At 41.0% G+C, this 118,583-nt stretch overlaps 4 protein-coding genes across 5 annotated transcripts; 3 read left to right on the top strand and 1 right to left on the bottom strand.

Moving 5' to 3' along the window:
• Window positions 1–13,658: 13,658 nt before the first annotated feature.
• On the top strand, window positions 13,659–27,435 carry cercam (cerebral endothelial cell adhesion molecule). Its single transcript, XM_053475744.1, has 12 exons — window positions 13,659–13,957; window positions 15,971–16,081; window positions 18,408–18,525; window positions 18,723–18,857; window positions 21,377–21,581; window positions 21,848–21,967; window positions 22,275–22,351; window positions 22,481–22,587; window positions 23,098–23,230; window positions 24,316–24,443; window positions 25,073–25,276; window positions 26,265–27,435. The coding sequence occupies exons 1-12, from the start codon at window positions 13,755–13,757 to the stop codon at window positions 26,497–26,499; spliced, it is 1,776 nt and encodes a 591-aa protein (XP_053331719.1). The 5' UTR covers window positions 13,659–13,754; the 3' UTR covers window positions 26,500–27,435.
• A 5,058-nt stretch (window positions 27,436–32,493) lies between these two features.
• On the top strand, window positions 32,494–60,969 carry sardh (sarcosine dehydrogenase). 2 transcript variants are annotated; one of them, XM_053475992.1, is made up of 21 exons: window positions 32,494–32,690; window positions 35,189–35,515; window positions 35,877–36,055; window positions 36,449–36,628; window positions 37,258–37,381; window positions 40,408–40,508; window positions 42,399–42,503; window positions 43,818–43,947; window positions 44,610–44,696; window positions 44,909–44,999; window positions 45,385–45,526; window positions 47,657–47,740; window positions 47,927–48,040; window positions 48,451–48,589; window positions 48,806–48,922; window positions 49,175–49,322; window positions 51,349–51,442; window positions 55,619–55,781; window positions 56,131–56,299; window positions 57,612–57,747; window positions 60,472–60,969. In XM_053475992.1, exons 2-21 carry the CDS (start codon window positions 35,194–35,196, stop codon window positions 60,598–60,600), a joined length of 2,754 nt encoding a protein of 917 aa, XP_053331967.1. In that variant the 5' UTR covers window positions 32,494–32,690; window positions 35,189–35,193; the 3' UTR covers window positions 60,601–60,969. The 2 variants fall into 2 exon arrangements, with proteins under 2 accessions (XP_053331967.1, XP_053331968.1); XM_053475993.1 differs by having other exon boundaries at window positions 32,495–32,690; window positions 48,806–48,919.
• Window positions 60,970–65,748: 4,779 nt separating this feature from the next.
• On the bottom strand, window positions 65,749–80,671 carry dbh (dopamine beta-hydroxylase (dopamine beta-monooxygenase)). Its single transcript, XM_053476182.1, has 12 exons — window positions 80,190–80,671; window positions 77,934–78,080; window positions 77,356–77,613; window positions 75,736–75,912; window positions 71,305–71,407; window positions 70,150–70,316; window positions 69,352–69,495; window positions 69,093–69,131; window positions 68,529–68,588; window positions 67,581–67,708; window positions 67,317–67,476; window positions 65,749–65,888 (listed from the first exon to the last, which is right to left on the bottom strand). The coding sequence occupies exons 1-12, from the start codon at window positions 80,541–80,543 to the stop codon at window positions 65,757–65,759; spliced, it is 1,869 nt and encodes a 622-aa protein (XP_053332157.1). The 5' UTR covers window positions 80,544–80,671; the 3' UTR covers window positions 65,749–65,756.
• A 9,463-nt stretch (window positions 80,672–90,134) lies between these two features.
• Window positions 90,135–110,754, top strand: fam163ba (family with sequence similarity 163 member B, genome duplicate a). Its single transcript, XM_053476095.1, has 3 exons — window positions 90,135–90,532; window positions 105,930–106,045; window positions 109,039–110,754. The coding sequence occupies exons 2-3, from the start codon at window positions 105,953–105,955 to the stop codon at window positions 109,492–109,494; spliced, it is 549 nt and encodes a 182-aa protein (XP_053332070.1). The 5' UTR covers window positions 90,135–90,532; window positions 105,930–105,952; the 3' UTR covers window positions 109,495–110,754.
• The last annotated feature ends 7,829 nt before the right edge of the window (window positions 110,755–118,583 follow it).

Genomic DNA, 118,583 nt, shown 5'->3' with positions numbered 1-118,583 from the left:
TTCTTGGCCCCGCCCCTTCGTCTAAAATTTAGATTAGCAAATATTCTGATCAGGGCCTTATTGTTAATTATACGAGGGCATTTTGATAATAAACAGTAGACGCTTTGTATTATCATTATTTAAGTCATGCAATAAATATTTGTGTTAAAAAGCGTAACAAATTTGAGGGAAAGAAAACACAAAGCTGCATTGATTAGATTTTTTGTCTCATTAATTTTAAGACAGAAAAAAGAGGCTGGTGAGGGAACAACTGTTTATAGCTGCTATAATATGAGTGACAACAGAAACTACCTTTATCAGGCATCCAATAACATTAAATATAACCATAAATACATTTGCAAATGCATGATGATGTCATTATTACTATAATCTAAATAAACTATAATCATTCATAAATTAAGATAAGATATACCTTTATTCGTCCCACAGCAGGGAAATTTCTTGTAAATTGTTGTAATATTAGAGGAATAGATAGTTTATATTCTATATGTGATTTGGAACACAGCCCATTTCTTTATTCACCTTTTAAGTGGGTAAGTTTTAACCTCCTCTCTTCCTCCTCTTCCTCTGGTCCTTCTGCTTCCACAGCTATTCACTGCTCATTTTGGGTAAGGGGATAAAATGCACCACATCTTTTTTCTCTTTGTGCCTTTTTCACAGAATCTTAAGAGTGAGAATCTTAAGGAGATCCTTAATTAGGCAAGCTACTCTCTTACAAAGGTGTAGGCTATATAAAAATAATCACATAGAGGAGCCATTTTCCACAACTTATGTTTAAATAGCTTATAATTGTTATGTTGGGAGTACTTCTTTAGTAGTTCTTTACTTAATTGTGCCAAAAACTAACTAACTAACTAACTAACTAACTAAAAAAAACACAAACACACTTTAGGAAAGACAAAAAAAAACATATTTTACTGGACTTCTTTATGATCAGAGCACAAACTAACTACAAAGTTTTTTTTTATATTAACCATCAGGTAAACTCTAACTATCATATAAGAGAGTTTTTTTTCAATTCCTATACTTTTTACCTGTAGAAAACCTAAAACCTAAAAACCCATCCTGAACAGCGGCCAAGATTTTGTCTGAAATTAACTTCTTCAATGGACTGTTGATCCTGTTTTTACTGTACACTTTTCTACGCAGCCAAGCTGCATATGAATTTGCATTTGAAACTATTTTCATGTTAAACCACAGATCATGTTACATAATAGAATGTAGTTGTCTAAATAAAATAGTTTTCTTAATCATTATGTAAAACATGATCTTCCATTGTGTGAGGACTGCAACATTGACATTGGTTAATTTCGATAATTCTTTTATTCATCATTGAGACAGTGCTGGAATGGGAACTCAAAACATTTTGAGTACTCATCCAAAGCCTTAACAAATGACTAAATAGCAAATGCACATCTTTCAAACTAAAACCTTTTATAAATTTGTTAATCAGTTGCCCTAACAGTCATCATACTGTATGTGCTAATAGAAATTGATATAAAACACCACATAGTTATTTGGAAAACACTTATGTTATTACATTTTAGACATAGTTATTAAAACACATGAATTTAACCTGGTGATAAAGGTTTTAATATATTTTATATTTTGTAAAAAATAATAATTAATTAATTAATTAATTAATTCAGGTTCCAACATGAAATTAAACCTGATATATTTTTCAGAATGTCAGGAAGGGTTTTCTTTAACAGTAATTTAAATTTGATGTCACATCCAAATGGCTGCTCACACAGCCAACATTAAATAAAATATCACTTCACTACTTCTAGTAGTATTAACTTTAAATTAACACTGTCACTCACTCATCTTCTATACTGCTTTATCCCGTATTCAGGGTTGTGGGGACCTGGAGCCTAGGAAGCTTAAGGGCATGAGGCAGAGTACACCCTTTGGGAACGCCAATTAGCCCAACCTGCATATCTTTGGACTGTTGGAGGAAACCCACCAAGCATGCAGGGAGAACATGCAAACTCCATGCACACAGGGACAGAAATCGAACCTGGCCGGGAACGTACCCAGACCCTGGAGGTGCAAGGCGACAGTGCTAACCATTACACCACCGTTTAGTTGAGAAACTAAACATATCATAAGCCCATTATAGATAGATAGATAGATAGATAGATAGATAGATAGATAGATAGATAGATTACTTTAATAATCCTATAGGAAAATTGTCCAATAAGATACAAGCGACAAGGTGTAAAAGAATATTAAAGCCAGGTTAAAATTTAAAATTACATTAAGAAAATATTAATAATTATTATTATTATTGTTATTATGATTATTATTGCATAATTGTTGTAATATAATAAGAATCTATTGTTTCTATGTACATGATGATTGTATATATAGCTGAAAACTTGAGTAACTGTACATAAGGTGCACCAGAAAGTTGCAATATTATTAAAAAAGAGAGAAAGAAATTACTTGATCATATCAGCGTAATCAGATGGGCAACATTAGAGACTGTCGATTAAGGTGCATTGATGGGATCTTAAAAAGTTTATTTTTGTTAAAATTAGGGTTAGTAAATACAAAACAGAACAAAATGTATTTTCCTTATTTATAGTGATGTCAGAAAAGGAGCTCCCTCTTCTGATGTCTAATTGCAGTCAGTAGAAAAGACTTCCTGTAGCAGTTTTTTTTTTCCTAGCAGAGCTGAAGTCTTCTCTCGCTGTAAGTGCTCAACCGTTTAGCCAGTCGGTTGTAGGTGGCTGTGAGGTGTTTGCATTAAGGTTTGCATTATAACCCAATATTAAGCTAGCCTTCTTGATTAGCTTGATTAGAAACAAGCTTTTATTGAGGTATCCATGTTTACAGTGGTGTGAAAAACTATTTGCCCCCTTCCTGATTTCTTATTCTTTTGCATGTTTGTCACACTTAAATGTTTCTGCTCATCAAAAAACGTTAACTATTAGTCAAAGATAACATAATTGAACACAAAATGCAGTTTTTAAATGAAGGTTTACGTTATTAAGGGAGAAAAAAAACTCCAAATCTACATGGCCCTGTGTGAAAAAGTGATTGCCCCCTTGTTAAAAAATAACTTAACTGTGGTTTATCACACCTAAGTTTAATTTCTGTAGTCACCCCCAGGCCTGATTACTGCCACACCTGTTTCAATCAAGAAATCACTTAAATAGGAGCTACCTGACACAGAGAAGTAGACCAAAAGCACCTCAAAAGCTAGACATCATGCCAAGATCCAAAGAAATTCAGGAACAAATGAGAACAAAATTAATTGAGATCTTTAGTCTGGTAAAGGTTATAAAGCCATTTCTAAAGCTTTGGGACTCCAGCGAACCACAGTGAGAGCCATTATCCACAAAAGGCAAAAACATGGAACAGTGGTGAACCTTCCCAGGAGTGACCGGCCGACCAAAATTACCCCAAGAGCGCAGAAACAACTTATCCGAGAGGCCACAAAAGACCCCAGGACAACATCTAAAGAACTGCAGGCCTCACTTGCCTCAAATAAGGTCAGTGTTCATGACTCCACCATAAGAAAGAGACTGGGCAACAACGACCTGCATGGCAGATTTCCAAGGCGCAAACCACTTTTAAGCAAAAAGAACATTAAGGCTTGTCTCAATTTTGCTAAAAAACATCTCAATGATTGCCAAGACTTTTGGGAAAATACCTTGTGGTACAAAAAAGTTGAACTTTTTGGAAGGTGCGTGTCCCGTTACATCTGGCGTAAAAGTAACACAGCATTTCAGTGTGTCATACCAACAGTAAAATATGGTGGTGGTAGTGTGATGGTCTGGGGTTGTTTTGCTGCTTCAGGACCTGGAAGGCTTGCTGTGATAGATGGAACCATGAATTCTACTGTCTACCAAAAAAACCTGAGAGAGAATGTCCGGCCATCTGTTCGTCAACTCAAGCTGAAGCGATCTTGGGTGCTGCAGCAGGACAATGACCCAAAACACACCAGCAAATCCACCTCTGAATGGCTGAAGAAAAACAAAATGAAGACTTTGGAGTGGCCTAGTCAAAGTCCTGACCTGAATCCTATTGAGATGTTGTGGCATGACCTTAAAAAGGCGGTTCATGCTAGAAAACCCTCAAATAAAGCTGAATTACAACAATTCTGCAAAGATGAGTGGGCCAAAATTCCTCCAGAGCGCTGTAAAAGACTCGTTGCAAGTTATCGCAAACGCTTGATTGCAGTTATTGCTGCTAAGGGTGGCCCAACCAGTTATTAGGTTCAGGGGGCAATTACTTTTTCACACAGGGCCATGTAGGTTTGGATTTTTTTCTCCCTAAATAATAAAAACCATCATTTAAAAACTGCATTTTGTGTTTACTTGTGTTATCTTTGACTAATAGTTGAATGTGTTTGATGATCAGAAACATTTTGTGTGACAAACATGCAAAAGAATAAGAAATCAGGAAGGGGGCAAATAGTTTTTCACACCAATGTACTGTATATGATTGTATCCACTTTTAGTGTAAGGTTTTGTAATATAACCAGGTCCAAAATTCAGAGACTACTGATGAAAATGCTTTAATTTTGCAGAAATCTTTAATTTAATACAAACATTTTCATTACAAATTATATTATCAGTGACAAGTGTAATCTAATAAATATCTACATAAATTTCACCATTTCTTAGTGTTTTTTTTCCTGTAATGACAGCATACACTCGAGTTGTCTACTAAAAGGAAAATCTGAGTTAAGCAGTTAACAAGATCAATCTTACATTTACTTACGTCTAAATAATAAACTAGAAATTATTTCTATTTGAATATTTAAAACAGTAAAAATTTCTTTACTTTGGGTTTTGTTTTTCCATCCTCTAACTTTTTTGTGTATTTTTATCTTATTTGTTTCCACAGTTTTTTCTTTCTAACCAGGTCTCAGACAGGCTCCACTCATCATCCAGACCTCCTGCTTTCTCTCGGCTGCTAACTGACATGCTTTTTCTGAGACACAGAAAGTCAGCTAAACACATTTTAAACAACAGCTGCTGCACCACAGAGCAGAGGAACACACTTGCTAGGCCGTCTGCCCTCTTCCTCCAACATGAGCTCACAGACACCTCACGATTGGCTAGTGTCACTGTGATTGACAGGGGAGAGAGAGTATGCTCCTCCCTGCCAGAACGTTATGAACTCCTGGTAACAGGTGACTGTGCAGTCAGGATATGAACCTGTGATCCCTGGACGATGAACGAATGAAACACTATCCTGCTCAATCGGTGCATTATACAGTGCTTATGTCTGTGACAAATTAAGTGTGTTAACTATGATGAAACAAAAAACTCCAAGTTTTTTAAAGTTAGATAGTTCTGTCCCCCAGTGGTGCTTCCCCAACACACCACTATTTTGTAAATGATGTCATGGGTACACAAATACACAGATTGTCACATGTTCATTAGATGTCACTTCATGATTGAAAATAAAGGATAAACTGAATACGGAACTTTGATGGGTGTGCGACACCTGTGTCACCATGAGTTATATGTCAGAAGGAAGAAACACACACACACACACACACAAACACACAAACATGGTAGGCAGTTGTGATGTCCGAGTCACACTGTGGAAGGCTGGTGTCCAGTCATGCACACAGAGACAGCGGTAGATGGCCGCTCGCCACGGCGCTGAACTCAGCCCCATTCATGGATAAATGTTTAACTCTGGAGCTGAAAGGAGCAGTGGGGGACAGGAGGCCACATCCACAGATCGGGCAATGAAACTGCTTCTCAAACACAATGGGCTCCGGGGATCCTGCCATAAGCCTTCTCTAGATTAAAGGAGCTCAAGTGGGCCACAAGTACTACAGAGCGGCTGATTGGATCAGTGTAGCCGTTTCCACATCTGTAAGCACGCAGACCTTGCATCATTACCTCTGCAAAAAGAATTTCTACATTATCCACAATATCTTGTGTCTGTAAACATTTTAGAGTTTGAATTAAAATAAAATACAAATTAAAATAAAAATAGATCAGGCCAGAGGCTGGACGACACATTTTACTGATTCTCTGAAATATGGGATCGTTACATCTAAGTAATGTTTGTCTAAAATCGACTCGAGATAGTTTTCAATAAAACCAAAACTCTTCTCACCGAGAGCATCCTCACTTTATTTTTCATTTCTCGCCCTCGGCTTTTATTCCGTCAAAGCAGCATTAAGTGCAATCTATAAACAGTGTGGGTATAAACAGTGAAAACTACAGCCTGAGGCAGTCTTTCTCATTGATCTGTATCATCATCTCCATGACTTCATGAGAGAATCCTTTACTCTAATAGCTTTTCTTTTTAATAGTTTGTAGCAGGAACTGCTGTCGAAACAACTCAAGCAAACAGATTTGAAATATGATTTGCTGAACCTGCAAAGTGTATGATTACGCAAGGTCTTGGTCCTTAACAGACTTGCTTAGGAATGTCAGCATTCCCAATGTCCTGGACATCATGGAAAAATTTAGGAAAAATATCCAGTAGATTGATTGAAAATACATTCAAATTTTGGAGAATTTGATTTTCAAGTCATTCAAAGTTGTAATCAATTATTTTGCTACTATTTTGAGTGTTTGGAACAGACAAGGGGGATAATGAGGTCGCTGCTGAAATTGTTAAATAGATAGATAGATAGATGAGTACTTCATTAATCCTAAAGGGAAATTGTATTGTTACAGCAGCCAGTTCACATAATATAGAAAAAGTAGGCAAACAAGAATTGCAATGAGGGAGGAGGTAAAAAAAATCTATATAAAGTGCTGTGTGTGTCTGTCCAGAACATGGTGGCTTAAATGGATAAGATTTAATCTAGCCTCCACTCTGTGCATGTGGACTTTGCATGTGCTACCCATGTACTCTAGTTACCTACAGTTCAAGGAGCCATGCTGTAGGCTAAGTGGTGTTTTCGAATAGCCTGTGTTTGTGAGTGTGTGTTTGAGTATGTGTGCTCTTCACCTTGTCTCTCTAAATGACTCCAGGCTTGAGTATTCCAACTCAGGATAAGAAAATGTATAAATACTTGAGCATGTAATAAAAATACAACCTAAATTGCCCAATCTGTGACTGTGTGTACATTTCATACAGTGCAAGAGTAAAAGAATGTAAAAAGTGCTTATCCTGCAACAGTGTTTGACCCATAAATACGATTAGTATCATTTGGCCCAGAGCTGATCCTGAATCAGCATTAAAAGTCGGAGGAACTCAATAATTACCAGCCTGAGAAACTCCTCCGCTCTCTGCTCTCTAGTCCATTTTCCCCGGTCATTCCTTCTGTTTGGGGGGTGGGTGGGGGGTGGCTAAGGAATTCTTTCGCTGTGGCTGGATGGTTGCCAGGCAACAAGGACCGCAAGAGAAGAGTGACTCGGGTTAAAGCTTCTTTTGGGAGAATCTGGGTATTCCTAACGTGGGTCATAGAACAAGCAAGAGGTGCTGCTAAACTCATGTGAAAAAAACTAATTTTGGAAATCTTCTCAAAAAATCTAAAAAAAAAAGATTTGTGTAAAAAAGTGTATTATGTGTTAGCATAATAATTAGTTCTGTATATGTCTAACCAAACAGGAGTAAGTAAACACTGTATAAAGAACTAAATCATTTCAGTTGGTTGTGTTTATTATATATATTGTGTTTGACTTCAAAGGGATTCAGTAAGAGACAGGTCACTCACTGGCATCTTGTGGGTGTGGCCTGTCCAGCCAAAATGTTAATAAAATAAGTGGTGGTAGAAGCCAAAATGCACGCACAACTCTGTAAAATTTTTATTTCGCTTACAGTTTCTGAGAGTAAAAACTTCATATATTTTTCTACATAATCCCCTGCTACACTAATGCACTTATCCCAGTGTTTCATTAGTGCTTGGAAACCATCAAGTTAGAAAGTTTCCTTAGCCATGAGCAGACTACCTGCTTCACATCTGAAACGCCAGCCTCCCAGGAACTCCTTTAATGACCCCTACATGTGGAAATGGTGTGGAGCGAGGTCAGGACTTTATGGGAGGAAAAATATGCAACTGGAAATTTTAAACTTGAAAAAATATTTTATTTCTTATAAATTATTTTTTCTTATAAATTTCTCTTCAAAAAGTTTTTCTACTAAAGATTTTAAACTAAAAAGAGTTCATTTCTTAAACACACATTTGCGACTTTTAAATTTGGAAATTAGTACTGTGTTTTAACTTAATATTATTATTTGTATTTTATTAAACTTGTGCTCATTATTTATTTATTTATTTTGATAGTCAAAGGTAAGGAGGATTGGTAGCTTAGCTATTGATCCACCAAAGCAAACAAAAAACACTTGTAAACATTTTTTCAGGTAATTTTATCTCAGTGCTTCAGTTCCCCAGCACTATGGACCACAGGGATACAGAGATGCTGATGTCACTCTGGTCACCAGTCAATTTAGCTAGCCTTTCCATAGCACTGATTAATTCTCTATAACAGCAGCTCTGACAGTAGTGCAAGTTTAGATTAATGTGTTGTCACTAATACTTTATGGTTTCCATAGTAATGACTAACTCACATGTCATTTATGATTTTAAATAAATCACTAATATTATCAAGTTTCTATAGGAAGATGCTCTTGTATCTTGAGTGTAAGGAGTCTCCAGTGTGAGTGCTGTGTAACAGTCAGAGGTAAAGCTGTAACTGTAAGCTTTCCAAAATCTTTGTGGTTTTTAAGTGACACGACAAGCTGTGATTTACATTTAAAAAAGAGGAAAAGGCTGATAAAGGTGTGAGTGTTTATAGATGCTGTATTTTATGAGACAAGAGGAACTACATTGCTGTTTCAGATGATTCATATTATTGTCTTGCATCAAGCAAAGACAACCACTTTTTTTTGGCCAAGTTTAAAAAAAATGGCCGAATGTTTAAAAAAATAATAATAATAATTGTGTTTAAAAAGAAATTAGAGTCACTGCCAGATATTTTAATTTATCTTACTTAACATTATCTGTCAACATAAGACTCTGAACTGTTTGAATGCTCACTTAGATGACAGAAATAATCATTTGTTTCACAGACTAGCAAAATCTGCAGTTGATGTTATACAAACGTTTCTATCAACTAGTCAGATTATTAGATTAGAAGATTATTATTATATATAATTGAAAAGAATATCAGCATTTCAAATGCAGCTGGTGCCTGTGTATGGATGAAACCAGCTGATTAAGTTTTCTCGAGCTGGACAAACCGTGGGAGCAGGAGTGACACTCCTATTATCGACGGCTGCATGAGAATGTCTGCACTGATAATTAATGTGTCTGCAAAAAGTTGCAGAGTTTCCCAGAGCATCCTTCTTAGGGATTTGGGACTGGCTGAAGAAAAGAGACGCTGCAGCTGACCACTGGACCATCCTCCTTTGACACGACCCCCCCAGCCATTGTAGCCATGGTTTTGGCAGCTATATCACTGAGACCCCCCACTAGTGCTTGGACCCCTCTAAAGTCCCCCGCCTCTGTCCTCCTGCCCTCTCTGTTCCGTGTTGAATAAATGTTTAAGTTGGGATGACTGGCTTGTGTGCTCTGACTGGGCTGCCACACCCTGCTGCCCTGCTGCTCTGACCTTTGACCCAGCTGTGAAAAGTTACCGATGAGTCACATGAACTCTCTCGAGTGTGGGTGTGCAGGGGTTGCTGGGAAAGTGCCCTCGCAGAGCCAGGGTGGTGTCCAAAGGGGTGGGAGCAGGTGCTAAAATGGCAGCCTCTTTGACCCAGCCTAGGTTTCAGCATAGGCCTGCTTCAATTGTGTGACTGGGGGCCAAGTGAAATTGGTTTAACTGGTTGTCAGCTGTATATCTCTTTATCTCCAGCGTTCCAGGGTTTAGTTTTCTTCCTGGATTCAGACCATGCCGTGCTTTTCCTTCCCTTTGTTCCTTCCCAGTGTCTCAGCATTCTTTAGTGCTCAAGTCCTCAATAGTGCCGATGTCTGCTGGTCAATTCCGCTCAGCCTCCTGAGTGGACAGCTGGTGATAAATGCGAGACTGAATCAATGTAGAGATTTTGCGAGCGCTCTGGGTGAAGTAAAGACGCGCCAGCACTTTCGCATCTCTGTCACAGAGTCGCATTCTGCCCTGATGATAAACTGACTGGAAATTAAACTAGAAGAGATATTTCTGCTGGTCTGCTAGTTTAATAATCTCAGACGCTTTAATCTCAGAGGATGCTGCATGATGTTCAGCTGAGATGGTGGCTGAGCGCCATGTTCAAGCTCAACACCGCCCTCTTGTGGAAATTCTGTGAAAACCACAGGGACAAACTTTATGGAGCTGAAATTTGCACATTGCTCATGTAAACCTACAAGCTATAAGCTGAAGACATTGCTGTGTGCAATGTTGCAGCTCCATTCTACCTCATCCATCCAAAAAGGGAAGAAAATAAGATTATCTTTTTCTGCACCCTCCACTGATGGATAGAAAGCGTGTGGACCGGCACATCTGGCATCAATAAGTGTTTAATGTTTTCATGACTGAAGTAAATAAATTCCAGCCACATTAACAATTCGAAAAAAATAAAAAGCCTCTGAGCTCATGTGTCATGGGATTGGTCTGTAATGCATCATGGGAGCCTTCCTGCTGCTGCTGAAAGTGGAGCTACATGTTGTTTAGTAACAATAGTGATCCATTTTTTCCATGTCTAAAGCTAACAAATTTTCATTCTCATTTTTACATCAATAAAGTGAGCTGAGATTACAAACTACAGAGCCCCCAACGGTTTCTGCTATTTCCTTATGATTTGTTCTCTTCATATTGTCTCTATTTGGGCAGTGTTTTTCGTACATTTTTTGCGTTAACCAATTGCATATAGAAGATAAAGTGAGCCATAAAGTGAGCAGGGAACTGATCGATCTGAGGAATCATTCCAGAGCATTGTTTAGCATTCTCAACTTACCCAATTATGTCTAATTTTATAAGAGTTAAAAAAAATTTCATTTGCAATCTTACTTGTAAATCACAGCTGTGACACACACATACATATCAAATTAACACTTACCTGCTCCCTTGCTTGTTAGTGCAAACACAATCAGTGCAGCTTGGCCACTGCATTGTATCAGCTAACACAGATACGCAAACTCTACTTGTTCCTATAGGGTGTTGCCGGTATTGTACTGCTATACAAGCTGCACATTGACTATGTATACTGCTCATCCCAGGAGGCTTAGGGCATGAGGCAGGGTACACCTTGGACGGTAAGCCAATCCATTACAGGGCACACACCAGCACACATTCACACACTTGGACTGTGGAAGGAAACCAGAGTTAAACCCACCAACCACAGGAAGAACATGAAAACTCCACACACACACACACACACACACACACACAGATCTGAGGCAGGAATTGAAGCCAGACACTGGAGGTGCAAGACCACAGTGCTAACCACTACGACACCATGCTGCCAGATAAATGCAGTAATCATCCATAACATTTAAACATTAAGGCCAACATTTTGTGGGTTTTCTTTGTGCCAATGTGGCAGTTCTGGGCCTTTAGGGCGTGTCTCTACAGGGGATCTGGGGTGCGCTGGGGTGTCTGGCACCAGGACGTTGGCAGCGGATCCTGTGGGTTGTGGGGCGGGGCCTCTGTGGATCGGTTTGTCTGGTCAGATCGATCAGATTGGGATTTGGGGAGTTTGGAGGCTGAAGGGCCTTGGGCTCTTTACCCAAGGCTGTGGGCTGTGGTGCCCTCGGTGCTCTGGTGCCTTTCTATTCCGACCATCATTGACTTTTCCCAGTGTTTTTATGCTACACTGGTGTTTCTGTGAAATCAGACTGGACAGACTGGTCTTTGGTCCCCTCAGTGTTATTTGGTGTTATACACACACACACACACACACACACACACACACACACACACACACACAATGCTAATACATCATGAAATAGCTTAATAATAAGTTACAAATGTCAATTAAATGCAGCCAAAACAATGAAAATGATAATTATTGATTAATATTATAAACTCTTGTGACTGTTTTGTATCTGTTTTTGTATAAAATAAACTTTAATTATTTATTGAAATGAATCTGTGCTGTGAACAAAGATTACTTTTTAAAACACTTATAGTTTTGTAAGTGTAAGATGAGTTCACATCTAAACTGAGTTTTCCTTGCTGAGGTGTCACTCTCCGCTCAGTCCTCACCCGGAAGTTGTAATAAACTCACACACGTCGGCTTTTCTTGAAACCGAAAAATTTTCGGGGTTTTTCTTCTTTCCCTACCCGTATTCTTACAAATCCCGCCTTCTGCGTTACGATTGGCTCAAAGTTGATCACAAACAAATACAGACCAATCAGAAGTTGCGCGTGAGGCGCGGCTGCTGAGGGTGCGTCAGAAACCGGAACCCATTGTTTTATCACTGTAGTGGAATCTTCAGGTGGAGGACTAGAGAGAGAACTCACAATCTTCTGTTTTTTTTTTCTCTTTTTTTTCTTTTTAGGAAAATCCGTTTTGTGTTGTGTCACTTTTATGTAAATAGTGTTGTATCTATTTTAGTTTTTCAGCAATAAAAATGAGCAAAAGTCTGAATCCACCATAGTTCTGCAAGTTCCTCAGCACCATCAAGTAATTAACAGACATCAGGAAAATATGCTGATGGATTTTAAAGGTGTGATGGAAAATACCAAGAAGAAACTTGTTGCTAAGGCAAAAAAAAAAAAAAAAAATCTTGTTCACATTACCTCCAGCACGATCTTTTTGTCCCTAAAAGGTTGTCTCTAAAAATACCTAGAAATGGAATATAATGATAAACAAGCACATGATATTCCACAAGAACTCAATATCAAATCAGCAGAAACTGGATTTACAATATTCTGCCTGATTTTACTCTCACCACCACAATCATATAACATCAAACTACAGAGACTTTGCATATTTTTGGACTGTGGAAACTAACCAAGCAGAGAACATGCAAAAGGATGTTCATTGTATAATCTGACATAGCACAGGTGTTATGAGACAGAATTCTTACTGGGATCTGGGAGCATGAGATTACAGGGAATGATTGTAAAAGAGCTCTGGAATGACACAATGTGAAATCAGTGTGCTGTTAAGCACCAAGTGTCAAAAGGTATTTTTATTAACATTATTCTGTGTGCACAAGTTAGCACCAAGTTTAAAGGTGTTCTGTGCTTTTTTTATGACATTTTGCGGGATTTTAAGTTCAAGTACAATTGGACAAGTACAGTGTTGTCACATTGTTCATTATGAAAGTACATCTGGAATATGAAGGGGTTCTTTGCTTTGTGCTCAGAAAGTAAGCACAAGATAATAATTTGTGCAAACAAGATAAAAAAAAAACATCTTTTGGGACTTAATGAGTTTCAATGCTGATGAGGTCACACTGAGCCCACCAGACAATTTATTTTTGTTATTAATCAGCTGGGCCACAGGATGGTGAAGAGGTGAGCATTGGGTCTGTGTGTGTGGAGTTTACATGTTCTCCCTGTGCTTGGTGGGTTTACCTCCAGGTTTTCCACTTTCACAGTCCCAAGATGTGAAGTTAGTCTGATTGGTGTTCCCAAAACGGCCTTAGTATGTTAATGACCGTGTGTATGATTGTCTCCTGGTCTAGGCTCCAGACGCCCAACTTTATTCGTAGCCATCACTACTAGTCAGTAGGAGGCACGAGCGTTCGGTTTCAGGGCAGGAGGCGGGGTTGGTGCGAATACGGGTGGGTTACAGAGAGTTGGAGGTTCGGGGGGAGTTCTGTTGGAGTTGGAGCGGAGGATTGCTGACGCGGATAGACAGAGGCCCGGTGTGTGGACACCTCCAGCACGATGCTGCTCTGGGTTTTGGCTGTCTCTCTGGTTGTCCCCCGGGCGGGAGGGTATTTTTCGGAGGAGAACTACGCGGAGGAGTCGGAGATGCAGCCCCCCACCCTGGTGATCGCCATCATCGCACGGAACGCCGCGCACTCTCTGCCCCATTACCTCGGAGCCCTGGAGAGGCTCAACTACCCCAAAGAGCGCATCTCCGTGTGGTAGGACACACACACTCACTCACACTCATACTCACACTCACACACTCACTCTCAGACCCACACTCACACTCTCACACACTCACCCTCTCACACACTCACTCTCACACTCACACTCACCCAGATCCAGAACCACAGCGGCCCTGCACGAGCCTCAGTGCCCCATCATCGTGCGATACTCGATACAGTGTTGCTGCGCAGTGACACTCAGACATTCAAATGTTTCTACATCAGTGTGACTCAAGTGAGAAACAAGCCAAGAAACAAGAACAAACACTGAGGGATTGTGTACAGGGGAGATGTGAAGAGGCACAGAACGCTTCACTTTTTAATCCAAGTCGTGTTCACACACACAGCAGTGTGATGAAGCTGATTATGCGATTTTACACACTTTATTAATATTCTGCAGTACTTCCAGGTTTGTTTTTTCCTTCGTCTGCATCATATTTATTTTAAAGGTGTGGGCGGTGGTGTCTCAGTGGCAGGTTTCTCGCCTCCCATGCATAAATTCGATTCATGCGGGTTCAAATCCCAGCCAGTGCCCAAACAACAGACACTAAATTCTGGATAAAATGGGAGGGTTGTGCCAAGTTGTGGGCAGATCGGATGGTCCGCTGGGGCAACCCCTCAACGGGAACAGTCACAAGACTAACAACAACATCATCAACAAAAGGCATTTAAGGCATATAATTTCATGTTTAAATCAAAATAAAGCAGGTCAGAAAACCCCATAAGGCCAGTCTTTATTATTAGTCTTATTATACGGGAGAAATGACTCTGCCTCACCGGTTTAATGAATCAGTCCGGAAGCACGATAATAGAAAATAGCTAATAATCCTAATTTTGGGAAAATCTTGGAATTGGAAAAAGTCCAATACAGTGGAAAACTCTACGACAAAATAGCATCCGGGATTCCCCTCAACATTTTACCGTGAGATTAACTTACTCAGGTGCATTTACAGGTTTTACGTGTGGGGAAAGGGGACAGATTTAGTCAAGTGGATTGGTACGCTTTACCTTGTACATTTATGTCAAAGCCATGTAAGACTCACTTTGAATCTTGTCAGACTTAAAAACAAATTGGACTAACAGTAGGAACATGCTCCCAGGACAGAATATGTTTGTAAGTAGGGGACTACCTGTATATATCACTCACTCCCACTCATCTTCTAGACCACTTTATCCTGTGTTCAGAGTGGCGGGGACCTGGAGCCTATCCCAGAAAGCTTAGGGCACGAGGCAGGGTACACCCTGGACAGGGTGCCAATCCATCGCACACACTTACTCACACACTGAGGGCAATTTGGAAACGTCAACCAACCTAATCTACATGTCTTTGGACTGTGGGAGGAAACCGGAGTACCTCCAAGAATAAGTAAAGCTGCAACAGTGAAAATTTTACAAAAAGATGCTTTAAGAACTATACAGTAATATGCTTGTGCTTTCTTGTAGAGTCTGTTTTGTTGTTGTTGCTACTTATTGTAACTGATGCTAAACTTTATTTCTAATAAAGATAATTAAGAACTCAAACAAAATGAAAATATTTCATAAAATAAGGAATATAAGAAGTTGTAACTGTTGGTCAAAGGATAGTTTTGTGTTTGCTTTTTTGCTCCAGTAGTGATCATACTGATACTGATCATGTGTAATATCACTGTGATATAAATACATCATCAGATCGCCCAGCTCTGGTTTTAATATGTAGAAACAGACCAAACACGTATCTGCTTTCCATCACATAACCGTATCTGTGTGAAAGTGGGAGGGGCTTCCCTAGAGGTGCTGTGGGCGGGGACAGGCTTTACTACAGTAAACTTACAAATGAATATCCATTACAAAAAGCCCAGACATATCGTCATTTTTTTTTTTCAGAAGCAGGAAGAGTCAGAGTGCTTCTGGGGCTGAATCTCAGGTGTTCTGTCAATAACCCCGTCCTCCTGTGCTGTGTTTTATTATTATAAATTGTGATAACATCTCTCCTAAATGCAAATCTGTTTTTCCTTTCTTACCCACCAGGGCGGCGACAGACCACAATGTTGATAACACCACTGCAATCCTGAGGGAGTGGCTGACCGTCATGCAGCAGTACTATCATTACGTGGAGTGGAGGCCCATGGACAAGCCCACGTGAGACTTCATCATTTCACTGCCATCTGTTTCTCAAATGCAGGGAATTAATACTGGTTTTAGTCTGTTAGGGTTGAGTGGGTTATGTTTAAAAAGTGTGACCACACCGAGACTGATACACAGGCCACGCCTCCCCTATTGAGACCTAACACAGGCCACGCCTCCTACACTGAGACTGGCACACAGGCCACTGAGTTTAAAGCTTCAACATGTCTTGAGTGGGTCAGTGATGTAGGCGTGGTATCCCAGCTGCCCCAGGAGCAGATGTTCACTCGCGGTGTTCTCTGAGCTTAGGAATGAGTGGACAAGCTTTAACCTGCCAGAGTGTGTTCAGTGTGAGCTTGTTCTGCGTGAACTTGTGTACGTTCAGTGTGTGTTTGGTGTGAATTTGGGGGGTGTTTAAGGGGTGTTTAAGGGGAGTTCAGCATAAATTCGTTCAGACCATTCCAAAATTACATGATCTTAGTAAATGTTCTATGTAAATCTGCATTAAGAGTTCATTGTTTAAATCCAAACAAATGAAATGAAAATTTATTTCTTTTTTTAAATGTGGAACTGAATTGAGTTCTACATGAGATTATTAATTTTATAGCCGCTGTTTCAGACAATCATCATATTGAAGAGTAAAAGCTGTTCTGTTTTCTTAGGGAACAACATCCTGAAATTCCTACAGCTGAAGTGTTTGAGAGAAACATATTAGTAATGTTAATAAAAAGTTGTATTATATAGATATAACAAATATATAGTATATATATATAGTATTGTATTTACATGTATATACATGTATTTTTTTGGCTTCATTTCTGTTAAAGAAATAATGGCACAGTGAAAAAAGTAAGATGTTGGTCATCTGAGGTTATATTTGCCTAATACTATATACACTGTATATATACATTACCGCTCAAAAGTTTGGGATCACTTTCTAACTCCATGGTTGGTCCTGATTTTTATTTCTTTCCACACTGTGAAGCAGTGCTAAAGTCATCCAAAACACACAATAATCTCCTCTGAACAGTTGATATTGAGATGTTTATCTGCTCCTTCTGCTCTGTAAAGCTTCATAACGGCTCTAATCTGAGCTGCTGGTTGTTAATTTTCTGAGGCTGGTGACTCTAAATGAACTTTAAGTTTTGGTCTTGTTTTCCTGGGAAGGTCTTCATGAGAGACAGTTTCATCGTGGAGCTTGATGGGTTTACAATCACACTCGACTTAAAACACATGTTTTAAAATACCTAAATGTTACTGTTACATTATGAACTCATTCCATATGTGATATTTTATAGTTTTAGAAGAAAATAGAATGTAGAAAATAAATCACTAAACAAAAACATAAAAAAAAAAAAGAAAGAAATTTGCAAGTGATCCCAAACTTTTGAGCGGTAGTGTGTGTGTGTGTGTGTGTGTGTGTATATTTTTTTAGCAGTTTGAGTTACAGTAGCTCTCCTTCACTTCCCACATGTGACCTTTGGCCCCATCACCCTGTCGCCGGTTCACCACTTCTCCTTCCTTGGATCACTTTTCTTAGCTTCTGACCTCCGAGGACTGGAAACATTCCACAGGAGCTACAGATTTGGAGACACTCTGACCCATGACATCAACCATCACTTGTCACAGAGCTACTGGAGCTCAAACTGCTGAAAACGTTAACGCTGGTCCTACTATAGATGGGTCAGGACACAGTGCAGCGCAGGTTTGATGGCAAAAGGGGGGTTGGACTACAGTATGGCTGACACACATGCAGTACATATTACTGTTATTAAATATACTTATGAGAGAAAAAAGGATGATGGATTTGTTACGAATGATTATTAATTATAAAAGTTTAAAACATGTATTTTGAATGATGACCTGTGTAATAGTTTTGAAATTGTGTGTGTTTGTTTTGAGTGGATAATAATGTTCGGTTCAGTACAGATACTAACCCGTATCCAGAACTGTCGGTACCCTCGTCTCTGTTTCCACCACAGCTCAGTATCTGTGAAAGTGGGAGTAACCAATTTCTTTCAGTTATTTAATGTTTATCACTTGTGTGCTAATGTCTTAAAATTGTTTCAGTAAACTGAGCGCTAATAAAATCATCACAAGACAATCAGTCACGTATGATTTAGTAAAGGAGTGGAACAATAAGAGTGAATACTGCAGTGTGTGTTTAACGAGTTGTATAGTGCAGTAGAAGCTGAGTTAACACTCCTGTGTAATAAACATCGGTATTTATTTATCGGTTAACAGTTAGAGCGTCTCGTGTGTTTTCCTCATGGTCCCGGTCACGGTCTATGAAGTGGACGTGTGGTAGTGGAGTTCTGAGGGTTTTTCTCTCCGTGTGCAGGTCGTACGCAGGTGAGTTGGGGCCTAAACACTGGAGTAACGGCCGCTACGAGCACATCATGAGGCTCAAACAGGCAGCGCTGAACTTCGCCAAGAAACGCTGGGCCGATTACATCCTGGTAGGGTCACGCTAGTGATCTGTGAGAGTGCTCTTTCTCTTTTTTTCTCTTACACACACACACATACTGTTTTTCCTCATGTCTTATAATCTCTCATAAATAATAAAGAAACCATCGCATTGAATTTTCTTTCCCATCTGCCCAGATACCTGCGTTGTCAGGTTACTTTAAGTGACTTTACGTGTTGTGGTCTGTAGTTTGCAGATACAGACAACATCCTGACCAACCCAGACACTCTGAACCTCCTTATGGGTGAGAATAAGTCTGTGATCGCCCCCATGCTGGATTCCCAGTCGGCCTACTCCAACTACTGGTGCGGCATCACGCCTCAGGTACGAACGGTTCAGGGCGGTACGGTCTATTCGACACTATTACACATCGCTTATGCACTCTGATTGGTCAGAAGGTGTTGATTAATTCTCTATAACAGAATGCAGGTTTAATAATGTGCTCACTATGATGTGTTTTCGTTACCATAGTAACAGCTTATTCACAGCAACATGTACAGCACACGCTCTTTGTAACTTATAAGAAGAGAATAAATGTGTGTGTAACAGTCAGAGGTAAAGCTGGAGCTGAGATCTTCAGGAGTTTACACTGCTTGGTGCTTCCTCAGTCACATAATCAGCTGTGATTTTGTCTTATTGGCATAAAGAGGGAGAAATAAAAGAGACACTAGAGAGTGTGTATACACTGTAAACCTTTTGGAGTTTCATGTTTTTCTGCATTAATTTGTTAAAAAATCTCATCTGATCTTCATGTAAATGAAGAGTATTAAATAGTATAATGTATGTCATAATGCGTCTAAAATAATAACACAAAAAAATTCTGATTGTTTATGTCTTTATTAAACACACTTGTTCAACATTCAAAATAGTAGTGGAAAAAGTACCCTTGCAATTAATAACTGGTTGACCCCGCCCCCTTGGCAGTAATAACCACAACTAGGCGCTTCCTGTAGCTGTGGATCAGACCTTTACATCGCTCGAGAGGAATTCTAGACGATTCTTCCTTCAATCGAAACAGAACTGCTTTAGCTGCATCATATTCTTTAGACGTCTCATGTGTGTGACTCTCTTCATTCTACAGCATCCCTATTGGGTTGAGGTCTGGGCTCTAACTCGGACAGGGGCAATTCTAGGATTATGTGGGGGGGCACAGGAGGGACAATGAACCAGTCAAGGGGGACCCATTGCGCTCACAGCGCGGGCAATCCCTCATTGGCTTTGAGCGCCTTCACTCGGTGTTTGATATGTGAAGTTCCTCGAACGGAGGAGAGAGATGCACTCCACGACTCAACCATGACACGTCGCACTGTTCACTGTGCACACATGATGTTTTCTCCACCATACTTAAAGATAATATGTGAAGCTCTTCATGTCAGATTGTAGTGCTGCGTGTTCTTTCCAAATAATTCAAGCTTAGTTTCATCAGTGCATTTTGCAAACACCGCTGTGGAGGGTCGGTGTGCTCTTTCACAAACTTTAGGTGTGCAGCAACATTCTGTCTGGTAAGCTGCGTCTTCCTTTGTGGTATCCTGCCATGGACGCTATACTTGTCCAATGTTTTACAGACTGTAGACTCATGAACACAGATGTCATCCAGTTCTAGTGATGCCTTCAAATCTTTCGCTGTCTCTCGAGGTTGTTTCTTTACCTCGTTGTTGAGTCTTCGTTGTGCCCTTCGGGTCATTTTGACTAAGCGTCTACGTTTTGCTAGAGTACCCACAGTCCCAAAGTGTCTCCATTTGCTTCATTCACTGTCGACTGGTGAATTTCTAAGGTCTTTAAATCACTTTGTAACCAGCTTAATGTAAATCAACATTGGTTATAGATCATCTTTGTGGAAAGCTCTTTTTGACGAAGCATGGCTTACATTAGTGTAATATTCTTGTATTATATTCCTGAGCTGCCAGTAATCCAGACCCCCTCTGTCCTCTGGACCTCTCTGACTCGTCCTGGTCCCTCTTCTGGTTGGAGATCTGCTCACATGGATGCCCCGTGTGGTCTGTCTGGGATGCGTGTCGTGACTGGGGACGGTTCCACTTCACCATGAAGACGGTCCTGTCCTCGGCTGATGCAGACAGCTGTTCTCTGAGGACTCGTAACTGCAGTCGCTCGAAAGTTCAGGACTGGAGTTTCCTATCTGAGTCTATCTGAGCCGCCAATAACCAACTGAGCTTAATTTTAACTTAAACACATCAACTTTCAGTCTCACACAGTATGAGTGCAGATCAATCCCTGCTATTTGTTCCACCCAGATGAGGATGGGTTCCCTGTAGAATCCGGTTCCTCTCAAGGTTTCCTCCTATTACCATCTCAGGGAGTTTTTTCTTGCCACTGTCGCCCTCGGCTCGTTCATCAGGGACGATCTGATCATTCTGATTCATACACACTCACATTCCATACAAACTTAAATAATTCTTTTGATTGTGTAAAGCTGCTTTGCGACAATGACAATTGTTAAAATCACTATACAAATAAAATTGAATTGAATTGTGCAGAAAAAATTAGTCAAATTCTTCATGTGCATTTTTATTATTCAATGTAGCTCTAGTCCACACCTCCAAACTCATTTTCCTAACAAGACTCCAGGTTAGCTAACATCTGACTCCAGTTAGCTTTTTATGAGCTAATTAACTAATTATGAGATTCACATCCTCCACATTCACATACTTTTTCTTGCCACCGTATTTATGTTTATTTGGTATTTTTTTGGTCAACATTCACATACCTGTGTGAAAAGAATCGGCTCCGCAGTCAGCTGTGTATTTCTCACTCACTGTACTATCTGTGTTATTAAGGATGTTGTTGGTCCGTGTCTGGTTAGATATATTCTGGTTGTGTTTTAGGGTTACTATCGTCGGACAGCCGAGTACTTCCCGACCAGGAACCGGTACCGAAAAGGCTGTTACCCTGTTCCCATGGTCCACTCCACCATCCTGCTGGACCTGCGCAAGGAGGGCACCAAGAGCCTGGCCTTCTACCCTCCACACACCGATTACTCCTGGCCCTACGACGACATCATCGTCTTCGCCTTCTCCTGCAGAGTCTCGGGTACAAACGTCCACCATCGTAGTATATAATACTGTTTATTTCATTTTATACAGACAAAAATGTATTAACACTGCACTGTTTTTTTTTTTTTTTGCACTGTTTCTGATAAAAAAAAAAAAGAGGCTTCATTTTCTTCTTTCATGTTTTGTTTAAAAACAATGGGAAAATGGGCAGAGGGGCATTTCGGATTTAACACACAACGTTGGTCATGACATACCATGTGAGTGTGTTGAAGACAGAACATCTTGTGTGTTTTGTTGATGCAGAGGTGCAGATGTACGTGTGTAATAAAGAGCGCTACGGCTACCTGAACGTTCCTGCTAAACCGCACCAGACCATCGAGGACGACCGCATCAACTTCGTCCACCTGTACCTCGAGGCTCTGAGTGAGTGTGATTGAGATTGTTCGATTGAGAAGGTGTTGAGGGGTTCTATGGAACAGATGATGACTTTAGATTAGCATTCAACTTTATTTTCACTTCTATAAGTGGTTTGTTTACAATAATTAACACCCGTTTTCAGTTTCGATGGCATTTTATTGCCCCCATGACCCTCATGAAGCCTGTGGAACCCTTTTAACAGCGCCCCCTGTTTACAGGCGCCATATTCCAATTGAAAATTAAACAAAAAAAGTCAATTCAAGAAAATCTACACGAATAACATCCCCCTGTTGTGTAACGGTCTTGTGTGCAGTCGACGGCCCGCCCATGTATTTGTCCCGCTACGTGCACGTCCCTCCGAAGCAGACGGACCTAATGGGCTTTAATGAGGTGCGTAAACTGCTTCCTTTCTGCTCGGTGTGTGAACACTCATCACACGGCTTCATGCAGAAAGACAAAGACTGATGAAGCTCTGTGTGTGTGTGTGTGTGTGTGTGTGTGTGTGTGTGTATGCTGCAGGTGTACCTGATAAACCTGCGCCGGCGGCCCAACCGCAGAGAGAGGATGCTGTGGTCTCTGTACGAGCTGGAGATCAACGCTAAAGTGGTGGATGCTGTGGACGGAGCGTGAGTTCTTCACATTTACCTCCGGGGGGCGCTGCAGAGTTACTGTTACACTCCCTATGTTGATTATTTTTCTATAACAGCATGTCCTGAAGTGTTTTATTCCTCTTACACTACTGGTGATTACGGTGTATCTCTAATTACAGAATGTGTTTTATTTTTTATCTGTTTCTATCCGTTACATTTAATGTCCAGGCGGCGAGTGAACAGCAGCTTTTATCACTCGATCCCTCACCAGCTTTTCTTCATCGTGTGAAGATTTGGCAAAACCAACAGTTCCAGCTTCCCCTCTGACTGTTACACACGCTGACAGGGAACTGTTTTTCTTTCAGAGAACTTTATAAACTTCCCCTTTGAGCAGTGGAGTGTGTGCTGTACACGTCCCTGTGAATGAGCCGTTACTATGGTTACTAACGATAACGATCGAGCATGAATATAAACCTGCGTTACTGTCTTATGGAGAATTATTCAAGAACCTTCTGTGTGTGTGTGTGTGTGTGTGTGTGTGTGTAGAGCTCTGAACAGCAGTGAAATTAAGATCCTGGGTGTGGACCTCCTGCCCGGTTATTACGACCCTTTTTCTGGCCGCACGCTCACGAAAGGGGAGGTGGGATGTTTCCTCAGCCACTACTACATCTGGAAGGAGGTTAGGAGCTTCGCCACACACACACACACACACACTTTTCAATGATTATGTGTAAAAGTCCTATTTATTTAGCCTGACCAGTGTGTCTGCGCTCACCATTAATGAGCAACATCATGATGTGTGTGTACTTGCCTACCTGAGTACAAGCTCACTTACACACTATTCAGATTAGGAACCAGAAGTCATGCTCACACAGATTCAGGGAAGTGTGTGGTTACAGTTTCGTGTTATGAGTCACATACAAACACACTTGTGCTCTAATATAATGGCACGCCTGCGCACGCCAATCTCGTACCTGGACCTGGATCAGAAACATATATCTGATACACGGTCATGTGACATGAACAAGAATGACAGGTCAGAATTTATACGACTTTATAGCAGTGATAGCAACAGCTGCTAAAACAGCTAAAATGAGGCATCTGGCTTTCTTCCTTCTTTCCTCCATCCATCCGAGCAAAACCCCAAGTGTATTTTTACTAAAATCACATTTGTTATTCGAAATAAACGAGCGTTCGCACGAATATGACGTGTTTATTAACGGGTTCTTGGTTTTGAACTTTCTTGTATGTAATATATCGTATATGAGTTATAATGAAAGCATCCAGTGGCATCATAAGACATTACAGATATACATGTATACTGTTTACAGAGTGTGTGCCGCATGCCTACAATCTTACTGCGCTGAATTATCTTAGCGTACTTCTGACAGACTACTTTGCTTGCATTTTAACATTCTTGTGAACCTTTTACACTTTTCAAATAATTTCTGTTTGCAATTTTATAACAGGCCTCCCGAAAATTTTAAAACCAGTTATCACATTTTGCAAATGATTCAATTCAGGTCAATCACTATTAACATTAAACTGGTTAAGTGATCAGTATGATGCAGAATATCTTGTGTGCAGCTAAACACCTTTATCTTCCTCCCTTCCTGCTAAAACCAGCAGCCACCACTGGGACACGTACTGTACACAGAACACACCAATGTAGTGTGATTCCTCTACACAGTTTGGCATACTGTGTACATAATGTGTGTGTGTGTGTGTGTGTGTTTGTGTTGTGAACTCATCTCTGTCTCTCAGATGGTGGACATGCAGATGGACAAAGCGCTGATCTTTGAGGACGATGTCCGGTTTCAGGGTAACTTTAAGCGGCGCCTGATGAAGATGATGGAGGAGGTGGAGCAAGCCGAGCTCGACTGGGACATCATGTGAGTGACACCTGTCCGTCAAGATGTTGCCATGGAGATCTCATTGTTTTTCAGTATGAATAATGATAAACCGGTTCTAGCTGAACGTCTTTAAAGGGATCATGTTTAAGTTCCCTTACTTGGAATAAATTAGAATATGATGTCATCCATGCGGGAGTGTGATTGGGTGGCATTCTTTTGATGATGTCATATCTTACTATATTTGTTATATATAGAATAGACAGGGTGGATAATGAGTATTTGATCACCCTGTGATTCTTTATGACAGCTAACGACCTCAAACAGGTGCTACTAATTTAGAATCATGAGCAGAGTGTGGCTGGACTATTTAAAAGCAAAATAACACGTCTTTGAAGGTCAGAAATCTTCAAAAAAAAAATTGTAAACCCCTGCATGATTTCTAAGTAAGAGAACTTGCAAAATCACAGGGTGATTAAATACTCATTGATCTCACTGTCTATATGTATACACACACACACACACACACACCATTGTAGTTGATGGACATTTGGATTTCCTTTTTTCTTACATTTTGTGTTTTTACATAAAAGATTATAAATTGTCCAGATGGAAACAGTGTGTGTGTGTGTGTGTGTGTGTGTGTGTGTGTGTGTGTGTGTGTGTTTCAGATACCTGGGCAGGAAGCAGGTGAACCCCGGTGATGAGGAGCCGGTGGAGATGGTGAAGAACCTGGTGGTCGCCGGTTATTCGTACTGGACGCTGTCCTACGCCATCTCGCTGCAGGGAGCACAGAAGCTAATCAACGCCGAGCCGATCTCCAAAATGCTTCCTGTGGACGAGTTCCTGCCCATCATGTACGACAAACATCCCAAGTGAGTATTAGACCAGAGCATCAGACCAGGTTGGTCACGAGACGACGTGCGCTCGGTGTTGCCGCCTTGAGGCTGATTATTTTCCTCCTTCACCGGATAAGAAGAAGGATAAAACACTGAAATAGGAAAATAATTAGTGTCAAGCTCCACTGTGGATTATTTTCTTATAACATCATTACACTGTGTTTGTTTTGTTTTCTTTTGCTTGCATTTCAGTTGATTAAGTTTATCCCAGAGCTGCTTCAGGTGTGTGTCAGTAATGCTGGATTTTCTGCAGTAAAACTAATCCACATTAAAAGTAATCCTAATCCTAAATCTACTCCAGAGTTCTGGTGTCTCTGGGTAAAAGTATGTTTAACAAGTTAACATATGGTTAGGAGGTTTGTGTGTTTGGAGCTGCCGTGTGGTTTTCTTATTTTAAACCCTTGAAGCTCACGATCCAGAAATAACACAGACCTCTGGTATTATCTAGTAGCTCTGCTCCGAAACCTCTTTCTAATGGTTAAATATTATATATCCCTCTACTGTGCTGTGTGTGTGTGTGTGTGTGTGTGTGTGTGTGTATGTGTAATTGTGTGTGTATACGAAAGCTCTGTGTTTCCCCCAAAATTATTTCTAAATTATTATATTCCTACTTGAAGAGTTCTCGCTTCTCAAATGGCAATAATACCACTGCTGGGGGGAAATACCTAGGGTAGCTCAGTGGTTAAGGCATTGGACTACGGTTCGGAAGATCCCAGGTTCAAACCCCACTGTTGGGCCCTTGAGCGCGGCCCTTAACCCTCATCTGCTCAGATGTGTAATGAGATAAAATGTAAGTCGCTCTGGATAAGAGCGTCTGCTAAATGCCTAAATGTAAATGTAAATGTAAATACCTAAAGAATGTGAAAAAGGGGCGGGGTCAGACTTGATGCTTTGGAGAAAAGGGTGGAGTCTAATCTACTGCATATGTGCGCGTGTGTGTGTGGTGTCTGTCTCTTTCATACAGTGAAGACTACAAGTCTCACTTCCTGAACCGGAACCTGCAGGCGTTCTCAGCGAGCCCCCTGCTGGTGCAGCCGTGTCATTACGCGGGCGATGCAGAGTGGGAGAGCGACACGGAGACGTCCACGCTGTGGGACAATGATAACGTCCCCACAGACTGGAGAGGCTCGTACAAGACCCTGAAGGGCGGTGCTCCACCACCTGGCATTCAGAGCGCCGCCTACAGGGACGAGCTGTGAACTGCAGCGCTGAATGTGCGTGTGTGAGAGAGAAAAGAGAGACTCAGCATTCCTGACCGTGTGTGTAGCGTGAGGATGTTCCTAAGTATGGACAGACAGGGACAGAAGACTGTAACTGTGTGTGTGTGTGTGTGTTTAATCGGGAACACATGGTACAGTTCGGACAGAACTCAGCACAGCTTTTTCTTTTATTTTAAAGTCAGTCTGGGATCCCTGACGGGTCTCAGTTTATATTCATGACTTTACTGGGAGTCTACAGCCTCGTGCTGGTCTCTTTACTGGTGTATCATCACATCGTCAGTCGTCTTTTTGAGTATGAACAGGTTGTTAAGCGTACGTTATCTAAAATCATCTCCACTCCACGTTTAGTTTGCTAAAATCAGAGAAGGGTACATGGGTGAAATGTGCTGTATAGGCAACTTTATGAACATTCATGAGCTCAGACATTCGGGAACATTGAGTCTGTGTCGAATCCAAATCCACAGGCTGCATTGTACATGTGTTTTCGTGTTTTTTTTTTACCCGGGGCCGTCCTGATCATTTAGCATTTTTAGGTATTTGTAATGTTTATTGCATATTTCTTATTAAAAAAGTCCAAAAAATTTCTTATATAAACAAAATTGTTTTAAGCATTGTCTAATTTACAACGACCAAACGGCAGGCAATCTCATGCTGAAGACAATCAGAGACAGAATATCTAAGTGTGTGTGTGCATATAAATCAGAGGCAATTATTTTCTATTTTTCTGTATATTTTCCAGTGGGTTTGGTTTGTCTGATCATCATCATTATTATTGTGAGTTGTCTTATTTATTTTCTGAACTTTTTTTAAATCATCTCTTTCTGCTAAAAAAGTGCAGGTGATGAAAAGGTTGTGTGTTAAGATTTTTTTTTCTTCACAAAAAATCACTAAAATAAAGTGTACAATAAAATAACAGGGGTTGTTTTGTTCCATCAATTAAAAAAGAGACTGTTTGTGAAGCTTTTTTAATAATACCTATAAATGACGACCGATCTCTGGCTCAGTGACGGCACCAAAGTAAATTTGCAAGCGTGCAACTTTAATCTATTATGTTATATTATGTATACAGTACATTATTTGAGCTGTTAATGAAATAAAAGCAAATCTGGTGGCATTCAGATATATCAGAATACCCTGTGACCCATAGAAACATCTATTCTCCAAATGAAAAACTCTTTTAACTCTTTGTCTTGATTGACAAACATGTAATTAGGGTGAAGTGTTTATAAAGATGATAAACTGGTTAGCTGTGTTATTTCCGGCACAGTTAATTAATGAAACATTATGAAATACAGTAATAACTTACACGTGCATCCTGTTCTTAGTTTGAGTCGGTAAAACTTTATTTCCGTTGTAATTAACTCAGATTGTGTAAAAGGTGTGTAAAGCTGAGCTACTTGAGTGCTGCGTCCTGGAGGGCTGTGATTGGTCGAATGGTGAGGTCGCATCTGATTGGCTAAAGAGCACGAACGATGTATTTTTGAGACTTTGATGGCACGTTGGAGCAAGCAAAGTCTCAAAAATACACACACACAAATATTGGGGATATTCACGCAGGAAAGGCAATTTTCACATGTACAGTCCATCATGCACATGCGTGTTTTGCATTTGTGATATGTATATTATGAATGTATATATATTTTTTTTGTGCACGTGAGTTGTTGTTTGTGAATATATATTTTTTTCGTGCACATGAATTGGGTTTCATGAATCTGAATTGGGATATGCATGTGTGCATCATGTCTTTTGTGTGAATTATTAATGAGACTAATTTGCTTCCATATTTAAACACTGAACAATTGAACACAGACAAAGCTGATCTAATGTACACACCCATCTTTGGAACGACGCTAATGAACATCAATGAGTATGCAAATGAAACGATCATGTGACAAAGTGCCAAAAAAAAGATTTTGAAACCCAAACAAGTGAAGATTTTTCTTGGAAGATTCCATAAAAAGTTGGCGTCTGTATTTGTGAGTCGGCTCTGTGTCCGTCATCATGATTGTCTTGAAGAGAATATAAGGTCTTAATATAATGAAGTCTCATGTCACGTGATCTCAGTGCCACGGAAGGGAGGTTGGGCCTAATTAGCAAACTAGGGTTACAGGCTGCACAAAACAAATAAAAAAATAAAATTTATAGATAGATGTGCGAGCCAAAACAATAATGGTATCACTCATCATTTTAATGAATATTTTTGTTTTTTTTATTGTATACTTGTGTATAGTATGCTTCAATCTTTAAATATTATTTAAACATTCGACATTAATCATTAGGCTTTGGCATTAACCCCAAGTGTACTGTATGTTGTTTATTATGATTTAAGTTTATTTTCTTGCATTACTGTATATTTGATATTTTAGAATTTTAGGAACTAAGATTTTTTTCCTCCACAGTTTCTCAGTAAAGAGTTTTTATAATAAGAAGCTGTTTAATTTGTATTTCAAAATATTTCATGTCCATGTAAGTGGTTTATAGTCTTCCTGTGTGCTACAGTGTTATTTCACTGATTGACCACTAGTTGGCCCATCACAGGTCTGACTACAGTATGTACTGTACAAGTGGATGGAGTTTAGTGTTAATGATCAGGATTTGTCAACTCTGGTGTATGAGAGTAGAACACACAGACATTGTGTTTAAGATTAAATAAATCTGTCCTATTTTTAGTCAATTGAGTGTTTTCCTGGGGTGATCATGGAAGTCAATTTCCCCTTCACACTGTCCCACCAGAGGACTTTCTACAGAACTATATTAAGATCCGGGACTAGGCGTCTTACATTTCAGGCTACATTCCAGCAGAGGACACCCATGTCCATGTGAGGAACTCTGAACATAAGAAACATACACACCCACCCACCCACACACACACACACCCACACACAAGTCAGCACTTCAGAGGGTGTTAATGCTCAGAAGCAGTACTGTATTTGACTTTATTGTATATTGGTTGTGTTTCAACATTTATTGATGGGATTTGATGTGACTTTTCAAATCCAAATGAAAATACAAGTTAATCTAATCTTATCTAATTCAATATAATATAATATAATATAATATAATTTATGTAATATTTTTTTGAGTTAAACTCACAGAAACTAAACCACTGAGGAAACACAAAGGACCGAAACATCGAATACAAACAAGAGTTTGGTTTAAAAATAATAACACAATTCTTTTAAATATTGCTTACAAATTGAGCCGTACCAGATTTGGTTGGAAACAAGAAGACATTTGATTTTTAACGCATTTAAATGACATCAAGCATCATTATATTGTTTTTTTTTTTTTTAACAGACAATTGTGTAACAAAATATTCATAATCCTAAACAGATGTAAAGTGAATTAAATAGATTAGCAGGTTGATTTGTCGGTAACTTTATTGCAAGAGATTCGACATGTTTTTGGACTCTGTGATCCATTAAAAAGAGGCAGGAACACCTTACGAAGTCTATGAACCACCTATAAACCGCTAAGTTTTAAATAACTTTAAAACTCCTACAATTCTTTGTTTAATCAGTGATGGAAATTTTCAAGCATGGATGATTTTTTTTTTTATGCCTAAAATTTCTTCTGCACTGTGATGCAGCAAACTAAACTCTGAAAACTGCATGAAAAAGGCCCTTTAATATGTTTTTATCATTATGAGATCACACGGGATCAAATGCAAGAATGTCGAAAAATCCTTCTTAAGAATGTTACTGTACTGCAGAAGATCTAGTGGTGTCGTCAAATACCAGATTGTCCTCTAACGAATCTGATTGCATTTTAGTGCATTTTATTGAGTGGACGACTAAAGTTTATGAGAACACCTAAATGAGGATTCAATTTAATCTCTTTCTAAAAGAAATGTTTATATAAAATAGCAGTTAGAGTTCAGACTTTACTTTGTTGTTCCTTCTGTCATTAAAAAGCCGAAAATACAGAGCCTCAGCTGTAACGTCTCAGTCAGATTAGTGCAAGTGGAGCAGAAATGCATGAACACACACATAATCACATGACCCTGACCTGCTGATGTGGAAAAAAACACTCAGCTTAGAAAAATCTGCCAATATTACTGCTAATGTTTGTCATCATAAATGTGATTATTTTATACTGCACTGTTCTCAAAACCAAGGTCTCTTTACAACTTGCAAAAAAGTTAAAATAAAAAAAAGAAAGAGAGAGAGAGAGAGAGAGAGAGCGACATAGGCAGAAAGGGCTGAAATATTAAACATTAAGTACATTTATTATTTATCTCATCTCCATGGATCTGATTGTAAACTTTTTTTTTCTAATAACATACTGTAAATGTTCATCTTTTACCTTTAAAAACCTACTTGTATTAAACAACTTTTACTTCTGTATGTACTTTGGAAAATTTTTTGTTTCATTATATATGCATTTGTTTGTTTGTTTGTTTTTTAATCCTAAACCCACAGGGGATGCAAACCTGTGCACTCTCTGGAGCTGAGTTTAACTGCTCTACCTCTCCCGGTGGTTAGCTCAGAACCATCAGTGCTAAGATCCATGCTTTGCTTCACACATAGAAAAACAACAATGTGTGTGTTCATGTTTTAGTGGTTAATATGAAGCGTGAGTGTGAAATGGTTGAGTCATTTCTTCAGATCTCGTCTCTGTGTCTCACATGTAAACAGAACATTAAATCCCAAAACATCACAGGAATGAACTTTGGTCTTTGGCAACGGGACATGTTATCATAGGCTCAGAAACTCACTCCGGCCTCCAACAGGCGTCCGCTTCACACTGTGATACCTGCTGACCTCGAGTAACCCTGCCCTCATCTCACAGCCAATTAGAAGTGATCTACGGGGCCGACGCCTCCGTGTCATTGGTCAGAAGGACCTCCTCTGAACAGAGCTGAAAAGAAGCATTAGAATAAAGCTGAGATGTTTAAGATGTTTGAAAACTAAGATGTTTTAATTATTAAATCACTGGTTTGTCCTGGACTCTGGACCGGCACAAACACTACAAGAGAACTTTTACTTTTCTTGCTGCAGACAGACGTCTGATTCTGCAAACATCCTGATGTCCTAATCAACTGACTGAGCTGTGAAATAAAGCTCCAGTTAAAGGACAGCTTTAGAAACTAATTGCATTTAAACCTGTAAAAATATATTTCCAAACATCTGTTCATAATAAATGGTGTTTGTCGTACTGTTAAGGTTGGGCACGGCTGTAATATCTCCAGTACTCTGGCTGTGCCCTCGTGCCTACGGCCGGCCGCATCACAGCCATGCTGATATTCAGCACATTAGCACAATCTTGAGTGTGATATTACTAAATTAACAAACAGTTCAGCGCTGTTATTTCCGCTAAAGTGAAAATATGAACTGATCCCAGTAAAAATATTCACTTTATCTTTTCTAATTAATATCTATTGGTGCAGGTGTTTGTTTACATTGAGACAGTAGCGCATTAGTAGATTATTTTACAGTAGATTATTAAATCCCACACATAACTGTTCATAACATCACTTTTACTCCACATTTAGATTCACTGATGGTGCAGATTAAACTTCAGGCAGAGATCTAAGGACTGCAGGAGATTCAGTTAATACAGTCCAGACAGTTTTGTGTGATGTTGTGATATAATCTGTCTTTACAGACAGACGGACAGACGGACAGAGAGATTTTCTGAGACTGGTTGCTGGTCCAGTCTCAATGTATGAAACGTAATGATATAATTGAAAGAGCGTGTTCTGACTGATGTACAGACAAAACCTTTCTTTTATTTATATAGCTGTGTGAAAAAGTGGAAGTTGTAACATGGTTTGTTACATGTGCTTTATATCTATAAACAATAGTGTATATAGTGTTCATTTTGAAGAAGATTCCATTTCCTCTAAAATCTCTAGGTCAGTTGTGTTTCAGTAAATCTAGTGCCCTTGATGTCCTGGAGTTCTAGGGAACTTGATGTTGGTTTGAGACACGCCCCGTGCCTCGCTGGCTGTGTAGTTCACTGCAACTTTAATGCCAGTGCGCGCGCGTGTGTTACTGAACCTTGCTTATCCTGCATTACTACACACACACACACACACACACACACACACTGTGTGCACGCTATGTATTGACTGTGTCTGGTTGCAGGCCATTAGCTGTTTGAAATCTGAAGACGGGAGACATTTTGTAGCAGTGAGGAGAATCTGGAGGAGTGAATCCCTCAGCACGGTCAGTGTGTGTGTGTGTGTGTGTGTTACTCCTCGGTCAGCACATGCAGTGTTGTGTGTAAGGAAGCATGCATGTTGTTAATGGAGCAGTGAAGTGGTGTGTGTGTGTGTGTGTGTGTGTGTGACAGTTTCGCAGATGGTTTAAGTGGCGCTCAGTGAAGCGCGTGCGCTTTTTGGAAGAAACGCATGACTTTGATCTTTTGACGTTTGTTGCTTTACTTTATGGTTAATGACGTCATACGGCGGTGATGTAACCAGTGTGTACAGGTAGCTCTGTGTTAGAGCTGCTGTGTGAGTGCTTTAGTTTAAGTTAAAAGTTTAACAGCAAGGATACAACAATCACACTAACGTCTGTGTGTGTGTGTGTGTGTGTGTGTGTGTGTTGAACATTAAGGTGCAGTCTGACATTATTATGAAAGCAGCAACATGGAGAGAAAAGTTTTTTTTTTATATATATATATAATTTCTCATTAAAACAATTTTAAAGAACATGGTGAAGTTCAAAATGTGCAGTGAAGATACACTTAAAAAAAAAAGTTTGAATCTAAAATCAGTGTTCGAGTCAAAGCGGGACTTGTGATTGTACAGAATAACAGACCACGGTCCTGAGAGTAAACACTCCCTTTATTCCTCTCTATAATCCCCTGATACACTAATGCACTTCTCCCAGTGTCTCACTAGAGCTTGGACACCATCAAGGGAGAAAGTTTTCTCAGTACGCCGGAGTCATGATTACACTGGCTGCCTAATTCATGTCTAAAACACCGGCCTCCCAGGAACTCCTTTAAAGACCAAACATGTGAAAATGGCTCATTGGAGTGAGGTCAGGACTTTATGGGGGACGTGGCAATAACTTCCAGCCGAGTTCCTGCAGTGGTGTTGATGAATGAGTGTGTGTACAGTTCACACACTGACAGATACGTCTTTTCAGCAAGTCGGCCACGTTGATTTTTTTTTTTTTAAAGGATCGAATGTTCCACGGAGCGTCATTGGATGGTCACTCACGGATGTACGACCTTCTTCATAATGTTTTACTGCCATTGTTTTACTGAGTCTCATAACCGTACTGTGCATGAATTCTTCTGTGGATGTCAATTGCTTGTATACCTTCATTCAGCAGAAATTCCATCAGTCCCGACTCCGTTTGACTTGAATGCTCCTCATTAAATTCAACAAGTCCTTGAATATATAAAGTATTATATTTCTAGCTTTAAGGACATGTTAATCCAAAAACTTAAACCACTTGGTTTGCACACTTTGAGTTTCCAAAGAGATGTTGGAATAAATCACTCAAATACTAAAGATACTGGATATAAAATCTCTTCCACAATGTAGCTGCACAAAGGACTCATTTTTTTTTTTTTTTTGTTTTGTTTCCAAACTCTTCATTGTGTTTTTCTGGTATGAAAATTAACTCCTCCCCTGCCCCCCCCCTCCCCCCCATTGAAAAGCGGTGCTCAGTTAGGCAGGCAGCTTTACACTACAGTATTTCTGCACTTTAAAAACATTCTGCATTAACTTGCCTTTATTTAAATATCTGAGTGTGGATGCTCCTAGGATGTTCTTCTGAAATCCTCCAGCAGGAGGCAGCACACTCACAAGATTGTTACAAATATGGATTCAGCAATTAGCAGAACAATAACGAAACAAGCTGATGGACAGAAGAAGAATCTCCTCATTATCCCAAGCTCTCTTTGAAGCATGTGTGTTCATGCGAGTCTGTTCTCTGTGTGAGCCGAGTGACGCAAGCAGAAATCATCTTTGATCAGAGGAGCTTCATCACATCCTGATGGAGAGCGACAGATCTCACACACTCTGTTAAAGAATTCACGCAAAGTTTAACTTTTTTAACTTTAGCTGTAGCTTTCATTTGTTTCTGACGGTTATAACGATGACAAACTCTTTCCTTTCAACGTCTGAGGATCTTTATTAGCTTCTCACTAATTCCCTGAGAGTTACGCTCATGCTTTCGTCTCTCACGTCAGTATTTTCCAGTATTTTTTTGGATTTAAATGTGTTATGAAGCGGGCACTTTATTACTGTATAAAAGTAAAACAAAAACATTCATTATATAGGTCCAGGTTTCAGCTCTTTAGAATAAGACCAAACAGTTATGTTATTAAATCCATTCAGGCACGTGCCTGGGGCCAGGGGTAGCTCAGTGGTTAAGGCATTGGACTACGGTTCGGAAGATCCCAGGTTCAAACCCCACAACCACCAAGTTGCCACTGTTGGGCCCTTGAGCAAGGCCCTTAACCCTCAACTGCTCAGATGTATAATGAGATAAAAATGTAAGTCGCTCTGGATAAGAGCGTCTGCCAAATGCCTAAATGTAAATGTAAATGTAAATGTGCGCTAAAGCAGGTTTAGTTCGAGTTTCTAGCAGTTAAATCACACGTACTATAAGCACTGCCACTGACGGTTGTTTGTGGTTCGGTCCAGGTTTTCTGAGCCTGTGCTCGTCCCATGTTGTTGCTGATTTCAGGTGTGTCGTTACAGGGGTCATGGCCTTCCTGGGAAGCGCGGTGCGCAGGGCGGTGGCATATCGCCGGCCTTTAGGGTCACTTTACAGTCCTGTCGCTCGCTCCTATAGCGTCCAAAGTGAGCACACTACGGAGAAAAGAGTCCCCTATGCCAAGACCCTGAAACAGGAGGACGGACTGAGGGGACCCACCAAGCCCCTCCCCCGATCGGCGGACGCCGTGGTGATCGGAGGCGGGAGTCTGGGATGTCAGACGCTCTATCACCTGTGTAAGATGGGCATGACCAACGTGGTTCTGCTGGAGAGGGACCGACTCACAGCGGGGACGACGTGGCACACTGCAGGTACACACAACACGCCGCAGAGATGAGCGGTTTAACGGTTAAGGGTTCTCATTACATTTAAACAAGCAGAACTAGAGAACCCTAAGAGTTCGAGTTCTACAAATCAAATAAATTAACTGCTGACATTCCTAATGGCTTAAGATGTTGGATTTTCTATTTACATCATGTCTTTTTTGGTTAGGGTTCAGCAGCATTAGCTCTCGAGGCATGAATGTTTAGTTAGAATAATTCTCAATAAAATGAAGTCAGCTGACCACCTAAATGTACTGAAACACCAGGTTCACACATCACACATGGGTCCAGACCTTACAGTCGGATATAACTCCATAACTGTCTCACTCTCCTCCTGTCTGTCTCTCAGGTTTATTGTGGCAGTTGAGGCCGAGCGATACTGAGGTGGAACTTCTGGCCCACACGAGGAACGTGGTGAGCTCGGAGCTGGAGGAGGAGACGGGTCTAGAGACGGGCTGGATCGAGAACGGAGGCCTGTTTATCGCCTCCAACAAGCAGAGACTGGACGAGTACAAACGCCTCATGTCGGTACGTCACACTGAGTCAAGATCCTCAGCTTTCGGATAAATTGGAGCCGTTTTAATCTGACTTTCAGTTTGTAAACACTATACAGTAAGCCACATTTGTGTTTGATGTTAAATAACAAAATAAGTTTGATTAGATGAGCTGCAGGTCAGGAAATGCAGCCAGTCATGCGCATGTTCTCTAGTCATTGTGTGTAATTTGCATACTAGAACCTGATTGGCTGTTGTATTTTATGATGCAATAACACCACATGATGTCACATGATGAGCCGACATCATGTTTTTCTTAGAAAAATCTTAGCAGAGATTACTAGTTACTTAAGTTTTACACGTAGCTTTGTCTATTTCTTGATTTCTTGATGATTTGTGTTGTACTGTACCCTCTGCACTCCTTCAGTTGGGGAAGGTGTACGGTATCGAGTCGTACGTGCTCTCGCCTGCAGAGACCAAAGAGCTCTACCCCCTGATGAACGTGAAGGATCTGTACGGAACCCTCTATGTCCCCAAAGATGGCACTATGGACCCTGCTGGTACCTGTACCACCCTGTCCAGAGCAGCCGCTGCTCGCGGAGCCACGGTACCACACGGGGGTTCTGTAAAAGGATAACGCTCAGTGTAGTAAATTTTTTTTTTTGGTTTACAGGGTTACAGTTAAAATTCTGTAATTCTGAATGTTATACAGTTACTAATCTGTGCAGTTTACTCAAGAAAGTTTATTTAACTTCGTATCATTTAGCCGAGAGAGTTTACTTCAGTTCACTGACCTTTAGCTCTCAAACTCTAGTTTGTTAAATTTCATAACAGCACTTTACCATATTTTATTTTTGTTATACTGCAACAATTTGTTAATGATTACAATTTATTTATTAAATATAGACGCATTATATATATATTTTTTACATATTAATAGATTTTTTTGTTGTGTTTTTTTTGTGTTGCATTTAATCTTATGGAACATCAGTGAGACATGTCAGGTCTCGAAGTTAATATTAATAATAAAAAAAGCAGCTTGTCATGTAACTGATAAGAAACAAAGCACTGACACTGGAGACTCCTTTCTTTAGTGTTACAGTGTGAATACACACAGTGAATCTGAGCAGCTCAGGGAACGGCTCTGACTCCTCTCTGTAGTTTTGTAATCCACACTGCGCTTCACTTAGTAACTCATTTCTCTTGTGATGAAATCATTCTGCTTCCCGGCTGCAGGTGATCGAGAACTGTCCCGTGACGGGGATCCAGGTGAGGACGGACCACATGGGGGTGAGAAGAGTGCAGGCTGTGGAAACAGAATTCGGGACCATCGAGACCCCCTGTGTGGTGAACTGCGCAGGTTTCTGTCACAGCACCTTACACACTTTCCTGCTCTCACTTCATTGTGCTTCATTCAGCTGTTTTAAGTCTTTTAAGGATAAAGTTTAGGGGGGTTCAGCAGTGCAACTAGTAAAATCACCCAAGTATGTAAAAATGTAAGACTGTAAAGAAGTGAGAAATGTATAAATAAACTGTATAAAGTACGGAATGCAGCGGAGCAGCAGCGGTACGGTGAGGTCACGGAGTGTGAAATAGAATGATGAGCCGCGGTGATATTGTTCTTCTTTAAAGTGCGTTAACACATGTAAGAAGGTGTGAAGGAAACATAACAAGTCCAATCAGTTGAGTTCTATGTAGAGTAGAGCTCTGGTTGAGAGTTCTTATGTGGGAAGAAGCTCCTCCTCAGTCTCTCTGTGTTGGCCTTCAGGGAGCGGAATCGCTTTCCTGACCTCAATAGAGAGAACAGTCCATTGTTGGGATGGCTGAGGTCCTTCACAATCTTCCTGACCTTGGTTCAGCACCGCTTGCTGTAGATGGAGTGCAGGTCAGGGAGTTCGGTACAGATGATGTGCTGATGTGCTCAGCTGATCGCACCACCCTCTGTAGAGCTGTTCTGTCCTGCATGGTCGTGATGTTTCTCATCAGGAGCCTCTTTATGGTGCAGGAGTAAAAGTTCCTGAGAACGCTGGATAGCAGTCTAAAGTCTCTCAAGCGTCTGAGGTGGTAGAGACGCTGCCGGGCCTTTTTCACCACGCTGTTGATGTGACAGGACCATGACAGGTCCTGCGTGATGTGGACACAGAGGTATCAGAAGCTGTCCACTCTCTCCACTGGGGTCTCGTTGATGACTGGGGTCTGGTGGTTTCTCTCCTGCTTTATACTGAGATTCACTATGAGCTCTGTTGTCTTGCTAACGTTCAGGTGGAGGTTGTTCCTCTGGCACCAGTTCTCCAGATTCCTAATCTCCTCCAGGTAGGCTGTCTCATCGTTGTCAGTGATCAGGCCCACCACAACAGTGTCGTCAGCAAACTTGATGATGGTGGTGGAGTTGATAGTGGCTACGCAGTCGTAGGTGTACAACAGGGCACTCAGGACACAATCCTGTGGGGCTCCAGCTTGGTGGTGCGTGTGGAGGGAATTATGGTGTTACATGCTGAACTGTAGTCGACAAAGAGCATTTTAACATAATTTCCCCTTTCTAGTGTCCAGGTGGCTGAGTGATGTGTGAAGAAGGTCAGAGATGGCATTGGACAGTATGCAAACTGTAATGGGTCCAGTGTGTCGGGTAGTGAAGAGAGGATAAAGTCTCTGACCAGCCGCTCAAAGCACTGAAGTCACCACTGAAGTCTGGGCTACAGGGCGGTAGTCGTTGAGGGAAGCAGGATGGGGTACTTTGGGACAGAAACAATGATGGACTCTTTAAAGCGTGTGGGGATCACCGACTGAGATAAAGAGATGTTGAATATCTCTGTGAATTGTATTTCGTACGTGGAAAATTTGGGCAATACCTACCAATGCTCTTAGGTTATACCACTTTTCAAGTGCAATTTCTGATTTTTTTTTACGCATATAGTTTACATGTGCAATATTTTCATACACATATAATTTATTTACACATATAATTTACCCATGCAGTATTTATTTAACAATGCTCTTTGGCACACCACTCTGCAATTACCATAGCAAACCCTGAATTACCCATATAACTATAGCACTTATAACTATTGCACATATAACTATTGCACATATCTTTCCTTTTTTCCCTCACATGTGCAATATCTGTATATAGGCGCTCAGGACTCGATCTGAGATGCCGTCGGGTCCTGCTGCTTTCCTGGTGTTCACTCTCCTGAAGGCTCTCCTCACGTCATGCTCGGAGATGATGAATACATTTCCAGTGTTGCCATTCTCTTTCTGTCTGCAGCTGTTAGCTTTAGCCATACCATTAGCAACGGATTCAGCTCGTCTGCCAGAGAAACTTTGGCGTTTGTCATACCGGATGTTAGTGCTTTCCAGTCGTTATTCACCTAGAGTCACTCTGATGGAGCTGTGACTCTAGTTTCCTCCTGTAGCCGCTGCTTCGCCTCCTTCGCCACTTGCTGAACGCTGTATGATGCAGCCTCGTATGAGTTCATGCCACCCGACGCAAGTCCCGTATTATAGGCAGCAGTGTCTCGGATCATCATGGATGGTTTTATCCACCCACGGCTCCTGAGTGGTGTGTGTGTGTGTGTGTGTGTGTGTGTCAGCACCAGCAGGGGGCGCTCTTGGCTTAGCTTACACATTGCAGATGAGAAGGTCGAAGGTCGTGGCTAGAATTTCATGATGCATCTGATTCGCTTCGGATTTACAAATTAAACCAGTTTCTGATCGGATCGGTCTAGTATTTGCACTGTTATCGTCCTGCTCATGTTTTAAAGAGTCCTTTAATGTAATCAAGTCGGAGAGGAGCGTCTCCTCCATGTCTGCATGTGTAATAACTCATTATTAATTCATTCTCTTTATATGGAGAGTGAAGCTGTGACGGCTAATGAGGGGTACAACAGGATGTTTTCCAATATTAATTAGAATCTGACACACTCCTAATGCTAAATAATTTGACACGCCGCTGTGTCCAGAAGCCCACGAGCTCGGTCGCGGTTCAGTAGTGCGTGTCTGGGGAGTGACGTCATATCTTTGTGTGATCACAGACTTCAGCGGCTAGAAGTTTCGTGATGCGTCTGCGAGAGAACCGGATGTAAATGTGCTGAAATGCTCATGAGATGTGGTAAGAGGTGTGGCCTAGTATTCTAATCAGCATGTTTGATTGACAGCCTCTTTGAGTTTTCTCATGTGACATCACAGAAGTGGCTGAACACTAAACACAGTTAGAGAGTCAGTGGGGGGGCGAGGCTCGGCAGGAGACCTCGACAGGTTCGCTTCAGGTGCCTTCGCCAGGTGTATGTTCTCAGTGCGCAGTACGTGTGTGTGTGTGTGTGTGTGTGTGTGTGTGTGTGATGTATAGTGACTAATGGTAAATGAAGGGTGTTGTCTCTGCCTCATCAGGTGCGTGGGCCACTAACCTGGGGACGATGGCTGGTGTGAACGTTCCCCTCGTTGCTATGCATCACGCCTACGTAGTGACGGAGAGGATCGAGGGGATTCAGGTGACATCATCTGCCCTGTCCTTATAACACGCAACACCCCCCCCCCTCCCCTGGGCCCAAAAAGTCCGCTCTGTACCGCTTGCTCTGTAACTGTACCCACTGTCGTCTTTTAACATTGTCTCTGTGCTGTCCTCTCCATGCCTTCCTGTTCTGTACCCCGCCCTCTGTCTCCTCCCCTCAGTAACTGCCCCCTCTCTATCAGAAACACGCCCACTGTACCATCCTGTGTGTATCAGTGCTCTCCTGTTTATATACTGGCTCTGGTATTCTCCTGTGTGTCCCGTCCTCATACCAGTGTCCTGTCTTTAGCCTGAATCCTGTCCCCCCATTAACACCCCGCCTAAATGCCCCTGGAACTCTCCCACCGTCACACGTCCCCTGTGATGTTCCTTCATGTCCAGACTTTAGTAAAAAACATCTACACCCCCTCCCTGCAGAAATCTTCTTTTTTTCTTCTCTCTGTCTCTCTTATATCATCTTGCTTTCATGCTCGCACATGAAACATCCACGTGTGTGTGTCTCTCTCTCTCTCTCTCTCTGTATGTGTGTGTGTGTGGGTGGTGAGTATCTCAGAATAAAGTGACACTGTTATTCTTATCCCTCCTTATGCAATAACACAGCTCTCACACTGCACCAGCAAAAACACAACAGACACCATGAAATCGTGTTTCTCCACAGCTGAGAGCCTCAGCCCACGTTATGCAACCTGCCTGCTGAGAGAGTGTGTGTGTGTGTGTTCGAGTGTGTGTGTGTGTCTGTGTGCTTGTCCATGTGTGTGCTTGTCCATGTGTGTGCTTGTCCGTGTGTGTGCGTGTCCATGTTTGTATCCATGTGTGCGTGTGCATCTGTCTGTGTGTGTGTTGTGTGCATGTCCATGTTTCTGTGCGTGTGTGTGCGTGCATGTCCGTGTTTGTGTGTTTCCTGCGTGTGTCTTTGTGTGTGTGTGTGTGTGTGTGTTTGTGTGTCTTATCATTCTGACTCGTGCCCACTTACATTCCATACAAACTTAAATAATTCTTTTGATTGTGTAAAGCTGCTTTGCGACAATGGCAATTGTTAAAAGCGCTATACAAATAAAACTAAATTGAGTTGAATGTGTGTGTGTGTGTGTGTGTGTGTGTGGTTTGAGTAGCTGTACTGCCTGTTGTTCATCACTCTCGCGGACTTCAGTGTTCAGGTGTTTCGATCCGCAAGAGAGCAGAAGCTGATGGAGCTGAGAGAGTTAGGCCCTTAAAATAGTGCGCACTTCACATCAGGCTGAACAGACACAACCGACTGGAGGAATTAATCTGTTTTATATGTTCATTCTGTTTAATTAATGTGTGTGCGTGCGTGCGTGCGTGCGTGTGTGTGCATGCGTGTGTGCATGTGTGTGTCGTGTGTGTGGGAGAGGGAACAGAAGTAAATGGTGAATAACAGTGTAATATTCTTTTAAAGTTGTAAGAAGTGCAGCGTTGTTCTGTTGGATTAAACACTCAGCGTTGTGCGCTTACAGGAAACTAATCCACACTGCTGCAGTCCCGTCAAGCAGAGTTACTGTCACTGTTTCCTATAACAGCGTGTCTCCAGGTGTTTCATTGCTTTTACGTTGTTTAATTAAACACCATCACGTCCACGTGCTATCTGTTTATTCCTCAGTATAAAGATTTTGCACTTAGTTTCGGTCTGAACAAACACTCGCTTTTAAAGTTAGTAAATAAACTGCAGCCTGTTTCATAAAAACCACAAAGAAGCTAAAAGATCATTAATCAACTTCATCTGACCAATCACAAGCCAGAATTCCAACTTAATTTACATCATCAGTCAGAATCACTTGTCCTGTTTTAGTAAAAGTGATTTAAACTCTGATGAGGTTTATTGATTGATTGATTGATCGATTGAATTTTCCAGAACATGCCAAACGTGCGCGACCACGATGCCTCGGTCTACCTCCGCCTGCAGGGCGACGCTCTGTCTGTGGGAGGCTACGAGCAGAACCCCATCTTCTGGGACCAGGTGAGTGTCCTGCATGGGGGCGCTGTTGCTTACACACACACACACACACACACACACACAGTGGGTGTAAAACAGGCAGGTTTAAAGCTGCCGTGTTTCTCTGTGTGAGGTGCGAGTGTGTGTGTGTGTGTGTGTGTGCGGCTCTAAATTCGGTATCTGTGTGGGAGTTTTATCCGATTTCAGTCACGACGGCAGCACAGCCTCGCTCGAGTGGAAGTGTAACTTTTAGTATATTTGTGTCTTTTACAGCATTGTGTGTGTGTGTGTGTGTGTGTATAAATGTGTTTCTGTCACTAGATAGTTAGTGTGTAATTTTATCTGTGGTTGAGGTTGTGCCTGTCTTTGTGCATCTGGTTGTCTGTGGACGTCTGTGATGGTGTGGTTTGTGATCGTGGTAGATGTAAACAAATCTTATATACAGTATTTTCAGTGTGTAAATAAATGTGTAAAATGTCTAAAGTCCAGTATATTGTATGTATGTGTGTGTGTGTGGGGGGGGGGATGAAAAAGAAAGTCGTCCTACACAATACCCTAACTCCTCCTCCTCCTCCTCCTCTCCTGTCAGGGATGATTCTTTTCAAAGGGGAGGTGCAGCTTTATTAGTTTTATTTTTATTTAAATATTTTTGGGTTGTTGAATGAATTATCTGAGTTTCCATTATTTCTTATGGGGAAAATTCTCTCTTAGACAAAATGGCGTCCGGGATTCCCCTCGTGATTTAAAGGCGCAGAGGCAACATTTCACAGTGAGATTCATTTTCTTAGGCACGGTTATGGTCTTTGGCCACATGATGGCAGTGTTGGAGAAGGGGACAGATGTAGTCAAGTGAATTGGTATGCTTTATATTGTATATTTATGTCAAAGGCATATAAGACTCACTTTGTCAGTCCCTGACTTACAAACAAATCCAACTTACGAACGTGCTCCTGCGTCGTACATTGTTTATAAGTAGGGGACCACCTGATATGTACGTTTGTGTCTGTAATTGTCTGTGGGTGCGTCTGCATTTTAGTCAAGTAGAGAAGCATTAATTGCAAGTTCGTGGCAGAATTTTTTTTTTTGTGCTCCTCTGAGACACCAGACTGAAAAGTGCTTTCCGACTTTTGAGCTCACAGACGCCCTCTGTAAATATCAGCGTCTGTGTCTGAGCGTCTCCCTGACTGAGCGTTTTCCTGTCTGAGTGTCTGTATGTGTGTCTGTTTGTGCGTCTGTCCTGCTGTCTCGCTGTCCCTGTCCGTTATTTATCATTTGTATTTGTATTTACATGTATTTATTGTACACAGGTTGTATAAACTCCTCTGTTTTTTGTTACAGGTGTCTGATAAATTTGCCTTCAGCCTGTTTGACCTGGACTGGGACGTCTTCATGCAGCACATAGAGGGAGCGATTAACCGAGTCCCTGCTCTGGAGCGGACTGGGATCAAGTCCACCGTCTGTGGACCCGGTACACACACGATTCACACTAAAATGGATTTCTCGTATCAGGTTGTCTGTGACCTCGCGGCTGATTGGCTCACGCCGCCGTGTGTGTGCGCGTGTGTTGATTGGGCGAGGCTGTAGCTCCGGAGTCTGTGACTCGCTCTGATGGGAGCTGACAGGTGTGTAATTTTGTTGTCACAGTGCAGGAGCTCTAGGTCAAGTCCACACACACACAGGTAAAGACAGCTTCAGGTGCTACGCTAAAACCAGCACCAACAACACATGTGCTTGTTACTGGTTTGGGGAAAATTTCACACAGTTTAAGTCTTTAATAACAATAAAACTTAAGGAACATAAAGTTTTTGCTTTAGTGTAAAATCAATCTACAACATTCTACAACTGACTCGCGAGTCTGATCCAGTGAGGTTCTGATTTGGTGATTTAATGAGTCGGTGTGTTTGTGATTCAGTAAGTTGATTCAGTGAGTCAGTGATTCAGTGAGTCATTTAGTTGTTGATTTGGCGAGTCGGTTTGTAAATAAAAATCATTTACACTATTTGCTAAAACACAGCGTTAACAGGCAGAGCGAGTGTTCATCTTTTTGACCAATTTTTAAGTATCATTTTTATAAAAAAAAATAAATAAAAAAATAAGTTTGTTTTTTTGTTTTGTTTTCCTTTTCTTCAGAATCGTTTACTGCAGATCACAAGCCGCTGATGGGCGAGGCTCCTGAAGTCCGAGGATTTTTCCTGGGATGTGGCTTCAACAGTGCAGGTCTCTCTCACACACCCACACACACACACACACACACACACACACAAATTTCTCTCATACAGTCTTTATTCATTTATTTATTTTGTCATCCTCCTGTTTGGGGATAAGGACAGTTCCAGAGTCTGACCTGGGATCAGCAGACAGTTTCTTAGAGTTCGGTAGCTGTGTTAGATTAGCGCGTGATGAGCGCGTGATAAGCATGTGATTGACAGGTATGATGCTGGGAGGAGGCTGTGGGAGGGAACTGGCTCACTGGATCATTCACGGCCGGCCTGAGAAGGACATGTACGGATATGACATCAGGTATGTGTGTGTGCGAGTGTGTGCGAGTGTGTGCGTGTGTTGCGAGTGTGTGCGGTGTGTGCGAGTGTGTGCGTGTGTTTTCTCTGCATTATGGTTAATCTGTGATAGAGACTGCTAGAGATATACTGCGTGTGTGTGTGTGTGTGTGTGTTCCATGCCATTTTCCTAACAGCCTGTCAAAGTTGCTCCAGACTACACACCACACAAACACACACACCACACAAACACACACACCACACAAACACACACACCACAATAAACATCATTACCACTGACTTGTATCCAAAACCCTGAGGCCTGTTGCATTTGTTTCATGCTCACAAACACATTATGCAATCATGTGTGTGTGTGTGTGTGTGCGCGCGTGTGTGTGTGTGTGTTGTAGGAGGTTCCACCATTCTCTAACCAACAACAACCGCTGGATCCGAGAGCGCAGTCACGAGTCCTACGCTAAAAACTACTCGGTGGTGTTTCCGTTCGATGAGCCTCTGGCCAGCCGCAACATGAGGAAGGACCCCTTTCACCAGGTACACACACACACACACACACACACACACACACACACACACACACACACATACACATGTGCATATCAGTTCACACTGGAAACAGCTTTTAACTCCCTGGAAATAACGCCTACCACAGATTTCAGACGTTAGGGAGACTCGTTCAATGAAACGGTGACGTGCCGAGACTTATTGTTTAATAAAAAGACTTATAAGGACTTTTAAACACTTTATGATTAAAACCGAAGACTTTCAAAGGCGTTATAAGTCTTAGGAAGTCTCTCGTCATCAAAGTCTTCACAGCTCTCTCTCTCTTCAGTGAAGACGTCTTTGTAAGTCTTTGGTTTCACTGATCAAGTCTCCCTAGTTATTACCGGTACGCAGAACAGATCGTGGTTCCTCTGTCCTGAAGACGTGTGAGAGCTGAGACAGTGCTCACACTGGAGACTCCTTCCTCACACTAGCCATACATAAACGTTCTCTGTTCATGGAAAGCTTCCACATGAGCCGCTGCTAAAGAAACGGTAAACGTTTACAATAACGGGCGCGTTACTGTCATTCTGACTAATTAGAACCTGGAATGATGTCAGATTCAGATGATGTCATTATTTTAGTTAATTAGTTTCAAGTGCACTGTAGGGTTGGAGAGGTGGGGGGGGGGGGTGTAGAAACTGTTAACGAGGTTTAATTAGAGTAACCAAGTCGAGGTTCATTCAAATGCAGACTGAGCTCTCGGTGAGTACTGAGAATGACATGACGCAGATCAGACGTCAGTCAGTCCTCGTCTCATCTCGTCTCGTCTCGTCTCGTCTCTGTCTGCTCTTGATCAAACAAACAAAACAATAAATTAAATTAATATTTAAATGATTTACTCCTGTAAAGCTTTTAGTCTCAGAGCCAGCAGGATTTTAGGATTTAAATGGAGCTCTTTTTGTTTTTTCAGTTTCCTTCATGGTCCAAGAGGCTGTGTATGTGTATGTGTGTGTGTGTGTGTGTGTGTGTGTGTGTGAGAGACTTGTTGCTAAGCTACTGATAAAACAATGGCGTTTAAGTGTTTCTAAAAATACCCCGTATTCTGCTCCGTGGTTGTGTTTGAGTCGCGTTCCAGTAAGAACCATGAAGATGGTCGGGTGCAAAAGTATAAGCACCCTGTACAGAAATTACATTATACACAATCGGATGAATTTGAAGATGTTTTAAGCGTACACCTTAAACCTATGTCAGAGCAGACCGGATTCGATTTAAATACTGTAGGAATTTTTTTGGGGGGAAAGTATTGGCGCCCTTCACTGCTGCAAACTGTACTACTCTGACGCATGAGTCTTCCTTACCGCGGACTTTATGATAATCCTAAAGACAGTGAGCTTTACAATTTTCAAATTAATCACCACTTCATGATGTATTAATATAATTATATAACATTATAAGATTTACATAGACTTTTCTATGTAATTTAACTCCGTGACAAACTGAGGTTTGTACTATTTAAGCTCCGCCCAACTTAATTTTAAGCTAATTTGGGCTAGCGTTTACAAAGATCAAACATCTAGTGGGTATATAGGTATGTTAAATTAGGAGTTTGGTCCATAAGGGGGCGCTACAGTGTGAAAATCATCTATCTTTTATCAAAGCTATACAAGCACACACACACACACACACACACAGAGGAATACTCTAGCTTCATCGTCATGGCAGCTCTGAGATTATTTTTATCCTCCGTCAATTCACCACATTATTATTATTATTATTATTATTATTATTATTATTATTATGAAAAAAATAAATAACAGGGTTTCAGTCAGGAAAAGACAAGTGGTGAGTCATGGCCCTACACACACACACACACACACACACACACACACACACACAAAAAAAACAACAACCACAAACGCTCCACATTATCAGGTTCGTCCTTCAGCCTGAAAGAGATTTTAAGTATAAAGAGCTTGGTGGAGAGCAAGTCGCTTAGCAACCAGTTAAGGAAGTGTGTGTGTGTGTGTGTGTGTGTGTGTGTGTGTGTCTATATGTACACCGCTGTATATCAACTCTCATTAACCCATCGGAATCCAGACTTCAGCAGCATTGTGTAATTATCATAAATATTCACACCTGTATATAAACTTCTGTGTGTGTGTGCGTGTGTGTGTGTAGGTGCTGCTGGAGCAGGGTTGTGTGTACCAGGAGAGACATGGCTGGGAGAGACCAGGGTGGTTCAATAAACATGGACCTGCACCGGTTAGAGACGCGCACACACACACACACACACACACACACACACACACACACACACACACACACACACACACACACACACACAGGTCTCTCCTGTTTACACTGCTTCATATGGTTGACTGCTTAGATTGTGATGATGATGATGATTTCTGAAGTGTGTGTGTGTGTGTGTGTGTGTGTGTGTGGTAGGTTTTGGATTATGATTATTACGGTGCTTATGACATTCCGATCAACAGCGACTACAAATACAGTGAGCTTCTGGGCAAAGAGTACACCTTTGACTTTCCTCCACATCATGACACGGCAAGTTTGTATGTGTGTGAGTGTGTGTGTGTGTTTGTGTGTGTGTGTCTGTTCTTTCCATCTGTATGCACACGATCAGCCATAGCACTACGATCACTGCCCGGTGAAGTGAGTATCATGCTCTATCTACACTGGTGAGTGTAATGGTCTGAGCCACTTTCAAAATTGTGATGTCTAGACGTCTGGGTCAGAGCGTCTCCAGAACAGCAGACCTTATGAGACGAGCCAGAGGGTCAGTGGAGGTCAGGTGTCCAGGACTTAGAGCTGTTTCAGAGGCACAAAGAGAACTACACATTATTTGGAAGGTGGTCATAATGTTATGGCTGATCAGTGTGTACACACATTTATGGGTTTGTACACGTACTATCAAGTGATTGTGTGTGTGTGTGTGTGTGTGTGTGTGTGTGTAGATCAGAGACGAGTGTTTAGCCTGTAGAAATGCAGTAGCCGTGTTTAACATGTCCTACTTCGGGAAGTTCTACCTCTCCGGCCCCGACGCCAAGAAAGCGGCTGATTGGCTGTTTACTGCTGATGTCAACAAAGCGCCAGGTGATAATGCTCAACACAGAGAAATAAACACACACACACACACAACACACTCAATTTCTTTCATTTTTCAAATTATAAGTAGTTTTCTAGAAGCTTTGATATAAACATGAAAATGAACATAAACATGAAATTAAAATGTAATCTTCTAGTTACTTTAACTTCTGGTGATTGAGACAGGTGTGTGTGTGTGTGTGTGTGTGTGTGTGTGTGTTTCAGGCTCCACTGTGTACACCTGCATGCTAAATAAGAAAGGCGGGACTGAGGCGGATCTCACTGTCAGTCGCCTGGAGCCTGGCCCTGCCCACCGCGCGCTGTCTCCTCAATTTAATGGTGGTAACACACACACACACACACACACACACACACACACACACACACACACACACACACACAAGAACAAAACAGAACACAAGAACACACAAGGCGCCTGTAGCCTCATGTTCATCAACTCGTGCAGCCATGCTTATTTAAAGCATTCAGACTTTACATACTGTAAAAGCTGTTTTACTTCAAGGAGAAAGTTTTACTGTTTTATTTGTGTGTGTGTGTGTGTGTGTGTGTGTGTGTGTGTGTGTGTGTGTGTAGGTGATGCGTATTACCTGGCTGTTGGAGGTGGTGTCGCTCAACATAACTGGAGTCACATCCAGACGGTTATGCAGGATCGCGGCTTTAACTGCACTCTGACTGACCACTCTGAGGACATGGGCATGATCAGCATCCAGGGACCCAGGAGGTCTCTTTCTCTCACACACACACACACACACACACACACACACACACACACACTCCTCATTGGTCCTATAGCCACACCTCCTTCACAGAGACTTCACTCTGTATAGATTTAATACAGTGGAACCTTGGATTGCGAGTAATGCGGTTTGCGAGTGTTCCGCAAGACGAGCAAAGATTTTTAATAAAATTTAACTTGAAAAATGAGCATTGTCTTGGTTTACGCGCACAAAGTATCATGTTTCATGCATGCGCTTCTTGTGACGTCGAGCGTCACGTGATCACAACTGAGCCAACTTTTTTTTCTCTCTTGTGCTGTGGAATTGTGGGTAATCGTCTCCCCTGCTGGGTCTTAGTGCTCGTCTCTTACTGGTATACCATATACCATATATCAACATCTGTGCACGCGTGTACTGTTTACTATAACACTGTGACTACGTGTGTGTGTGTGTGTGTGTGTGTGTAAAACATTTTATTTTGTGTTGTGAAGCGCATGTGTACAGCGCATGTACTGTTTCTTATAACACACGTGTGTGCGCGCAAGTAAGGCAAAAGAAATTCTCAATACAGAGGTTAAAAATCAGAGGTGTGTGTGCACGTGCGAGCATAATTAGACACTGTGCCAGCTGTGTGTGTGTGTGTGTGTGTGTGTGTGTGTGTGTGTGTGTGTGAAACCACCCATTCACAAAAACACGCGCGCACAGAAATGAAGGCAAGAGACACACACACTGCTCTCCGAAGAAACTCTGTCGCAAATCTTTTCAGAGGTGAGGTGCTGGGTCATTTGTTTTTTTGTTTTATTTTACAGCAGTGATTCTGTTAGTTTGCGCTCACACGAGTGTCATTAGCGATGTTTATTGCTTTTTTTTTTAGATAAAACAGTGTAGCGGGAGAGAGACGTTGATTTATGACCTCTGTTTACGGAAGTGTAGTCCAGTGCGGGAGATGCATTGTGGGTAATGCAGTCCGGTGTGTGTGAACGCGAATGTGAGATTTAAGTTAGGATATTGAGCCTGAGTTTTGTTCTTCAGTAGTTTTTTTTTTTTTTTTTTTTTTTTAGTTGGATTTAAGTGCAGGATCCACCCGAAAGTTTGTAATATAACCTGACAATGCAGAAAATAAAAGAACGAGCATCGACCAGTTTGTCTATCTCATCATTACACCAGCATGGATTAACGGGCTGTTACGCTGTCGCGAGCAACATAAAAATAAAGCGGAGAAGCTTTAATAATTTAGGAGAGAACAACAGTCTTTCCGTTAATGTGTGTGAGTGTGTTTGAACGAGAGGAGAAAGTTTTAATGTGTAAGATGAGGAGGAGGAGACAGGAGGGGCCTCCACTTACTCTAGCCTCACGCACACGCACACACATACACAGTGCCTGTGTGCACAGAGGGAAACGCTTATCCTCTTATCTGCCGGGATTTATTTTTTACTTTTTTGAAAGGTAAAGTGCAGGTTTATTTGTTTTATTTTTACTTAATTTTTATGTATTTATTTTTTTGGGCTGTAGAACGAATAATTTAAGTTTTCATTATTTCTTATGGGAACATTTGATTTGGTTTACGAGTGTTTTGGAATACGACCCCACTTCCGGAATGAAATGTGCTTGTAATCCGAGGTTCCACTGTGTATATTTCCTGCAGCAGGTCTGTAAGGAGTCTCCAGTGTCAGTGCTTTGTAACCAACACACAGGCGTAAAGCTCTAGCGTTAAGTGTCCTGATATCTTCATGACAGAGGAGTTTCCATAATTAATAAATGGAAAATAATCAACTTGGGGCTGGATAGTAATAGTCATCACATCACACTTGGTTTTCACGATGCAGTCATGACCAGAAAACCGCGTGAATAAGCTGCTGATGTTGTCTGTTTTTGGCCCCGCCCCTTGTTGAGGTAGATTCCAGCTAGTCTAGTCTAGACTTTGGATAGTAAGAGTACCGGTTCTGTACTATTGTGTAATGTGTGTTAATGTGCCTATCTGTTATGATGCTGTTTGTGTGTGTGTGTGTGTGTGTGTGTGTGTGTGTACAGTCGGGATTTGCTGCAGGAGCTTGTAGATGTGGATCTGAGTAACGAGGCCTTTCCTTTCTCCACACACAAAATAGTGACAGCTGCTGCACACAAGGTCAGTTTCTCATTATATAAATTCAATTCAATTCAATTTTATTTGTATAGCGCTTTTAACGATTTACATCATCACAAAGCAGGTTTACACAATTTAAAGAACTAAGTTTGTAAGAAATGTGAATGTGTATGAATCAAAATGATATGATTGTTACTGATTGTCCCTGATGAGCAAGCCTAGGACGACGGCGACAGTGGCAAGGAAAAACTCCCTGAGATGGTAATAGGAAGAAACCTTGAGAGGAACCAGACTTAACAGGGAACCCATCCTCATCTGGGTGAAACAGATAGCAGGGATTGATGTGCATAATAATATGCGAGACTGGAAGTTCAATAGAAGAGGAGATGTGTAAGATTAAAGTCCAGTTTGTTCCTGGAGGATCAGGTAGATTTTAAGAAATTCCAGTCCTGAACTATTGAGCGACTGAAGTCACAGGTCCGCAGAGAACCTGTCTGCATCAGTCGAGGACAGGACCGTCTTCATGGACAAGTGGAACCAACCCCAGTCACCACACGCATTCCAGGCAGACCACACGGGGGCATCCATGTGATGAGATCTCCAACCAGAAGCAGGACTTCAGGATGAGTTAGAGAGGTCCAGCGGGCAGAGGGGGTCTGGATCACTGGCAGCTCAGGAGCGACATGTATAGCTCGACAGAGAGATAGGTAGAGGAAAAAGGAGAGAGGGAGAGAGAGAGGAGAGAGCAGAAAAGGAGAGAGCAAAGAGATGGAGAAATAACAGTTAGGTATGGTCACAGTCGAACAATGTAAAAAGTGAATGTAAAAGTGAGTGCAAGCAGAGACTCCGGCAGGACTAACTATGACAGCATAACTAAAAAGGGAGAGCCAGAAGGAAACACAAACATGAGGGCTTCCAGAGATGTAAGGCAACCAATCACCTCACCGTCAACAAACCTGAGTGATCAATGAGAGTGGGGAAGACAGCATCCAAACATACCAGTTCACCTAATACTCTACGTCCATGAGTCCCCCAGATCTGCTCCTTTACCTAAAGCTAATCTATTTATAAAAATGCTTGGCTAAATAAATAGGTTTTTAGCCTGGACTTAAACACTGAGACTGAGACTAAAAGCATGAACTAGGTTTTCTGCATCGTTTAGTGACAATATATTTCTTATCTTGGCAATGTTTCTGAGGTGAAAGAATGCTATCCTGGTAATATTATCTACATGAGCTTCAAATGAAAGGCTTGAATCTATAATCACACCGAGGTCTTTTACTGTTGCACTTGATGGAACAGAAAGGCCATTTAAAATCACAGTGTGATCAGAAAGCTTACTTCTAGCTGCTTGTGGTCCTATGACTAGAACTTCTGTCTTATCAGGATTAAGCAGAAGGAAATTAATTAACATCCAATCTCTTATGTCCTGCACACATTGCTCAACTTTAGTAAGCTGGTTTTTCTCATTTGGTTTTGCTGAAACGTATACTTGTGTGTCATCAGCATAACAATGAAAACTAATACCATGTTTACGAATTATGTTGCCTAGAGGAAGCATGTAAAGGAAAAAAAGCAGTGGGCCTAAAACAGAACCCTGTGGAACACCAAACTCAACTTGAGAACATGAGGAATGGTCACCATCTAAATCTACAAACTGATAACGATCAGTCAAATAGGATCTGAGCCACAAGAGGGCCGTTCCCTTAATTCCTACTACATTTTCTAATCTGTAAAGGAGAATATTATGATCAATAGTGTCAAAAGCTGCACTGAGGTCGAGTAACACAAGTATAGTGACACAACCCTGATCAGAGGCCACTAGGAGGTCATTTACTACTTTAACGAGTGCTGTCTCTGTGCTGTGATGAGGCCTAAATCCTGACTGATACAGTTCATGTATGCTATTCCTATATAGATATGAACATAGCTGCTGTGATACTACCTTTTCCAGAATTTTAGAGATAAACGTTTGGGAGGTTTGATATCGGCCTGTAATTGGAAAGCTGACAGGGGTCAAGGTCAGGTTTTTTGATTAGTGGTTTAATAACTGCTAATTTAAGGGATTTAGGAACATACCCACTGCTGAGTGAACAGTTAATTACTTTTAACAGGGGTTCTGTTATTGCTGGAACTATCTGCTTGAGAAAATGTGTCGGTATAGGATCTAATTCACAGGCTGACGATTTTGAAGAGAAGATGAGTGAAACTAGTGCACTCGCTTCAAGGGGAGTAAGGTATTCTAGGTTCTGATGTGATGTGATTAATTTATGAACTGTATCACTTAAATTGTCTGGTTTTAAAGCCTGAATGTTTTGCCTAATATTTATGATTTATTGATTATTTTGTTATTGAAAAAGTTCATGAAATCCTCACTACTGTATGTTGTTGTTGTGGGGATTTCTACAGTGGTCTTGTTTTTAGTTAATTTAGCTATGGTATTAAATAAAAATCTAGGATTATTTTTGTTATTTTCTATAAGAGTGGAGAGATACATTGACCTAGCAGCACTGAGAGCTCTTCTATAGTTCAGGATGCTCTCCTTCCATGCTATTAGGAAAACTAACAATTTAGTTTGACGCCATTTGCGTTCTAATTTCCGAGCGGTTTGTTTTAGAGTGCGTGTGTGATCGTTATACCAAGGAGCAAGTTTCTTATCTCTAATCATTTTTCTTTTAACTGGAGCTACATTATCTAAGCTATGACGAAGTGTTGACTCTAGATATTCAGTCGCTTGATCGAGTTCTGTGGAATCAAATGGCAATCCAATTAGAGTTGATAACTCTGGAAGATTATCGATAAAGCTCTGTGTGGTATTTGATGTGAACGTACGTTTAAGGCGGTAGCGCGGTGCTGTGCGTACATTATTACTATGAGACACTTTAATCGAGACAAGACAGTGATCTGATATTACTTCAGACTGTAGAATTGTAATTGTTTCTTATACTTAATCCGAAGAATAATATTAAGTCCAAAGTGTGACCTGCTTTATGAGTAGGTTTTATCACACACTAATTTACTCTTATTGAGTCCTGTATGAAAATAAATGCTGTTCTCAGAGGGTCTTCTGAGTTCTTAAAATGAATATTAAAGTCTCCAACAATTAACGCTTTGTCTACAAAAACGATCAAGTTTGAGAAGAAATTTGAAAATTCACAGAGAAATTCAGAGTACGGCCCTGGAGGTCTGTAAATGAACATAATGAATATAAACACCTGTGTGTGTGTGTGTGCAAGCGCATAGTTATTCACATTTAACCCTCTAAGTCTCTCTCAGGACCTCACGCTAGGGTTCAAGTTCTCACGATGCAGTCAGAATCAGATAAAGTGTGAATAACCTGCTGGTGGCGCTATTTTGGCCACGCCCCTTGTCGAAGTAGATTTCAGCTAGTCTGCTTGCAGACACTCTTAGTGACAGTCAGTGTGTCGTTAAGGTGATGAACTGATATCAGAAGGTTGTTGCTGAGATTCGTTGCTGAAACTGAAACTTGGACGTCACTGATGTCTGGCTCACAGTCTGGACGGAGCTGATCACATGACCTGCAGACTTTACTGAGATGTTTCACTCCTTAATCTGCTTAAGTATAAAAAATAATCGGAAAGTAATATTTAGTTAAGAATGGTTTGGCCGGTCAGTCTGAGCTCGACGTGAAGCTTCAGTCCGTCTGGTGCAGGAACAGGAATAAACCTGCTGAAGGCAGCAGAACGGAGATCGATCCACTAAAGACACGAGTGCCCACTTTGTTCGTCTGTAGAGAGCCGAGAGTGAGCAGGAGTAACGGTGTGCTGTGTCAGCATACACACACACACACACACACACGCGCGCGCGCACTCGCGATTTATTCCAATTAACTCTATCTCTTCACCACACAGCCACGTCCTTACAATTAGTTTCTGCAGAATCAACACAAACTCTTTAAGGTTACTTCCTTTACTTTTGTAAAAAGTCCAAGTCGTCTGTATCATTTTATATACACGCGGCTAAATCTTATACACAAACTCAGAATGGTATCTTTAGGCTCCGCCGAGCCTGGCAGCGCCGGTGTGAAGCTGAGTGTGTGTGAGAGTCGCAGGTTATTTATAGCAAGTGCTGAGAGAGCGAGTGTATTGTTTTAATGATGCTTCCGGCTCGGGATTCTTTCTCGCTGAGGCCACAAGATTCAGCTTTACTGGAGAAATAAGTGTGTGTGTGTGTGTGTGTGTGTGTGTGCACGTGCAGGTACGAGCGATGCGCCTGTCCTTCGTCGGAGAGCTCGGCTGGGAGTTGCACATCCCTAAAGACTCCTGCCTGCCGGTGTATCAGGCCGTCATGGACGCCGGAGCAAAATACGGCGTCCGGAACGCGGCCTACAGAGCCATCGACTCGCTCAGCATCGAGAAAGGTGAGGCTCAGGACCGTCCTCCAATCCTGACCAATCGGTAAACTGCACTGCTTCTGGCTCCGCCTCCACACATAACTCTTAGTTCAGCAACTTTAAGAACATTGATGATGAACCTGGTTGTGTGCTCCAGAAGCTCCATGTTAAACTCTTGTCAGGTCCTAGACATTTAGAGTTTATTCTGTTCTCCTGCGCTTTTTAACGGTTCTTCAAGTATCCTTTAGATCGGGTTCTCCTCTGCCACTTAACGGTTCTCCTGTTTTGTTCTGCACCGATCCTTTAAGGGTTCTCCGAGAGGGACACCTGGAGAAAGATTGAACTCTACCCACTTCCTGTTTCTCCTGTTTCTCAGGTTACAGACACTGGCATGCTGACCTGCGCCCTGATGACACGCCCCTGGAGGCGGGGCTTGCGTTCACCTGTAAAATGAAGTCGTCCATTCCATTTCTGGGACGTCAGGCTCTGGAGGTGCAAAAGGCTGAAGGTCTGCGAAGGAGAATCGTCTGCTTCACCACTGACGAGTGCGGCTCTCCCTCACACACACACACACACACACACGTACACACCATCACCTGATCACAAACCGGGCTTAACGGCGGGTTTTATAATCAGGTGTCTAGACGTCGAGACTCTGATGTAATGGAGTTCAGCAACGTAACACACTCGAGTACACACGCTTCCTGCGAGGTGTTAAACAGTCGCCTCTGGCTCGAGGGCCATGTAGGAGTGGAACACTGTGAGCACAAAGAATTGTTACAGCTTTTTATTTGAACTGTACAGTGCAGGAGGTTAAAGATGTCGTTCATAACGTTATTTTTTTTTTTAAAGAACTGATGATGAAATGTCTGATATGGGCAGAGGCCATCAGAGCGAGAACGTAATCGCCGATCAGAATCGCTCTCTAATGATCGTTATCATAAAGCTGATCTGTGAAGTCTTCCGCTCGACACTTTGTTTAAGATCAGAATCGTTTTTTCTGTTGTTCACTTTTTCAGCGATCTAATTTACACTAGTTCTTCTATTGGATCGGACGACACATGGGCCAGACTTCACTCCCCACGTGCACCAGTGACTGGTCTGCAGTGGTCAGGACATACTGTACCAGAAGAAGGCCACAGGAAGAAGAACTAGCCACAGGATCATTGGGGGGTCAGGGGTCAGGGGTCACTGAAACATGTGGGGAGTGAAGGCTGGCCCGTGTAGTCCGATCCAATAGAAGAGCTACTGTAGCTCAAACTGGGGAAAATAATAACGTTATGACTGATCGGTGTGCATGCACCTGGTATAAACACTCCTAATGCACACACACCTGATACAGACACAATGATGTGCACACACTCTTGATGTACACACACTCCTGATATATGTCACCTGAATGAAACCCACAAAACCCAAAAACCTACTTACCATGACAGACAAGTATGAAAATTGAGCCGAGAAGGAGGCGGAGCTTTCAGTTCATCACCTGTCAGTCATTTCAGATTCCTGTGCTGATTGGCTCATGTTGAAAGGAAAGTGAAACACTGGTGTAGAGTGATGTGTTTAATGTGCTGCTCGTACACAGAACACAACACTGACGGGTCTGAAGAATCCATTTGGGTTACACATTGGTATTGTGGCATTTAAGACACACACACACACACACTGAATTCTGAATACATGCATCGTGTTTCTCCTGATATTTCACGCTCGTCACATCATTTCTATTTCACGCCTTCACGAGTACGCTGCCATGTTTCTGTACTTGTACAAGGATTCCCAGAGGGCGTGTGTGTGTGTGTGTGTGTAGATATGATGACAGTTAAGCATTTGCTCTTGTCTCTCTCCACGCAGGAAAGTGCCCATGTTTGGGTTGGAGGCTATTTTTCGTAACGGCGTTCCGGTCGGACATTTGCGGCGCGCTGAGTTTGGATACGCCATCAACAAAACCATCGGCTACGGATACATCCGCAATCCAGACGGAGGGGTGGTGAGTTACACACACACACACACACACACATATCACGCTCTGCAATGAAGTGACAAGTGTAAAGCAGTTCCCAGATGTTCTTTACGAGCTCAGAGGTAACTTTTTTGCTCGCCGTGCAGCGCGGTGGTGGAATACACATGAACATCGTTGATTGATTCACTTTTAACTGCAAACACGCCTGGTGTGCTGATGATAAACACGTTCAAGAGGCATGACAGAGTGCCACGACAGGAGCTGCTGAATCCTAATCTATCACAAGCACTTCGCTATGCTGTGGAACCTTGGATTACATAACAAATAATGGAAATTCGAATGATTCGTTCCACAGCCCAAAAAATAAATACATCCATAATACAGTGAAACCTCGGATTGCGAGTAACGCGGTTTGCGAGTGTTCCACAAGACGAGCAAAGATTTTTATAAATTTTGACTTGGAAAACGAGCAAGTCTTGGTTTACGAGTACCGAGTATCATGTATCACGCAGGCGCTTCTTGTTTTGACGCTGTCACGTAACATAACAACACACACACATTAACGGAAAGACTGTCAGAAAAATTTGCAAGGAACATCGCTAATGACACTCACGTGAGCGCATACTAACGGAATCACTGCTGTAAAGTAAAACAAATGAACAAATGAATCTGCACTTTACCTTTTGAAAAGAATCGCAACAGAGCAGTGTTTCTGTGTAGAGCAGAGAGTGTGTGTGTTTGTGTGAAGTCGAGAGGGGGTGGGGGGGTGGTGTAAAGGCGAGAACAACAACAGGCTGATACACAGAGAGAAAATGGATCTTTAACGTCTCTAATGAGACTTACTTTTGCTTTGCACACACTCTGTACACACACACACACATACAGACACAAAATAAAATATGTTTTACACACACACACGTGGTCACAGTGTTATAGTAAACAGTACACACGTGCACGGATGATGATTATACCAGTAAGAGACATGCACTAAGACCCAGCAGGAGAGATGATTACCCACAATTCCGTAGCACAAGAGCGAGAAACCGTTGGCTCAGTTGTGATCACATGACGCTCGGCATCAAAACAAGAGGCGCATACGTGATACATGATACTTTGTACTCGTAAACCAAGACTTGTTTGTTTTCCAAGTCAAAATTTATTAAAAATCTTTGCTCGTCTTGCGGAACACTCGCAAACCGCGTTACTCGCAATTCGAGGTTTCACTGTATTCTCATTAGTATTGGCATCTTTCTTTAACATTAATGGTGCTGCATGTGAAGCGTGGGGTTCTGTGCACTTTATCTTTTAAGCTCCCTTAATTTTAATTGTTTGCTGTTTTGAAGAAAACGGTGCATTTTGATGGACGTACAAAGTACTTGATTTAACGTCTAAAAATTAAGCTAATTAATTTCCTGAACACATTTAGAAAAATATTCTGAGTTTTCTACTTTGCTTCATTTACTTTGATATTTTCTGCACTTTATTTTTTTTAAACGTTTTACCTATTTTTAAAATTATTATTTTTGTTTAGTCATAGTAACTGAAAAAAAATATTTGTCATTGTTATTAGTGGCTATCAAGGCAAGGCAAGTTTATTTGTATAGCACATTTCATACACAATGGTAATTCAAAGTACTTTACATAAAAGAACAGAAAGTAATCATAAAATGAAATAAAAGATAATAGCGATAAATTTTTTTAATGAAAACTTTTAAATATCATTAAAAATAAAAATAAAAACAGTTTGCAACAAAACTTTAAACTAATTAAAATTTAATTTAAAACAAAAATAAAAGACTAATTAAAACATAATTTTAAATAAAAATAAAACAGTTTAAGATATTAGATAAACAAAATATCGATGTTAAATGCACTTTTCGTGTAAAAAGTCTTATTGGTAAGATGATTTAAAACACTTCAAAATGTAGTTCTCACTGGAGCAACTTGCTGTCGCTTTTTATATTTGTATTTTTTTTAAAGAGAAAAAAAACAAACAGTTTTTGCAGTTTTTATTTGGTTCTGCAACTTTATTGCAAAAAATAATAAAACTACAAACATCATGCACCAGAAATTTTATAGAAAAATCTGCTGCGAAATCAGGAACTTTAAGCCGCAGAAATCCTGCAGGGACTGATAAGGGTGTGTGTGTGTGTGTGTGAGAGAGAGAGAGAGAGACACAGAGCTGGGAGTTCATGACAGTAATATTCAGACGAGGTAAAGTCTCAGACTAATCCTAAATTGCTGGTTTTCTGCCGTTTTTTCAGTTTCTCGTTTATACAAAGGAAAAATGACCCTGAATATGAAGGAGCAGAGGTCACAGTGTGTGTAGCTAGGACAAGGTCAAGCTGTATGATTGCTGAGGGTTGGCCATGACTGAATTTGGGGCCGATGTCTGAGAAAAACAAACAAACAAACAAACAAGACCCCAAATCACCCTATGGCACAGGGCTGTTTCGACACGATGTTATTTCCAACACTAATGAATTTCGCATCTCATTTTCTCTTTTCATTACTTTAACTCCTGATCTATGAACATTTTCTAGAAAAAAAAAACCTAAAAAGCTCAGAACATGAATTTTAACCAATATTTATATTCTCATCTCCCTGATCAGTTCAGTGCGCGGTACTGAATCACATCACTTTTACTCCTTTCAGTCCAGCATGTTCTGACCCAAACCCTGAACTCTGACCATATAAGTGCATGAATAACATCCTTAAACCTGTTGTGTTTTCTTTTCTTTTTTTTTTCAGGTGAACGCAGATTTCATCCGTAGTGGCGAGTTTACGTTGGAGAGAATGGGCGTGGTCTATAAGGCCGACGCCCACCTGAAGTCCCCGTTTGACCCAGACAACAAGAGAGTCAAAGGAATCTACAGTTAGGAGCGAAAATCTTCACTGCAGGGCTGAAGGTTCACCAGAAGCAAAGGGACAATAATAAAGCTGCTGTTACACAAACGCGCACGCGCACACACACACGCACGCACGCGCGCACACACACACACACACATTTCTCTGTGCTATAAGATTTTAAAAGACTGCTGAATGGGTTCAGCTCTGCTTAAGTGTGTGCTCGTGTGTGTGTGCGCGTGTGCTCGTGTGTGTGTGTATATGTGTGTACACATATATAAAATAATAAAATTGAGACCATGTGACAGTTTACGTTTATGTATTTGCCAACGGTGCACATCTGACATCTTCATCACTGATGTCTTGTTTTCATCTGGTAAATAAATGTAAATGGAATTAATAGTTCTGTGCATTCCTGATGTCAGTATTAAGTATCCGTCCGCATATACCCTGAATATAGTCTACTATAGTATACTGTTGTAGTGCGGTGAAGTGCAGTATGGTGTGGTGTAATGTAGAGTATGGTGTAGTTTAGTGTTGTATGATGTACTACAGCATGGTGCAGTGTAATACTGTATAATACAGTGTAGTATTGTAAAGTCTAGTATGGTATAATACAGTGTAGTATTGTAAAGTCTAGTATGGTATAATACAGTGTAGTATTGTAAAGTCTAGTATGGTATAATACAGTGTAGTATTGTAAAGTCTAGTATGGTATAATACAGTGTATAGTATTGTAAAGTCTAGTATGGTATAATACAGTGTATAGTATTGTAAAGTCTAGTATGGTATAATACAGTGTAGTATTGTAAAGTCTAGTATGGTATAATACAGTGTATAGTATTGTAAAGTCTAGTATGGTATAATACAGTGTAGTATTGTAAAGTCTAGTATGGTATAATACAGTGTAGTATTGTAAAGTCTAGTATGGTATAATACAGTGTAGTATTGTAAAGTCTGTTATGGTATAATACAGTGTGTAGTATTGTAATGTCTAGTATGGTATAATACAGTGTATAGTATTGTAAAGTCTAGTATGGTATAATACAGTGTAGTATTGTAAAGTCTAGTATGGTATAATACAGTGTAGTATTGTAAAGTCTAGTATGGTATAATACAGTGTAGTATTGTAAAGGGTAGGTTTGGTATAATACAGTGTGTAGTATTGTAAAGTCTAGTATGGTATAATACAGTGTATAGTATTGTAAAGTCTAGTATGGTATAATACAGTGTAGTATTGTAAAGTCTAGTATGGTATAATACAGTGTAGTATTGTAAAGTCTAGTATGGTATAATACAGTGTAGTATTGTAAAGTCTAGTATGGTATAATACAGTGTATAGTATTGTAAAGTCTAGTATGGTATAATACAGTGTATAGTATTGTAAAGTCTAGTATGGTATAATACAGTGTAGTATTGTAAAGTCTAGTATGGTATAATACAGTGTAGTGTTGTAAAGTCTAGTATGGTATAATACAGTGTATAGTATTGTAAAGTCTAGTATGGTATAATACAGTGTATAGTATTGTAAAGTCTAGTATGGTATAATACAGTGTATAGTATTGTAAAGTCTAGTATGGTATAATACAGTGTATAGTATTGTAAAGTCTAGTATGGTATAATACAGTGTATAGTATTGTAAAGTCTAGTATGGTATAATACAGTGTGTAGTATTGTAAAAGGTGGGTTTGGTATAATACAGTGTAGTGTAGTACAGTATCACATACAGTATCCAAAGGCATGTAGGTTAGGCTAATTGATGTTCCCAAATTGCCCGTAGTGTGTGAATGAGTGTTTGAGGGTGTGTGAGTGTGTACGTGTGTGTGCCCTGCGCTGGATTGGCACCCTGTCCAGGGTGTACCCCGCCTTGTGTCTTGTGCGCCTTGTACCCTGAATACAGGATAAAGTGGTATAGAAGATGAGTGAGTGAGAGTACAGTACAGTGTGGTGCAGTATAGTGCCATATGATATAGTACAGTACGATGGAGTTTGGCATACCACAGGATATAGTATAGTGGTATGGTTTACCATACGGGATATTATAGTGTAGAACATTTTAATGCAATTATGGTGTAGTACAGTATATTACAGCATGGTGTCCCCGACTTATGAACATTTTAAGTTATGAATTTTCACAGATACAAACAGAACGCGGAATTCTGATCATTCATACAAAACAACTCGCAAAATAGCTCATATGTATAAAAAATATACACTGCAGTGCACCAGATACCAATTTTTACACTTACTGTATATGCAATATTCTCAGTGTCTAAGTGTGTATAAATTTCAGTGTGCAAGTGTGTGTAAAAATCCTCAATGAGACAGAGTTCACAGTCCAATACACCTCTGAGACAAAATGGTGTCGGTTCAAGCGCGCAGCAACCACCATGTGGCATTGCCCTACCCCTGACATCTTCCCGGGCTGCCTTTAAAGGGGTCATACGGTCCTACATGCACTTTTTTAAGCTGTTTGGACTGAACTGTGTGTTAGGAGAGTGCGTACACAACCACTCTACGATGATAAAGAGCCGCCTAGTGGTTTTCTTTTCATTTATTACAATAACATGCCCCTTCTGAAATCAGGCCAATCGCAAATGCCTGTCGATGTGACGCCAAACCGACAGAGGCCGCTCCTACACTAGTTGATTGACACTGGTGTTTTAGCAAAGACCCGCCCCGAGTGAGAAGAAGCTGTCGGCCATTGTTTTTCGCCGCTGGAGCAAAATGGCGCCTAAGCGAGTGTTGTGTACAGTTGTTGGGTGTAATAGCGAACACAGCAGTCGTCATTCACTACCTAGGGTTAGTGACCTAGGGTACCTACCTAGGGTTAGGTATCTGAGCCACTGAGGACGCAGTGGCTGAATTTAGTTTTTAAAGCTAACGTCCCCGCTGATTTACCTAAATGTGTTTATGTTTGCGATAATCATTTTTCACCAGACTGCTTTATAAACGCGGGTCAATATAAAGCAGGTTTTACTAGGAAGCTGCTCCTAAAAATGGATCTGTACGAACGCTTCGTGTTCCTGCTTCATCTTCACCAGGCTTAGTGAGTGTAATTTATTTTACTATGACTCTTTGCAGATCGCCTTTTATAATAATCACGATGAATGCGGAGTGTAAGTTAACTTATACTCTCATAGAACATGGTTATGGCTTCTTCTCTGTGTACATCCGACTCTATAACAATGCATTAAGGTGATTGTCTAGTTGCAAACTGTGTACGTAGTCGGAAAACTATATTATGCTTACCTTTGTTACGTTAGATGGTTTATAACGATGTCTGTCGAAGATTAAGAAGTCATGTAAACACATCAGTAAACACATCGCGTCCGTATCTCTCTCAGTAAGCTTCTCCGCTTTATGTTGTTGTTGCTTGCGGCAGCGTAACAGCCCGTTAATTCATGCCCATGCAGTGATGAGAAAGACAAATCGAGTCGATGCATGTCCATTCTTTTAATTTCTGCGTTGTCAGGCGATATTACAAACTTCCGCGTAGGTTCCGTACTTAAATCAAACCAAAAACGACTGAAGAAAACAGGCTCAGGCTCTATATTTTGCAGTTTGGACTGCATTACCCACAAAGCACTGCGTTGTGGGCAATGCTTTGTGGGTAATGCAGTCCAAAGCATTGCCCGCACTGGACTACACTTCCGTGGCTATACCCCACGTGTGTTGTGAAGACACGCCCCACAGAACTGGGGGGGGGCGGGCTCAGCAGAGGTCATGAGCATTTAAATTAGCATGTACTGAAACAGGTTGCTGAGAACAGAGCTAGTTTTTACCAGGTAAAAGTAGTGTTTTTTTTACACAATCCTTTTGAATTTTTAATTAACGTATAATACAAACTTTTCATTAGGACCCTAAAGATCATATTAACATTTAATGAAAAATGGGATGTGTAGGACCTTTAAATGAGGTCAGCTGTCACTAGGATTTCCCTTTGCAATGTAGGGGTGCAGTCGTGCGAGAGTAGAATACGGAACCAAAACACCAAACCTGTGTTTATTCTTTACATTGTATATTTGTATCAAAGGTGTACAAGACTTAGTTTGTCAGACCTGCAGTATGAATGAATCCGACTTACAGTACGAACGCGCTCCTGGAACGGAACTTGTTCATAATTCAGGGATTTACTTTAGTGTAGTAAAGTATAATAAAGTATGGTGTAGTATAGTGTGGTATCCTGTTGTAGGGTGTAACATAGTGCACAGTGTACCACGGTATGGTGTAGTATAATATAGTACAGAACAGAATTGTGTAGTGTAGTATGGGTATAGTATAGTGTAGCACGGTGTAGTATAGTTGCGTAGTACGGTATATTGTAGTACTTTATATTACAGCTTGCTGTAGTATAGTATAGAACAGTATGGCGTAGTGATAAAAATAATTATGGGACATTATCATTAGTCACTAACAAGTACTGAAAGTCTGCTTCCTCCAGTTTAGCACCATGCTTCATACTGGTTACTTTCAGCTTACTATTAACTCTCAGGCAAAATTATCTTTGTAGCTCAAATGCAAAAAAAGTAAATTTTTCCCTTGTTTTTTTTATTTCAATAAAGTGGAGAACATATGACAGTTTACATTCGTATATCTGCAGTTGAGGATTTCAACATTTGACATTTCAAACACTGATGTCATCTTATAAATTGTTCTAATCTGATTCATGTATGTGAGTTTATAACAATGAATAGGTCACGTATACTGAAATGATAGCGATGCAAGATTTTTTTCACAATCCAATAGTTTTTTGCATTTATTACTAGCGTAAACATTTTTATCTTCATTTCATTGTAATTTTTGCACTGTTGTGTCAAAAATGACAAAAAAAAAAAAAAATATATATATATATAAAGTTACAACAAAGCACTAATCACACATCACGGGTTTAACAATAAACTGTAATTAAATTATAAATATGCATAAACCAAACCAAAGCATTTCCTATACATCTAATAAAGGAAGCTAAAAATATATAATACTATCATCACATCATGTAGCTTTATATTTGTATAGCTCAGCTGTAAACAGGTTACTTTTGGTTGTTTTGTGGCTGCTGCTATAAACGCAGTCAATTCAGAAAAATTGCCGTTTAATTTTACTTTAGTGAAGTGTTTTTATTTCTACCTGTGCCATTGAAGCCTGTGTGTGTGTGTGTCTCGGCGCTGGAGCTGAAAGACGGTGTATTATCCACTGTGCTGGGGCTGAACCTCTGTGGGGCCGTAACGAGGAGCCGCCGCTCGGCTTGGTTCACACGTGGGCGCGTGCTGCTGGAGCTCGGCTAACACCTCGGGAATCTTCTGTTTCTCCCAGTTCCCCTGGAGAACGAAAAGAACACAGTCCAACTCTATTTCTGAGTGCTTCTAGGCTTCCTGGATGAAACCCAGAGAGAGAGACCCTCATCGCAGTCATGATGTAATATTTAATACACACACACTGCTCTCGTACAGTTCATCATCTCATGGAACCTTCTTGCAGCATTTCTGCACTAACCAGCGATTAAAATTTCAGCACTCAGATACGTAAATAATTTCTGCACGCGGTCGGTTCGGTCTGGTGTTTTGTGTGTTTTACCTGATATCAGGCAGTACATGTTTATATTCATTAATATGGAATATAGATGTTACTGAGTGTAATATATTGAAGATGAGAGGCTCAGATCTCAGCTGAAGAGTGAACGATTCTGAAACTAAGTGCCCCCCGGTGTTAGTACTGATTGTCCTCACGCACTGTGTGAATTTGGTGAAAATCCGAGAAAGTTCTTTTTCCAAAAAAGGCTAACCCCCTTTGGTGTAAAAATTCTGACATTCTCAGATCTTCACCCAATTCACAAGGCTGGACATAGTTTCATCCTGACGCTCTCCTAAGCTCAGATGTAGTGTAATGCGATACAGTGTAGTGTCCAGTGTATACTGTAGTTTAGCAAAGCAATTTAAATCAAAATAACTATAGTACTGTGTAGTGCAGTAAAGTCCAGCGTAGTACAGTACTCGCTGTTGAATTTGGAGAATTATTTAAATTTTTATTCTGATTGTTTAGGTGAAAAAGTTGAATTTTGCAACTTTTTATCATTCAAAAATTGGACTGCATTAGGGCGCTCAATAATAACACGGGTGTACTAGTCCCTTAGCTTTTTCTCATGTCAAGACTAACTCAGGAGTGCACTTAGTTTTGCCCTGACCCACTCCAAAGCTGAAGTACAGTGTAGTTTGATGTGGTATAGTGTACAGTAGTGTTTGATGGTATATTCCATGGGAATATGTACACATAAATTACCCCCTCCAAAAAAACTTTTGAAGAAAAAATTGATGCAGTTCTATTAAGAGTAACGCAGTACTTTAGTTTTCTCTTTACACTCTGCAAAGTTGACGTGTGGTGTGTGAAGTTGTGTGCTATGTCTGCAGTACAGAGTGCTACAGTATAGTACTGCACAGACGATAAAATAAAAGAGTATATCCATGTAAAGTTGTACTGTAACTAAGATCAGACAGCAAAGGTTTAGAGACGCGACCCTGTAACGTATATTTTGAAAGCGTATAGTGTTGGATCTCAGGTCTGAAGTTAAATGACATGAAGCCGAGCGCACCTCGGTGCTCGTATCGATCGCTCTGACTCGCGCTGAATTTTTAATCAAAATCTGAAGTCCCAGTGTGCATTAAGACCAATGAACCATTAGATTTCAGTCTTCCGTGGAGTTTCTCACAGGCTCCTGCTAGCATGCCTGGTGTTCCAGTGCGAGTACTCACAGGGAAGCGCTCGGCGGTGGAGCGGTTACAGTGCATGGAGATGGGCGAGGTGGTGTACAGGGAGTCGAGAACCTCAGCACTGAAGGCGTCCCAGGTCACGGATGAGAACTCGTCCTCCACGCTGGTCTGAGAGCAGCTGCAGCCCTCTCCGCCATGGAACCTGACAGAGATAGCAGGAGAACTCCGGGATTAGATTACTGCCTTATCGTTTCTATAGTAACAGCTCGTTCGCAGGGACTCGCGCACACACACACACACACACACCTGTTAACGAGGCTGAAGTATCTCTGCAGGTAGTCCGGGTCTACATGACTCTTACAGAGCTCCAGCTGTGTACGTGGGTAATAGTGCACATAATTCACACACATCTCCTCCATGATCCCGAATCCACCCTGTACACACACACACACACACACACAAAGGACTAGTCTTCACAGGAGGAGGAGAGCATGAAGCGTGACGTCAAGGCTCTGACATGATGTTATGGTTATAGAATTTTAAATGAATTAAATCAAATTAGTAAAATGTCTGATTCATCATCCTGCCTGTTTACATTTACAAATCAGTTCCTTCACTTTAAGTTAGGTTTCTTCATTTTTTAACTGACAGTGTCTTGTTTTTTTAACTGAGTTTATATTTTACTTTAGAGTCACGATCAGAGGTGGGCAAAGTCCACAAATCCTGAATCTGAGTAAAAGTAGAGATTCTCTAGGACTCAAGTAAATGTAGAAGTCCTCCAGTTACATGTGTACTTGAGTAAAAGTACAGAAATACTCACCTTCAAATTTACCTACTGTAGTTATCAAAACCACACAGTTTCTATTAGCTCACTGTAGAGGTTTTCTTATCAATGCACAATAAACACCCGCTTCAAACACTACACACCCCTGGTTACGTAACACAGCGTCACGCAGAAATGTAGTTAAATGTAGTAAGTAAAAGTAAAGATGTTCACTGTACTTTTAAATGAAGTAAAAAGTAAGAAGTATCCTCCATCAAAACTAATGAAACAAAGTACAGATACGTAGAATATGTGTTTAAATACAGTAGCAATGTAAACGTACTCCCACTCTACATTCAGACGTTTGCCAGACGCTCTTATCCAGAGCAACTTGATGGGACGGATCCCTACAGATCCTTACAGTGTTACAACCTGATAGCCGTAGGAAGACCTTCAGATCTAGACGGTGTGTATCGTGTGTTCACACTCACCACTGTGGCTTTTGTCCGGTCTTCTGTGTTAAACATGCATTTTGTCAAGAGCACATCACCCTGAGAGAGAGAGAGAGAGAGAGAGTGAGAGAGAGAGTTAAAGAGAGAGAGAGAGAGAGAGAGAGAGAGAGAGAGAGAGAGTTAGAGAGAGAGAGAGAGTTAGAGAGAGAGAGAGAGAGAGTTAGAGAGAGAGAGAGAGCGTTAGAGAGAGAGTTAAAGAGAGAGTTAGAGAGAGAGAGAGAGAGAGTTAGAGAGAGAGAGAGAGTTAGAGAGAGAGAGAGAGAGAGAGTGAGAGATAGAGAGAGAGAAGGAGAAAGTACAATCTTGTGATCAGATGCTATTAAAAGCGGCCGGGTGTTTGGCAGGTCAGTGGGAAACTGCCGGCTCCCGCTGTGTGTGTGTGTGTGTGTGTGTGTGTGTGTGTGTGTGGGAGCTGATATCGACGGTCTAAATGTAGCAGATCTGTTCTTTTGTTGGTGGCTTGTTGCCTCCAGGCTTTTCCTGTGATGTCTGTGTTATCTCTGTTTTTCCTCGGATAAAGCCGCACTGGTGTGGGGAACTTACTGGCAAAACCGTCACCATGTTTCTGAGGACGCGGATGATCTGAGAGAGAGAGAGAGTGAGAGAGAGAGAGAGAGAGAGGTGTTAATTTGGAATAAAAATAATCTAGCACTTTCTCTTTCAAACTTTAGAAGGCTTGATAATATTCAGCACATTGTGGGTTGTATGGGGTCGTGCTGAGAGCAGACCATCAGGGATATATCCCAGTGTGTGTGTGTGTGTGTGTGTGTGTGTGTACCTTTCTCCAGCGAGTGTGTTCTACCTGATAGTGTGTGCTGTAGTGTTTGTCCTCCTGCACCACCTCCACCTCTCTGCCTCCTCTCACCAGTACGGTGCGGACGCCTCGGCCCGCCAGGTGTGTGTGCAGCTGTGACGCAAAAATACGGATCCCTCCAGGAGGCAGCCCCTGTGGAGGACGGGGGCGAGGGGGGGGGGGGGGGTTGGGATGGGTGCAAACACAACTTTATTTAACAAAATCTCTAGCTGAATTTAAGACACACTTTTCCTTCTTTTAATTTTAAAAGATTAACATTTCTCACCACACACACCATTTCTTTACATACAGTAGCGTTCAGCTTGTTTGTGAGAGATTAGGAATGAGGCTGCTGTGTGTTAGCTGTAGCTACTGTAAATACTCCTGTTTTCTGATGTTCTGCAGTTTCTTGGTGCGTGACGAACTAATTTAACATCCAACATCTAAACTAAAGTCAGTTTCTGCTTTGAGCTAGAATTGTGCAAACATAAATAAATTACAACAGGACTTAGAACAGAGTGCACTTTGTGAGTTGAACTATCCAGAACTGTGGTTCTTCGAGTGGAACCGCAGAACCACAAGCCTTTGGTCTGATTAATAATTACGCCTATCAATAATATAAACTAAACTTAAAAATATTAACATCATAAAATATTACTGTAAACTTTGATCTACAACAAACCTAACGTGAGCGACTCAAATAAATCGATTCAGTAAACTGACTCAAACTTTAGGTTACTACGCTGTGCTTCCTAATTAATTAGCACAAATGACGTTCGGTGTTCTAGACTGTTGTGGCGTGAGTACCGTGTGTGTGCACTGGGCAGTGCAGTAGCCCGTGAGCTGGAAGCTGCGCTGGTGAGGAGGGATGGCCATGACGGGTGTGTAGACCAAACCCAGCTCCATGATCCCGGCGTCGAAGTGCCTCAGAGACGGAGTGAACCACAGACGGATACCTGAGGAGTCATGACGCCCTGAGACACACGCACACACACGCACACACACACACACACACACACACACACATTCTATTTGTATATCTGACACGACACACAGCAACAGAACCACTGTAAGACTTTTTTTATTCAAGTCCAAACCTGTCAAAATACTGACACATATTGAACATCCATCTATTTTTCTAATCTATATGCGAATGAAGGAAGATCACTTAACCGTTTGGTGAAGTCGCATTATAAAAAAAATCAACAACAAAAATCAGAGCTGTGTTTTTAATACAATGTGATGAGAACTCCCAGGATCGGGACTAACCAGCGGTGTGTCCATAATAAAACCACTTGTTTTTGAGACTCATCAAGGCTTCAGTTTGTTCGGGATCATAAAGACTGGACTTTGGAATGATGGATAAAGGTCATGTGACCTGATGAGTCCTGATTGAGTCCCTATTCCAGAGTGATGGGCGTGTCAGGGTGAGAAGGGAAGGACATGAAGCGATGCTCCCATCATGCATAGTGTCCATTGTACAAGCCTCTGGAGACAGTGTTATGATCTGGGGTTGATCAGTTACTCAGGTCTAGACTCAGTAACGTTATGGGGCAATAAATTAAGTCAGCTGAAGACCTGAACGTACTGAATCAGCAGGTCATCACATCTATGGAGGGTTTCTTCCCTGATGTCCTGATTTTTGGTTGTATTATGTTATAAAAGTTGTAGGACCTGTTATTAAATTACCTGCACTTTCAAAACACACAAATGCAGAGCTTGAAATGACATAAAAGCCAGAAGCAATGGAAAAAAATAAATATAATTTTTAAGAGAGATGGTTTTTAAAAAAATTGTCTGGAACAGTAAGGAGGAGGAAGAGGAGGAGGATGAGGAGGAGAGGCTTAGGGCGAGCGGGTGATCAGGAGGTTACAGCAGAGACAGGGAAGATGACTCATACAGTACTACTTACAGAAATCCAAACACTAACTGGTGTGTGTGTGTGTGTGTGTGTGTGCGTACCTGAGATGAGAAGTGGGTTATGATAGTGCACCTCCAAACGAAGAAACCTGGAGGAACCCTCTCCACCCATAGGAAGGCCAACATCTGAGGGGTAGTAGAATGGCTAAACACACGCGCACACACACACACACACACACACACACACACACACAGAGTAAAGTACCATATGATGGTGTTGTGTAAGGAAGCAATGTCAGTATTAAAGCCATTATAACATTTTATGCATTATTGAACAATTACATCATGGTTTTGTATATTTAATAAGTCTCTCTTTATCAGCTGTTTTATATCAGCTATAACCAGTTCTATAAAAAGACAGAAACCGTGCAAACAAATCTTCCATTCAATATTCATCCGTTTATTTTATTACTGTAGACTGAAAGGGCAAATAGATGTCCTTTGTGTAGATGTTTTAAACTATACAATGAGAATGATCTTCCTTTAAATGCAATTATTTTGACATGGTTTATCTTACAACTTAACTTATCATTATTAGACTTTCAGAACAGAAACAGAACGAACCATCCTCCCTCCTTTCAGACTCAACACATCACAAATTAAACACAACAGCCTGCAGTTCAGGACCTAATCGACACAATCACACAAAACCCTCAATTAATATAGAGATTCTATAAGTATAACAGTTTATAAATATCTTGATTTGATATGACATTTTATTTTCATTTTGTTACAATTTTAACACTGTAAACCCTTTAAAAACCTTTTGAACCTTTAAAGTTTCATCAAAACACTTTAGTTTTATACCTTAACTTTATTCAACAGCTTCAGAACTGAATCGAACATCAGTAATTAAATGTAGCCCGTTTCTTATAACGTTAATTTTTCTCTCTTAAAAACCAAACAAAGTGATTAAACACTACAAACTAACTTAAAATACATTTAACTAATACATTTAACATCAGAGTTTAACAATTAACTTCAAATTAAATTAAACTCAAAGCTACATTGTTAGCTGCTACCACACGCGATGCTAGTGTGTAAATAGTTCAGAGTGCGCCACCTGTAGGATTATAAAGAAACTGCACCATTTTACCTCTAAAGTCTGGAGTTGTATGAGCATGTTTTGGGACTAATTAGCGCTTGTGATGTTTTTTTTCATCAAAGTTTTTTTTTTATTTATTTTCAAACTTTACAGAAAAAAACCCACAACAAACCACAACAAAAGAGAACACAAAATCAATCCCTCCCATCCCCCATAACCACTGAGCTACCCCTGGCCCTGTAACAATCAGATGTCCATAAATAAAATAATAATAAGTAATCTTCACACACACTTCCTTTACGGTACTTCTTATCTTATCTTATCTGCGTTTATAACCTCAGCAAAAGTTAAGAAACGCTGCAAATACTATAAAATGTGCCAGTAGACCCTCTAACTGTGTACCTAATTTTCTCCAGTTTAAGACAGTACATCACTTCCCTTATCCAGTGGCTAAATGTTGGTGGATCAGGATCTTTCCACTTAGTCAAGATTAATCTCCAAAAGGGAACAGAAGGCCAATATTTTAATTGTCCCTTTGGTTAAAACTGGTATTTTCTGGAGGCACACCAAACAATGCAACAAATGGAGATGGCTCTACTGTCTCTCCAAATACTCCAGAAAAAGTCTCAAAAATATTGGTCCAGAACATGTAGAGTCTTGGACAAGTCCAGAACATATGCAGCAGAGTTGCAGGAGCCTGTCTGCATCTGTCACATGTGGTGTCTATATCAGTTTTAATCTTAGAGAGTCTGACTTTTGACCAATACGCTTGTGATGTTTTGAGTCTGGTGGACGAGTGTGTAATGAGTGGGATTGACAATAATTCACCCACAAAGTTTGGAGAAAAAAGACGATCAGAAACTTACTAACACGCAGACTTTTGACAATGTAACTCTATAAAAAATGTGTTCTTATTGCATCACTCAGAAGCTCTCAGTACAGAACCGGTTACAGAACGTCCAAGGCATCATACATTATCAGTCATATTTAATCAAACTGAAAACCAGCCAATTCCGGTCACTGGCTGATCGACTGGCGTGTCTCTATTATAAATGCATTAAATCTAATAAATTATTCAATTGAAAAAATAGATTTTGGAGGCTGTAGGTGAATCAGCACACGAAAGAATCGTGATTTATAACGGAATCGATCTCTAAAAATTACTTTAAAAAAACAGGTGAAGCCGCTCTCCTTCCACAAATGTTACATAAAACTTGTGAACTGTGAACAAGCTGTTGCTATAGAGACAATGATGTATCATAGGAAAAGCATCAATTTAAGCCTGTGCTACTGTCAGAGCTGCTGTTCTGGAGAATTAATCAACGCCTTCTGACCAATCAGAATGTGGCCTTCGCTGGCGTTGTTGAATTTTAGTCCCACACAAGGAGTCTGTATGATTGATTGTGAATCACTCGGGTGAGACAGACTGCGAGCGCTGACTCAAACACTCTGTACACTCACCACTTCTACAAGTGATTTATATGATATATTTAATATATAAAAAAATAAATAAAAATCCATCCTTATTTAAAAGCATTATAAAAACACAGTCCAGGAACTGCTTTACATAACCAGCCTGATTTTCCTCCTCCTCCTCTTTCAGCTTTTCTTCTGCTCCTGATTTTTCTCATGGCATGCATAATTTCTCTTTGGAGCTGAAATGAAAAGAAACAGCTAATAACGGTATAACAGAAACAGCTCTTTACACACACCAACGAAGGTTTTTTTGGGGCTAATCTTATCTCTCCGGATCGGCAGCAGGATGAGAAGGAAGATGTTTTGTGCTACTTTTCCTCTCGTGTAATTCAGTAATTGGTGCCTCTTGTCTGTCTGTGCCACTCAGATCCGGTGACTGGCACAGAGCGAGCGTGGGCGATCTGCCCGTGTGTATCTATAGAGACAGCTGAGTGCTGCAGCCGCGCTCTGTACCTGCACAACCCTGAATTATCCACGCCAATCACAGAGCGATACTTCTGCAAAACGCTCCACTTACACAAAATGAGGGATAAAGAGGAACCTGAAAGCCCATTAGGCAGAATCGTGTGTTTATGGTTCACTGCTTGTATCACTGAGAAACACGACGTCATCTTATAAACACCTGTTTATGATGTAAAACTCCTTTCATGTCCATATACACCTGTGTGTAACACTCACGTCATGCTATTATACTGTGTACATTTTCAATTTCAAAATGTGGATGATCTGTCAATCATGTGGGCTGTCCATTCCCGAAAGCTCCGCCTACCGTACTAGCATTTAGCTGTTCAGACTTGCATCAAGCCCAAACTCTGATCAAGCCCAAGTCTTCGGGTTGAGAAAATTACTGAAAGTCCTTTAACACATTTGTTAATCACAAAATTTGTACGAATACCTGCATTAACCAGGGTTGATAAATAATAATCATTAATCCTGAAGAGAATATTTCTATTCTGTTACCAGAATAGTAAGTAAACATAATCACTTACTGTATTTTTAATCATGTTTTCACAAATCAACAACTGTGCAGTGGTTTAAAAGTAGTTCAATCAGACATGAAACTTATATACCTGGCAACCCTGAAACTAAGTATTTTAATCTTAGAATTTTGATTTGTCTTGCAGCTTTGTAAATATCCTTACAAATAATTATAAATAATAATGGATGATTTTTTCCACAACCCCAAAATATTCCTATAAAAATAATTAATACAAAATATAATGTAAAATTAAAACAAAGTAACAGGCACTTTACCTTTTAAAAAAAAATCCCAACAGCACTGTTTCTGTTAGTGTGTGTGTGTGTGTGTGTGTGTGTATGCATATTTGTGTGCACATGCGCATGTGTGTATGTGTAAAAGCGAGAGGAGGAGGGAGGGAGCTACTGTGTAGGATGACTTTCACACACATTGACTATACGAGTGACGCACACGCACTGAGACTGAGCATGCAAGACAATTACCCACAATCCCACAGCGTGAGAGAGAAAAGAACCATCGGCTTAGTTGTGATCATGTGACTCTTGGCAGACGAAGCGCATGCGTGCTGCTTGTATATCGAGACCTCACTCGTTTATTAGGTTAAAATTTATTTAAAACATTGTGCTCATCTTGCAAAACGCTCACAGACTGAGTTACTCACAATTCAAGGTTCCACTGTACACACACACACACACACACAGGGTAAAAAATCGATTTAGTGACGTAATGAAAATAAAAATTATATACTGTATATATCTTTTTGTCTCTCCATATAGGATAGACTCTCACTAAATTTGACGTCTGTTTGTAAATGGGAATAAAATGTCGCTCAGGATAAGAGCATCTGCTAAATGCCTGAATGTAAATGTAAAATCAATGTGATAAAATCGATTAATTTAGTTAGGTAATTTAACTACTGGGGACTGTGAGATTGTGCATGTGTGTGTGTGTGTGCATGTGTGTGTGTTTTAACCTCGGCTCCGAGGGCCCACGCTGCCAGGACGTGACGGCAGGAGTTCAGCTTCGCCGGCTTCATCCTGGAGTCGCAGGAGCCGCTGTACTGAGGGACGGAGTCCATGTGAGGCGAGCACTCGAACACCTCCATGTGATGCACGATGGCCTCGTTCCCTGTGCTCACCACTGCCTCATACTGCAGACACACACACACACACACACAGACACAGACGCAAACACTTATTCACTGCTTTATTACTGTTTTATAACCAACAGTCTATGATCATCATGACCCTGTGCCTTTACACCTTCACCAGTGCTATATATAGGGGGCTATAAGGAGTTTCCGCTTCTGATCTGCTACTTAAAAAAACATAATGCAATAGTCTTTATACATTTAAAATAATCACATTTTTATCTATAAAATAGGCTATTATACTTGGGATGTTATTTTAATTAAAGACACACACATAATGTTCCGAAATACAAATAAACATTTAAGGAAAAATCATACTAGCTTCATTCAGCTTCATAACCCTGTTCTCAGATTAGTTTAGCAAAGCCGGTGCAGTAAGTACTGTGACCTGAGACCCGAGTGATCTCTTCTACGTCTTTATAAGCTTTATTTTCCTGCCCAAACACTGTCTTTCTGACATGGACCCTGTGGTTATTTGATTTTCTTCCATTGTTACCAGGTGCAGGTAGGAAGTCCCTGAAAAACACCATACTGTATTTGGTCTGATCAAATTACAGCTTTTAATAATACAATATTAGATATACATGACCTGCTGCTGTGTTTCTCACTAGTGTGATGTACAATAGTGTGTGTAAAGCTGCTTCCACAGCAGGAACCACTGCCAGGTACTCATGATATTCTAAAACAACACTCCTGGCTAATTCCTAGCTAATACTGACTAACTAACTAACTAACTATTTCAGGAGATTTCGCAACTTCGCACCTACAATAGAAGCAAAGCAAGTATTTGGTTCATTGCGGTACTACATCTAACCTTAAACTAATGGACTAAAGGAATGACATAAACATAAACAAAGTATGTATGAATGACAAAAGTAGGCAAAGGAAGCTGAAGTCGCAGACGATGGACATCAGGGACCAGGACTGAGATCTGAGAGATGATAAAGCAATCATCTTACTTTCCGCTTTCTGATATCTCTGTGGGATAGACGCTCTCTCCTGGGGTACAGGCCCGTAAATTACACCTCTAATTTATTCCTGCTGCTTTTGCTTTGAGTCAGTCGAGAGGATAATAACCCCTGGAGTCCACTGTGCAGATGAGCAATATGAGAACGATATCAGGACGTAAAGCTGACACAAACACTTCATGCTCAGAATATATTACAAGATTTCTGCGTCTATTTACGCGGCTGGATTTCCAGGTGCATCATTAAAGCTCATTACTTCGGACTCAGTGCTGAAGATCCTTCACTTAAGGATAATCAGATCAGTAATCCAGACGTGAGTGTGACTTATTAATGATCAGATTATTCTAAACACCATTACGCTGAAAATAATAAAAAGTACAGTAGATTGTGTGACCGTACTGATAATAAACTGACTCATTTTTAACTTACATCGAATTTATTATTTATAATTTTGATGAAGTTTTCCTGCCGTTACCATGACGATGTGGTTCTTGGGCATGTTGGGGGGCAGCTGGAACATGTAGCACCAGTAGGTGGTCTCCTGGGTGGGGATGACGATGTTGGGGGCGAGGACCTCCAGTGTACGCACGTCCGAGGGAAGAGACGGACTGGGCGTGTCAGGACGCAGCAAAAGGACTCGCTGGACGCCAGGATGAAGGCGGGATACGTTGAGATCACGGAGAGAGCGGATTGGCTGATCAAGTATGCTATAGATCAGGTGGACGGTTCCTTCCTGTCAATCAAAGCAATGCTCAGTGAGTACAGAACGTCAGACTCAGAACACCCTAGCTCTTGTATACTCTATCCCAAATGATGATCAGCGTAAATATTATCATTAGCTATGGACTACTGCAGTCATGTGACCTACCTGTCAGTCAAAGTGTTAATAACAGCTATTGCTAGAAAAACATATCCACCAAATATATCGAGCTATTTCTATTTCAAAAATTACATTTCATACACAAACATTAACTGCTGTTGTAAGCTGCATAGTGTGTGTATGTGAAAGAATTCTTCACTGTGGTGTGTATGTGTGTGTATGCGTGTGTGTGCCTCTATAATGTAGTCATGGGGGTCGCAGGTCCTGAAGGGTCTCCTGATGAGCAGAGTAAAGCCGTCCGGAGTGTCCCGGGTGTCCAGCAGCTCGTAATCCTGCTGAGTGTCCAACGTCACCCGGCCTTTATCATCACTCCACGCATCCTGCACACACACACACACATACACCCGCGCACACGAATATCAGTGTACACATCAAGATACGGACACACAAAAATTATTATACACAAATATACACACACGACTCTCAGTGTTGAGATTTAATAAGACTAACAGGATTATATTCAGAAGAAGGTGAGAAGTTAATGAGTCTTGAGTGAGAGCAATGATTAGATTTTTACTATAATGACCAAATTTAGTGTTGAAGTGCTCGACTGACTCCGCCGCGCCCGCACCCCTGTTTACACCGACCTCGCAGCAGGTTACAGAGCGCTGGTTTAATATGAAGAGCTTATCAAGAGTTCGGTTATGGAGGACGACGTCACCCACGCCTGTCCGTCCCCGTGCCTTTCTGATAAGTGAACCATGCGTCAGCGTTGCCGATGGTAACGGAGAGCCGCGGGGTCGCCACTCCGAGACATCTGACACGTCTGAGTGGTAGATAAAACGTTATTACTGATGGAGCTGGTCTATAAAGACTGAACCACGTGCTTCATCTGTCTGATGGAGCAGGAATTCAGCAGCGAGTCGATTCAGCACGTGGTCTCATGGGAATAAACTCCCTCCTGCTAGGAACGGCTTGAACTTGGTGTGCAGGAGGACGAACCGGCTGAAACACACTAACAAACCCTGCCTACCGTGTTACCAGCAAGCTGCTAGTCTGGAGCAAGACACGCCCCCCAGGGGCGGGACATAAACCTTACAGAAAACAGTTTATTGGACAAATGGACCTATGGTACATCATGAGTCATTAAATTGTACTTGAGCTGTAATATTAAACCCTGAGTGTGTCCAAAAATATTTATTTCTCACTTCTTTCATCAAAGAGAAGTATAAAAAGCTCTCAAACATCAATTTAATCGTGGAAAAGGAAAAGATGCACAGATGATATTGTATACCGTGTTGACGTCTGAGTCGTAGTTACACATGAACATGTTGTGCTGTACATGAGCCGCAATCTGCTTTAATCTGCAAGTACATAATGGCATTTTCGAGACAGACTGGCCTCCTCCCCAGGCTGTCTGTGTGTGTGTGTGTGTGTGTGTGTGTGTGTGTGTGTGCAGTCGAGTGGCCCAATTTAATTTCAGCCTCCACTCATTCCGCCTAGTCACACTGTCCAGCCCACACACACACACACACACACACACACACACACACACACACCATCATCTTCAGGAATAAGACTTTAAACAACATGATCCTGCACCTTTCTAGAAATTTAAATCCCACTCTTCTTCCTCAGATTAAAGACGTGACTTTGATATTAATAAACACAGATGCTTTAGGAGTACACAGGAATGCTGATATAATTATATAATAGTTGCCATGTTTGCAGATTTTCAGCAAAATTGGGGAACATTTGTCTTTCCTGATACATTGGGTTTCTTTTAATGATAAAATTTTGCACATGTACATCTGCGTTCATAAAGACAAATTGGTAACCTGACTGGTTATTTAATGAAAAAAAACACTACTATTTATAATAATAATAATAATAATAATATTAATAATAATAAAAATAGACTAATTAAATGTAGTGAATTAACATGAAGGTGTAAAATCAGGAAAGAATAAAAATAAATAAGCATGTAAGAAATATTAATTAATTGTGATTAAAGAATAAAATAATTTACTACATTTGTACGCTTTCTTTTTTATTAGAATATTATGCAACTAAATGAAATTATATATAATAATGTATGATACTCGTAAATAGTTAATTGATTTTTTTCTTTAGAAATAAATAAAATAGTGACCATACCATCTTCCTGATTTGTATTAGACCATTCTGTATATGTAATATTCAGATACAGTATATCATTAACATCGTAGTAAATTGTTTCAGGGGACTTTTATAAGATGCTACAACTTTATTTTAAAATATTGGGAAAAATTCTGTTTCTTTTTTTTAACTGGTTCTAGGAACATTTTCTGTAGGATTCGTCACTGAACTGATTTCCCACTAAGATCCACTAAGTGAACCTAAGAACTTGACTGCTAACGATTTCACCCAATTTAACTAAAAACTAATTTTCCATTTTTTCTAAAACCCAACCATCTCCTGATCTCCTCCACCCACACACTTGCTCTCACCCCAAAGTAGGACTTGTGTCCATCGTTCCACAGAAGCATCAGGTCGGCATTGGTGGGTTCCCCGCGGTCCGACATGCCCAGCAGAACACCGTGGCGTAGCTCCTTGACCCGGAGCTGCATGTACACCTCCTGCTTGGTGTAACTGATGTTCCAGGAGAGCTCCATCTGCCCGGCGGGGTCCAGGGGCATGCGGTAGGGTAAGAAAGATCCGGAGGGGCCGTCTGGAGCCTGAAAAGATAAAGATGGGGAAGAAGCATGGTACGGGGCCACCAGGAGAACCACCAGGGCAGCGAGCAGGATCACGTAGATCAGTGTGACATCCTGCAGACGCAGGTCCTTGTTCAAGAGACGCATCACTCTGTCTGGGTCAGATTTTTTAGAAGATCCGGGACGGGTTTGAGACGTCTCAACAAGTCTCAAAACTTTTCTCAAGTCTCCAAGAAGGAAATCTGATCTCAATACAGTCACTGGTGCATGCTGTTTTCATGAAGTTTTTCCTGGTTTCTCAAACCTTCTTCAGTCCCAGCGTGTCCTCTTTGCACAGGTCCGTCCCTCCTTCCACTGTTGGATCTCCTCTGGATCTGCTCATCCTTTCTCTCCTCCCCAGGCGTCGGCTTTTAAAAGCACGCCAGTGACAGGCCCTACTTTATTCTGGCTAATTATGTTAGTTCTGGTTAACCAAAATCCAATTGTTTATTTAGCCTCTGGCCAAACTTGTTTCTTTCTCCTCTTTTTATTTTTTTTCCAAAACATCTGCTGGTTCTGGTCTCCTCCAGCACCAGAGATGCATGATTGGTGATATTTGTAAAACAAAACACATTTAACTAAACTAAAATTGGTTTGCATGGATTTTCAGTTAATTGTGAATTGTCAGTGTTCGAGTTGCAGTCATGTTTAATGACCTTTATTGATCCTTTAGGGTCAAGCTCATAAACCAACCACCAGGCTTCCCTTATTACACATGGAATTAATCCAGGCATAAGTCTTATATCAAGGGGACATAAATGTTCTTACCCAAGCTATTTTAACTGCACAATAAAATAATATTATTATATATGATATCCATGTTGCTTCTGAAAGCCAAGCGACAGTAATTGTCAGATGTAAAAGCCAAGTAAATGCCTTCTATGTCTGTATCGTGATCATCACAGGACCTGTTTTAATGTTTTAATGCTCTTTCCAGGTGACGGCACGGTCTCAGCTCAGGAACTTCTTCCTCGCATCTGAGCATCTTTCTCATGCTTAAGCTAAACTCCCGGCTCTCTTTCACGCTGATGCTTCAGGAGAGGAATATTTAACCTTTAACTTGCCTTGGAAGGAATTAAAAGAGTATCAGAATAAAAATCCAGTCGAAGGAGTGTAATAGAAAGAGCCTCCTGCTGCGGTGGTGATGGCCCGAAGGCACCGTGACACACAACTGCATCTGTCGATGGTGTCGTTTCAATCAGGGAAACATGGACACCTTGTTTATGAGCAAAGAAGAAGGCTAAAAGGTTATCCAGGTCCCTAGGGCTATGGAGTGTGCTGGGGAAAAAGAGGGATGGATGGATGGAGGAGGGGATAGAGAGGAAGAGAGACAGAAGAGCAGGCCCGGGTAATAAAATAAAGGCCTAGAGCAGAAAGTGAGACGTGACTTGTTCTGCTGGTTAACGCACTTTACCATTGTTTGTATGACAAGCTTCTAACAAAACAGCAGCAGGATATCATCACAAAGACGCCTCACAGAAATCCAGATGTAGCAAGCCAATCTGTGTGTTTCTTGATACATAAATTATATATCTATATATTTATATAAATTATGGAATGAGTCTCCAGTGTCAGTGCTCTGTAACATTAAGAGGTAAAGCTATAGCTTTATACATGGATGTTTCTGATGAAGAAGAAGAAGAAGATGATGAGAAGGAAATAGAGAGGAAGAGAATTGATTCCATGATTTAGTGGAATTAAATATTACAGAAATTAGGTTTTATTGTATATAGGGTTGATTATTTCTCATTATTGTATATGTTTTCTGTAGTACCTTAAATGTACCTAATATCTTTTTTTTAACTGAAAATTTTTGTTTATTAATAAGAGATAATAATAATAATAATAATAATAATAATAACCAATTAAATACATTTATATGTAATATTTTTATATTTTAATAAATAAACATTTTAGCATATTAGCATAATCAATTAGCAGTCATATTTTGTTATAAATCACATTATTATTTGTAATAAAGAACAATATGCTTTAAAGAGCCCTTTAAAAACCAAGACCTATTTTAAAGAGTTATCACTTGTACATTACATTATGTAGCTTAATCAGTTTGTTTATTTATTTTGACATAAACTATAGACAAACTGCAGTAACTTAATTAAAGACAAAATGGCTGCTTTTATTTCTTCCCAGTGACGCCTCACACACACACACACACACACACACACACATACACACATTATGCATGCCGTGCGTGCTAGTCATACTCATATAACAAATAGGAAATGCAATAATAAACACATAAACACAGATTTTTTAAACTTAAAGAAGAATTACTCCGAAAGGGAAATTTAATTGGAGATTCTATATTAAAGATATTAACTGCCATAAAGCCTGGCTTTTGCCTAATAAATACTGCATCTCTAACAAAATAAAATATGTTTATTTTAAGGATTTCCACAAGATTTATCCTGTAAACTCTGTTTTATTTAGATCTTTGGAGGTAGAGAATAAATGTTCTTTCTGTGATATATTAAATGAAAATTTAATTCATTTGTTCTTTGAGTGTAAGAAAACAAAAAGATTCTTAATTCTCCTAAAATGTGGGATGTGTTTCACTCCTTTAGTATCAAAGACGTGAGGATTTTTTATTATGAGAATTTGAAAAATAAACCTTTTGAATTTGTAGTTAATTATTTGTATTAATTATTTTGTAGTTAATACTTTATACATAAACAAAGAATTAAAAAGGAACTATTTTATTTCCCCCTTTTATAATGGAAATGATCTCACTTTTTAATTTTAGAATTAAATTTTAGTAATGTATGTAATGTAATGTGTCTCCTGCTTTTTCACTGTTTATACATCATAACTGTCCTCTCGTGTTTTACCTTTGGACTGCCATATTTACTGTATAATTCTTTGTCCTTTGTGTTTGATTTGCTGTAATTTTATTTATTTATTTATTTATTTATTTTTGTTTAACTGAATTAATTAGCTTGGTATTCTATTTCATATTGTTTTAATAAAAAAAATTGAAAAATAAATAAATTTATAAATAGCTACAGTAGTCGTACTTATGCTAACCTTAGATAGCTTAGCATTTGAGTAAGAAGGGCACTGACAGAACATCTTACTGCTACTTAAATCAGTAAAAAAAGCAACATGTGTGTGTGTGTGTGTGTGTGTGTGTTCATTGTGTGAACACCTGAACAGTTAAAATCACCTCAATGCATTTTGATTATGTCACTGCTATCTACTAGCGCAAACAGCTAGCTAACGGCAGTCAGCTTGGTTAACACGTCACTGGGAAATGAATCAACAAACCTTGTACGCATTAAAAAATATCTATAAATTCTGATTGTTTTAAAAAGTGCATATTTTGAATTAATTTATTTTGGAATTCAGATTGGGGAACAGGAAAGGCCTAATATTACAGGATGTTAATATTGCAGTAAATAATGAAAGTCTGGAGTAATTTATAGGGGAAAAATAAAAGATTAAGAAGCTAAGGGTTCAGAGTAGTTAGGGATTTGACCTCATAGTATTCTGGTGACTAAAGGCTTTTCATATGGAGTGATTACCTGGAACTGTTCGTCTCCTATTAGCCATCAATCCAGTACTAAAGGTTGCAGTGAAATGGTTTTGGGTACTGGTCAGGATTGGCCCTGGTACTTTATCATGTTACTTGATACACTGAGTGTGTTTAAGGACTACAAAGACGGTTTTGTCCTGAAACGAACCGAGGTTGTCCTTGAAGTTCTGAGCTAAACAGAGATGAAGAAAGCAGTGGACAGGCAACGCCGTCAGCGAGTCACGATGAAGAGCACAGAGCGGCTCTCCTGCGGTTTGTCTGTACACGGACTCGTGCCTGATGGCTTTACACACTTTATACCCAAGAAAATGATAAGAGATCGAGTCACACAACCCTGAGGCTCACACTGACATTATTCACACAAACACACACACTGTGATATAAACTGTGCAGTCTATTTGAATATCCATGTAGAGTTTAGCACATTTTGCACTCAAACACACACACACACACACACACACACACACACACACACACACACACAGTACACTCATTAACCATGTGTATGAGTCACCAATTCAGCGTGATCACATCCCACTCCGCGGCTCATTCATCACCGTCTGACCTGATGTGACGTCCTCACTTGAGGTTTTTTTTTTTAAGCAAACCATATTATTGCCACCTACGCTAGTCAGTCACGCCAGTTACGGTGAAAAGAGCAGAGTTGAGACTAAAGACAGACCACAAACAAAGTGGGTTACTGGAGGGACGTATGGAAGGATGACAGGGAGAGAAATAGCCTCACTTCCACCCGTCTTCCTCCGTGCATGAATAATTCAGAGCCGTGTCACTACCGCACAGGCCAATCTCAGCTCCTTACTATTTGTAGACTTAATAATTGATGTGATAGAAAAACAGCTTTTCACTTTTATTTAAACTTTTTTTTTCCTGGATGAGTCAGAGGAGAGGAGAGAGAGAGAGAAAGAAAGGAAGGAAGGATGGGAGGAGAAAAATGGCTGGAAATATCAGGACGGATGGGGAATCAGAAAAGGACGGGCAGATGGGAAATTAGAAATGCAAGAAATGCAGGGATAAAAAAACAGAAAAAGAAGATAAAAGGAATGAAAGGACTGAAAGGGAATAGGAAAAATAAAAAGGGATGGAAGCACTGCAATAGATGAAGGGATGAAGTAATTAAAGAGATATTTAGGTGAGAGAACACAGGAATAAAACAATCGGGAAAATAGAATGAGATGTTAAAATGAAAATGAAAAAAGAAAAAAAAAGACAGCCAGATGGGCCTAAAAAGACAGATGCATGGATGGAAGGAGAATAAGAAGCAGATAAGAGAGGGATGACAGTACAGGAAAGAATAGAGGGATGGGTAAATAAAAAATATGGAAAGATCAAGTAATACTGCAGGTAACGACACTGAGGAGGGGAAATGTGGAAAAAATGAAAAGGGAGAGAAGGATGAAAAAAGAGGAATCGATGAGAAAATAGCAAAAAGTAAATGATCAAGAAATGGAAAACAAAGTAAAAGAGGAAGATTTTGGAGATGAAAAGATGAAAAAAGAATCGAGCAAAGAGGAAATATGATGATGAAGAGACAGAAAGGACTGGACGGATAAGTAAATAAATGGTTGAAAGGTAGGGAAAAATACAAATAAAATTAACATTTGAAATAGTCAAAAAGACAGTAATTAGTGATAAAAAGGGAAAGTGAAAGGTCTATGGGACAAAGTTATGGGGAAAAATTAAAATAATGTAGAAATAATAACGGGAGAATGGACAGATATGGAAGAAGGGACGCAGAATACAAGGGACGCAGAATAAAAGAATAGAAAATAAATGAGAAATTAAAAAGAGACATCAAAAACAGAAAGATTGAGAGGAGGATGAAAACAGAAGAGGCGAGTACATAAAGGAGTGGAAGAGCAGAAAGAGAAATCAGAAATGATGAAAAGATAGAATGAAACTGTTCTATGGAGAAATAAATGAATGTTAGTCAGAAGGAGGGATGGAGAGTTAATGAAATGCAGGTGATACGGGAGGCCTTGAGGGATGAAGAGAGAATATAAAAAATGGATAGTGAGGTGAAGAAAGAAATGAATAAATGAATGGAAGAAGAAGGGGGGGGGGGGCGGGTTAGGAAATAGAACGAATGAGATATGGGATCCAAAACTCCTGAAGGTGTGGGACAATGAAGTGTTCCAGCTTTACATCTCTCTTTTAGAAAGCTCTGACACTGGAGACTCCTTCTGTACATGTTATATAACGACGACATGGGTGAGATGTCAGAGGTGAAGGGAAAAAGAAAAGGATGGAGAGAAAGAACCTGTGACGGTATTTAAAGAGGACTATAAGAAGATGTGCAAAGCTGAGATGATGGACAGAATCATATAAATCAGGTTATATAGGTTTTAGTTGCAGGAGGTCAAGAGCTTTAGCTGTTTAGCTCCAGGATCTGTACGTTTCTTCTGATTGTCTGAACAGATCGTCACTGATTGTTGAAATGCAAACATTACAGAGGGACAAACCTCCAACCTTTTTTTTCTGACTGTGCATCCAGATAACTTTGTTTTTATAAGACAAAAACTGTTTAAAACCTTCACCTTAAAGGCTTCCTGAGAGTCTTTAAACAGTTACATGATTTATCATATTCACGCAACATAATTATAATAATAAAGAACAAAACGTGTGTGAGTATGTGTGTGTTCGTGTGTCTCTGGGCTTTTTTATTTAATATATGTTTGGGTGTAAATACACTCTCAAACACTATGGCACGTCATTAATAAACAACATTAACTAGATAAATGACCCAATTAATACATTTATTTATTTGTTTCTGCATGGAGGTCATCAGGAGGAGTGTATCTTATGCAGAGACATGACATATCTCGAGAGATGTCTAATTTCTCTGTAAATGGAATAGATGAGCGATAAGGTCTGATTATCCTTCCAACCATGGGCATGTGTTCTTCACAGCAGGGTGTGTACTGCATCTGAAGCCTGGATCTGAAAAATGTCATTAAATATGAAATGTCAGATTTCAGTGATATACAGTTCACATATTATTAATAATGTTTTTGTTGTTTTGAACTCGGTAAGACTTGCTTTTAAAAATCAAACCGTAACCTGTAATTTTAATTTAAGAAACTTCATCCCAAGTACAAATATGAAAAATATAGAGTAAATGTAAATTAGGCCAAGGGTGAAGCATCCAGGCTCTCCAGGGAAGCGTAATAAAAGCACCTCCATCCCACATACGTGCACATTACAATTTCATGACCTTGATTTAGTACCTCGTGGCTTCATTAAGAGACACAGAGACATTAAGAAAATATAATGCCAATAATAAGATGTACTGGATCAAGGGCTATTCTATAATCTGCTGAATGTTGTTAAATTAATCCGAATTTGCAGTGGGTGAGATGGAGACGGGTCTAAACATGAACAATGGCCTCATGGCCACAGGGGCGCCTTCCAAACAGTGAAGATGAATTAAGGAGCCGTGTGGTTGCTCCGTTTGTCCTAGATGCAGGTCATTAGCACGCTGAGTGGTGCAGGCCGTACAGATGGACTCGTGCTTGTGTTGGCCTCCGTCCATCTCCAGATGGATAGACTCGGGGTCTGTGCTCCATTATATGGTTAATTTTATTGATATCAGCTTCAGAGGGAAACCGCAATGTTTGTTACTGCTCTTTAAACAAGTGTGTAAATGAGGGTGAGGAAGAACAAGAGAGAGAGAGAGAGAGAGAGAGAGAGAGAGAGCACATCAGAGGAGAATTATTTATGTCTCCTGTGTTGACCGTAAACGCCCACTGGTTCCATCAAACAGTCAGACAGGAAACCACTGCCACTGATGGGAAATGAGACTATGACTTACAGAGCGTCTTACTGCACTTTGGAACATCAGACGTTCCTTCTGTACAGAACCGCAAAATAAAGGTCTTCTTGTGGAACCCCAGAAAATATTATCATTACAGCGCTGTTGAATTCTGAATCCTGATTGGTCAGAAAGAGTTGATTAATTCTCTCTAACAGCAGCTCTGACAGTAGTGCAGGTTTATATTAATGAGCTCGCTGTAATACATTATCGTTGCTATAGTAACAGCTCGTTCCGATCGCACACTCCATGGAAACTAATTTTTAATTGGTGGCACTGATATGTAAGAGGTAACATTTATTTTAAAAGAAAGAAAAGAGTTTAAGCTGAGCTTATTCTATGTTTCTGTGTATTTATTAATCTTATTAACTTCCAGAGAGAGAAAGAAAACCGATTGAGTGAAAAGTGTTGTTGTGTTGTTGTTGTATGGGTGCTATGACAACTGTAACTGAAGTGTTTTCACACAAAACATGTTCCACAACATTAAATTTATAAAAAGTATTCGTTATTAAATAAATACAGTAATCAGTAAATTGCTGTGGCGTGCGGGTAATAAAACATTTCAATGTTCACTGTTATGGGAAAATAATTAACTTTGAATAATAATGTAACTTTGCTTGTAAAGATTAAAGTTCAAATTTTACACACACACACACACACACACACACACACACACACACACACACACACTGTGCTAATCGTCTCCTGACCTTCATCAGGGTCAGTTTCGAATTGACATTTGGACATGATATGTGGACCATTTCTCAGCTCTGAGGTGACACGGGGGCATTTAAAGCATCAACAACACTGCTGAAGCTGATCCATTCATACCAGGACACCACATACACACACACACACACACACACACACAGACACAAACATGACTATGTCTTGGTCAACATAAATCTCCATAAATACAGTGATGGATAGGTGAGTACACCATGTGTTGCCGTCAGTACGTATGGGACTAGAAAGATAAACCACTTCAACTAGTCCTGCTGTAAACACTTAACTAGTTACATCACAGCTCTTCCAGGTGAGCTTGGAGGAGTTGCCATGACAACCGCATGCAAGGAATCACTGGTACCCAGGAAATTGTAAAGCCTTGTGTGTGTGTGGGTGTGTGTAGTGTGTGTGTGTGCGCCTCTGTGCGTGTGTGTGTTTGCACTTGCTTGCTTCGATATATGATAACGGAGAGTCAGTGCACGTGATCAGACGGTGTGTCCGTGCAGTACAGCAGGGCTCCTGGTTGCCAGAATGATGTTATTTAATCGCCTCCGGTGGATTACAGACAGAAATGTTGTTGGTGAGACACAACTATGTTAATACTAAATATTAAATATGTTACAGTCTTTTGAGCCACTCTAGTTACATCATTGTCAACACAGACACAAACTCTTCAGTTTTCCTGTCAACTCTTTTCACAAAATTAACTTGTATCGCTCTGAAAGGGCAGCGTTTAAATGTTATTTAAATAGCTTGTCTTAGAGAAATAATGAGACAACAGGCCTTTGGGTGATGGACGGGTCTGAGAAAACTGTAGCTCCTACTGTATTAAAAGCTAAATTGACAAAAATAAAAATAAATAATTGGTGGTGATATTAAATAGTAAATGTTTGGGCTAAAATGTAAAACTTGTTACTTTTCTCCTCTATGTTTCTCCTCCAAATGCATTCCGGGGAAAAGGACAATCAAAAATAACTAACTAACTAACTAACTAACTTACTAATTAATTAAAAAATAAATGAATAAATAGCCCATCTCACGTTGATTATTTCTCAAGTCTCTTCTCGACCACTGATGATGAAGTGTAACAGATCGAGGGGGCGTGTCTCTCTCTGTATGATCACATGACACAGGGCTCTTATTGTCTACAGTCTGGGCCAGAAAGAAACCAGTGGGAGGTGAAAGAACATGGTGGTTAAAGGGATGGTGTGGAACTGATTTTTTTTTTTTTATAAATAGATAGAGTATTACGATTTATTCTTTCATATCTTTTAAAAAAGAATGTGACAAACTATCAATTAGCAAATACTTAACAGGCTGCGGTGGTGTAAGAGGAATAAAACACTTGGGGACGAGCAGTTATAGGAAAAGGATCAATAATGTAGCTATTTGTTTATTTCATGTAGATTTGTTTACTTGGTTTATGGTTTAGAGTGAAATGTGTAGGAGTTTAACGCGGAGTGAACCATGCGCTCCAATCTGGCAACCCATCCCTGGTGTGTGATTTTTGCCAACACCCCCCCCACCCCCCGCCCCCCCTTCCTTCGCTGTGTGACTCAAGGCTTTGGTTTGTGTTGAGTCCGGACGCAGAGGCTCATAAGCGGCTCATAAGGAGCTCATAAGCGGCTCATAAGCGGCTCAGTGACCCCCGGCGCGTTATTAAGTCTCGTTCCTGCAGCTTTGCGCGGACGGACGGAACTCCGGGAGACGCTGGATGTTAAACTCGGCTGCTGATTCATCTGAACCCGCAGCAGCTCCGCGGTCCTCTGCGCCGATCCTGTGGCTGATCTGCGCCTGATGTTCGAGTCACCCTGTGCGGCTCTGGGTGAGAATTTCCCCGCCAGCTCTCCCGGGTGAACTGACGCTCCGCCGCCGCGTCCATGGCTCTCTCAGCCCTGCAGGATCTCTGATCGCGTCCATGGTCCGGATCCGCTTCAGAGCCGCTGCTTCCTCATGCATGTGATCTGATTCATTCCACTGCTGCTGGAGGTGAGTTTAATACCTGTATATTTAACTCGGGTTTATTGTATCATTATTTAAATATTATTACTATAAAAGAAATAAAACTTACCCGGGTTTTTATTTTGCGCTTCAGTTTGCGCACAAAGTCAAGCCTCGTGTTTTTTTTTTTTTTGCATTTCTGCGCGGTCAAAAGCAACTCCATACCTCCACATCCATACAGTGATTATTGAACCCACAGTCAGCTCCACCTGGGAGTGAATAAACACCATGATGTAAGTGATCAGTGCAGATGCGTATGTTCTATCCTCAGCTTTAAGCAAGGTTACCGCCGCGCCTCTGAATCCTGCCTCCACTCCTCTCCACTGCCTGAGAGCTGCTTCAGTTCTCTGTGCTGAGATGGTCAAATGTCCTGCTTGGCATTTACAGCAAACAGAACCGGGGCTGCCTGCAGTCTGACTCGGACCAAACAGAACCTTTAGATCATTTCTAGGGCCGAGCTCTAGACCTGCTCTGTCCATGGTGCTGAAGTTAAATGACGGCTGTTTGATCTAAGGTTCCTGTTTCTTACAACTGCAAACCCATGCAAATTAAAACACAAAAACATTCATCATATCTTATGACAGTAGTGTACACTTGATCGCTCTCTTCAGCATACTGAGAAAAAAATGCAACAAAAAATAGAAAAGGTTCGTTACACACCTCCTTTGGTAAATGCCACTGCACATAAATAATGCACATGAAGACGTACTGCATTAACATGTTTTCCCAGCTCATATATTTTCTGTTTGAATACATATTTACCAATCGATTGATTTCCCAGCTGGGAATGCAAAACCATGTTGAATTAAATATTCATGAATAAGTATTTAAGTGGGAAGCTGACCAGTTTTGAAACATGCAAAATATCTGTACACTGTATTTAATATCTGTTATTAGATATAAACTAACATTATACCTGACATTGTTAGTTTGTTCAAAGAAAAGGTTTGCTGTGATTTGTTCCACTTTTCCATCACTACATACTCTGTGTAATTGAAATACCCACAGTAAAAGATTTGAGATTCCTGAAGGCTGTCATGAACACAAATCTCCCACTATACACAAAAAACCTCTTACACACATTTATAACTCAGTAAGGAAAAGATTAAATAACAGCAAATAATAGCAATGTTCACACACTGTGCTCATGAATGATGTTATAAGATAAAGCAGACATGATCTTTAGTGTGTTTTTCAAATCAGTAAACATTTACATTATGTGTCACCGTCATCCTCTAGAGCAACTTGTGTTTATCCTATTTATACAATTTGTTCAAGGTCCAGCTGGTGTGGCAGCTTGTTAGTGCTCCGATTAGAACTCATGCCCTTATGATCATTAGTTCAAAGTCTTAACCAAAAAGCGACCCCTGACCTTAGAGTCCGAGACCTGGAATTGGCGCTGTTTATTGTACTTGTTTGTGTGCTTGTGGTCTAGCTAAAATAAAAATGAAAAAAAAGTACAGGTGACAATTTTAGCAGCAAAACCAAGCTTTATAAACCTCCATAAAAAACCTGAGAAATGAGAAATACTTTACACAATTCAGAAGAAACATCATAACAGTAAACACTGCAGCCTTCATGACACCTTCATTACCCATAAGCCTCAGTCAGGTTCGTGCTTCCTGGCTTCAGCGGGCCGTGGCGGTAAAAGGGGGGAAGGGCATTTCTTAAATAATCACATTAACAAATTCTGCTTTTCCTCCCCCATCACTTTATCTACTCCTCCACTCATCACCCTCCCCTTTCTCTCTCTCTCTCTCTCTCTCTCTCTTTCTTCTCACACACACACACACACACACACACACACACACACACACACACACACACACAGCATTCTGAAAAATAAAGCTACAATCCAACCTTCATCTCTGTTGATCTAAAGGTCAACACTTAATACTTTCTCTCAAGCTCCGCCCCTTTCCTGGTCACCAGTTTCTGATTCTGAACCATTTCTGCTTTAAGAGAAGTATTACATTTGAAATAATCAGCAGTGGAACCCCTCTGTACACACTGACATCATGTGATGTGAATTCTGATACACAAGTCATTTTAAAACAGTGCAGATTGGATATGATGGCATTCTGAGCTGTTTTGTGAACAGATGATGCAATAGAGGAGTCAGTCTGTAAAGAGTTCACAATTAACTTAAGCCACACCTACTTGCTCTACTGGGTCTATGAGGCCCTTCACCACCTTCCACGCCTCCTTTGTAGACAGACACAGAGACTACGCCTTCGTTTTCTACTAATACTAAAGTATAGAAGTCACGCCTTCTTTCTTTCCTCCTTCCTTCAAATGCTTCCTTCCTATACTAGGACTGATTCACACAGAGGCCACGCCTCCTTTTTCTACTGTTCCCAACATGCACAGATGAGAGGGACTGATAGGCCATGACGCTTTCACTAAGACTGACCATGACAGAGTCCACGCCACCTTCGCTGGACCAGGCACTAAGACCACAAGTACAGACAGGAACCACACCAACTTTACTCAAACAGTCAAAGGCCACACCCACTTTACTGAAACAGACAGAGACTACGCCTACTTCCTTCAGAGACCATGCCTATTTTATTAAAACAGACAAAGACCACACCTACCTCGCTTAAACAGACATAGACCACGCCCACTTAAAAAAAAAGAGAGACCACACACACTTCACTTGAACAGAAATAGACCACGCCTACTTCATAAAAAGAAAGACAGAGACCACACCTACTTCATAAAAAGAAAGACAGAGACCACACCTACTTCATAAAAAGAAAGACAGAGACCACGCCTACTTCATAAAAAGAAAGACAGAGACCACACCTACTTCACTAAAACAGACACAGAGGCCACGCACACTTCATGAAAACAGAGACCATGCCTACTTCGCTAAAACAGACAGAGACCACACCTACATCACTGAAACAGACATAGACCACACCCACTTCACTAAAACAGAGAGGCCACACCTACTTCAGTGGAGCAGATACAGAGGTTACACTGACATTAATGCAAAAGACACATTGACCACACCTCTTTTCTACTGACACAGAGGCTCAGGCCACACCTTTTTCTTTTAGTGGATTCAAGAGACACAGTGTCAGGCCTCCATAATCATAAGACTGAAATGACAGCTCTTTCCCATAGTGCCACGCCTTCTTTTTTAACTAGGACTAACATGAACAGAGGCCACACCCCCATCACTGGAATGGACGTTGAGGCCACAAAGACATCAAAGCATTTAATTCCTGAAAAAAGCTTGCAAATGAACAATCTTCAGTTTACATATTACCACTTCTATTTTTCTGCCACGCCTCTTTCTGATGGAGAGCCTGCAAATAGCTAAGCTCCACTCACTGACTTAGGCATGTCCCACTCAGGGTCCCATCTCTCCTCACCCTCCTCCTCCTCGTCCCACACACACACACACACACACACACACACACCGTTTCCACCCTGCTGTTAGTGAAGCAGCTGCCATGCCTCCTCATCCAAGGGCACGTCACCCTCAGCGTCCGCCGGCATGCCTGGACCGGAGAAACAACATGTCCGCTCCTCTTTCCCATGAGGCCTTGCTGACCCAGCGTTCATTATCTCCCAGTTTTCATCTCCTGCATCTCACAGAGACGATTAAAGCAGCAGGAGTTATTTTGGCCTGTGTTCTGTGTCGCTCGTGCTAAACTGAAGAATTAAATCGGCAACAGCGCCGGCGCTCCTGCAGCAATCACCGACGTCGCAGCTGCGGCGCATGCAGCTGGCATTCCGAGTAAGTTTTACTCAGCAGGACGCATCACTTCATCATACAGCTTTACAGCCTCGGATGTACAGAGAGGACGATGACAAAACTTATAGCCACACACACACACACACACACACACACACAGTCTACTTCATCACAGCAACAAATGAGTCATCTCATGTTTTCTTGTTATTTCCATGACCTAGTGGCTCGTGTCGTAACACACACACACACACACAGAATTTGCTTCCACTTTGTACTGAACATGAACATGTGGGCGGAACTAGAAATGGTGCAGATCATTGATTGGTCTCTTGATTATTCTGCCATATTTAATAAGAAAAAAAAATCCACCTTTAAATAAGTAAAAACACTTTAAGGTCCATGAAATTGATTAGTTTCCTCGAACAGCATTTACCTGAGTGTTTTATTCCTCTTATATACTAATAGCACTAAAATCAGTTATCAATATTTAATCACTGAAAAATGTCAAGTCATACATTTTATCTCATATTCATAGTTAAATTTTAAAAATCAAAACACAAAAGAGGGATAAAACTTGTCCGTCCTGAATATGTGGGAAAACTTGTTACATAGCGCTGACACTGGAGACTCCTTCCATTATTTATATTATATGTAGAGCATGTGCTGTGAATGAGCTGTTGCTATGGAAACAGTACCATATTAGAGCAAGTGTGTTAACACAAGCCTGTGTTACTGTCAGAGCTGATGATATCGAGTTTATCCCTGAGCTGGATCTCTGAGCGGTGTGTCTTGCCCCGGCGTGTGGCGTTTGTAGCGCGGCGCCGCGCGAGGCCGTGAACAGATTCGAGAAGAGTTTGATTAAAAAACATGTTGAAATGGAAATGACTGAGACGACGAGGATGACGAAGTCGTCTTGATGAAGTTCACGTGTGACGATCGATCTCCTGCGATGCTGCGAGTGCTGATTCAGGCTCTCAGTTTCTCTCCTCCCGCCTCCACAGCTGTCACCATCACATCCGCTCGACTCGAAACCGGGGAGCGTTGCTCCTGCATCAGCACTCTGACTCAGAGAAGTTCGATCTGAATGACCGAGAGCTGGGTTTGTGTTTCGTCCACGCTGAAGGCGGAATGTTTCCGCAGGTGTAAGGATGGACAAAGGCACGGAGATCCATTTCACACTCGCGGACGTTTAGAGGAGACGACTCGGGGATAAGATTATCATGTCGCGCTGCTTTTTTTGACTTCTGCGTTCTTTTTTCTTTAAGGTGGAAGATAATTTGAGGAGAAATGAATCAGATTGAAGCTGTCCGAGCCGTTCACTCAGGGAGTAGATAAATGTTCTAAAAGAGGTTTCTCTCCTTTTTGTCATGAGAATCTTTAGATGGGACACAGAACGTCATCCGGAGTTTAAATCCCGGGTGATGCTGTAGCCTCCCGCGGCCGGGGGCCTGGAGAGAGCTGATTGGCCGAGCTCTCTCAGAGGGGTGGGATGTGAGACACTTAGTGCTAGTGCATCAATTATGGCTCTACAGCCAGTCAGGAGCTCTCTCTCTCTCACACACACACATACACACACACACACACACACACACACACACACTTGATGAATATAAGACGCATAAATCTACAAAAGCCACAAATCTCCCCTCTTAAATTTTGTAGTAAAGTGCAACTCTATTTTTACTTTTCAGTCTCTGTAGGCTGTGTGTGTGTGTGTGTGTGTGTGTGTGTGTTTTGCTCAGTTTTAGTCCATATGCAGTAAATATCTTCTTTGTTACTTGAGATGTGAAAGATCAGAGCAGATTAAAGCTTGTTTTCTGACGCACACACAAGGGCTCAAACTCGAACTCTCGATTTACTGAAACCTTTGCTCTTGTAACCAGACTTACAGTGTGAGTGTGGGAGACGATGAATATAAAACACCATAGATACAGATAGATAGAGTCAGCATCAAAGGGAACACCCAGAAAATGCCACATTTAAAGCTGAGAGAGAAAACAAACCACTAGCACAACGCTGAACATCTTCTATATGCCCTTAATTACAATAAATCATAACTTATCCTTATCTTGTTAAAAAGTATTATATTTTACCCAACCGAATGGGAACCGGTTGCACATGGCATAGTGGATGAGGGTTTGATTCCCACCTGGGAGTTTGCATGTTCTCCCCGTGCTTGGAGGGTTTCCTCAGGGTACTCCGGTTTTCTCCCATAGTTCAAAGATATGCAGGTTATTCTAACTGATGTTTCAAAATTGTCATGTGTGTGTGTGTGTGTGTGTGTTTGTGTATGTGTGTGTATGTGTGTGCGCTTATGAGCTCTGTGATGGATTGGCACCCTTTTCAGGGCGTACCCCTGCCACCATGTTAGTAGGCTGCACTGCATTCTGGGAACTGTAGTTGGACGTGTTTCCAGGTTTGGACACGACATGGAGCAGTTTTCTGCACAGGAAACACGAAACGTTTGAAAAATAATATGAATAGTATACATCATGAGTGTACAGTAAGTAGTCCCTAGTGTGAGCGCTGTGGATCAGCCAGAGGTAAAACTGGAGAGAACACAGCGAGGCTGGTGCGGGAGCGAGTGTTTCTACCTGCTGTAACGGAAGCGACAACAGGAACTAGATTGAGTTCATGAATATTACATGTAACTATAAATGTTTGCAAATCACAAGGTCTTTAATATTTTTGATACATCGTAGCTGCTGGACAAACGTTGTGGTGTTAGAGGAATAAAACAACATTCTGTTGGAGGAAATTAATAAAAACACACACTTGCTGTTTATTATTTACTTTTTGTCTTTCTTTACTGATCATTTTATTTATTGGGTTTTTACCCCACAGCTCACCTTTAACCCACTGATTTTTTAAATAAATTTTTATGGTAAATTAACTAAGAACATTCTAGAAATTTCAGTCCTGAACTCTCGAGGTTGTGTCCAGTGAATATATTCAGGACACACAGGCGGACGCCTGGCTGTAGTTCGATGGTACACGTATTGTATAGCCATGTGAATGACTCCGACTGCACTTCTTAATGCTGTTGCCATGGCGACAGGAGGACATTTAGCTGTGGGTGAAGGTCGTGGTGGCGTGACCCATGACCCCGGCGGTCTGCAAGCGGCGTTCTGTCGACAAACGGATTTCCGTCACGGTGAGAGAATCTCATCTCACATCACCGCTCAGAGAATCTCGTTATTAATTAACTTTAATGTTTTAACCAAAGAATTATGATTCTCATTATGTGTGTGTGTGTGTGTGTGTGTGTGTGTGTGCGTATGTGTTCCTGTCCATGTAGATTATCATTATAATGCCAATTTTAAATGCCTGTTTTAATTAAATAACTTGAAAAGCAATTACACATGACACGGATACAAAACCAGATTATATAACCGGCCTAGAACACAGAGAGACGATTACAACATGGACGTATTTGTGTAGTTCGTCTTTTTATACATTGAAATTGTATATAGATCTTTATGATGATGTCATAAATTAACATGACAGAGTTCAGGTTCAACTAAAGGTTTGTTTACTATTACTGACGCTGATGATTAAATATGCAACTTAATGCAAGTTTATGGAAGTTTAAAGACAGGATTAATGTGGTTCCTTTCGTGTAAAATGGAGCGAAACCATCAGACAGTAAGGAGGCTTTCCCACGTTCACACGTTCACACGTTCACACGTTCCCGCGAGCGAGCACTGAATTGTTCTTCGTAACGTGAACATGAAATCATGACCCTCCATGAAGGTTCACAGTTAAATGGAAGGATTGTAGGAGTTGTACGTACAGTATACACACTACTGCTCAAAAACTTATCACTTACAAATGACTTTGTTTTTGTTTAGTGATTTATTTTCTACATTCTACAACAATACTGAGGATTTTAAAACTATGGAATAAGACATGTGGAATTAGTTCATTATGTAGCAGTAACAGTCAGCTGTTATTTTAAGACCTGAAAGTCGGCTGTTCTGGATCAGTTCTCACAAGAACAGTATTGTGTCGTGTGCGTTTGTAAAACCCTTCGAGCTCCATGATGATGAAACTGTCTCTCATGAAGACCTTCCCAGGAAAACGAGACCAAACCTGAGCTCTGCTGCAGAGGAGAAGTTCATTTAGAGTCACCAGCCTCAGAAATCACCAATTAACAACCAGCACCTCAGATTAGAGCCGTTATGAAGCTTTACAGAGCAGAAGGAGCAGATATACATCTCAATATCAACGGTTCAGAGGAGATTATTGTGTGATTTGGATAATAAACGCCTTCAGTATTGTTTTACAGTGTAAAGAGAAATAAACATCAGGAACGACCATGGAGTTAGAAGGGGTGTACAAACTTTTGATAGTAATTTGGTAGTGTATAGGATCCCTTATAAAGAAACAGAAACTACCTACAAAGTCCTGAAGAACCGCTATGATCCACAAATGTATAATTTACACACGTTTAAAATTTTCAACACGTTTTTGACGTGGCGAGACGTACCGACCGCTGACAAACTACCTGAAGTTCTCCTGCCTGGGATCTCCTGTGATATCAAGGGCATTCAAATTCACAATCAACTTGAGGCACTTTTCTTTGTGTGTGTGTGTGTGTGTGTGTGTGTGTGTTTTACACCAACCTGTGATGCAGCAGGAACAGCAGTTTAGTGGAAAGTAAACAATAACACTGATGCTGGAGAAGCTACGACGAAAGGATGGCAGAAGGAAGAGTCTAGAACCAAACCAGGAAATAAAGCAAAAACGAAGAGCATGTGGCAGTGGAGTGTTTCAGCAAACAAACACATTATTAAAGAACTAAATTAAGTACATAAGTAAGGGCACAGAACATTTTGCCCCAGACAGAGAAGATCAGAGGAGCTGCATCTTAATCAGAGACATGGTTCATCTGGAGGAGTGATAATCGCTCAGATTCTCTTTCACAGCGTGAGCGCCTCGAATTAACACACGCACACTGGCTTTATTTTGTTATTTCGACTCAAAATAGTGAAGGAAAACTGTGATCCCCCCCCCCCACACACACACACACGAGGAACGTGTTGATTTGAGATGTTCGAGCGCTCGTGATTTCTTCGCCTCCAGCCACGAATCTCCATCTCATGCTCGTGTTGTGTAGAGCGTAAATCTCTCGTCTGTTTTTGCCCTCAGATGATGATGATGATGATGATGATGACTCGTTGATGAAGGAGAACGTTATGACCGACTGGCTCTCGTGTAAGGGGATTAAGGTTGCTGAGGTCATACTTAACGCAAACTGTCACTCATTACACTCACTCACTGTTCTGAAGTATGAGATCATCTAATTTCTAAGATCATCTCTTCGTCTCCACCTCCTCCTGCGTGAAGCCTAAAAACTGTGCTGAGACAAAAAAAAGAAAAGAAAATATATTCATTAAAAAATAAACATTTGTAAAAATTTATGTTTTTAATTTAAATTCTGACATTATTTTGAGAGAAGGTGGGACCAGCCGAGCAGTTCTGGAAGATTGGAGGGAACGTGGTGCAGTGTGGGGTGTGATTAGAGCTGAGAGTTAAGGAAGTTCTGGGACGTTTTTAGCTTTATAGGCGAGCATCTGGGTTTTGAAATGGATGCAGCAGCTACTTGAGGGAGCGGAGGAGAAGTGGGGTGGGAGAACTTAGGAAAGTTAAAAACAAGACATGCAGATGCATTCTGGATCAGCTGCAAACGATGTATGGTGGACAAAGAAAGACCTGCCCGGAACGAGCTGCAGGATGGAAACCTGTGTCTGAGGGAGGAAAGAAGAAGTTGAGTTGAGTGTCATCCATATAACAATGGTATGAAAAGCTGTGTGAGCATATGACCTCACCAAGAGATCAGGTATACAGGGAGAACAGAGGAGGACCAAGTACTGAGCCTTGTGGGACACCAGTGGAAAGTCTGTGTGGGGCAGATGTGGATTGTTTGAAGTGAGCAGTTCGAAAAGATGCAGTCGGCTGGCATCACATGGTTCGGAGGAAACAAGGTTTTTGGCCCTCCCCACTAGTAGCCTTAATGTGTCCCCTAGTGACGGGGAGGAATTAGACATTACTAAATTAGGGAGAAAATAAATCAGAGTACCCAGAGGAAACCCAAGCATGGGGAGAACATGCAAACTCCCCGCGACGGGAATCCCGGACCCCAGAGGTGCGAAGCGACAGTGCTAACCACTACGCCACTGGTGATAACAACTACACCACTGGTGATAACCACTATGCCACTGGCGGTGGTTCCTTTGGGTGCATCCCATGGGGATCGATCAGACTGGGATCTGGAGAGTTTTGAGGCGGAGTCAGGGGCCTTGGGCTCTTTGCCTGCTGGGCCCCGTGTGTGCGGTGGGCTGTGCTGCACTGGCAAGTTGTGACTATTGCGGCAAGCTGTGACTTTTTGTAGTGATTTGTGCTGTGTTGGCGTTTCTGTGGGATCGGACTGGACAGGTGGGTCTTTGGTCTCCGCGGGCGTGGGTAAGCCTCGGGTGCCCGTGATCTTCTCACCAGTTTACTGTGGTATAGTTGGTGATCAGCGTTAATGTGTTAATGTTTTGGCTCATGGGTGTATATGTGTATTATGATATTTATTGAATACTTTAATATTTTTCATCCTAAACTGACTAAAAGCAGTAGTTATTTTTGGTTTACTTAATATTTAAAAGTGTATATTAAAATGTCAGCATTAAATATTTTTGACTTAAATAGGCAAAAATATTCCTTTTTGAGGACTGGCACCTGTGTGTACGCCTCTCCCAGGGGCACTATAGAGGACGAGTGAGAGAGTGATATCATTTAGATAAAACATTTTTTTTTCAAAATGCTTTTTTGGATGTTTTCTTTTTTTGGGGGGGAAAATTGAGAAGAGGAGTTATATTTTTGAGCACGTGGGTGTGGATGGCGCTCGGGTGACGGAAGCCGCTAATCAGATTTCGAAATATTTTCCACCTCAGCAGTCCTCATGAATGAACTCTGAAACAAAGCTTAATTCAATCCCTGCAATATCTCAGAGGCACCTTGATGCCGTGTGATCATAGTGTGTGTGTGTTGGTTCATCTCTGTAGCCTTCACGTGGTCAGATCATGCCGCTGTGTTAGACGCACATCACGTCTGTATTCCAAGGTATCTGTTAGCGTGAGGTGCTGAAGGAGGACGGTGTGAAGCGTGAAGTTTGTTCTGTTCCACTCGTCACTCGCAAGTCATCTTCAGTGACAAACAGCATTTCACACACAGAGACACACACACACAGACACACACACACACACACAGACACACAGAGAGTGTCCGGGCCGTCATGCTGCGTTCCTTCACCTTTCACAGGTTGAACACGGAGAAACACACACACACACAAAATATTGGCACCCGGTCCCTACATCACTCACACAAACTCTCACTCCTCCTGTTCAGCACGCAACAGGTAGACGATGTCGTTTCCATAGTAACGCCTCGTTCACAGTGAGCACTACGGCAGATTCTTAACATTTACGCGTGTCCTTGATTTCTCTGTAAAACTGTGTATTAGTTTTTGGTTCGGGAGAGAGAGAGAGAGAGAGAGAGACTGCTGAGAGCGTGAGTGTGTAGAGCAGGTTAGTGTGATTATGCAGCATTTAGAAACAAATGGCTAGAAATGAATAAATAAGTGTCGCTGTGGTGGAGGAGGAATAAAACACTTCACGGTCAAAATTAAAAGATAATCACACAGAATTGCTCTGTTTCTAAACATCTCTGTGGAACCGGGCTGTAACATGGTTACTGTCACCAGTAATATTGTGTGTGTGTGTGTGTGTGTGTGTTAAATAATTAAAGCTATATGCTGCAATACATCAACACACTCCACACAGAGATGTAATTAACTTCTCCCTCAGGGAGGTGGCGGAGACGTCCTGCATCTGCCTGCTCCATAATGAATGATCAACTCGTGTGTGTGTGTGTGTGTGTGTGTGTGAGAGAGAGAGAGAGAGATCTGGTTTCTTTAAATGCCCAATATTACATTTTAGGACGATAACGGCTTAATATTTTATCACGTATGAGGATTACTATGATGTTTTCTTTTTGACACCATCGGCCCTCCGTAAACACCAGGTTCGTTTACTCGCGTAAGTGTTGTTGTGTCTAAGCTGCCAGATTTCCATTCACACGTTAAAAGCCAATCAGACGTAAAAGAACAAACTCATCCAGTGGCAGGTGATTTAGCCACACCCATAAAACTCCATAAAAGGCAAAGAAAGCTGAAAAATGACAACTAGCAAGTGAAAGAGCGCCGCCTAAGGAATGTGCACGCTGAATTTTCCAATTTAGGGTGCCATTACTTTTGTCCTGATTGAACAGCTAGTCTTACTGATGGAATTGTTCTGGAATCTTCCTTTCAGGTCATTAATATGCAACAACTAAATTTAAGTTTTATAACATGTTCATGAAAACAGTGTGTGTGTGTGTGTGTGTGTGTGTGTGTGTGTGTGTGAGACACAGAGAAAGAGAGAATAAAGCCATGATTTAAACTTTATTCTTGCACTTAAATTTGTGCAAATTCAGGAAAGAACATTTTATTACACCAACTGGATTTGCATAAACATGTAAATGTGTAACTATTTTACGAATAAATTAACTCGTATCCATGGCGATAAGCGAATCCTAAACTAAACTAAATGTTTTATCCTTTAATAAAAATATATTTATAAAACAACACAGGCGCTATTGTTAGGACGTGACTCCGCCCACAAAGCAGCAGGCCGTCCTCCTTCCCGTTCATGCTGCTCCGTCTCCGCACTTCATCTTCTTAGGATCTAATAAAATCCACCAGCCCTGTTTCATTTCCATCCAGGACTATTGATTACATTTGGGCTCCGGACGAATCGGATTAGGGCGCTATAACTCGATTCCATTGGGCAGGTACGAGTTACTCGAGGACAGCTCGTCTGATTGGCTACGACAGATACAGCTCTGTCTCTCTCTCTCTCACACACACACACACACACACACAGCCCTCTGTCTAACTGACAGAAAGTTTTAATAGGTTTGCTAAATTTCACTCCTCTAAAGAGCAAGTGGGTAAAGTGTGTGTGTGTTTATTCACACAGCAGCGTTTCCTAAAGTCAGACGGTTTGAGGGCGATTTGATCTTTGTTTTTTTGATACATTTTATAATAAATGTTACTTATACACTAATAAGTGTTTTGTCATGAGAAATCTTCAAAATCTTCATTGCAGTTCTAAATAAAAGAGTTGAATGTGTTTGTGGGTTTAGTGTGTGTTTGTGTAAGAGTTAATACTGAAGACACTAAAATAAAACTCTGAATCTCTGCAGAAAACAAACGAGTGAACATCTGAAGATAAGGCGTAGGAGATGTTCAGACGAGAAGTTTCATCTCTGGCCGATGATTAAGTTCAGACCAAACTGGGAGAGCTGAACTCTACACCCACATGTGATGCGTCTCACTTTTAAACACAGCAAACGTAGACATTAAAACATTATATACATATATAACCTAATAAGGATATACAGCATGCTTCTATAATTTGAACGATTCTAAGGAGTGTTCATGTCAAACTGGGATCAAAGTGATTGACATTTACAGAGGACTTCAGTCACAGTACGGTGATGAGACTCTTAGCCGCAGTGAAACATCTGAACGGTGAGAGCGGTTTAAAGAAGTCTGTACGTCTGTGAATGACGACCCCGGCCGATGTGGCTCGGACCCTCGCTGCAGTCGTTCATCTTGTGAGAGAGACGCATTTGTGTGGCTCTGAGTTATTGCCACGCCCCCTACAGTCCTGACCTCGCTCAGCGGGAAGGCCGGGGTTTCAGACATGAGGCAGGTAGTCTGATCATGGCTCTGGTGTACTGAGAAGTCCCACTTTGACTCGAACACTCCTGCAATACTAGTTTCTGTACTGACCTCTATTGATTGCAGTGGGTTGATGAGACATCACATGGTCCATATCCGTACTTTAGTGAAGCGCGGACCTCAGACTGGTGGAGGACGAAGCTGATGGTGCTCTAAACTAAAGGTTTTGCATTTACCGTCTTTGTAATTAAAAAGGGTTTGTTAGATGTTTTACTTATTCAAACTAAACCAATACAGATATTATTAACACTTACCTGACGCTGACACAATCACACCTGCAGGCTGATCTCTACATCACGACTAAATTGTGGTAGGTGGAGTTATAGCATTTTGCAAAAAATAAAAAAGTAAAAAAGTAATGACAAATTGACATAATATTTTGTCTCAAAGACAACTCGCACAGCACAATCTCTAACAGTCTGCAAAACTGACATGGTGGAGATATCTCATTACGCCGTCAAACTGAACATATGGTTTATCTGCTTTACAGGAAAGAAATTCTGCTTGAAGTAAGACATGATTGTAGGTGGTGTATAGATTCATGATATGAATCAGGGAGACACTCTGCTCCCGTCGTCCTGTAGAATAAACCTCCAGTTCAGGTAGAGAATAAAGTCTAACAGCGTCCCGATCGGAGCTGTTATTTTCGGACGACCTCAGTGTCCCAGACACGTCCTCTATCTGAGAGCTAAAATATCAGAACTGCTTTAAAATAAGATTTTGATGGTGTATCCAGAGGCCGCGGTGCGGAGGTGTGTGAGACGAACCGAGACTAAACTCCACACAATTCTACAGAAATAGCGCCGGACATTTCAGAATTCTTCAAAACAAAACAAAAATCTCTGTTTTTATCCACGTTTAACCAGTTAGTGATGAAAATAAAAACCTCGACACTACAGTATAAAATAGATGTACACAGGTATGTGATGTACAGTAGGGTGTGTACACTCAGGGTACCCCCATCTCGTGTGTGTGTGTGTGTGTGTGTGTGTCGGTTCTGACGTTTTCAATCAAAAATGTAAAAGAAACACAACAATTTAAATATTTTTATTTTAAACACTTCTACACTTTACCCACTGATGGAATGTTTATTTAACTATTGACCCAGTTAACCCAGTGTAAGTATCTATCCAGTGATGTAAACTTTAAGCTCTGGATAAGAGCGTCTGCCAAACGCATAAATGTAAATGTAAATGTCCCACCAGGTCCCCACAGTTAATCGTTATGTTTAAGATGTTTGCCGTTGTTATGAACAATACAGCTTCAAGAATTTAGTATTTAACCCCCCCCCCCCCCCACACACACACACTATATTCCACCTCTGTACTAGTGTCCCATGACCTAAAGAATCTCCCTGACGTCACTCCGTCTCTCCTCCGTCCTCCTGTCCAGTCCCCAGTCCTCCATCTCTCTCTCTCTCTCTCTCTCTCTCTCTCTCTCTCTCTCTCTCTCTCTCTAACCCCTCAGAAGCTCTCGACCACATCATGGCCCCTCTCTCACACTGTGTACCAGCCTCAGGCTCTTTTCACTAACTCACACACACACACACACACACACACACACACACACACACACACGGGGGCGGTATACAGCAGAGAGAGAAGCGTGCACATCTGACTCTTTTGAGGTGTTAGTTTGAAGTTAACGGAGATCCGTCAGCTTCCTGTGATGTTACGAAGCTCTTCTCTCATCACACGGACGAGTTTATTTTATGTAGAATTTATTTCCTGAAAGCTTCTTTGTGACAAAGACCATTGTTAAAGACCATTATAAATAAAACTGTCATCCTGTGTGTGTGTGTGTGTGTGTGTGTGTGTGTGTGTGTGTGTGTGTGTGTGTTTTAGGGTGTTGATGGAGAGCTTTTCGAATGACAGCCGGGACAGTGGTCATCACAGGCGGGATTCTAGCTACAGTAATCTTACTGTGCATCATTGCAGTACTGTGCTACTGTAGACTGCAGGTGAGTCTGCACTCATCACACTGTCTCCTCCGTCCTGTCCTCTCTCTCTCTCTCTCCCTCTCCTCTCTCTCTCTCTCCTCTCTCTCTCTCTCTCTCTCCTCATTCTCTCTCTCCTCTCTCTCTCTCTCTCTCTTTCTCTCTCTCTCTCTTTCCCTCTCTCTTCTCTCTCTTTCCTCATTCTCTCTCTCCTCTCTCTCTCTCTGTTTCTCTCTCTCCTCTCTCTCTCTCTCTGTTTCTCTCTCCTCTCTCTCTCTCTCTCTGTTTCCTCTCTGTTTCTCTCTCCTCTCTCTCTCTCTGTTTCTCTCTCCCCTCTCTCTCTCTCTCTCTGTTTCTCTCTCTCTTTCCCTCTCTCTCCTCTCTCTTTCCTCATTCTCTTTTTCCTCTCTCTCTCTCTGTTCTGCAGGAAAATCATCTGCGTCTCATCGTAATAAACATGCCGAGCTGTATTTCACTGCTGCCGTTCGATAAATTCGTCCTACCCATCAGTCTCTCCTACGCACGCTCACCACGCACGCGGAACAAAAACACATCATGTTTTGCTGCTTTAGCGCCCCGCCCATAAATCCATGCTACCACTCCCAGTGACTTGACTGATTGGGTTCATGTTTAGTGTTAAGAGTTTTTTTTTATTATTTTGAGTTTATCTGTAGATTTTATCATCGTGGTTAATTTAACAGTCGACATGTGGAATGAGAGATAACATTAAATCCACACGTCAGAAAGTGCTACCGGCGCTGAAGCGATCAGGGTTACATTATGAGAACGTTAGAAACAACACATTACTAAGTGTACCGTCAGTATGTTAGGAAATGTTACCCGAGATAAATCTGTACTGTATCTTCTGCAGCGCCGCGGGAGAAAGTAGCGCGGCCTGATGGAGCTGGCTTCCTGTTTCCGTATCCATTCCTCCCTCCCTTCCTCCCTCTCTGTCTCTCTCACACACACACACACATATGCACACACACACACACACACTTCACACTGATTTCAAGGCCTTTTTTTCATTAATACCCTTTTAAACTCAAACTAATTCTAGATCTTATGATTTAAATGGGGAACAAACGACAGCTTGCATTATTCACTACACACGAGGCCGTGACCTTTTCTTATTACATGTGCTTGAATCCGCTCCATTAGCATCCCGAGTCTGGTTCTTCCACGCCACCAGCAGCATTTCAGGGTTTAATTTTTTGTTTTTTTGTTTTTTTTTGTAAGCGTGATTGCAAAGTGAAAACACAAGCTGAGACTAAACAGTTATTTATATCCGTCGCCATGGTAACACTCTAACACGGTTAAAGGCGCAGTCATTTAGAAATGATCCACCTCGGAGGTGTCTCAGTGTAAAAAGAGAAATTCTACATATAAAACCTAAACTACGGGAAACATTCCTGTGAAAATGAGTTTCTGTAATTCGGTAAAGCAAACATGTTTTCAGAAGAACTGAAATGAAACATTTCTACACATAAAATCTGATTATAAACAGCAGGAACAGTATTACAGCAGAGCAGGCGTGACTGGGACGCTTCCTGCGGCGGTCTTTGTGTTTCTGCGAGATTAAACAAAATCAAATATTCAGCACTTTTTCCCTTTTTCACCCAGTTAGAAACATTTATCATTTATTCCAAACAAAAACAACAAAAAAACTAAAAACATTTATTCGAAAACGATGCTGTGGGAGGAAGCAGCGCAGTCTGAGACGTGGGGACGAAGGGACGCGGGGACAGAGGGACGCGGGGAAGAAGGGACACGGGGACGGAGGGACGCAGGGGCGCGTGGACGAAGGGACGCGGGGACAGAGGGACGCGGGGAAGAAGGGACACGGGGACGGAGGGACGTGGGGACGCAGGGACACGGGGACGGAGGGACGCAGGGGCGGAGGCACGCAGGGACACGGGGCTGGGTGAATATAATCACACAGCAGCATCAAGATCAACTACATCACAATACACACTACTGAGGAAATAAAGGTGTCACAATTACCTTTTTTACGCAAATCCATTTTTTTTACTCGTGTTTGGACATTCAGTTGGGTCTTCCCTGCTTTTTGTCTCCTAAAGTGTCTTCTAATGTGACCTCATATAAGAAGAGCCCCTCCCCCAGCTTGTTTCTCAGCTCTGCTGCTTCCTGTTACACAGGACATGATGTGTGTGACTGATGGTACTTTGTTAGTGACCCAGTGTGGGGGTCCATCCAATGACGGGAACTTAAGCACTTTAGGAAGTCACTCTGGAAAAGAGCTTCTGCCAAATGGTTAAATGTAAATGTAATGTACAGCGTGTGAGGAGTAAATAAATTAACGATCTGAGGAGTATTTCATCTGGGGCATTAAAACACACACACACACACACACACACACTGGTGCAGCTTTGAGCCCAGCATTCACTTGTTAAACAAATAGTCAAATACAGGACCTTTAAAGTACGTACTGTAAAAAATGTACAGTATCCAACATAATCCATTTGTATATGATATGATGTTTGTTGCCATGACGCTCGTCCGTATGATTGATCACATGATGATGATGTGAGTAACAGCTCCAGCTAGTTAAGAACGCAGTCCACCTTTTTCACAGTACTTGTTTTTTCCAAACATTAGGAATTTTTTATTGTTATCTCATGCGTATAATTTTCTGCATTCAAAAACACTCAGAAATACGAGATCTAATCTGGTCTGAGTTTAGGATCGAGTCAAATCATCACCAATCCCGTCCCGCTGTCGCAGTAATCGTTCTAGTTACGTGCGGAAGATGTCGAGTCGGATCTGCGCGTCCTCTCGAAGCTGAAAGCATCATCACGCGCTGTAAACTCCACTTACACGCCAGAACCCCAGAGCACGTCCTGTACAAGTCACGGGTTTCTGTTACTACACTATAAAGCCGTTACCATGGAAACCATAACCCATTACGATAAACCTGCACTACTGTCAGAGCGGCTGTTGTAGGAAACTAATCAACAGCAGGTGTTTTAAACTCCTGTGTTTTCATTGTGTTCTAGTATTATTGCTGTAAGAAGGAGGAGTCCGAGTCGGAGGAGGAGGAGCCTGACTTTGCTGTGACGTCTCGTGTGCCACCCATACACTCCAACCACAACATCCTGGCACCTGCCATCTCCGCGGCGCCCACCCCCAACGGGCCGGCCCTGTACACGCCCCCGCAGCCGACCCGCAAGCTGACCCGCTCGCAGACGTTCTGTCCGTCCTGCACGCACTACGACATGCCTTTCTACCTGCAGCAGCCAGACGGCCTGAGGAACGGCGGCGAGCGTCTGAGCTTCCGCAGCGTCCAGCAGCACGACCTGGAGCTGCCCACGCCACTGCCCACGCCCCTGCCCACGCCGCTGCCCACGCCGCTGCCCACGCCGCTGCCCAACTACCACAAGCTCAACCTGAATCGCTCCGTCACCATGAGACACATGTTCACACGCAGCTGCAGCATCAGCACCGATGTCTAGTGCACAGAGAGCACATGACCTGCGCCCCCTGCAGGCCTGGAGGTCCAAACACAGGCCGGTATGGACACTGGGATAGAGTTTGGGTTTGGAGGACACTCGGTGAAGTGTAATAAAGTTTTACTACACGAACAGACGAGATGATTAAGGTTAAACGTTAGAAACCATAAAATGACAAAGTCCTGGTGTCAGTTTGGGGAACTGAAGGATTAAAAAGGGCTTAAGAGAGTCGTTTCATTTTATTAAAGAGAAGCCAAACGCTTGACGTCACTTTCTTTTGTACATAAAATTTATCTTGTCATTTTTGTATCATCTGTGTGTGTGTGTGTGTGTGCGCGCATGTGTGTTTACGGATGATGTGATTTTATCAGGATTATATCTTAAAATTAAAGATAGAAAAATATATACCAGGCAACAGAAGAGAAAACACAAGCTCTAATCAGGGCTGCAATAAAGTATTTGAAATAAATATAATGTAAAAAAAAAAAGTTATTCAGATCTATAAACATGGACTTTAATTTCATTTACTTAAACTAACATTACAGTGTGACATTACATTTAATCCAGAAACAGATCAATGTTTTATCTTTCTCTTATCGGGAATTATTTCTTCCGTTTATATAAAATGTACTATTTATCTGGAACGTGTTCATCTTTTCTTACTGGAGAGAAGCGCGAGCTCGTGGAGGTCACAGAGGTCACAGAGGTCACGAAGGTCACGGAGGTGGAGAGATTCTTTAGACGTCCTGATCGCAGCTCGGACTCAGATGGAGTGAGAGCGCTCAATCAGGAGCCTGACTCTGTGTGTCGCTCTTTTCTTCTTTGATGTCAAAGACAGAACGACTGACGTACACTTCTGAATTATTTTGTATAAAAGGCCCTGAGTTACAGAAACATTTAATTTTTGATGTTTAATATTTGTTCTTTTCAGGTTTAACAGTGAGGTTGCTTTTGGTGATAATGGTGACTATCTGACTTTTGCAAGCACCATGTAGTCGTACTGTGTGTCCTTTCACACACACACACACACACACACACACGCACACACTCACAATCTCTTTCCCTTTTTAGGTCATTTAGGCAAACAAGTGCAATGAATTTAGGAGAAATTAGTTATTATTATTATTATTAATATTATTATTATTATTATTGCTGCATTGCTGTACATTATTGCTGTTTTTGGGTTTCATGTTCCCGGAGTGATGTCACGTTTTAATCTGTACAACTATGAACACAATGTTGATAATAAAACTGGAGAAAGTCTGAGATTATTCAAAGTCTATTTAGCAGATTAACAGCATTCGATTGCAAAAGAAATATAAACAATAGAGGTAAAGTCTATTATTAGGGCCCAGGTACTCTGACATCAGCACAATGACAACGTGACTATTACGTCATCGTCATTGCAGTGATAATGACAGTGTCTGAAAGTGCTGATGTCATAGTTTGTGAGGGCCCTCTTGTCTTTCTAAGGGAATTATTATTTTATTTGCGGTGCAGCCGATCAGTGATTGATCTGCATCTTAATAACAATATTAACTAGTTTTACGTTCTAATATTACTGGACCTTTTTTCATTTTTTGTGCTTCTTTGGAGAAGGCGTGTATCTCCTCATCTAAAAACAAAATCAATGTAATATTGTCAATATACATATATCATTTTTAGAAATTGGATTCTGCTGCCATTGGGGCGAGTCTGGGCCCTGGGCGTGGCTCGGGGGCTTCACAGAAGTCTTTCGGGGCATAGCTCATACACACTTGCATGTATACATGTCAAACTCGGTACACTTCTAAATCACATTGAGCTGAACGATTTTCACAGCACGTGCGCCATCGCCGCCTGGGGACACCAGAAAGACACGTCCAGCCATGATGATGCCTTAACCTCTGCCATATTCAGTGACATCATTGTCCGGGGCTTTTTAGAGGTCTGAGTGTGACGCACAGGTTGTGCGGTGCACCCGGGCAGCTTTGATTTTGGTCTTTTTGTGTTTTTTCGGCTGTTTCACCTGTTATTGAAACTTAAATAATTCACAGCATTTCAATAACCATAATCTAGTTCATCAGTTTTCAGCACAGATTAGAATATATAGAGCTGAGAAATTTTATTACTTCAAACTCACTTGGTGAATAAACTGAATAAACGTTACTATTCTACAATGTCCAGATGCGAAAGAAAATCCTTTCGACTTTGTCCTTTCAGATCATTGTCTTTGTTTCCATTGTCCACAAAGACATTAGATGTTTTTAAAGGCTTGTATCTCCTTCTTAATCAAACCATACTTTGGTTTTATAGGCCGTAATCATTTAACATCATTTATATTTCTAATCATTTCTAATTAGAGATACGAGTCAGTCTCACCATCCAATTAAAAGCTCAGAAACATGACAGCTTCAAATGAAAGAAATACTTCACATTAATGAAATGTATCATGTCTTTATTTGGTGTTAATGTTCCAGCTGATCTATCAGTCTGTCTGTGGCTTTAAACGTATTTTTAAATCCTGCACATGACGGACAGTATCTGAAAAATCCAAACAGAATGAACATCTTCTGGTCTCTGATTGGCTGGTTTGGTCTCACATGTCACACTGTGTTAAATGGCAGGGGAAGTTACGTAAGTAACTGATCAGAAGGTTGGGGGTTCAAGCCCCAGCTCTACCATGTTGTCACTGTTGAGCCATTGAGCAAGGTCCTTAACCCTGTGTGCTCCAGGGGGTTCTGTGTCACTGATCCTGCACTTTGACCCCACCTTCCTTCACTGGGATAACATACCTTCAGTACATGCAAAAACAACAACAACAAAAAAAACATATACATATACACTTTTTTACAATGTGTATTGCATATTTGGGGCAAGTTTTAAAAAGACGTTGCCGTAAACAGGACCACATAGTAAAGTTTCTAATTGTCATTTTAATGTTTTTGATGTTATCTGTTCAGAAGCAATTCACACAGATCTGGACATGGTTTTAAAAATCGGACACTAACCTTACAAACATGACCGTGCCCCAAGAATCCAAATGTTTATTTTAATTGCAATGTATTCTAAAGTAAGGCTCAAATGTGGGCGTGGCCTAGAGACTGTTTTATTTTGTAAGCATAGAATTGACCCTAAGTACCCTGGAAATAATAGAAATACAGGTTCTCCTACATAAGAATGAGTTCCATTCCTGGAGCATGTTCTCAAGTCAGACAAAGTGAGTCTCATACGCGAATATAAAACGTGAAGCATACCAATCCACTTAACTAAGTCTCTGTCCCCTTTCCCCACACTGCCATCATCTAACCATAATTGCGGAAATAATTCTCACACCCTGAGATGTCACACAGTGGTGTGTCTGTGCCTTTAAATTCAGAGGGGATTCCTGGATTTATCTTAGAGCTGTTTTCCACTGTATTGGACTGTGAGCTCTGTTTTGTTGAGGATTTTCCGAACTTAGGATCATACACCATCAGGACAGCTTCACAGGACAGACATTTTCTATCTTTGTGCTCCCGGACAGATTTATTACGGTAAAACCGGTGAGGCCGACTCATTTTCCCCGCACACACACACACACACACACACACACACACAGTATACTGGAGTTTAGACATTTTAGTGGCCCATTTGTATCTGTGGAAATACGTAACTCCAATGTTCGTAAGTCTGCTCCAGGGATCCTGTAACATGGCTGACCCTGCTCTATAACCCCGGGTACGCTGCAAAGAAAGAATTTCACTGTGGAGTAATCTATATGTAACAAATAAAGGCTAAACTTAACCTTGTATGTATGTGTGTGTGTGTGTGTGTGCACACTGAAATTCTTTGTTCTTTACATGTCTCAGTTTTGTTAGTAGGTCAGAGTGCAGGGTCAGCCATTATATGGAGCCCCGGGAGCAGACAGGGTTAAGGGACATGCTAAAGGGCCCGATCACAGCACACTTGCGGTGCAGAGGCTCGAACCGCCGACCCTCCGATTAGAGCCTTAATTCACTGAGCCAAGGCCGATAAATGATTAATCATGATTTAAAAAATTTTTTAAAGTTATGATCAAGATCCCCTTTAGACACTTGAGGAACGGTTCCTGCATGAATGTCACACACTGGTTGAGTGATGAATCAACAGAGTAAATTAATCACAACACACATACAGAAGAGGGAGAGCGAGAGAGAGAGAGAGAGAGAAAGATCGAGTACGTTATTAATCCCAAAGGGAAACTGCAGTAAATGATTAAAGCTAGACCGCTTCCTCCTTCTGCACTTGGTCATGGTCCTTTACCTCGAGATGCCTGAATCTGATTGGTTAATCCTCCATCTCACCCCACCACCTCATGACTAATACATAGTGATTGGTTTATAATATTCTGTATAGAAGATCTTTAGATGTTCTCCAGTGACGGACCCGTGCACCAGATCTGCAGCAGATTTCCTCACCCTGACTGCACTAACCGGTTCATCCAGCTCTAACGATGTTATATTAATGAGCCAATTTCACCTCGTTAACTCTAAAGAGCTGATACAGAGCCGATTCATTAGCACGTCTTCATCTCTGATCTTCTCATCTCTGGAGCTGATCGGAGGATCAGAGAGGAGTCACGTGTCCGTCTGAGACCCAGAGTTGAACTTTAAACACTTCACGCGCAGGAAAGTGAAGGAGATAATGAAGCGAGAGAGAGAGAGAGAGAGAGAGAGAGAGAGTAAACCTGTTTTAATTTATTAAAGAACAGAACTTTAGAGTTTTGTAGTCATATGATCCAGAATTCACCAGCAGTGTGATCTCTCTAAGCATTTAATGATCATTTTAATGAAATAAATTGGAAATTATTGAAAAGCACACACACACACACACACACACACACACACACACACACACACACTTTGTACTTATTGTCTCAGGTACCATGGTCAGTTACTTTTTATTTGCAACCATCATTAATAACTATATAGTTTTTATTGTTTCTAATGACCATATAAATGTTCATTTAAATCCTAGATTTATTTCTCTAAGCTGCAGGCTGGCCTGATATTAAACTGATTTTATTAGTGAATTCAGATAAAGATTCACTGCAAGTATAAAAATTTCTTTGACAGAATAAATACCTGCAGACTCACCTTGTGGTCGATACGACAAGTTCGGGTGTGTGTGTGTAAAGTGTGTGTGTGTGTGTGTGTGTGTGTGTATGTGTCTTTCTTCCAGGAAAAGCTTGGCAGAGGAAGGAGCTGTGATTCAGAGTCGAACCCGGAGCAGAACAGCACAAGGCGAGATGTTCAGGAGAAACTTTTACATCCTAATTATGGATTTGGACTACAGAATTATGGAGATATAAACCCACACACACACACACACACACACAAACACACACACACACCTGAAATCTTCCATGTTTACATTCCATTTGTGCAGGTTTTTCTCCATTTTCTTCACCAGTTCCTCTTCATCTTCACTCTAAGTTTGGTGTGTGTGTGTGTGTGTGTGTGTGTGTGTGTATACTATATACTGTATATATAATATATAAAAACTTCATCTTTAGGGTTTATTTGCAGTTGGCAGCCATCCTGTAGGTGCATTATTGCTAGCTGCTGCAGTGGAGTGTGGAGCAGAAGCTTAACAACTAAATAAAATAAAACTTAAGTCCTTTCCACTAAGCGGTTCGATATACAGTAGATATCTAATCAGGGTACTGTGAACTTTCCATGTTGGTTTACTTAATGTGTTTTCTACTGTTACTGCTTCATGCAGGACCACCAGAAGGTCTTGTCTTTGTTCATTGTAAGCTGCAGAAACATCTCAAGGATGATCAGGGGGAACAGGATGATCAGGGGAAACAGGGTGATCAGGGGAAACAGGGTGATCAGGGGAAACAGGATGATGAGGGGGAACAGGATGATCAGGGGAAACAGGATGATCAGGGGAAACAGGGTGATCAGGGGAAACAGGATGATGAGGGGGAACAGGATGATGAGGGGGAACAGGATGATCAGGGGAAACAGGATGGTCAGGGGGAACAGGATGATCGGGGGAACAGGATGATCAGGGGGAACAGGATGATCAGGGGGAACAGGATGATCAGGGGAAACAGGGTGATCAGGGGAAACAGGATGATCAGGGGAAACAGGGTGATCAGGGGAAACAGGATGATGAGGGGGAACAGGATGATCAGGGGGAACAGGATGATCAGGGGGAACAGGGTGATCAGGGGAAACAGGATGATCAGGGGGAACAGGATGATGAGGGGAAACAGGATGATGAGGGGGAACAGGATGATCAGGGGGAACAGGATGATGGGGGGGAACAGGATGATCAGGGGGAACAGGATGATGAGGGGAAACAGGATGATGAGGGGGAACAGGATGATCAGGGGAAACAGGATGATCAGGGGGAACAGGATGATCAGGGGGAACAGGATGCGCCTGAGCTCAATTTTGAGCTTCATGGCAAAGGGTGTGAATTCTTATGTACATGTGCTTTCTCAATTTATTTATTTTTATTCAATTTGCAAAAATCTCAAGTAAACTTTTGTCATGTCATCATTATGGGGTGTTGTGTGTAGAATTCTGAGGGGAAAAATGAATTTAATTTATTTTAGAATAAGGCTGGGACATAACAAAATGTGGAAAAAGTGATGCGCTGTGAGAACTTTCCGACTGTACGTCTATGGCTGACATCTTGACCTTTTGATGGTGGTATTGCGGCTATTGGGGGTGTTGGGGCTTACCTTTACTTTGTGTTTATACTCCCCTGAGGAAGCTAAACTCGTTAAGATTCAGCCGGGCCATCCTTTAAACCTTCTGCTAACCTTCATTGGAGTTGTTCTCATCTTCTTCTTCATATGTTGGTTTTATTTCATTAGACAAGTTAAGGTGATAACAAGTTAATCTATAGTTGCTCTCATCAGGGCATAATATATGTTCATATAGTGACATTTTATTTGCCCCCCAATCTCGTCCTTCTAGACATATTAACATGGTGTTGTTGTTTTTTTGCATTTGTTTTTGTTTTCTTAATGCGTTGTTTTTCATTGAATAGCACCCCGACCTAAAATCTGATCACTTCAACTTGTTCTAGTGTTTGACTATATAATGTTAAATTTATATCTTTATTTGAACCCCCATATTATCTTTGTTTAAACCCCCATTTAGTTGCCTGTTCTACAACCTTATCGACTGATTTGTATTTTCTTCCTTATGTAGTCAATGTTCTTCCCTCCATCATCTGCAGGCAGTGAGTTACCGACTGCTCTTCCAGTTGCCTCAAAGATGTCACTTATCATTATACTGAAGAGCATCGTGCTGCAGACACGTTGCAGACAACGTTATATGTCTTAGAGTGTTTTGTACCGACCCTGACCTCTATCGTTCTTCCATATAAAAAATTCTGTACCCAATTATACATTTTGCCCTCGATGCCTAAATTTGTTTCTTTTTAATGAGGAGCCCTTCTTTCCTTAACATGTCGTATGCTTTCTCAACATCAAAAAAGACCGCTCTTACCGCTTCCTTGTTGGTTTGTGCTTTTCTAGGTTCGGATTCCAAACTTAAAATTGCCTCCATTGTATTTCTTTCTTTTCGAGGAATTCAATTCAATTCAATTCAATTCAATTCAATTTTATTTGTATAGCACTTTTAACAATTTACTTTGTCACAAAGCAGCTTTACACAATCAAAAGAATTAAGTTTATATGAAATGTGGCAAGGAAAAACTCCCTGAGATGGCAATAGGAAGAAACCTTGAGAGGAACCAGACCCCATCCTCATCTGGGTGATAACGGATAGCAGGGATTGATCTGCATAATATTATGCGAGACTGGAAGTTCAGGTTCATGCAGTGGGTCTATAACTTGTTTGGTCTGATGCATCCTTGCCTGGTTTTATTATTAGTATTAGCATTACTAGCATGTTTTTATTATATTATTATGGTATTATATTAAAAAGCCCGTACAAGGCCTGAAGTCATGTGTTTGTCATTTGTGCTAACATTTTCAAGTGGACACCATCTCTCCCTGGAGTGGTCTGCCACGCCTTCAGTAGATCTACAGTAGATCCTCACCTCCTGATGTTTGTTGCTTTGTTATTTCTGTTTGTTGTGCTGTTACTATGGGGATAGTTTCTACGCCGTGTATCATTGCAAATGTTTTAGTTAGTAGTAGTAGACTTTTTCTATCTGACTGAATGCTGTTTGATTATTATTATTATTGTTGTTCCAGAACCGGGATTTCGTAGCTACTTGTTATTCTACTCATCTCCCTAATCATGTTCCATATGTGTCTGATAACTGGGTTTCTCTGCCCATTGTATTACAGTATTGTTTCCAATACGTACGTTTCGTTGCTCTAATGCTTTTCCGGACTATCGCCTGAGCTCTTTTATATTGAATCCTTCCTACTGAATGCTGAGCTTTTAGCTGCCTAAATGCCTTGTTTCTCTTTTTTTATTGTGTCTGTACAGCTTTGGACAGTTTCTTGTGCTGTCTGATAAATGATCTTGACAAATTGTGTTATTTAGTTTTTCTATGTCTGACGTTTTCAGTTATAAATAGCACCTTGCATCTTAGTTCAATCATTTCTTTAAACTGGTCCCAGTCTGCTTTCTCTAGTATTCACCTTTGTATTCTGTCTTTCTTTTCTTGATGCGATTTCATATGAATCTGTGTTTCGATGGGATAGACATCACTCCCTAGTGGTGTTTGATTCAATCCATCCCACCTGCTGATTGCTGCTATTTCCTTAGAGACCAGAGTGATATCTCTTGCACTTTCTGTGTTTGTGTGCTTTTATACCTAGAACCTGTTGTTTATGCAGATCAAAATCTTTCTCAGTGATGTACAGTAGTCCTCTGCCTCCATTCCATGTGTGTGTGTGTAACCCTGCTTTGTTCTCTCTATGGTGTCTGACTGTCATGTTTACACTGTTTACACTTTACTGTTCGCACCAAGATCCAGATCGCACTTCACATACATTACATTATATACTGTAGATTGTTATATTTATTTTATTTTATTTCAATTATCTTTTGTTTATTCTTACATTTCTTATTGCTGCTGCTCTCTTAGAGATACCGGACAAATTTCGTTGTATCACTACAATGACAATAAAGTCTCTTTATCTTTTA

Source organism: Clarias gariepinus, chromosome 17, assembly GCF_024256425.1.
Source record: "Clarias gariepinus isolate MV-2021 ecotype Netherlands chromosome 17, CGAR_prim_01v2, whole genome shotgun sequence".
Lineage (NCBI taxonomy): Eukaryota > Metazoa > Chordata > Actinopteri > Siluriformes > Clariidae > Clarias > Clarias gariepinus.
Note: the sequence above shows the minus strand (reverse complement) of the source record. Positions and strands in the feature narration are given on the sequence as shown.

Coding starts and splice junctions, on each gene's coding strand:
- cercam (XM_053475744.1), top strand. CDS start 13,755: ATGCTGCTCTGGGTTTTGGCTGTCTCTCTGGTTGTCCCCCGGGCGGGA. Junction 13,958..15,970: donor AAAGAGCGCATCTCCGTGTG/GTAGGACACACA, acceptor CTTACCCACCAG/GGCGGCGACAGACCACAATG. Junction 21,968..22,274: donor CCTGTACCTCGAGGCTCTGA/GTGAGTGTGATT, acceptor TCTTGTGTGCAG/TCGACGGCCCGCCCATGTAT.
- sardh (XM_053475992.1), top strand. CDS start 35,194: ATGGCCTTCCTGGGAAGCGCGGTGCGCAGGGCGGTGGCATATCGCCGG. Junction 40,509..42,398: donor AGAGGATCGAGGGGATTCAG/GTGACATCATCT, acceptor TGAATTTTCCAG/AACATGCCAAACGTGCGCGA. Junction 43,948..44,609: donor GTCCACCGTCTGTGGACCCG/GTACACACACGA, acceptor CCTTTTCTTCAG/AATCGTTTACTGCAGATCAC.
- dbh (XM_053476182.1), bottom strand. CDS start 80,543: ATGCGTCTCTTGAACAAGGACCTGCGTCTGCAGGATGTCACACTGATC. Junction 69,496..70,149: donor CTGCCCAGTGCACACACACG/GTACTCACGCCA, acceptor CGTCCTCCACAG/GGGCTGCCTCCTGGAGGGAT. Junction 67,477..67,580: donor TACTTCAGCCTCGTTAACAG/GTGTGTGTGTGT, acceptor TATCTCTGTCAG/GTTCCATGGCGGAGAGGGCT.
- fam163ba (XM_053476095.1), top strand. CDS start 105,953: ATGACAGCCGGGACAGTGGTCATCACAGGCGGGATTCTAGCTACAGTA. Junction 106,046..109,038: donor TGTGCTACTGTAGACTGCAG/GTGAGTCTGCAC, acceptor ATTGTGTTCTAG/TATTATTGCTGTAAGAAGGA.